The sequence below is a fragment of the Lagenorhynchus albirostris genome, chromosome 3 (genome assembly GCF_949774975.1).
Source record: "Lagenorhynchus albirostris chromosome 3, mLagAlb1.1, whole genome shotgun sequence".
NCBI classification, from domain to species: domain Eukaryota; kingdom Metazoa; phylum Chordata; class Mammalia; order Artiodactyla; family Delphinidae; genus Lagenorhynchus; species Lagenorhynchus albirostris.
In genome coordinates this window covers 166043992-166183688 of record NC_083097.1, presented here as the reverse complement: position 1 = coordinate 166183688, position 139697 = coordinate 166043992, and the positions used below count along the sequence as shown (strand labels likewise).

At 49.9% G+C, this 139697-nt stretch overlaps 5 protein-coding genes and 1 pseudogene across 23 annotated transcripts; 3 read left to right on the top strand and 3 right to left on the bottom strand.

The window, feature by feature from the left end:
- Window positions 1-2924: 2924 nt before the first annotated feature.
- On the top strand, window positions 2925-4440 carry LOC132518713 (C-terminal-binding protein 2-like; annotated as a pseudogene).
- Window positions 4441-8382: 3942 nt separating this feature from the next.
- Window positions 8383-43479, bottom strand: C3 (complement C3). Its single transcript, XM_060146712.1, has 41 exons — window positions 43409-43479; window positions 42713-42905; window positions 41725-41887; window positions 41557-41627; window positions 39448-39542; window positions 39262-39344; window positions 39066-39156; window positions 38867-38969; window positions 38617-38743; window positions 38350-38465; window positions 38103-38249; window positions 37200-37409; window positions 36881-37087; window positions 35433-35591; window positions 34943-35072; window positions 34594-34665; window positions 34215-34412; window positions 31977-32088; window positions 31624-31709; window positions 25715-25857; window positions 25410-25622; window positions 23966-24032; window positions 23783-23869; window positions 22858-23061; window positions 22268-22343; window positions 21837-21996; window positions 20729-20827; window positions 17995-18151; window positions 16354-16517; window positions 15178-15336; window positions 14970-15029; window positions 14756-14846; window positions 14583-14634; window positions 12321-12408; window positions 12116-12202; window positions 10131-10236; window positions 9634-9723; window positions 9388-9471; window positions 8865-8948; window positions 8641-8776; window positions 8383-8552 (listed from the first exon to the last, which is right to left on the bottom strand). Exons 1-41 carry the CDS (start codon window positions 43477-43479, stop codon window positions 8411-8413), a joined length of 4983 nt encoding a protein of 1660 aa, XP_060002695.1. The 3' UTR covers window positions 8383-8410.
- Window positions 43480-49614: 6135 nt separating this feature from the next.
- On the bottom strand, window positions 49615-56217 carry GPR108 (G protein-coupled receptor 108). 2 transcript variants are annotated; one of them, XM_060145413.1, is made up of 18 exons: window positions 56062-56217; window positions 55236-55355; window positions 54383-54433; window positions 54074-54156; window positions 53127-53251; window positions 52949-53010; window positions 52795-52863; window positions 52594-52698; window positions 52250-52383; window positions 52066-52141; window positions 51498-51571; window positions 51291-51408; window positions 51047-51177; window positions 50918-50961; window positions 50617-50666; window positions 50353-50436; window positions 50123-50250; window positions 49615-49932 (listed from the first exon to the last, which is right to left on the bottom strand). In XM_060145413.1, the coding sequence occupies exons 1-18, from the start codon at window positions 56179-56181 to the stop codon at window positions 49860-49862; spliced, it is 1647 nt and encodes a 548-aa protein (XP_060001396.1). In that variant the 5' UTR covers window positions 56182-56217; the 3' UTR covers window positions 49615-49859. The 2 variants fall into 2 exon arrangements, with proteins under 2 accessions (XP_060001396.1, XP_060001395.1); XM_060145412.1 differs by having other exon boundaries at window positions 50117-50250; window positions 56062-56213.
- A 2071-nt stretch (window positions 56218-58288) lies between these two features.
- Window positions 58289-66907, top strand: TRIP10 (thyroid hormone receptor interactor 10). 6 transcript variants are annotated; one of them, XM_060145408.1, is made up of 16 exons: window positions 58300-58406; window positions 58557-58617; window positions 59579-59694; window positions 59779-59835; window positions 60701-60848; window positions 60925-60987; window positions 61191-61295; window positions 61382-61510; window positions 62123-62269; window positions 62389-62583; window positions 63631-63798; window positions 64062-64171; window positions 65692-65824; window positions 66040-66182; window positions 66262-66383; window positions 66494-66907. In XM_060145408.1, exons 4-16 carry the CDS (start codon window positions 59798-59800, stop codon window positions 66640-66642), a joined length of 1650 nt encoding a protein of 549 aa, XP_060001391.1. In that variant the 5' UTR covers window positions 58300-58406; window positions 58557-58617; window positions 59579-59694; window positions 59779-59797; the 3' UTR covers window positions 66643-66907. The 6 variants fall into 6 exon arrangements, with proteins under 6 accessions (XP_060001389.1, XP_060001393.1, XP_060001391.1 ...); XM_060145405.1 differs by having other exon boundaries at window positions 58368-58406; window positions 58567-58617; XM_060145406.1 differs by lacking the exon at window positions 58557-58617 and having other exon boundaries at window positions 58289-58406.
- A 636-nt stretch (window positions 66908-67543) lies between these two features.
- On the bottom strand, window positions 67544-77905 carry SH2D3A (SH2 domain containing 3A). Of its 13 annotated transcripts, none has more exons than XM_060145391.1 (13): window positions 77793-77904; window positions 77361-77528; window positions 76568-76815; window positions 74744-74880; window positions 72770-73119; window positions 72324-72400; window positions 71002-71118; window positions 70344-70816; window positions 70095-70210; window positions 69764-69938; window positions 69564-69675; window positions 68845-69030; window positions 67544-67964 (listed from the first exon to the last, which is right to left on the bottom strand). In XM_060145391.1, exons 4-13 carry the CDS (start codon window positions 74810-74812, stop codon window positions 67702-67704), a joined length of 1938 nt encoding a protein of 645 aa, XP_060001374.1. In that variant the 5' UTR covers window positions 74813-74880; window positions 76568-76815; window positions 77361-77528; window positions 77793-77904; the 3' UTR covers window positions 67544-67701. The 13 variants fall into 13 exon arrangements, with proteins under 13 accessions (XP_060001374.1, XP_060001375.1, XP_060001379.1 ...); XM_060145395.1 differs by having other exon boundaries at window positions 67715-68019; XM_060145397.1 differs by having other exon boundaries at window positions 67770-67964; window positions 68845-69056.
- A 2654-nt stretch (window positions 77906-80559) lies between these two features.
- VAV1 (vav guanine nucleotide exchange factor 1) lies at window positions 80560-131692 on the top strand. Its single transcript, XM_060146710.1, has 27 exons — window positions 80560-80763; window positions 107200-107316; window positions 107824-107882; window positions 108002-108070; window positions 108313-108421; window positions 108513-108608; window positions 109789-109857; window positions 110041-110144; window positions 110762-110861; window positions 111608-111703; window positions 111922-111990; window positions 112247-112333; window positions 112425-112510; window positions 112928-113060; window positions 113357-113466; window positions 114279-114380; window positions 114630-114727; window positions 114821-114843; window positions 115020-115065; window positions 117615-117751; window positions 118076-118141; window positions 120446-120477; window positions 124420-124536; window positions 126010-126097; window positions 128016-128130; window positions 129454-129605; window positions 131397-131692. The coding sequence occupies exons 1-27, from the start codon at window positions 80560-80562 to the stop codon at window positions 131448-131450; spliced, it is 2538 nt and encodes an 845-aa protein (XP_060002693.1). The 3' UTR covers window positions 131451-131692.
- Window positions 131693-139697: the final 8005 nt, after the last annotated feature.

The following is a 139697-nucleotide window of genomic DNA, read 5'->3' as shown; positions in this document are numbered from 1 at the left end:
CTTTCACGGAGGATAATGTTTTCAAGGTTCATCCACATCGTAGCGAGTGTCAGTGCTTCACTCCTCTTTAAGGCTGAGTAATATTCCAGTGTAGGACGGACCACATTTTGCTTATCCATTCCCCCGTTAATGGACATTTAAGTCATTTCCACCTTTTGGTTATTTTGAAAAGTGCTGCTACAAGCATGTGTGTGCATGTATTTGTCTGGGTTCCAGCTCTCTATTCTTTTGGGTGTGTACCTAGGATTGGAACTGCTGGCATCAGCTTTTAAACACGTAAGTCAGATCTCACCTCTTCCATGTTTAAAATCTTCCAATGACCTTCCATTGAGCTTGTGGGGGTTAGCAAATTATGGCTCATGGGCTGAATCAGGCCAGGCTCATGTTTCTGTACAGTCACGGGAGCTGCTCTTGGGGGCTGGCACTTTAGTGAGTGGTAGGGTCTCAGATGGGGCATCCTCCTCTGGCCCCTCTTCCCCATTTTGCTTCCAGTGCCGGCCTCCTTGGCCAGCAGCCAGCGCTCACCCCTGTCCACCCTTTGTAGCTGGTCACACTGGCTGCCACCTACAGGTTGGCATGTCCTCTGTCATCGACTGCTGGGTGTTGAGTGGATGCATCTCATTCCGGGAGTTGGTGACTCAGCATGTTGTCTCCACTCTGGCCAGCTAATCCACATGAGACAGCTGGAATTTGGGAGAGAGAGGTTGCCTGGGATCTGGTTGTCACCGGAGCAGAGAGAAACTGGCCTCAGTAGTCATCCCACACCCCCTCTACCCACCTGGATCTCCAAGTCTCGGGCCCATCATTCTTCATCCAGGGAATGTTTCCAGTAGCAGAGCACAAATCACATCCTCCGCCCTGGGTGGCCCATCCCAAGCTAATGGGGCCTATGGCAGGCTGGAATCTTCCTCTCATTTTATAAGTACCTTTAGAATATCCTCTATTTTATCTCTCGGTCCTGAAAGGCTAAAATATTTACTATACGGCCCTTTATAGAAGAAGGGCTGTTTGCTGAGGTAAGAATAGACATTAAGAGGAATTCCCTGGCAGCCCAGTGGTTAGGACTCTGTGCTGGACTGCCGAGGGCACGGGCTCAATCCCTGGTCAGGGAACTAAGATTCTGCAAGCCAAGTGGTGGGGCAAAAGAAAAATTGTAAGCCAACTATACTTCAATAAAATAATTTAAAAAAAGAGAATAGACACTGAGTGGTCTTCATTAACTTGAAGCCCTTGCACCCGGGCATCTGGGGCTTTTTGTACTTGCTGTTCCCTCTGCATGGAGCAGTCTTTTCCAGATCCCCCATGACTGGCTCCTCCCTGTCATCTATGTCCTGACTCAAGAACCCCCTCCTCACAGAAGCCTTCCCTGACCACCCATATTAGGCGGGGTTAGTCAGATAAATAGAACCAATAATGTACCTCTATATCTAATATCTATCATCTATCTATCGATCAAGAGAGATTGATTGATTGATTGTAAGGAATTGGTTCATGTGATTTTGTAGCTTGGTAAATCCGAAATCCATAGGACAAGCCAGCAGACCGGAGATTCAGTTAAGAGTTGATGCTGTGGTCTTGAGTCTGACGGCAAGAATCTGCACACTGCCAGCTGGAATTCTTTCCTCCTCAGGAAACCCACTTTTTCTCCTCAGCCCTTCAATTGATTGGAAGAGGCCCACCCACATTATCAAGGGTAATCTGCTTTAAGTTAATTTAATTAATTAATTAATTTGGCCACACCACACTGCATGTGGGATCTTAGTTCCCCAGCCAGGCATCAAACCCGTGCCCCTGCAATGGAAGCGCAGGGTCTCCACTGCTGGACTGCCGGGGAAGTCCCATGGGTAATCTCCTTTTAAAGTCAACTGGCCATAGGTGTGAATCACATCTTTAAAAATACCTACAGGGGAGAGTTAGCTGCTGGAAGTCCCGTCCAACCCCAGAGCCCCTCCTGTCCATAAATAAGGAAAGCTGGCGTCTCCTGCCCCCTGAGAAGAAACTCCAGGAGAAGCAGAATCTTCCTGCTTTGGGTTTCATCACCTGAAACGGTTTTTTTTTCCCCCCTTTATTTATTTATTTATTTTTTTGTGGTACGTGGGCCTTTCACTGTTGTGGCATCTCCTGTTGTGGAGCACAGGCTCTGTATGCACAGGCTCAGCAGCCATGGCTCATGGGCCCAGCCACTCCATGGCATGTGGGATCTTCCCGGACCAGGGCATGAACCCATGTCCCCTGCATCGGCAGGTGGACTCTCAACCACTGCGCACCCAGGGAAGCCCCTGAAACGGTTTTAAATCAATGAAGTTGGAATCTCTTAAAAGGATGGGGGCTTCCCTGGTGGCGCAGTGGTTAAGAATCCTTCTGCCAATGCAGGGGACACGGGTTTGAGCCCTGGTCTGGGAAGATCCAGCATGCCACAGAGCAACTAAGCCTGTGCACCACAACTATTGAGCCCGCGTGCCACAACTACTGAGCCCGTGTGCCTAGAGCCGGTGCTCCACAAGAGAAGCCACCGCAATGAGAAGCCCGCGCACCACAACGAAGAGCAGCCCCCGCTCGCTGCAACTAGAGAAAGCCTGCGCGAAGCAACGAAGACCCAATGCAGCCAAATATAAATAAATAAAATAAATTAATTTAAAAAGAAAAGAAAAGACGGACAGCCCATGACGTGAACTACAGAGTTTGTGGACAAATTTATATTGGGTGCTTAGTGGCATAATGCCCGCAGACTCCTGAGAGGGTCCCAAAGTTCTTAGAGGACCACTTGGGCTTTTGAATGAGAGAGGTGCAAAGTTCGATAAACAATGGCCCTTGTACGGTCCAGTGGTTAGGACTCCACACTTCCACTGCAGGAGGCACAGGTTCACTCCCTGGTCGGGAACTAAGATCCGGAATGGTGCGTGCCCCGCGACCAAAAAAAAAGAATGGCCCTTGTGGATAAGCACAAAGTCAAGCGACAGCGATTGGACAGAATCTGTGAAGGTATCCTCCCCTAGATCATGAATGGGCCTCTTGCACGCCCCCACCCCCCGGTGGCGCTGCTCCATGGCCGAGACTGCACAGTGGAGATGCCCATCCTGAAGGACCTGGCCACCGTGGTCTTCTGTGACGCACAGTCCACTCAGGAGATCCACGAGAAGGTTTTAAACGAGGCTGTCTGTGCCACGATGTACCACATCATCACCCTCACCGGGGAGGACCTGAAGGAGTTCGAGGCCCCGAGGGTGATGGTGCGGATAGGCAGCAGCTTCGACCACGTGGACGGCAAGGCTGCGGGCGAGCTCGGGATCGCCTCGTGCTAACATCCCATGGCGGCCGTGGAAGAGACAGACGACTCCACCATCTGCCACAACCTCCATCTGTCCCAGGGGAACCCATGGCTGTACCAGGCACTGCGGAAAGCCCGTGGGTACAGAGCGTCGAGCTGATCCGGGAGGTTGCCTCAGGGGCAGCCTGCATCCATGGGGAGATGCTGGGTCTCATGTGCTTCTGTCGCACGGGGCAGATGGTTTGGATTCAGCATCGTATTTTATTTTATTTTTTTCCAGTTGTTCCAGCACTATTTATTGAAATGATATTCCTTTCCCCATTGAATAGCTCTAGTGTCTTTTTTTTTTTTAACATCTTTATTGGGGTATAATTGCTTTACAATGGTGTGTTAGTTTCTGCTTTATAACAAAGTGAATCAGTTATATACTTACATATGTTCCCATATCTCTTCCCTCTTGCACCTCGCTCCCTCCCTCAGCATCATATTTTATGACCCCTACTTGCAGGATGGGATCGAGCCGTCCCTGGGTGTGCAGAGGATCTACACCTTACAGGACTTACTGTATCAGAGAGACTGCATCTCCTTGCACTGTAGTCTCAACGGATATAACCACCACCTCATCATTGATTTTACTATAAAGCGGATGAGACAAGGGGCATTCCTAGTGAATGCCACCCGCGGAGGACTGGTGGATGAGAAAGTCTTAGCCTGAGCCCTCAAGGAAGGCAGGATACGAGGGGGCGGCCCTCCAGGTGCACCAATCGGAGCCTTTCGGCTTTGCTCAGGGTCCCTTGAAAGACGTACCACATCTCATTTGTACACCTCACAAGGCCTGGTATAGTGAGCAGAGACCAGCTAGACAATCCCATGTGGCATGCCAGAAAGCTTAAGAAACTGTGTGAACTAGGAATTCTTGGTCATAACAGCACCCTGGTCCGTAATAGAAAGGCGAGCAATTCATCCAGTGTTCGACGGTGCCACCTACAGACGCCCGCCAGGCATCATGGGCGTGGCTCCGGGAGGACTTCCTGCAGCCTTGGAAGGGATCATGCCCCGGGGCATCCTGGGGACCCACAACCTCCCCACGGTGGCACACCCTTCCCAAGCTCCCTCTCCCAACCAGCCTATGAAAACATGGGGACAGCCCAGAACACCCCAACAAGCAATAGCAGAGAGTGAGGAAAGGTAATCATTTGGATACAACTGGCACCAAGAGACAGTGAAAAATAGATGAACCAAGAGAAAAGGAATTTGACAGTCTTTTAAACTGATTCTGGACATTTGCATCGTGGACAGTGTTAAAACCACAAAAGAGCTAGCGACAGGGGCAAACTGAAGAGGTCATCTGCTTACAGAAGCACGGAAAAAGACTGGACGTGATTTAGTAACGACCAACTTCTGTTATCATGAGTTAAGGTTTTCATCTGTGCATCCAATCACAAAGAGTAAATAGATCTTGGGACTTCCCTGGTGGTCCAGTGGTTAAGATTCCACACTCCCAATGCAGGGGGCCCAGGTTCGATCCCTGGGCAGGGAACTCGATCCCACATGCCGAAACTAAGACCTGGCACAGCCAAATAAATTTTAAAAAATACTTGAAAAAATTACATTGCCAATTTCTTAAAAAAAAAAAAGAATAAATAGATCTTTTTCCTTTATCCATCTCTTGGGCACAGCAGGTCCTGAACCCCTTGCTCTAGAATGTTGCATCAAACATCTTAACATTGTAAATCAACTATACTTCAATTGAAAACAAAGAAAAAATTAAAAAAAAATTAAAAATCCCAAAACCGGGCTGCCGTGGTGGCTCACTGGTTAAGAATCTTGCTACCAATGCAGGGGACATGGATTCCCCTGTCCCCCGCCCCCCCCCCCGGGAAGATCCCACATGCCGCGGAGCAACTAAGCCCGTGCGCCACAACTACTGAGCCTGCTCTCTAGAGCCCGCGAACCACAACTACTGAGGTCCCTTCGCCTAGAGCCTGTGCTCCTCAACAAAGAGAAGCCGTCGCATTGAGCAGCCCACGCACCGCAACAAAGAGTAGCCCCCTCTCGCGGCAACTAGAGAAAGTCTACGCTCAGCAACAAAGACCCAACGTAGCCAAAAAAAAAAAAAAAAAAAAAGTTTAAAAATAAAAACAAAACCAAAACCCAACAACAAAAAAGAGTTCCAAACATCAAAATAAAAAATAGTAAGAGAAAATCACCATCCTGACTCTAGTTCCTTCAGTCCACGGGGGCTGACTACCTTTTTTCCTAATAGGAAGGTTAAATTACTACAAAATGGGGAGAAAACTGTTTGTGTTAGACAACCACAAGCATAGGATCAAAGACAGTACAGGCTTCTGTACAGAGAAGCCTCACCCATCTGAACTGCATACAGAGCGGGCAAGTTGGTTGTGAGTTCAGTAATGCCTTCTGATGATGCAAAAAAAAAAAAAAAGTATTAAGTTTCACAAGCTCTTTATAATCAAAAATATTTTCTCAGTTCCATATCCTCAGCTATTTTATTGAGTGGCAAGTCTTGAACTGAAAGTGTTCAAGAAGAATAATGTTGCATTATATCTCAGGAAATATTTTATGGTAACTTGTCAGATTGTCTATGAAAAAACGCACTTTTTTAGACATTGATAAAGTCTTCTTTTCTTCATATTTTATATAAGAATACTTTAGGTGTGTTATTAGATGTGACTGATTTTAACAAATTCTATTAGATTTATATCAGCTAGTTACATGTTGTATTCATAGCCTTTTGTGAATCACCGCCTTTTTGGTTAAAAGATGGCCTATTTTGAGCCTTTGGATAGGGACATTCCGGTTTTTTTTCAAGTTTAAAAAAAAATTAATTTATTTATTTAACTTATTTTTGGCTGTGCTGGGTCTTCCTTGCTGTGCGTGGGCTTTCTCTAAGTTGCGGCGAGCAGGGTCTACTCTGTTGCAGTGTGCAGGCTTCTCATTGCGGTGGCTTCTCTTGTTGCGGAACATGGGCTCTAGGCGCGTGGGCTTCAGTAGTTGTGGCTCGCGGGCTCTAGAGCACAGTCTCAGTAGTTGTGGCGCATGGGCTTAGTTGCTCCGCGCGGCATGTGGGATCTTCCTGGACTGGGGCTCGAAACCATGTCCCCTGCTGTGGCAGGTGGATTCTTAACCACTGCACCACCAGGGAAGTCCTGACATTCCTGTTTTGTGACCAAAAAACCTTCAAAACTGTCCCAAACAGAAAAATAATGGCTATCAGAAATATGTTTTATTTTAGTGTGTTACCATTACTGTATTTGTTTATTGTAAAGGTGGACATTTAGTGTTCAGTGCAGTTTTCAATAAAAAGTAAAAATATTTCAAAAAAAAAAACCTTCTGAGAAACATTTAGCCTGGTATTTGATCAAACAACTGGTCACCATAGCCTAACAAAATTGACACATAAACTGAACCATCCTTCAATCTAAGTGACTTCGCTGGTTGGCCCCGTTGCAGGCAGGCTTCCCAGGTCACCCTGATCTCCTTTCCTTTTTGGATACCCTCACTGTCTGAAATCAACTCCATGCTGTCTTTAGAATGTAAGGTCCTGTCTGTGCTGTTCACAGCCTAGAAACATAGATGCTAAAAAAAAAGTAAAAAACAAAAAACAAAACAAAAACATCCCACACATTAAAGAAACAGAGCAAGAAAAGAAACGAAAAATTGCACATAAAGGAGGGCAGGGGGGCCTGGCAGATGTCAGCTGTGACACCTAGTGAGTAATGAGGATCTCTGTGTCTCCCCTTGACGGGGGTGTCCGGCAACTAGAGGCTGGAGGGAGTGGGGGTAGGCTGTGAGTCAATTTCCCCAACATTCCTGAAGTTGGGAGGGGGGGTTTCCAGGACCCAGGGTCTTAGGGGAAGGGGGCTATGCAGGCGTGACTTCCAGGTTCAGGGGGGTTTTCCTGTGATGACCTTACCGAGTCGGAGCCTGGATTCCACCCTCAACGGTCCTCAAGGGACCACAGGTGGAGTTAGAAGAGGCACTTGGGGCCCCTTGACAGCCTCACTCAACTGTGGCTGCCGCCCCACCATGTGTTTCTGGTGAGGCTGTGACCACAACAGCGCCTGCACTCCTTCTTCAACCGCTGAGATACGAGTCACATCTCTGGCTTGGTCCCTCAGGGCTCCAGCTGGAAACATCACCCTGCCTGACCTTTACCGCCCCCTCCAGGCCCAGCCGCCTCACACAATCTTACCAGTCTGTTCAGGCCCATCTACAAAGTGGTGACCTGGAGGGTGGGGTGAGTCTAGACGATGCAAATGGGATGCGTGAGACGGGAAATGGAGTGAAAGTGAGCTGCAGATGAGAGCAAATGGGATGAAGATGAGAACAGGTGAGGAGGGCGGGTAAGGATGCAGGTGAGCATGAAGGTGAGAAGGCAGAGGAGGACTGGTGAGTTCTGATGCTGGTGAAGACATAGGTAAAGACGTAGGGGAAGGTGCAAGTGAGAAGGCAGGTAAATACGCAGGTGAGGATGCAGATAAGGACGCTGGTAAGAATACAGGAAGACATCCAGAGAAGAATGTAGGTAAACATGCAGGTCCTCACACTGATGAAGATGCAGAGAAAATACAGGTGAAGATGCAAGTGGAAAGACAGGTGAGAGTATAGGTAAGCATGTTTGTAAAGATACAGGTAAGTTTACAGGTAAAGATGTAGGTGGGGGAAGCAGGTGAAGATGCAGAAAATACAGGCGAGTGTGCAGGTTGAGTGTGCAGGTGAGAGAGCAGGTAAAGATTCAGATGAGATCCTGGTAAGAGTTCAGGTGACAATGCAATAAAGAGGCAGGTAAGGAAGGTGGTGAGAACTCAGGTGAAGGAGCGGTGAGCTGCTGGTGAGGATGCAAATGAAAATTCAGGTACGGATGGAGCTGAGGTGCAGCTGAGATTCAGGGGAAGATGCAGGTGCAGGTGAGGTGCAAGTGAGGCAGGCACGTGCGCCGTAGGTGAGGAAGCCTGCGAACTTGCAGGTGAACTACAGGAAGTTCCTGTAGGATGGAGCTGAGCTGCAAGTGAGGCAGCGGGGGATCACAGCTGCCTCTCCCCCTCTCAAAGAGCTCCAGACTTTGGGAGACTTGTGAAATAGAACTGGAGCTTTATTTGGTGGACAATCGTGGTGGGATCAGTTGGGGCAGCCAAAGACCACCATGTTTTCGGTGAAGTTGGCCAGGTCCTGGCACAGTTTCTGGTTCTCCTCGTCTTGGCATTCATCCGCTTCAGGCCACAGCTCCACCCAGGTGTCCTTCCCGATGATGTAGCTGATGCTGGGGGAAGAGAGACAGGTCAGGAGGGGGAGGGGAAGGGCGGGGGGGGGGGGAGGCGGGCACGCGCAGGCGCAGGGCGGGCACTCACTTGGGTTTCTCTCCCCACAGGTCAGAGGAGATGCCCCACACGAGGTAGTGGGCCCCCTCCTTCAGTTTGAGGGCTTGTCTGCACTTGATGTGACTGATGAACCTACGCTCCTGTTTAACTTGCACCTCATCGGAGCCTGAAGGGGAGGGAGAGGGAAGCTGAGCTGGGGGGAGGGACGGACACGGGGGAGGGGGAGGCAGAAAGACAGCAGACGCAGGGCTAACCTGATTTGATGATCTGCTCGATGACCATGATGTAATCGTCAAAGTCATCCGACAGCTCCTTCCTGAGAAGTCTGGTCTTGTACACTGTGGGCGGGGGAAAGAAGACAGTGTGGGTCCTGGGCAGGGTTGTCTGTGGGGCGCCGTCACCCAGCTCCTCCCAATCCGATACGGGCAGGACCACAGCCAGGCAGGCTCAAGCCCCCTGCCCGCCCCCCCACCGCAGTAACATACCCAGCCACACTCACAGCCATGCACACAATCACAGCCGTCCACAACGACAGTCACAGGCACAACGACAGCTGCTCCTGTCCACGGACAAACTCCTCTTTCACACACGCCCACATACCATCCCCCTCATGACCACGGTTCCCCGTGCAATCAGAGCCCCTCACAACACATCACACACACAACCACAGCCACACGTAGCAATGACCACACGCGCCGTCACACCTCCGCTCACACACAACCACGCGTGCGCGCGCCGCCCGCGCACCCCCCCCAGCCCCGCCCCCGCCAGACTCACCATAGTCCACGCCTGGCTCGCAGGCCTTGTCCAGCCGGTCCTCCAGGGTGACCTCGTCCTCCGTGTGCTGCATGAAGCAGTTCTCTGTGGGGTGGGTGGGTGGGCGGGGGACACGGTCTAAGTCCCGCTTCTCGTTCAGGGCCTACCACCCACGAGTATGCCCAGCCCTCCCGGGTCACCGCCCCCACCCCGTGGAATCAGGGGTCCAGTGGGCGTGGCCACCCCTCCTGGCGCCTGCGCACCCACCCTCAGCACAGCGGCACGTATCTTTGTGGCAGAGTTTGTCCAGCATCCCGTCCTCCTTCTCTGGGTGGTAGAACCGGGTGCAAACTTCATCTGTGGGCAGACGAGATGGCGAGGGCTAGGGCCTCCACCCCAGAGACCACAGCTGGGGGGGGGCTCAGTTTCCCAACTCCAGTCCATCAGACCTGCTGAGGCCAGGTCCCCAACCCTGGGACCCTCAGACCCCTAAGTCCCATATCCCTAGGACCGCCAGACTCCTAACTCCTGGATTCCCGGGACCCGCCAGACTCCTAGCTCCTAGATTCTTGGGACCCCCCAGACTCCTAACTCCTGGATTCCCGGGACCCTCCCAGACTCTTAACTCCTAGATCCCTGGGAACCCCAGACTCCTAACCCCTGGATTCCCGGGACCCCCAGACTCTTAACTCCTGCATTCCTGGGACCCCTAGACTCCTAATTCCCAGATCCCTGGGACCCCAGGCCCTAGGACAGCTGCTCACCCAGGTTGTAATAAGAGTACACCTTGACTGCCCCAGGCTGTATGAGCCCCACGTTGAAGTACTGGTGAACTTTGAAGGAGAGACAGTCCTCCAGGCTGTGTGAGACCTGGAAAGGAGGAGGAGGTTGGTCAAGGGGGTGACATGGGAGGAAGTCCAGCATGGGGTCTGGAGGTTGGAGCAGCGGTGGAGAAACTGAGGGCTCAAGGAAGGATATGGGTGGGCAAGATGGGGGGGAGCAGGAATCTTTGCCAAAAATTAATGAGCAGTTCATCAAATCCATTTCTTTTTCTCCACGGCGCATGGCTAGTTTACACGTCTCAGCATGTTTTGAGTTCCGTGCGGCCATGTGATTGAGTTCTGGCCCAGGATTGCTATCTATATCCTTAAAAACATTCTGTGGTTAACAAGACTGCAATAGACACTTGAAAGTTGCTAAAAGATTAGATCTTAAAAGTTCTTAACACACACACACACTTTATAACTATGTGAGGGGATGGATGTAACTAACCTTATTGTGGTAATTATTTCCCAATATATACACATATCAAATCATTACATTGTACATCTTAAACCTACGCAATGTTATATGTCAATTAAATCTCAATAAAGTTGCAATAAATAGAAAGGAAGAAAGAAAAAAGAAAGGGAAGAAGGGAGAGATGAAGGAAGGAAACAAACATATATATGTACATATACATAGGCATTATGTATATTTGGAGGAAAATGCTAACCATTAGTGAATTTGGGTAAAGGTTATATGGAACTTCTTCATTGTGCTGTGAAATTTGTCTGTAAGGTTGAAATTATATAAAAATTTTAAGGTACAAAAATTAAAATACAAAAAAGAAAACCATTAAAAAACCCATCTCAAAAAAAAAAAAAAAAGAAAAAACCCATCTCATGCACAACCCCGTTTTCTTCTAGAAAGGATGGATCCAGCAGAGGAGTCCAGAATCCCAGGGATTACAGAACCCCAAGATGGAAGGTACGTGGATCCCTGCGTGACCACATGGAGCAGAAGTCCCCTTCCTTACCTCCCGTACCAGCTGGACTTTACACGAGTGGGACATACAAGTCTCTTGTGTTGAGACCCCCATATTCTTAGGGGTTTTATTATAGTAGCTAGTGTTGCTTATGCTGACTAACATGGGGTGAGGGTACAGGGAGTTAGCAGGGAAGATATGCGGATACAAGAAGGGGAAGAAATAAGCAGGAAAGAGAAGGAATTATGTTCAAGATAAAGACAGCAAGAGAAGGCTAGATGGAGAGAAAATAAGAGAAGAGAGAAATGCTAGGGGGTGGGAGCAAGGGAAGTCCTTTTTCTCCACCGAGCACTTTTTTTTTAAACCAAGGTGGTTTTTTTCAATGGTTGTTCAAGACTCTGATGAGAAGAGGCTGGAGGGAGCAAGTGAAAAATGAGGTTGGAACATGAGTGGTCAGAAGATGAGTTGCAGGCTTCCCTAGTGGCGCAGTGGTTAGGAATCCGCCTGCCAATGCAGAGGACACAGGTTTGATCCCTGGTCTGGGAAGATCTCACATGCCGCCGAGCAACTAAGCCCGTGTGCCACAACTGCTGAGCCTGCGCTCTAGAGCCCACGATCCACAACTACTGAGCCCGTGCACCACAACCACTGAAGCCTGTGCGCCTAGAGCCCGTGCTCCGCAACGAGAGAAGCCACCGCCATGAGAAGCCTGCGCACCCAAACGAAGAGTAGCCCCTGCTCACCGCAACGAGAGAAAGCCCGCGTGCAGCAATGAAGACCCAATGCAGTCAAAAATAAATAAATAAGATAAATACATTTTTTTAAAAAAAAGGTGAGATGCTTCTAGAAGGTGGGTTGACCTTGTTTTACATGCCCTTTCCTCCCACACCAGCATCCCAGACCCTGTCTCCCCTAGGCTGGGGCTGGCCTGACCTGGAGACAAGACCAATGGAGAAGCAAAGGCCAGCCAGGTAGGGGTCAAGATGCCAGTGGAAGCCTTACCTTGTCCAGGTAGATGATGAGGGTGTTCTTTGTGGAGTCTTTGTTCAGCTCATACTTAGAGATGTATCTGTCGACACCAGTGCTCAGCTGGGGAAGGGTGAGGCTTGTGAAAATCCCTCCTGCATCCCCTTCCCTCCCTCCAGCTCCTTCCAGACCCTGGGCTCCTTCCCATGGATCCCAGCCCCCGAGCCCAAGACCTTCATACCAGTTTGAGGTCGTCAATATCAGGAGAGAAGCCCGTCATCATGGATATATCCAGGATCGACATAGTGGCATCCTGGTCTCCCAGGTACCTGGATGGGGCAGGGGGAGAGGGGTTGGGCCCTAAGGTGGGGTCACTGCCTGAACAAGGGGGTCATATCAGGGACTGAGGCCTCCAGTTCCCACAGAGCAGCATAGAGTGAGGTTCGATTTTAGGAAACATTCCCCCAAGGGGAATACAGGAAATGTAGCATAATGACCAAGGTGATTAATTGCTCAGGTTCTGAAGCCCAACTGCCTGGGTACAAATCCCAGCTCTTTGTAACATTTGATGAGTTACTTAACCTCTCCCTGCCTTAGTTCTAGAGAATGAAGATATAAGAATATGGGCATGTTCTCACTTCGCATGATTCCGTTACCATGGTCTAGTTCAATAGCACCAGTCCCTCAGCACCATGGTTCAGATTTCAGTACCACGGTGTATTCATCGTGAGTAATGACATAAAGTACAAATCTTGTTGCTAGCTCTTCACTCCACCAATCACTTCATAAATAACAGATGCACCTCACAACCAGTGACCAATCACATCCCTTCTTTCAGAGTCTGTTGGGTCACTGAGCATCCATTCTTCAGTTCACACACAGACAGCAAGGAGTGAGTCGTGTCACTCCTTTCTCTCACAGTGGAAAAAACCTGAGTGACATTTTACAAAAATGGATCATTGAAAGAGGGAATTGGCCAACAAAGATGAAAGCACAGCCATGAGATGAAGAGTGATAACACTGGAAGTAAACTTTGAGTAAAACATAAATGGAGTTAGAGAAAAAATAGCAGACCACGGGGAGGTTGACTCTGCTGCCATTTGCAAGACGAGCTACGTGGTCAGAGGAACTTACTGAGGCAAACTGATCAACATAAATGAGGAAAGTGGTTGTGACAAAAAGGATGTGGATGTCCCAGAGGAAGGGACGCCAGCAAAAACCATCACATTAAAGGGTCTCTTGGATATCTGATGACATTGAAAGCTCAAAGAATGAAATATTGGAAGTTGACCCAAACTTAGAAGAGAACGTGACAATTCACTATGGCACGAAAAGATGCTTGCTTTATCTCACAAGTTAGACAAAGAGAAAAAAGGAGACACTGTCCCAACCACAGTGCTTTGGAGAAGTATCTTACAAAGGGGGGAAAAAGGAACCCAACCAATTGTTGTCTCGGTGTTCTGATGTTTTAAATTACAGTGTACTCAACAAATACTCATCTTACTATACTTTCGTTTCTCCAGACCTTTAAAACTGGCAGTGTGAGAGTTTTTGATGTTGTGACTAAAATTTTTAAAGGTCATGGAAAACCATAATTCAAAAAGAGTCATGTACCAAAATGTTCATTGCAGCTCTATTTACAATAGCCAGGACATGGAAGCAACCTAAGTGTCCATCAACAGATGAATGGATAAAGAAGATGTGGCACATATATATAATGGAATATTACTCAGCCATAAAAAGAAACGAAATTGAGTTATTTCTAGTGAGGTGGATGGACCTAGAGTCTGTCATACAGAGTGAAGTAAGTCAGAAAGAGAAAAACAAATACCATATGCTAACACATATATATGGAATCTAAAAAAAAAAAAAGGGTCATGAAGAACCTAGGGGCAAGACGGGAATAAAGACACAGACCTACTAGAGAATGGACTTGAGGATATGGGGAGGGGGAAGGGTAAGCTGGGACAAAGTGAGAGAGTGGAATGGACATATGTACATTACCAAACGTAAAATAGATAGCTAGTGGGAAGCAGCCGCATAGCACAGGGAGATCAGCTCGGTGCTTTGTGACCACCTAGAGGGTGGGATAGGGAGGGTGGGAAGGAGGGAGACGCAAGAGGGAAGAGATATGGGGACATATGTTTACGTGTAACTGATTCACTTTGTTATAAAGCAGAAAGTACAGAAACTAACACACCACTGTAAAGCAATTATACTCCAATAAAAATGTTTAAAAAAAAATAAAATAAAGGTCATGGAACAGTTGTAATTTCATGGATGATTAAGATGACTTTGTACAGACTCAGCTTACATTGTCATTGCTAGTCTCACACTGTCATGCAAAGTGAGGACTGCTTGCTGTCTCCTTGTGGGTATTTAGCACAGGACTAGATGCACAATACACTCTCAGAAAGCATTAAGCATCACAGTTATTATTTGTAAGAAGTCTTGCTAGAGACAGAGGGATGGCCAAGATGAACCCCAGTGACCCATCTCTTACCTTGTACAGATGTCAAGGATCATGGAGCTTTTGGCATCCTGAGGCTTCTTGACTAGAAACACAGAAGATAGAAGGATGGCGTAGGGGGTTTCCTGGGTTCTGATCCAACAGGGAGGGAGACATTAGCATGGGGGTGGTGGAAGGGTGACAGATAGGGTCTGGACTCCTTTTACCTGGTTGGGGGGCTGGATGTAAGGAAACCCGGAGGTCAAACTTCTTGCAGGTGACTTTGCCTTTGAGTTTGGCGTGGTACACGGTCACCACCTGGCGAGATGAGAGGGGAGACAAGGTGTCAGCCCACTTGACTTGGGAAGGAGAGGGTGCCTCTGGGGCAGAGGAACCTAGAGAAAGTGGTGGGCCAAGAAGGTGTGGGTTCCCGTTTCTTACCGACAAGGTACCCTGTCCTTTCCCTTGAGCTGTTAATGTGAAATCCTCATTTTCCTTGGTCTGTGGGGAGTGGGGAGAGAGAAGAGAGAGCATTGGGAACCAAGCCTTCCCCTGGCTGTGATGGGCATCTGCCCTCCCTCCCGCCTCCTAGCAAACTCTGACTGGCATGGAGGATGAAAGTGATGAGGGTTTGGCCAGGTGGCTATACCTCTTCTGAGCGCAGGAGGCTAGCAGATTCCCAGATGATACGATGTCTGATCTGAGAGCTGCGGCTGGGTAGTTGGATGGACACATCCAGGTTCAGCTCCTTGTGATCAGGGACATCCTTCTGGTACTGGGCCAAGGCTTGGAACACCATAAAAGTGGCCTGTTGCCCATGACAGAGAAAGAGGGTGAATCTAGAATCTACTGAAGGATGAAGAGACTCAGATCAGACTTGGGGCCCTGAGGCTGTGACCTAGAACCCACCAGAGAGGGTGAGAATACGACTGGGGGTTGCTGGATACCGAGGACATGTCCTAGAACTCTCTGAGTGAGAGAGGTTCAGACCAGAACTTGGAGACACTGGGAACATGTCTAGAACCCACCAGAAAGTATAAACATAACACTGAAAGTCTAGCCACACTGAGAAGGTGGTCTAGACCCATCCAGAGGAGAGAGTCTGAGACAAGAGTTTAGAGGCACTGAGAATGTGTCTAGAACCCACTCATGAAAAAAAGAATAAAATTGGAATCTGGGAACACTAAGCATCTGATCTAGAACCCAAAATTGGAATGTGACGCCGAGAATGTGATTGAGAGCCCACCAGAAAGAAAAAGGGTTAAACTGGAATCTGAGGTTGCTGGAGTTTGAGGTTACTGAACCCATGGTCTAGAACCCATTAGAGACTAGAATAACTGAGAACCTGGTCTAAAACTCACAGTAAGATGCGGTAACACTGAGAGCTTGATGGAACTGAGAACATGGCCTAGAGCCCACCAGTGGGAGAGAAAGGCTTGGATAATGGCCTAGAATCATTAAGAACCTGGTCTAGAACCCACCAGCGAGACAGGATAAGATGGGAACGTGGTAGAAATGGGAACATGGTCTAGAACCTACAGGAGGAGAGAGAGGCTCACACCTGAACCTGGGCCCTGAGAACATGATCTAGACACCAGGATGGAAAAGGAGGCTCAGAACACAGCTTGAGGCATCCAGAATGTAGTCTAGAATCCATAGATGGGTTTGCAATTAAAAAAAAAGAAGATTTCTCAACTTCATTCCAATCATCCTGCCTCATGGGACAGAAGCACTGCCTCTCTTGGTCTCGGTGTCTTCTCCAGAAAGCTAATGGGAGGCCATAGGAGGTTGGGATGCAGGTGCCTGGGGGTGTGGGGCTACTTGCCTGCGTGGAGCCGTAACCACCTCCGTAGTATCTCTGCTCATTGAGCCAGCGCACAACAGGAGGCACAGAGTCAAAGTCTTTGAGCATCAGCAGAGCCAAGAGGGCGTAGGATGTGGCTTCCACGTTGTAGAGCTTCTGGCCAGGCTCCTCCCAGCGGTTCCTTTCTGCAGGGAGAACCCCCACCCCATAATGCTCACTGCTCTGTCTAGCCTGTAAATAGCTCAGAGAAAGCTCAGAAAAAAGACTCATACTAGACCTGTTGGTGTTCAGGTGTCCTGGCCCACATTCAAGGTCCTCAATCTGCTGGCTCCTGCCTCATTCTCTTCCCTCATTAACCTTCACTTCTCCATTTGAATTCTGAACTGCAGCCCCACTGCAGGAGATTCCCTAAACTTGCCAAGCTAATTCTTACCTCTGAGCCTTTGCATATTCTGTTCCCTTGACTTGGAGCACCTTTTCTCCATCTACTCCTGGTTGGTTCTTACCCACCCTATACAATTCAGCTTCAATGGCACCCCAAGATTGGGTGAGGCCCTTCTTCCTGCTGTCTCTCAAAGTATCCTGTGCTTCTCCCATCCCAGCACTATGATGCTCTACAGTAACCTATTAACTCATTTCTTTCTTCAACTGGAGTGTGAGGCCATAATGGCAGGAGCTGTGCTGTATTCACTGTGGTGTCCCAAGTGCCTAAGAAAGTAACAATGGCAGAGACTGTCACTAAGAACCATACCCTCCTCTTCCTGGGTACACAGTTGGACTACATCTCCCAGATGCCTTTGCAGGTAGGTATGGCCACATGACTGAGCTCTGGCCAATGGAATGTGCACGGCAATGATGGGGACCCTTGCATGTCTGGTCCACCTCCATTGCACAGTCTTCCTACTTCCCCTTCAGCTTGGATGGGATGTGTTCTGAGGCCCCAGAGTGGCAGAGCCTGGAAAAGATAGAGGCCTGGATCCCTGCATCACTGTATGGAGGAGAGCTGTTCACCAACAACAAACTTTTGTTGTGTTAAGCCACTTTAGTATATGTTACGTTATGTTACTTGAGATATCTTATTATCAGTGAGTGCAAACATGATACAGTGTCATCACTGTGCTGAATTCCCTATGGCATTATCTTATCGGATCTTAATTACCCTTGAGATAATGATATTATTAACAATATTAAAGGCAATGATGCTATCAGTGATAGAGCTCTTACAGTATGCTAGACCCCTTTCTACTTGCATTATTCATTTAATCTTTACAACCACCCTATGACATAGGTATCATTTTAAGATGAGGAAACTAAGGTCCAGAGAGGCTAAGCAACTTGTACAAGGTCAGACAGTGAGAAAGTGGCAGAGTGGGATTTCAATTTATATCTGTCTGATGTCAGAGCCCATGTTCTTAATGACACCTCACTGCCGTGTCATAGCAAGTGCTCAACACACAACATTCAACATTGTTGAATAAACTGTGCAATGAACCTTCTTGTGTGGCTTACATTAAGAACTTTTCACACCATAGAGTCATCCATCCCAGCTCAGCTTGGAGCTGTCCATCCCAGTGCAGCTTAAAGCCATGCATCCCAGCTCGAGAGGGCCACCCTCACACCCCAGGCATGCATCCCTCTTTACCCCTCCAGGCTGCCCCTCACCTGTGGCTGTGTTCAGAAATTTGTTGACGAGGGCATCGTCCAGCTTGCCCAACAGAGCCAGGGCGTAGCCAGCAATGGCCACAGTATATGGTCTTTGCAACTCTATGTAGTGGTCTTCAAGGAAGTCTCCTGCCTTAGTGATGCTGCGCCCCAGGCTCTATGAGAAAGAGGATTGGGTGCTCTGGTCAGGTGGGCGTTGCTGCCACAGAGAACTGGTAAGGATCACATAAGCATCACTTCTTGGGCACGAGGTGGTTTCTGTCCTTGGGACCTATCTGCCTTGCATCTGTCTATTTTCAAGGGTTTCCCATTGTGAGCTGCTTTGTTGCTGAGTACCTAGTCTGTGCTGGGGTGGGGGGGGCAGGGGAGTCTATATACCCTGTGTTGTGCTAGTAAATGTTTAAACAACATTGTTAACAACCAGCTCTCCAGTGGAGGCACGGGATTGGGGTGGGTGGAGGGGTTGCTAGTTTATAGATTGCCAATTACTGTGGTGTAAAAACTTCCACGATGGTCAATTTCAAGCTACTAATGTGATGTCCCTGAACATGCAGTGGGGAAGAGATGTCCCCAAAAGGCACTCGTGAGCTAGTATGAGGCAGATTCAGCACACCAAGGGAACACCTCTTATCCAATCATTATCATCATCACAGCTAGCTCTTACTATGTCCCAGTCATATATCCGCTCATTTAATCTCATAAAATCCTATGAGACAGGTATTATTTTCATCATGATCCTACTGCGCAGATAAAAATACTGTGACCCAGAAAGATGGGGATTGGGGGAAGACATGATTTGAAGTGTTTGCTGATTTCCCTGGTGTCAATACTATCATGGCTGATTTCAACCTAGCAATGTGGCATCACTGAATGTAGATTTGGGAAGAGATGGGCAGTAACACAACATCATATAATATTTCCACCATACAGATACAATAGACAAAAGTAACTTCAAGAGAATATGATAAAAGGTAGCAAAATATTTAGGAAGTGATACATTTTAAGTGTTTATTACCTGTGTTTTTAGTGTTTAATGTTTGCAGTTTAACTGTAAGTTTATATAATTTAATTTTTAACAATGATTGTCTTTAACAACCAGCTTGCAAAGTCCTGGAAATTTAACAACTGGCTTCCACAAGCTGGGCAGCCTCCTGTTGATTTAAATGCCAGCAGTCTGGTTCCACAGCCTATGCCGTACTTCATGCTGTGTTGTAGAAGAAACAATCCTTTTGCCTGCCCAGCTCTCCCTCCTACATCTGTCATTGACTGTTGTAAGAATACCTCCTCCCTTTCATTCACATGGCCACAGTGGAAGCAGCCATATTTGCCCACTAAGACCTACTTCCTGGCCTCAGCTGATTGGTCCAGGGGTGAATCCCTGACCCAAGCTGAGCCAATCAGAATCCTTCACTGGGAATCTGAGCTCTAGCCTTGGTCTGACTATTTCGCCAAGGAAGACGGCCATGTTCTGCCAGTCAGGCTGGATGGCAGGGAAAAGTTGAATTATTGGGCGAGAAGGGAATGAAAGACATGTGAGAACATGAAGAACAAAGCATCCTGGCAGAGTCCCTGAGGCTATTTTCATTTTTTTTTTTTGACTTCACAGGCATGTGGGATCTTAGTTCCCCAACCAGGGATCGGACCTTAACCACTGGACTACCAAGGAAGTCCCTACTTTCATCTTTGAATTCGATAAATTCTTAGATCCCTAAAATAAAATTCCCATCTATTTTTGTAAAATCTAGGTCACATGTATGATAACTAGGACACATGTGTGACATCTAGGACAACTCAGAGAGTCCTAAAAAAAGGCAAAGACTATTATACCCATTTTACAGATGCACACACTGAGGCCCAGCAAGGGGAAGTGCCTGAGAGTCAGGATTTGAGGTCAGTTCTGTCTGACCCCACAGTTCTAGTGCTCTTTTCTGCTATAATTTCTCTCAAATCTTCAAGGTTGGAACCAGGAAGGCCTGGGTCCCTCTTGGGCATAAAAGGTAACAGCCCCCTCCCCTCCACCTCTTTTCTGGGGTTCTGAGGAGGGAGAAGCAGCTGGCTGAAGGGGAGGTCCTGAGGTTCCCCACTAGGGCAACTAAAATTCAAACAACCCACTCTCAAAACCCCAGGGCAAAGCAGAGGGAGTGATTACAGATTCTCAGGAGCCTGTCTTTCTAAGCTTCTCTGCTTCAGAACCAAAACTAGAGGAAAAGGGGATAGCAGTGAGCCAACATTTTTAATGCTTTTCCTTTTGGGGTCATGGACCCCTTTAAAAATCTCCTGAGAGATCCCTCAGACTAAGGTAATAATCTTGAGGATTCCGCCCCCACTCCCCTTTTAGCTCTGTGTCCTGAGTTTTCTTTAGGGAAGCAGCAAGGATACAGATGTAGGAGTGTTGTGGAAAGCAAGCTGAAGGGGCTTTTGTTGAAATTGGCTACAACTCTCTGACAATGGTAAAGCAGGCAGAAAGGACCTGATCTTTGATTTCTCTGTGCCTCAGTTTTCTCTTCTGTAAACTGGGGATAATAAGAGTAGCCTACCTCTTGGGCTGTTACAAGTATTACAGGACTTACACTTGTCACACTCTTAGATGAGTTATCTTAGTTAGATACTCTTATGGCTGCTGTGGTGGTTGTTACCGCACTGGGAGGACTGGAAATGGCCCGAAAGCAACACCTCACCTTCCCAAGTGGATGCGTGGGGGAGAGGAAGGGGGGAGAGAGCGGGGGACACTTACGTTGACCTGTGCCTCGCAAATGTCTCTAGCCTCCTGCAGCGCGATGAGAACAAACGCCGTGAGGGACACGTCTTTCTCCTCGGGATTCTTGAAGCCACCCTAGAGGAGAAGCAGGAAACAAGGATAGGGTCACCAGTGTGTTCCCACACGCCAACCAACCCCCCTGTAGGATCAGCCGGTTAAGGCAGCGCTGGGTCTCTTCCCAGTTTCTCCCCAGGAGGGTCAAGCTCTTTGGTATTCGTTCATTCATTCTGCAAATGTTGCTGATGGTGTGGTTGAGATGTTGGATGAAAACCAGACTCCGGCCCCAGCCCTCATGGAACTCCCCATCTGGTAGGGGAGACAGATAGGAACCAACCAGCTCATCAACAAATATATAATTACAAACTGATGAGTGCTGCACAGGAGAAGTGGATGTGGCATTGAGAAAGGACAGTGGGAGTGTGACTCAGTCACGGAAAAGTGTCCCTGAGGGATGATAGCTGGAACCACAATCTGAACAGTGAGTAGGAGTAAACTCTCAAAGAGGGCAGGGGGTTAGCATGCCAGGCAGCAGGAACAGCATGTGCAAAGGCCCTGTGTCTGTATAGAGCAAGGCTCCCAGCAGTACAGGTGGAGTGTGGAAAGAAGGAGGTAAGGCTATGAGGCTGGAAGCCTGAAAGGTCAGGCTAAGGCATCAATTCTCCAACTTAAGCACAGCTGGTGGGGGTGGTGGGGGAAGGGTGTTAAAACTTAGATTCCTAGGCGTTGCCCCTAAATTTTCTGGTTCGGTGCATCTGGAGTCCAGCCTGAGAATTTCTGACATTTTGCATTTCTAACAAGTTTGCAGATAGTACTGATGCTGCTGGCCTGGGGAGCACACTTTTAGGACCACAGCTCTGAGTTCTGTGTTTAAGAGCAATGGGGAGCCAGGGGAATTTCGTTTTGCACCAGATCCTGTAGGTCTCTGGTTTTTGCAAGGGAGGAATGACACTTTCAGTTCCCTCATTTCCCTATTCCCACACACAGTGAATTGGGCAGTGGGTGGATGACGGAATCTTCCTCCAGTCCATCCTGTGATGCTCAGGTGCCCTCCTCTCCCAGCCTGCTCCGAATCTCTGCCTCTTACAATCATTTCTTGGTGTATCACGGGCCCATCCTCCTGGAAGACTCCATCAGGCTTCTGCTTCTCTAGGATCAGCCATTTGACGGCCCCACAGAGGACCTGGGAGTCGATGGCAATGAGGTTGGAGGCCAGTGAGAAGACCTTGACCACGAAGGCCGTCAGCCTGGTGGGTGGGTACAGAGCATGAGCCAATTGTCTCTGGGATCTGGAGACTGGCATCCCAGACAACCAATGAGCAGAGAGAGGCAGGGCCTAGCCTGGTCGGCCCAGGTTCCCTTCCCAAATCTCAGGGCCCAGCGTTGCCTGCAGGTTACTTAGCGGGCTGGTACCTTGACTCTGGGTGGCGGCCCGCCTAGACCACCCCAGGCCGGGATCCAGGCCCTGCTCAGGGAGGTGCAAGGCTGAGGATGAGCAAGCTGATCGTGGAGACTCACCAGGTGCTGGGTGGCCGGTTCAGGAAGGCGGCGTAAGCCGAGTTGGGTTGTCTGTAGGCCAGCTGCTGGGTGTACCCTGCAGGGAGGAGAGAAGTGTCACTAGAGGCTGCGTGGAGGGGGTGGCTGGGGTGGGTAGGCCAGGTAGGGGAGGGGCTTAGAAAGAGGATAAAGATTCTGTGAGGGGCGGGACAGGGGTCCAGAGAGGAAAGGTGGGGCTCTGGGCAGGGGGCGGGCGTATAGGAGGGAGGGGAGCTTAAAGCAGAGGGGGACTCAGAGAGGGTGGGAGGATCAGAGAGAAGAAGGGGAAGGAGTTCTCGGAGGAGAGGGGATTCAGAGAGAGGAGGGTTCTCAAAATGGGTTCTCAGGGGCAAGCGGGCCTCAGCGGGAGAGGGAGCTCAGAGAGGGGCTCAGAGAGGGGTGAGGGAGTGCTCTCAGAGGAGGGGCGGGGCCTCGAGATGGGCGGGGTCTCAGGAGTGGAGGGGGCTCAGAGGGGCAGGGTCCAGGGGTGGAGGGGTTTCATAGGAGCGGGTCTCAGAGAGGTGGGGGTCTCAGGGCCGGAGGGGGCTCAGAGGGGCGGGTGGGGCGCACACCCTTCTTGATGAGCTCCAAGGACTCCTGCCGCTTCTCCAGGCCGAACTTCTCCCACTGTTCTGTGTTGTCCAGGTAGTGCACCGCGATGACCGTGGGCGTCATGCTGATCATGTTCTGCTCCCCACAGCCCGAGGGGGTTTGGATGAGGTGCTTCAGGCGCTCCCCGTTGATGGCGTCCTCTGTCAACTGGGCCACTGGGGTCCCTGCAGCCGGGCGTGAGGATGGCACTCAAGTCTGGGGCTGCCCCCAGCATTTCCAGGCTCTGACCAGCCAGGGCCCAAGGGGTCAGGGACAGCTGGGAGCATGTCAGTGATGGAAGTGACGCACGGCTGAGTGGCTAGAGGGGGCTCTGCATTTGTGGGCGGTGGGAGTGGGCTTCTGCTTCACAGGGGAACTCCGGTCCCTGGGTCCTCTGGTTACACCAGTGGTAAAATAATTCCAGGGACAACAACCATGAATACTTTCATCATGCTTCATGCTATTGGCTAGGCTCTGTTCTAACACCATACAGTATCTCATTTAATCCTCCCAACAACCCTTAGATATCGATACTATTATTCACCCCTATCACAGATGAGGAAACCAAGGGTCTCCTCCCAAAACCTTACAGCTCTCAAGTTGCAAGGTGCCTTTCCAGCTCCGTCTTGCCCCTTCCTGCCCCAGTTCTCCATCCGAGGTGATTAAATCCAGAACTTCTTCTCTTGAACTCTACTGCTTCTTTATCAGCAAAAGCTATTTGCTGAACTAAGTACTGCCTGGAGCCTTCTATAAAGCAGATTAAGGAGGGGTTCTAGCTGAAGAGGAGGCGGGAAACACAGTGGTTAAATACTCCTGGGATTAGATGGAACTGGGCTCCCTGCTTGGGAGTCATGGCCCCCCAACACCACTCTGGGTCCCCTGGGATTGGGGCCAAGGGCATCTCACCTTGCAGGAGGATCTTGGTCTCTGACTCCGTGCCTGGGACTTGGTCACTGAGATCGGCGGCTTTGATTTCCTCTCGCTGCACTCCCTCTGCCGGGTGAATGGGAGACACCGATGGCACCAGCCCCCTCCCACCCCACCCTGCATCACCACCCAGGCCTCACCCCCTCTGCCTCGCTGACTCACTTTGGCCCAGATGTTCTGGATCCAGTGTGCGGACGGCCACAGTTTTGTTGATTCTCATTCCTTCTGGCTGGACAGTGTTAGGGGTAGGGGGAGTCGTGTGAATAAAAGGGCAGACAGACAGTCAGCAGGGCACTGTTCTTGGGATTACTGTAGCATAAGGCATGATGGCCTCCACCTGACCTTAGCTGTATGACTGGAAGTCAGTTACTTAACTTGTCTGTGCCTCAGCTTCCTTCCTTATAAGGAGGTAATATAAACATCTACCTTGGGCTTCCCTGGTGGTGCAGTGGTTGAGAGTCCGCCTGCCAATACAGGGGACACGGGTTCGTGCCCCGGTCCGGGAAGATCCCACATGCCGCGGAGCGGCTGGGCCCGTGAGCCATGGCCGCTGAGCCTGCGCGTCCGGAGCCTGTGCTCCGCAACGGGAGCGGCCACAACAGTGAGAGGCCCGCGTACCGCAAAAAACAAAAACAAAAACATCTACCTCATACCCACTGTTGTGCAAATTAATAATAAAATTATAAATTAATAAAGAAATAACAAGACCTTTAGAAATCTTCCTATGTGCCTAGAAGATTGCTTTCCTGGGGTTAATTCATGTAATCTTCACAACAACCCACTGGAGTGGGTACTGCTATTATCAATGCCATTTTAAAGATGGGGTAACTGGGATACAGACAGGTGAAGTAACTTGCCCAAGGTCACACAGTGAGTAGAACAGAATTTGGGCTTGAACCTGGTACTCTGCTCCAGAGTCTGTTTTTAAACCAAATGCCTCTCAATGGGCTAAATAAAATAAAAATCTAAAAATAAAACAAATAATATAAAAGTAAAACAAAAATTTTAAATAAATAAGAATAAAGAAAAAGAAAAAATAAATGAAAGAATGTACATAAGTACTAACACAGTGGCTGACACATAAGTGCTCAATTAAAATAGGGGCTATCTTAATTAGAATCAAAGGCCCAATGTGAGCCGTCATGTGTCTACAGATAAACATTTTTATTTTATTTATTTATTTATTTGGCTGCACCGTGCGGCTTACGAGATCTTAGTTCCCTAACCAGGGATCGAACCCGGGGCCACAGCAGTGAAAGCGCTGAGTCCCAATCACTGGACTGCCAGGGAATTCCCACCAAGATTTTTAAAGTCAAAAGAAAACTCCTATGCTGAAAGGTGTTACAAAATGTCATATTTGATATTAAAATATATTTTAATGAAAAAAATATTATTGATCTTTGTTTGAGCTTTTGGGTGCACCCTAAAATTGTGTGCCCAAGGAGAATACCTCACTTGCCTCACCCTAATCCCGGCCCTGCTTCCAAACCTCCAGGACTCCTGAATTTCCTAAGGTTGGCCTGGGTCTCTAACCTGGGTTGACAGCACAGGGAGAACAGGAGCCTTTCCTGAAGGACGAGCGGCAGCAGGTACCCCAAGGACTCACCACGACCTTCAGGGTCTTCTTGACGCCATCACTGATGAAGTGGTTGTAGACAGCAGCCTTGACCTCCACCTCATGGAGGCCGACCTTCAGGGGCACGATGACATAAGGCACGGGCACCGAGGACTTGGGTGGGATGATCAGAGTCTGCTGGTGGCGCTTCTTGGCCGTTGCCAGGCTACAGAAGGCTGGATTGTAGAGCAATTCCACCCTCACCTGCCGGGGAGAGAGAGTATCAAGTCAGGGGAATGTACCACAGACCCTCTTCTCCAAGCCCCCATCATGCTTCCATTGCACCAGGGGCCCACCTTGAGCTCCTCCGCCTCCCGGTAGTTGTAGAGGACGGCTCGGATCTCCACCTGCTCATTGCGCACAACAGAGTAGGGTAGACGCAGGTCAATGAAGAAATCCTGCATCACCGTGACCTCATAGGGGTCAGCCACACAGATCCCTGCCCGGGTGGAAACAGAACATGAAGTGTCAGGGGTGGGGCAGGGGGTGGGCCAGGTGGACTGGATCCAAGTTCAGGTCCAACTTCTTGCCCCTACCAATGTCTCAGTGCTTACCTCTGACCACTGGAGCTGTCCCAAGGTCAGCCTGTCTTTGCAGAAGCCCATAGACGAACCATCATTAATGGTGATAACTTACAGATGGTGGTGGTGGCGGGGAGTTGCCATGATTTAATGGTTCCCATTTTCTCTGTAATTTTACTCATAGATAGATATGTAGGAGGGAAGAAGGCAAGCATAAATGAAAGGTCTATGTGTACGATCTCCAAAATGGTAGCCCCAAGTGGTCACTGGGCACTTGAAATGTGGCTAGCTCGAGTGAGAACTGGATTCCTACTTTTATTTCCTTTTAATTAACTTAGATTTAAACTTAAAAAACCAATGCTCATTGTGAATGTAATAAAAACCACTGAATTGTACACTTTCAAATGGTGACTTTCATGTTATGTGAATTACATCTCAATTTTAAAAAGGATGCTTGATTCAGTGATTGGAAAACTTTTAAAGTTTTTAGTTTAAGTATGTTTAGAACAACTTGGATAGGCCAATCTACCTTTTCAACTGTAAATTTTATGGATCCCGAAATACAGATCAGAGTATTTTCAATGAAAAGCTAGCATCCTAATTTAGATGCACTGTCAGTATAAAATACATGGCAGATTTCAAAGGCTCAGTACAAACAAAAATAAAATACATGGGCCTTCCCTGGTGGCACAGTGGTTGAGAGTCCGCCTGCCGATGCAGGGGACACGGGTTCGTGCCCCGGTCTGGGAAGATCCCACATGCCGTGGAGCGGCTGGGCCCGTGAGCCATGGCCGCTGAGCCTGCGCGTCCGGAGCCTGTGCTCCGCAACGGGAGAGGTCACAACAGTGAGAGGCCCGCGTACCGCAAAAAAAAAAAAAAAACTTGATTAATAAATTTGAGATATTAATCGGTTATTCTTAAATATTAATAGATTTGCTATTGTAACATGATTACTGTGGTAGTGGTTTTGCAAATTTTTACAAAATGTTGAAATAATAATATTTTGGATATATTTGGATTAAATAAAGTGTATTATTAAAATTGATTTAATCTACTCCTTTTTTGTGGGGCTACCAGAAAATTTTAGATGACATACACAGCTTGCATTATATTTCTAATGGACAGTGCTGATCTACATTGTAAAAATTAATGAAAGGACACCTCAATTAAAATTGGGGAAGGGAAGGCCTGTAGAGGGAGCTCTGATGCCCTACCACTGACTTCAGTTATCCCAAACAGGAAGATGTTATCCCAAACAGGAAGATGTCAACAGATCCCAACAGGAAGAAGCTTCAATTACAGACCCCAACTGGAAAAGATGTTTGCACTCCCAAACAGAAAGTGCAATTAACTTAACTACAGCAGGAGGAAGGAAGATTTTCTTCCCGCCCAGCAACAAGCCCAGCCAATGAAAACACTGCAGCTCAGCCAATGAGAAACTGTCTTACCTGAATTGTTACTTTCCTCCAATGAGGACATATTTCTCTTGCTGATGACTTGTTTGCCCTACCCTTCATTCTATAAAAACCTTTAATTTTGTACAACTCCTCTGAGTATCTCTCCTTGCCAGATAAGATGGTGCCCAGCTCATGAATTGTTTAACAAACCCAATTAGATCTTCAAATTTACTCAGTTGAATTTTGTTAACAACATTGAGCAAAACGATGCTTAAAAACAGTGGTTACTTGTGATACAACAGTTACCAGATTAAATGTAAGCAAAGTGTTGATGCAAGTGAAATTTGTGAAAACATTATCACATTAATAATAATGTTACACCAAGAAATCTATTAAGATTGGAGGGAATTCCCTGGCGGTCCAGTGGTTAGGACTCCCTGCTCTCACTGCTGAGGGCCAATCCCTGACTGGACCAGGGTTCAATCCCTGGTTGGGGAACTAAGATTCCATAAGCCACGCACCACCGCCAAAAAAGAAAAAAAAAAGATCTGATAATTTTCCGTATTCTTCAATGGCAGAAAAAATAATAATCAGAGGCTTGAACAAAATCCTTATTTCCCAATCGACAGTCATTTACTCATCACCCTCGGGGGGTCTGCTAGAGTCACTGGTTTAATTTACCATTTCTTACTTACTATTCACATTTTTAAACTCAAATTTAATTTACTACGGTGCATGAGAACCCAGGTTCTTGTACTATAAACAGGTTACCTCAAGGAAAACAAAATGATTTTGTTAAATACTAGTTAGCTTGTGTTGCCCGCAGAAAGCTAGACCACTCTCTCTTCGTTTAAAAAAGGAGTTAAACAAGAAGTAGAGACAAGGTAAAGGCATCCTTGCACTAGACTTAGCTTTTCTCCTTGAATGAGATGGAAGGAAGAATGGAAAGAGAACCAAAAAAGGAATGACTTATGATACACAATTCCTGTCACTTCAAGGCAGTGAAACAATTATTCTGTGTGATACTGTGACAGTGGCTACAAGTCATGATGTATTTATCCAAACCCATAGAATGTACAACACCAAGAGTGAATCCTAATGTCAACTATGGACTTCAGTTCATAATAATGTATCAGTATTGGCCCATCCACTATAACAAACGTACCACACTAATGCAAGATGTTAACAATAGGTGAGAGAGGGGTACGTGGCACCTCTCTATACTTTTTGCTCAATTGTTTCTGAAAACCTAATACATTTTTAAAAAATCTCTTTGTTAAAAAGAAATGAGGGACTTCGCTGGTGGTCCAGTGGTTAAGAATCCGCCTTCCAATGCAGGGGACGTGAGTTCAATCCCTGGTCTGGGAACTAAGATCCCCCGTGCCACGGGGCAACTAAGCCCGTGACCCACAACTACTGAGCATGCAAGCCACAACTAGAGAGCCCACGTGCTCTGGAGCCAGTACACCACAACTAGAGAGAAGCCCTCACGCCAAAATGAAGAGCCCGCGCTGCAACTAAGACCCCACGCAGCCAAAAAGTAAATAAATAAATAAATATTTTTTTAAAAAGACATGGCTACGCCAGAAACTAACACAACACTGTAAATCAACTATACTTCAATTAAAAAAAAGAAAGAAAGAAAGAAATGACTTCTGATGCCTGCTTTGTGTCATTTAAGGGAGCGTCTATGCATCTCCGAAAGGCATTTACCCTTTGATCCCTAAAGTATGCTCGACTCCAATAATAAAAATAATAGCTCACACTCACTGAACATTTACAATGTGTCAGGTACTATTATCACTATTATAAAATCCCAACACTTTGAATAGGTATTATTTCTATTGTGCCCATTTTACGGATGAACACAGAGAGGCTGGGTAACTTGACGAAGGCCACACAGCTGCCCCGAGGAGGACCTGCGATTTGGACACAGGCACTTGGGCTTGGGAAGCTCCTTGCTTTTAACCTGACTGACTCTTTAATTCCTAATAGCTCACAAGTCTAAAAATTTCAAGTTCTATTGGTTATCATGCTTCAGTCTTTATTCTGAAGTTTGGATTCCTGAAAGTTTCATTCACTTGTGATCCTGGGCAAGTCACCTTCTTTCCCTGGCTTCAGTGTTCTCAGTTGTAGGAGAATCATAGTACCAACCTTATAGGGTAGTTGTGAGCATTAAATGAGGTAATATGTAGAGAGTTAATGATGTTGAAAAGACATCACAGGCAAGATCTAAAAACCACAGGGATTCTGCCCCCCCCTTCCGGGGACATTTGGTAATATCTGGGGACATTTTGGATGTCACAACCAGGGAGATGGGTTGCTACTGGAATCTAGCAGGTAGAAGCCATGAAGATACCCGACATCTTATATTGCACAGGACAGTCCCCTGCCACAAAGAATGACCCAGCCCAGAATGACATCAGTGATGAGATTGAGAAATGCTGGTGCAGGGAAGAACTCTTCCAACATTCATGTCCATACAAATCTCCTGGGGATCAGGAGATGTTTCCAGTGATAAAATGCACATTCTGACTGAGCAGGTTAGGAGTGACTAAGATTCTGAATGTCTAACAAATTCCCTGGTAAACCTACTTTACCAGATTGCAGCTGGCCCAGGGAATAGGCTTTGAGGGGCAAGGATCTAACTGTGGTTTTCAACTTTTTTTTTTTTTCAAGCTGCAGGAACTTTTTTTTAGGTAAAGGGAACATCACACAGAATCTCGATATATGGAAATGTACAACAGGCAAATATGAAGATGCTCTGATTTGAAACAGGGATGGGGGCCCCAAACTAGAACAGTGCTGAGTGGCTTTGGAGTCTCAGGCAGAAGGAAAACTATGTGCTCTGTGCATATGATTTCATCTGCCATCATCACTTGTTCAAGAGAAATTAGCAGAAAATTGCAATACCTTCCATTAGAAGCAAGATAGACAAAGAAGCAGATTTTGAAAATCTTGAAGCCAGGAAAGTAAAATGATAATAAAGTAAAATTTATGATAAATTACAACCAAACAAACTTATACTAGAGTATATTAAGTTCTGAGTTTGCTATAAATAAAATACACTTAATGTTGTGAGTTTTAATACACCTAGTTTTAAAATGTTTTAGTGTTTTCAATAGTTTTTCAACCTCTTTAATGCTCTGGAAAAAATTAACCTTTAAAATATACATAAAACATGCATATGGGACACATCTTTCCTTTTACCTCAAACTCCATTATGGCTTGGCACGCTGCCGGTTTATATTTAAAATCTGGATATTTTGTACAACATGTTTTCTTTGCATTCATTTTGATTTTTTTCCAAAAAACCTATTGCATGAAAATATGATTTATCTTGATGACTGAGTGTTTTGGCACCCACTTAATTTTGCATTCAAAGTCAGTGCCTCACTCTCCTTGCCCCATTCTCAGACCTGCTATAAGTCATCCATATTTGGCTAGGGTGTGTCAGGGTCTCACACCCAGCCCTTGGTGGCGGTGGGGCGGGAGGGCAGGGGGTGTACACATACACCTTTTTTTGTCGTGTTTCACAATCTAACCACCAATGTTTCAATCACTCATTTCATCCCGCTTCCTCTTTTAGTTTTTCTTTGTTGACCTGTTTTTTTTTTTTGCGGTACACGGGCCTCTCACTGTTGCAGCCTCTCCCGCTGCGGAGCACAGGCTCCGGACGGCATGTGGGATCTTCCCGGACCGGGGCACGAACCTGCGCTCCCTGCATCGGCAGGCGGACTCTCAACCACTGCGCCACCAGGGAAGCCCTATTTTTTCTTCATTGCTTTACCCAGTATCATGGCAACATCACCCCTGCAAAGTTTTTGTTGCTATAAATCATTCTGTATGATACTATGATGGTGGATACAAGTCATTATACATTTGTCCAAACCCATAGAACGTACAAAACCAAGAGTGAACCCTGACCTCAGCTAAGATCTTGCAGTGATCATGACGTATCCATGCATCCTTCGATTGTTACAAATGCACCATGCTGGTGGGGGATGTTGATGGTGAGGGAGACTGTGTCTGTGGTGGGGAAAGGGGTATATGGGAAATCTCTGCACCATCCTCTCAATTTTGCTCTGAACCAAAACTGCACTAAAACTAAAATCTATTTACAAAAAGCACCATGTCACTCACATTCTACACTCTATTGCCTCTCCAGGAACCAGAGGAAAGTGTCAGCCACCAGGAAACAAAGGATCTGTCAGGATTGAATGAGAAAATGCCCGGGGCGGTCTGGGGTCCCGGCCTCCTGAGGACCAGACCACCATCCTCTCTCACCTTTCTTGTCTGACAAGCTCACAGCTAGAATCTCCCAAGTGGTGATGGAGTCTTTCAAAAACACGTTCATGAGCTTCGTGGAGATTCTGGATGGGGGAGGGGAGGCATTAGAAGATACCTAGCATGGTGGAGGGGGAGAGCTGGTAGGGAGGGGCCCCAAGGGACAGGGTTGGAGTGGGGCTGGCAGGTGGGCACGTGTAGGTAGCCCCAACTCTTCTAGGCTAGGTTGCGTGATTCCACAATGATTCCAGAAAAGAGGGGGCATTGAGGTGCGTGCAGACTCAATGTCCAGTCTGGGGTGATGATAGGGGCTGGCCTGGGGGTGGGTGGAAGTGGGAGCATCCCAGCCTTACCCATTTTTGTCTGCGACTTTAAGGTCCTCAACAATGGTCCACAGCCAGCTCTCTGGGAACTGGCTTCGGGAAATGATGTCCTCCTCCGGGATTATTTCATCATCCAGGTCACCTGCGGGGGGTGGGAGTTAAAACAGACCCACTTTCCCCACTGTCCCCTTTTAGATATTTATCTCTATAATACCCTGGAGGGAGTCCTCGCAGCGACACACCCAGGGTCACGTGATCACTTCCGGGGACCCTAGGCACATTTGCCTCTGGGGGTTCCTTTCTCCATAAAAAAAATTAAAAATCATATTTTACAATTCTGTTGGTAGAAAGGTGAAAATAAGCCAGGCTGAACTGCATTGATTTTTTTTTCCTGTCTTTGATTTCCAAGGGAATGAAAACATTTGCATGAATCAGCCTCTAAAAGCATCATTGGCCCCCAAGCACCATGCCTGCTGTGTCTGATGGTTACGTCCATCCTGAAAGCAACGGGGTGAGCTGAGATTTCCCCAGACTTGGTGGAGATTGTTGATGAGATGGTGGCCTTTAAATGCCAGCTTGACCCCATCTGCACGTAAACAAAGCCGGGCTGGAATAGAGTTCAACCCTGGCTGGGCTTTCCTCAAAAAACGCTGAACAGATTTTAATTTGGTTCTGGGTCTGCCTAACGACAAAGTAGGTGGAATTCCAGAGATGCCCAAATCCACCCATCAAAGTGCCCTTGGGGTACTAACTTTTAATCAACCCTCTGTCTCACCCCAATTGGCTACAGAAATGACACAATGCTGGAAAAAAAAACACAAAACATCCGTGTGCGTAAATTATACCCCAGTAAATCAGAAGTTTTGTCCAAATTTCCTCTTTGCGAAAGAAAAGTCTTGGGTCACTGGAGCAGACAGCACCATGTCTAGTTATTGCAATTTGCAAAGAGACTGAAGGTAGAAGTCTTTGTTCATGCGTGTTGGGAATCTTGGTGTCTTTGGAGTGGGGGAGGGGTGGAGGAGTTGCTAGCTTTCCAGATAAAGGGATTTAGACCTACTTGACCACTTTGGCAATGGCGGCCACTGAGAGGTGTCTGCAAACATTCAGTTTTGACAAAGCGCATCCTGGCAGAAAAGTCCTTCTCTTAGTTGAGACATATTAAAAGATGTTAAAAAAAAGGAGGGATCAGTTCACACCGGGGTCCTCTGCCTCTCAGCAGACGGCAGTGGGGACTCTTGTTAGTTCTGTAAATGCCACTTTGTGGTGGAGACCATTCTGGTTTTGCTTGAAATGGGCTTCTAAGAGAATTTTCTTTTGGCTTTGCTTAAGACTGACTTGGCCTGAGATATAAAGTTTCAAGTGTGTACATCCAGAACTGAATGAATGAATGAATGAACGAACATCGATTAGGCGTAAGTTAGGCACCTCTCTTTGGACGGCAACATGAATTAGTTTTCTTTGGTGAAGGCAAGGCTAGAACTCATCTTAGTCTTCCCATTGGCAACTAGTGTGACCAGCCCTATCATCTAGAACGTGCCCTCAGACCACGGATGTCCTGGGCACTGCTAAGGTCAAACTTCAGAGTGACAGGGCCAGGGCCAGGATGACCCTCCCAGGCAGGAAGTTCCTTTGCCTCAGGATGAGCCTTCCAGGCAAGGGAAGAAGGACCTAGTCCCCCACTGGACTGGGTCCTTCTTCCTTCAGACCTGAATCACCTAGCTCCTCATCTGAAGGCTTCTTTCTTCCTCCGACAGGCGCCTCCTCTCTCCTCGGATAAGCACCTCCCTCCTTGGACAGGCACCTCCTCCCCCCTTGGACAGGCACCTCCCCCCCCTTGGATAAGCACCTCCCTCCTTGGACAGGCACCTCCCCCCTTGGACAGGCACCTCCTCCCCCCTTGGACAGGCACCTCCCCCCCTTGGATAAGCACCTCCCCCCTTGGACAGGCACCTCCCCCCCTTGGATAAGCACCTCCCCCCTTGGACAGGCACCTCCCCCCTTGGACAGGCACCTCCTCCCCCCTTGGACAGGCACCATCCCCCTTGGATAGGCACCTCCCCCCCCTTGGACAGGCACCATCCCCCTTGGATAGGCACCTCCCCCCCCTTGGACAGGCACCTCCCCCCCCTTGGATAAGCACCTCCCTCCTTGGACAGGCACCTCCCCCCTTGGACAGGCACCTCCTCCCCCCTTGGACAGGCACCTCCCCCTTGGACAGGCACCTCCTCCTCCCTTGGACAGGGGCCTCCTCCCTGCCCCCCGACTCACTCCTGGCCAGCTCCAGGGTCCCGTCGCGGCTGTGCTGCAGCCGCAGCTGGGCGATGTATTCACAGCAGTCCAGGAAGGCCTTCACGCATGCGTCGCCTTGCAGGATGAACTGGGCCCGGCGTTGGCACGGGAACTTCATGGGGTTGTCCCGCATGCCGTCCTCACAGCACTTGCGCAGCTCCTTGTTGTACTGACCGGCTGTGGGAGCACAGATCCCCCGCCCCGCGCGCCCTCAGCCTCGAAGCAGGAGGCACTCAGGACAGACCCCAGGGAGAACTTCCCCACGGCCAGGCCCTCCCCCTCCCTCTCCGTCTGGGATCCCGTAGGGGCTGGATCTCGGGTGGGAAGCGGTGGGCGAGCGCCGACGGAGGGCTCCCACCTTTATCCATCCTCTTTTCCATGAGCTGCACAGAGCGGCGTCGGCGGGGGGCTGGTTTCGGGCACTCAGGATCTACGGGCAGGTGGACCGGGAACCAGATGCATTAGGCATCTACTGTGTGTCCTTGGTTTCCTCCCCACAGTGGCCCCCCGTGAGGTCGGGGTGTTATTGCTCCCATGTGACAGATGGAGAAACTGAGGCTCCGAAAGAAGGAATACGCTAGATGGTGGCGGAGGCGGGACTTCAATACCCCCACCCCCATCCCAGAGCGCCGCCCTTAACCTGTTCTCAGTCTCTGGGAGGTGGAAGCCCTGCCCCTCCCTAGCCCTGCTGCTGGCTGCATCCTCACCTGCCCTCTGGGCGGTCTGTAGGCCTTTGCTGGTCTTGAGGGCCAGCCCTGCATCCGTGAAGACGCCGGCATAGTCCCTTCCACTGCCTGGGGTACAGCCAATGTCTGCCTTCTCCACTACGTCCCAGATCTGCAGTGGGGAGTGGAGGCCGAGAGTGTGGCGAGATCGGGTCAGCCGTGCCTCCACCGATTGGCCAACACGTCCATCCAACCCCACCCCATCCATCCTCATCCTGGTCCCCAGGCTGGCCGGCCATGGTGGACCATCTGGAGTTAGACCTGGAGCTGTGTCCATCCCCGGGACCATCCCCAGCCTGGACCCTTGTCCATCCACATTCTCATCGTCAACTTGACTTCAACCCATCCCCGTATCTGCGTCCATTCGGACCTCTACACTTAACCCACACTCAGACCCATTTGTTCCCCCAGCACCATTCCCACCTCAACCCAACGCCGTCTCTAAACCAACCTCAGTGACGCGGGGGCATACCTTACTCTGGGTCAATTTGTTCTTCTTATTCAGCACAAACACGCCCTTGTCCACGGCCACCAGCCCCACTCGGGACCCCTGGTCAGCCTCGATCTTCAGGGTTATCTGTTGTCCAGGCCTATGGTGCTTCTCTTCCTTCCCGCCATTTTTCACCACCAGCTATGGTCAGGGGTGGGGTTGGGTGGGGGGACGTTTGGAGGGGAGGGAGGGAGAAGTCAGCCCTGCAAGGCCCTGGTCTCTGGAGGCCAAAGACAAAGGAGGTCCTGGGCTGGACTGAAAGGAGAGAGAGAGGAAGGGAGGCAGGCAGAACCGGCATCAGGCAGAAAGTCAAGAAAAGAGAGAAAGCCAGGAGCAAGAGAGATACTGAGTACAAGCTTCCAGTTACAAAATAAATGAGTCTTGGGGATGAAAGTCAATAACCACGTAGTATCTCTGTATGGTGACACATGGTCACTCACTAGACTCATCGTGGTGAACACTTTGAAACGTAGAGAAATATCGAATCACTATGTTGTAGACCAGGAACTAACATAGTAATGTAGGTCAATGGTACTTCACGACAAACAAACAGACTCAGAAAAAGAGATTAGATTTGTGGTTACCAGAGGTAAGGGGAGGGGGAACTGAATTACAACTTCCAGTTGTAAGATGAATAAGTACCGGGGGTGTAATGTACAAGATGCAAATATATATAATTAACGCTGCTGTACGTTATATATGAAAGTCATTAGAGGAAACCCTGAGTTCTCACCACAAGGGAAAAGATTATTTTTTCTATTTCTTTAATTCTGTACCTCTATGAGATGATGGATGTTCACTCAACGTACTGTGATCATTTCACGATGTACGTAAGTCAAATCATTATGCTCTACACCTTAAAGTTAGTGCTGTGTGTCAATTACATCTCAATAAAACTGGAAGAAAAAAAGATACTGAGACTGAAACATAAAGGGAAGAAAAGAAGAAGAGAGAGGCAGGAACCCTGCAAATGGAGGAGAGGAACAGATTCAGAAGGTTGGAGAGAGGTCTTCCCTGGTGGCGCAGTGGTTGAGAATCCGCTTGCCAATGCAGGGGACACTGGTTCGAGCCCTGGTCCGGGAAGATCCCACATGCCGCGGAGCAACTAAGCCCATGTGCCACAACTACTGAGCCCATGTGCCACAACTACTGAAGCCCACGCGCCTAAAGCCCATGCTCTGCAACAAGAGAAGCCACCGCAATGAGAAGCCCGCGCACCGCAACGAAGAGTAGCCCCCGCTTGCAACTAGAGAAAAGCCCGAGTGCAGCAACGAAGACCCAACACAGCCAAAATAAATAAATAAATAAAATAAATTTTCAAATTTTAAAAAGGAGTTGGAGAGAGACAGAGCCAGAGGGCCCAAGATGGGGAGAGTGACAGCCAGGTGGAGAGTCCCCAGATGGGCACAGAGAGATGCCACAAAGCTTACCGTGCCCACACATGAGTCCTTGACATCCACCCACACGGAGTCGGCCACCACCTCCCACTGGTTGTTGCTGGTGATCAGCGTGTAATAGGCCACCAGGCGGAAGGAAGGGATGAAGTCCGGTGTGATGGTCATGGGCAACACCACCAGGTCCTGGCCGGGCTCTCGCACCTGCCGCCCCACCTTCAACAGCTTCCCCTTGTTCATGACCTGGGGAGAACAGGTCGGTATAAGTATCGGAAAGGTAAGAGGGAGGATGGCGGGGGCAGCCGGGATGGTGGAGGGCTCCCGGGGGTGCTGGGTGTTCTAGGAAGCCACAGACCAAGTAAGTGTAGTAGTGGATCTTGGCTTGGTGGCTGGGGTCCGTGCGCAGGTGGAAGTTGACATTGAGAGTCTCCCCAGGCCTGAGCTCCACTCGGGGCACAGAGAGGTGCAGGTAGTTGTTGGAGTTGCCCTGGGTGTTGTAGGGTAGGGCCTGCATGGTCCTAGTCGCCTGTCGCGCCTCTGGGATATTCTCCTTCCGCGTGCGTACCTGGGCGAGGAAAGATGGATGCATGCTGGCCCCCCAGAGATGTCCACACCCATATCCCTGGGAGCAGGGAACATGGTATTTTATGTGGCAAGAGAGACTTTGCAGATGAGATTAGGTTAAGGATCTTGAGGAAATGGGGAAGAGATGGGATTATCCAGGTGGGCGCAATGCCATTGCAAGGGTCCTTATAAGACGTCTAGGCAGAAGGTAGGACCCTGCTGTGCAGATGAGAACCCTTCTATGCGTGCAAACTACCGTATATATGTAGGATGGATAAACACCAAGGTCCTACTGTATAGCACAGGGAACTAGATACAGTATCCTGTGATAAACCATAATGGAAAAGAATATGAAAAAGAAGGTATATACATATATATATATACAGTTATATATATATATATTCAGTCATATATATATATATATATATATATATATATAACTGAGTCACTTTGCCGTGCAGCAGAAATTAACACAACATTGTAAATCAACTATGCTTCAATAAAATAAAGTAAAAAAAGAGCCCTTCTATGTAAATGAAAACATCTCTCTGTGGATGGTACATCCCTTTATGCAAATGAAAGGACCCCCCGGATGCCCAGGACAGGATCCCTTTGTGCAAACGTCAGGACCCTGCTCTACAGAATCAAGCCCCCTGTCTCCTGGTGTGGGGTCGCGAGGCTGGCCTGGACTCACGGTGATGGTCAGGGGCTGCCGGTCGTTGAGTGTGTTGATGCTCAGCTTGGCCACGCCGTCCTCCTGGGTCAAGGACTGCACGTTGGTGCCCTGGGTCACCACCGGGATGTGGCGGGCAGGGGAGCCGTCGGGGTTCGTCACGAACACCTGTGGGTGCAGGCCAGGTGGAGGGGGTTCAGGCAGACCTAGAGGCATGGTCAAGCTCAGAAGCGGTGGAGGGGGTTTGCAGCCCCGCCCTGGGTCTCACCATGAGGTCGAAGGGCATGGCGGGTTTGAAGAACTTGGGGGTCTTGGTGAAGTGGATCTGGTAGGGGGAGGTCACGATGGGGATCCCGGTACGCTCTGCCTCCACCATGTCGCTGCCTGAGGGGGGCCAATCGTGAGGGTGGGCTCCTGGGCCACTCCTCAGGACCAGGCCTCCCCCCTCAGATTGGACTCTGCCTTCATCCTGGGCCTCCCATCTCAGACTGGACCGTACAGTGGTGCTGGGCCCCTGCCCTCAGCCTGGCCTCACCTGAGTGCAGGATGACGGTGACAGACACGTATAAGGACTTGCCCACCAGGGCGTCGGCTTGGGAGGGCTGTACCCCGTTCAGCAAGACCTGTCGTTGCAGTTTGGCCTCCCCAGTACCGTCAGTGATCTGGGGGAGACAGTGAAGGCTCAGCGGAGGCGGGGGTTGGGGTGGGGAGGGGGGCTCAGGTGCGGGAGGGGCGCTGATGGGGACAAGAGTGGAAGAGACGTAGAGGGGGCCTCTGTCAGGTACCGGAACACGGGTGAGGGAGTGGGCCAATGAAATCCTCCGTTCGTCGTCCTGGACTCCAAAGATGACGAAAGCCGTCCCGTCCACATTCTCCCCGTACAGGAACCTGTGAGGCGGGAGAGCCTCAGATTCTCCCCCCTCCAAACTCCTGTGGGCTGTGGCTGAGCCCCTCCCCCCAGCTGGTCCCTCCCCTGTCCCTCACCTGGCAATGATGTTGACTTTCAGGCCGTTTGGGTCATCGATGTAGTAGAATTTCTCTTCAGGCTCCACTTGGACCTCAAAACTGGGCAGTACTGGGGGAACAGGTCGTGGTGGGCAGTGAGCCAGCACTGGGCCCAGAATTATGTGCTCCCCCCTCCTTCCCCACGCTCCCACCCGCGGCTCCCTGCTCCCCTTACCGTATTCCTTCACCTCAAACTCGGCAGAGAAGACCTGCTGCGGAGAATCTTCGTAGTGGGCTTTGATCTTCCACTGCCCCATGCTGTGGCGAAAGCAGGCTAGTGATCTGACCAGACCTAGCAGCCCCCCACTCCCTCTTCTGGGGTAGGGGAGCCCTGAACCCCCTCCTGGAGAGCGTGACATACTTGACCAGCTCTGGGATGTTCCAAGACAAGGGCAAGATGCCAAACTGGTTGTGAGAAGACAGGGAGTCCCGCTTGATGGGAATGCCATCGGGGGTCTGTGGGGAGACAGGGAGAGAAATGGCTCTTCAGAGACCAGGCTTAGCCCTTTGGCTCTCCCCTCCCTCTCTGTGTCTGGACACTGTATCGTGTCTACAGGGACAGTGGTTAAGAACATGCACCTGAGCCAGTCAGCCTGGGTTCAAATCCCCACTGTGCCACTTACAAGCTGTGTGATGTGGGCAAGTTACTTAACCTCTCTGTGCTCAGGGTGCACATCTAGAAAATGGAGATAATTACAGCTCCTATGTCACTGGTTTGGTATGGTGATCAGTGTCTCTCTGAAGACTAATAAAAACTAGCGTTTATCACCTACTTTTGTGCAGGACCCTGCACTAAGCATCTGATTTGTATAAATCACACATAATTGCCCACATTTGCCTTTTTTGACCTAAAGCATAGCAATGTCGCATGGCTTGACCTAACACACATATCATTTCATTCGTTGCCAACAGTTAAACAACAGGAGACATCACATAGGAATCTGGTGTTCCGGCTTCTCTTGGAAATTGGGGTAATTGTGGATAACGTGCTCCTGTCGGCACAAGGTGACATTTCATGGGAGCCGGGCAGCTCTGTGCCTTTAGAGGAGGTGTGTGTTGTGTTCTCTGTTCCCCGCATATCCCACAATCCCTAAAGCCAGCTCACAGCCTTCAGAACCTGGTCCCTGTTAGGTTTGTGTGATCTCAGTACATACTCACAAAGACCCCGTGAGGAGCACATACTCCATTCCTTCCCTTCCTTCTCTCTCCGTTCCTCCTACACCTGTTTTTCCCTGCCCATCGCTCCCTGCTTCTTTCTCCCCTCTCCTTCCCTCTCTCCCTTCTTCCAGTAAGTTTTTATTTACCCTACTACCTGGCAAGCATGGCGTCAACAGATAATTCCTTTCCGTTTGGAATTTAAGTTCAAAGGATGTTGGGAGAAGGTGCAATTAACAAATGAATAAATCCAATTTAGAAGATGCTAAAGGGAGATGGCCCGGAAGGAAAATAAGAGTGGAGGAAGGGAAAATGAGAGTGGAGTGCCTGTGTGTGTGTGTGGGGGGGGGGGGTTGGGGGGGCGGGTGAGAGAGGGGGTGTTGCAATTTTTTTTTTTTTTTTGCGGTACGCGGGCCTCTCACTGTTGTGGCCTCTCCCGTTGCGGAGCACAGGCTCCGGACGCGCAGGCTCAGTGGCCGTGGCTCACGGGCCTAGCCGCTCCGCGGCATGTGGGATCTTCCCAGACCGGGACACGAACCCGTGTCCCCTGCATCGGCAGGCGGACTCTCAACCACTGCGCCACCAGAGAAGCCCTGGGTGTTGCAATTTTATGGGGCGCTCAGAGAGGTCTCACTGTAAAACTGGGACACTGGGGATATTTAAGCAAAGACTTGAAGGAGGTGATGGAGCAAGCTGTGCGGAAGTTTGGAGGAAGAGGGTTTTTTGGGTAGGGGGAATAGCCTGTGCAAAGGTCCTGGGGCAGACTGTGCCTGGGCTGTTGGAGGAACAGTAAGGAGGCCGGTGTGGCTGGAGCAGAGTGAGCGAGGGGGAGACAGGGAGGAGGTGAGGGCAGGGAGGGGACGGGGTAGGTAGGGCCAGGCCTAGTGGGCAGCGGGGAGGACTTGGGCTTTTACCTCGAGGGAGGTGGGAGCCCTGGAGCGCTGCGGGCAGAGGAGGGGGTGCTCACAAGCGCCCTCTGGCTGCACTAGCCGGAACAGACTACATAGAATTAGCGTCTGTCATTATCCCAATCTTCAGATGAGGAAAAGGAGACTTGGAAAGGTGAAGTGACCTGCCCAGAGTCAAACAGTGACCAGGGGTTTATCGGGACCCAGAATCCACGGGCGCAAGCATCTCTCTATGTAGTCTCCCCGGGCCCCCGCCCCCTCTCCCCATCTGTGTGCCTCTACATATTTCTTTGCCTTTAGGTCTCTGCTGCTGGGCTTTTGCCGGTGTCTCCTTTCTCTGTCTCTATCTCTTTGTCTCTCCCCGAGTCTCTGCCCCGGGTAGGTCTGGGGCCCCGGTTGGCTGGTACCTCAATGCTGACGATAACTGTCTGGCCCACGGGCAGCAGCTTGTGGTCAACGGTAAAGATCCGATAGAGGACTGAGACGAGGCGGGAGAGAAAGGGAGAGCTGGGTGAGGCCCTGCGCCTCCCCCCAGCCCTGCCCCCGGCCCTCTCCAGCCACCCCCAGACCCTTACCCGTGGAGCCTGGGGTGTAGATGGTCTTGTCCGTCTGGATGAAGAGGTACCCACTCTGAAGGCTTATCAGCACCACCTTCTCCACCAGGACGTTCCCGAAGGCCGCCTGGACAGTCACGAATTTGTGCCCCTTCTCTGATTTTAACTCCTTGCTGGCCGGGATCTGGGCATGAACAGGGGATTATTAGGCATCTGCTCTAGGGCCCCTTGTCTTTGGCTGGATCCACACCTGCCCCTCTTCACAACAGAGCCTGCCCATCACTCCTGGTCTCCCTTGTTTGCCAAGGTTTGGGGAAAAAAAGGGTACTTGGAGAGAGGGCAAGGGCAAGAGAGGGGGTGGGAGTCAGAGGGAAGGATGGGAAGGGGGAATCAGACAGTGGGCTCAGAAGAGGGAGGGCTCAGAACGGGAAGGGGACTCCGAAAGAGGAGGAGACTCAGAGAGGGGAGGGGCTCTGAAGGGAGAGAGGGCTTAGAGGGGGAGGGGCTTGGAGAGGAGGGGCTCAGAAATGGGGGGGGGCTCAGAGATGGTCCTGCTTGGAAGGGGGTGGAGTTGAGAGAGATAAGGGGGCTATGTATAGCACAGGGAACTCTGGTCAATATTATGTAACAACCTAAATGGGAAAAGAACTTGAAAAAGAATATATACAGGTATATGTATCACTGAATCACTTTGCTGTACACCTGAAATTATCACAGCATTGTTAATCAACTCTACCCCAATATAAAATAAAAAGTTTAAAAAAAAAGGTGGAGGCACCTCAGAGAAAGCACTGGAAGAAGCAGCGGGAGGGGCTCAGCAAAGGGAGGGACTCAAAAGGGGCGGAGATTCAGAGAGGGGAGGGGCTCAGAATGGGGAGGAGACTCAGACAGAAGGGGCCGGGCTCAGATAGAGTGGGTGGGGCTCAGAGAGGGAGGAGGGGCTCAGCAGCCGGAGCGCTCAAAGAGGGGGTGGGGTGTCAGCGGGGCTGGGCTCCCCGTGCGTGCCCACCTTTATGGTGACGGTGCCCAGGTAGCCATTGGCACTGTTCAGCTCGGTGTTTTCGCTGGACAGCACTTGTTTCTTGGACGGGAAGTCGTGGACAGTGACGGCGACTGGTATATTCCCTTCCCCTTCGTGGGCCTCCAGCACCACCGTCTCCTCGCTCTCCAGACGCAGGATGTTGGGGGTGATCATGGAATACCTGCCAGAGGGGATAACAGGGCATGGAGCTGTCATGCCTGGAGCCCGAGATGCCAGCCCTATCCGGTTAGCGCTCTGCCCCAGCCCCTGTTCCCACAGGGGATCTGGTGACCGGCAGACAGCTCAGGGGCTTCAAATCCCATCAACTCCTGAACCTTCAAATCAAAACCACCAACTCTGGGAGCCCTGACCCCTAAATCTTTAAACACCCCAAGTCTCTAAACACCCAACCCTGGAACACCCTAAACTTCTCCCTAAACCTCTAGCACCCCAGACCTATAAATACAGCCAACTCCACCTCCTCATTCACATACACCCATACGAAATCCCTAAACCCTTAAATCCTGAAACTACAAACTCCCAGATCCTATGAAATCCAAACTTCCCGTCCACAGAATCACCCAACACCGTGCATGCGCCCTAAACTTGCAGGGACCTGTACCCACAAATGCCCACTCCTATCTCAGAAGCAGCCTTGTTTGGGGTCGGGCTGTGACTACTCACATGGGGTCCCCCAGGGCCAGGGGGAGACTGGCCAGCAGCAGCAGCAGACTGGGACCCGAGGTAGGATGCATGGTGCCAGGACAGTGAAGGGACAGAGGGATGGAGGGACAGAGAGACAGAGGGGCAGGGGGAGGAGTGAGCAGAGCTTGCTGGAGGCTGCCTTTTATCTAGCTCCCGCCTTTCTCCCTCATCAGCCCAGCCCTCCACTCCCCATGGGCTCCCCACTCCCTGGTACTGCCCCAGATTTCTCAATAGTATTTACTAAGTTTTTCAGTCTGTGGGGCAGCATGAACTTGGGGTAAGTAACCCGAGGGCATGTCCTCCTGCAACAGGAACACAACAGCCTCCTGCCCTGGGCTCCCTCAGGGTCAAGGCCAGCTGGTGAACAGGGATCTTTCCCTGTCACACCCACTTGGTAGTAGAGGAAAATTGAGGACAGAGGGGCCCCCCCACCCCAGATATGTGGGCCTGATCCTCAGTCCGCTTTTGGCTGTGCATTTATTCACCAAACCCTCCCTGTGAGTCCATCTCTATGCTGGCAGCTGGAGTCCCACTTCTAGAATCTTCCATGCTGGGGTGGGGGTGGGGGACAGAGTCCAGCACCAAAGCTTGTAGCCCCATGGAGTGCCTTCCCCAGTGGAGAAGAACTCAGCTTCTTGGGGGGTCAGGGAAGGCTTCTTGGAGGAGGGGACATTTCAGCTGGGCTTTGAAGTATGTGTAGGAGCTCACCATCCAGGTAAGAATGTTTTCTAGGGCAAGGAGAGCCTGGAGCTCCCTTCACCTCCTCTCATCAAGAAACCTGAGTAGTGGAACTTCCCTGGCGGTCCAGTGGGTAAGACCCTGCACTTCCACTGCAGGGGTCACGGGTTCAAGCCCTGGTTGGGGAATTGAGATTCCCCCATGCCTCAAGCTGTGGCCAAAAAAAAAAAAAAAAAAGAGGCCTGAGTGGCTGTGATGGTTTATAAAAGTCATAATTGAGGAAAGTCCCATGGCTAACTTTTGTGTTACATCAGCAACCTCTTAGCATATTATTATTATTATTAAAAAATGTATTTAACTTTTTGCATACTCCTATGGTTCCGCATCTAAAAATAACCTTCCTCCTGCTCCTATCGCTAGCCGTCAGGGTCTCAGACATGACCATGTAACCAAATCTTGTGTTTCTTTCCAGAGGTATCTTATGTGTTTACAAATGTTCACACGTTTTAAAAGCAAACATCAGCAAAGCTCTACACACTCTTTCTTCTGGTCTCCCTGGGTTACACCTTTTGCTGTTTCATAAACAATATACCTTAGACATTGTTTAATATCAGTGCTCAGAGAGCTTCCTTGTTCTTACAGGCAACTGCCTAGTATTACATTGTGTGGAAGTAACCAGACTGGTGGACAGACAGACTTCCTATTGTTACAAAACCACACTCCCTCCAGGGAGTAATCTTGAGCTTGCATTATTTCCAGCTCTCACAATTATTAAGTGGTAAACTTTGGGCAACTTACTGATAACCACCTGAGCCTCAGTTTCCTCCTGGAAAGTAGGGTTATAACAGCAGCAACTTCAAAGGGTTCTTATCGCAACGAGAAGAGATAATTCTGGATCAAAGCCTGCGTGCAACGGTAATCTTGCTAGATAGCGCTAAATTCTCCTCCATAATTATATTGATTTGCATACTTGCCGGCCCTGCACAGAATCGCCAATTTCCTCATGGCCTCCCCTTGAGGGCATATTGGCAAAACTTTGTATTTTTGCCTCGGTGTCATTTTAATTTGATTTTAAGTTGGGCATCTGGCGGAAGGGGGGATGTGAAGTCAGGTGTCGGAGGGGGATGGTGTGTTGATGGGGGATCCAGACCCCTGGAGGGCTGTTTTCCAAAGCTTCCTTGAAGGGGTTAACAGGGACCTCACTCTGATTTCCTGTAAACCGTGCCATTTTCCTGGTCATGCCCCCGTGCGCCAAGTAGGGGGTGGCGTGGAGCAGTAGAACAAACCTGGCTTGTGTCTGCTTTGATTGCGACACCCTTTCTTTGGAAGAGGAGGCGGATGAGGCAAACACCTGCTTACTTTCCAGATATGGGGTTCCACTTCTGAAACTGGGAAGGGGGCCACCTGCTAGGATTCCCCCAAACCCCAATATTTATCTTCCTCCCCTTTCCCCCCACCAAAATACCCACCCAGTCTCCTGGTTTCATTATATCCTTAAAGCATTCAGGGTTGTGATTTAACAACCTTGAGAAGGAATTCCTGCTGGCCTCGGTCTCCCTGCAAGCCTGGCTGCTCCTACCCCAGAGCCTCTGTTAGTACATCTGAGCAATGGGACTGATGGTAGTTCCTGCTGTTTTGACAATTAAGGGAACACAGATGGCTTGGAGCCCTGGGCTTGGAGAGAAGGCTCATGGCCATGGTGGTGGAGGTCTGGGAAGGGTCCTGCCCATGACCTCCAAGAATTGACCAGAGGGATGGAGGTGAAAATGGACCAAGGTCTCCTGGAAGGGAAGGAAACCAGAGGAATTCTTCCAGGCTTTTTCCTGGGGAATGGACATTTGCGCCCAGAAGTTTGGGAGGGCAATGGCGGGCAAGATAAGCCAGCAGGGGAGAGAGAGAAGGAGGGAGAGTGAGGCTGCTGGGCAGCTTCTAAGTGGGATATCTAGGAGACTCTTTTATTTTTGGCTGTGCCACTCCGCTTGCGGGATCTTAGTTCCCCGACCAGGGATCAAACCCAGGCCCCCTGCCCTGGAAACGCGGAGTCCTAACCACTGGACCGCCAGGGAATTCCCTCTAGGCAACTCATACCGACAAAGTATTTGTTATTTGCCTGAAATTCAAATTTAACTGGGCATCCTGTATTTTGTCTGGCAACCCTAGCTAGGGTGCAAAGAGAGAATAAAGGGAAAAATGGGCATGATTTCTAGGTGGGGGGAGCCCAGGTACCCCCTTCCCCTCCCCTGCACCTGCCTCAGTGCCGTTATCTCCCGGATGTACCCCATCCCCACCCTTTCCCCATACAGGCGCCGCCACGCCAGGGAGCAGCAGAGACCCCCCTCTCCCCCTCCCCACGACCCCCGCCGGTTCCAGGATGGGTGCTATACTGCTTTCTGGGAATCTTCCTCCAGGACCCAGAGCCAGGCCCTGTTTCCAACCACCCCCGCCATCCAGCTCCCAGCCCCACCAGCAGCCTGGATTTCCTCTTCCCAACTCATTACTCATTAACTTGTGGTTAACCTTGACCTGATTAAACCCATCCACTTGCCCTCTGGCTCCTTCCCTCCACCACCTCACCACCTCAGCATAGCAGAGGCCTGGGCACCAGGGACCCTTTTTTTTTTTTGGGCTGCGCAGCAGGGCTTGTGGGATCTTAGTTCCCCGACCAGGGATCAAACCCAGGACACCACAGTGAGAATGCAGAGTCCTATCCACTGGACCACCAGGGAATTCCGGGCCAGAGGTTTTGACTGCAGCTCTGCCTTCTCCCAGCCTCGATTCCTCATCTGTAAATTAGACATTCACAGCCATGGAACCTCCCTCTGAGTCTTGGGGTGACAGCACGTGGCATCAGGCAAGCTGAGTCCAGTGCCCAGCACATGGCCAGCGCACAATGTACTTGAATTTTATTTTTACTAACACCTGCTCCTCTTCTCTCTTGTCTTATTTCGGTGACAGTCCCTCCGGGCCTCCAAGCCAGAGTCCCCCCCCACCCCCGCCCCATTTCCTCCCTCTCCCTCATCCATCCCCTGTGAGCAGCCCTGTGACCCCTAGGCTGTCTCTCCCAACCCATCCTTTCTCTCCATCCCTAAGGCCCCAGCCTCCTTGCTGTAAACTCACCTCTTCCAGGTCATCTAGTCCACAGCAACTGGGCATTTTTTTTTTCTAAAACACACCTTTGCATTCTTTCTATAAAATTACGATGCATGATACAGGAATATGCGCTAATGACTGTGAACATCTCAGCTACAGCATCTTAACGATTTTATGCATCTAACTTGTTTATTCCAAATGCCTTAGGTGCTATTACTATCCCCGTTTTACAGATAAAGAAACTGAGGGCTTTGGCCACTTGCCCAAGATCCTCTAGCTGGTAAGAACTGAGATTTGAACCCGGCAGCTGGGCTCCAGAGTTTGTGCTCCTAAACCGTATGAGTTCCTGACTGCTACTATAACAGATGATCACAGCCCTGGTGGCTTAAAACAAGACATTTATTGGGCTTCCCTGGTGGCGCAGTGATTGAGAGTCCGCCTGCCGAGGCAGGGGACACGGGTTCGTGCCCTGGTCCACATGCCGCAGAGCGGCTGGGCCCGTGATCCATGGCCGCTGAGCCAAAAAAAAAACAAAAAGAAACAAACAAACACACTGGAAAACAATACATTTATTATGCTGCAGTTCTGCAGGGCAGAAGTCTGAAATTGAGCTGTCAGTAGGGCTGTGTTCCTTCTGGAGGCTCTAGGGGAGAATCCGTTCCTGGGTTTTTCCAGCTTCTAGGGGCTGCCTACATTCCTTGGCTAGTGGCCCCTTCTTCCATCTTCAAAGCACATCACACTAGCCTGTTTACAGCATCACATCTCATTCTCTGATCCTGACCCTCCCACCTCCCTCTTCTTTTTTTTTTTTTTTTGCTGTACGCAGGCCTCTCACTGTTGTGGCCTCTCCCGTTGCGGAGCACAGGCTCCGTGGCATGTGGGATCTTCCCAGACTGGGGCACGAACCCGTGTCCCCTGCATCAGCAGGCGGCCTCTCAACCACTGCGCCACCAGGGAAGCCCCCGCCTCCCTCTTAAAAGGACCCTTGTAATGACAACGCACCCACTCGAATAATCCTGAATCATCCCTCATTCTAAGATCCTTAATTGAATCACACCTGCCAAGTGCCTCTCGTCATGTAAGGGAACATAGTCACAGGCTCTGGGGATTAGGGCGGGGACAACTTGGGAGAGCCATTACTGCCCACCCCAGCATGCACGTGGTGTAAAACGCCATCCCCGTACTACCACGTCCCGCCCTGCTTTAAACTCTTCCTTGGCTCCCGTGGGCCCCAGAGTCAAGTCCAAGTGTGTCTGCCTGCTTTTAGGCTTCTGCCAGCTGCTCTTGCCCTCCCACTGGCCAAGCCAGACCTGCAGTGGCGCTTGCAAGCTATTCTGGGCATTGCCTTGCTGCATAATTTCCTCAGTCTGCAATGCCTTCCCACTTCCTTCTTTGTCTGGCTGGGCTATATATTCATCTGGGCCCTAGTTAGACACATTTCCGCTTGCAGGAAGCCTTGACCCCAGCCTGATTCCCTCCCCCTGGCCCATGCCTGTGGTCCCCACCAAGGAGTATTTTTCAGAGCTCCAAAATAGGTTCAGAGCGTTCTAGTTAAAGAGTGAAGTGGGGCGGGGGAAGAAATGCATCGTGGTGGTCTGCCCACAGGTGTGCGTGCAGGTGTGTGACCAGGTGCATCTCTAATCTGAACTCCTCAAGGTTCAGAGAAATCCATGAAAGGTCAGGCTGTGTTGCAGGGCACTGTGCTGAGCCAGACTCCCATTATCATGTGTGATGCTCAACTCTATGGGGTCTCCATCTTACATGCAAGGAAGCAGAGAGGTTAAACCACTTAACAGTCACACAGCAAATGGGGGCAAGGTCAAGAGGCTTGGTGGCAGGGAGGCTAGGTGCAGAGGGGCAGTGCACGCAGTGGGAATGGGCAGCTCTGGAACCAGACTGCTGGTGTTTTTGAGTCCTGAGCCTTCTAACAACTTGTTTGCTGTGTTACCTTGGGCAAGTTACATAGCCTTTCTGTGCCTCATAAGCTTTTCAAGAGTTAAAGACCCTGGAAGCCTTAGAATAGAAGCCTTAGAATACAGCACTCAGCCTGAGCCACTTAGGAGTCACCCAATCACCATTTTTTTTCTCCCCTCCAGTCTTTGCACACGCTGTCCCCTCATCTGGGTCTGCGTCTTTCCCCACTCTCTCTGCTCACCTCTGATTCCCCAGGCTGGGTCAGGGCCCTGTGATGGAACCGTCTGGTGACACCTTGAGTGTTGGGACCGGATGGGTCCTGGTCACTGCTCTGTCTTCAGGACCCGGCACAGGGCCCGGCACGCAGTGGTCGCTCAATTAACATTTATTGAATGTGCAAAGCAATGGATACTGCAACCTCTCCCTGCCCCGTGCCCCCAACGGATCTCTCAATTTCAAACCCTGCATTAGCTCTCAACCCCCAGAAAGGCAAGAAACTGGAGTAGCAAAACAGATCGGTCATTATTGTACAGTTGCAAGTGGGGACAGGGTGCTCAACATCTGTGAGGGAGGGGGGCTGTCTGTCTTCTTCTGAATGGGCTCCAGGAACTCAGGTCCCAGGGACCTGGATACCTTGTGAGCACTGGCCCCCTCCTCCCCACACGCTCTTTGGGAGAAGCCGGAGCAGGGAATGTGTGAAGAGAGGGGGATGAAGGGGGATGAAGGAGTGTCCGAGGCAGGGACATGATCACAACAGCTCTCGCCTGCTGGTCGTTTTGTTGACTTTGGACAGGCCTTCCCGGAACCCAGAATCGGTCATTCTGCAGGCAGACAGTTAAGGAGATAATCCGTGAGCTGAGGGGAGCCAGGCCCCGCCCATTCAGCCCACCACACCTACCCCAGAGCCTCTTGGCCCCGCCCCAGGCTCCACCCACTTGCCCCCACAGCCCCGCCCTCCAGGCCCCTTGCTGCCCAAGCCCCACCCACCCCAGCCCGAGGGCTCACACTTGCTTCATCTGCACATCCTCCTCGTCCTCCTCGTCCTCCTGGGGCAGCTGCAGGTACGGGTTATCCCTTGTGGGCTGGAACTTGTAGCCCGTGAGCACGAAGAAGGCGAGAGTGGAGCCCTCCACCAAGAGCTGGGGGCCAAGGGGGCAGAGTGGGAGTGTCAGGCACACGCCCCCACCTCCACCTCCACTGTCTGGGCCACCCTCCGCCCCACCTGGGGCCTCAGTGCTCACCTGGTACAGCCACTGCCACTGGAAAGGCACGGCCACCCGCAGCAGGATGGCGATGATCCGTGTGAAGTAGATGTAGCAGATGACCTGCAGGGACACGGGTGGGCACAGGGCTGAGGGACCACTGGGGATGCCTGGGGAGGGGGGTCGAGGATTATGGGCAGAGGGCGGGGCTCCGGGGGACTGCAGATGGAGGGTTAGGGTGGGTGTGCCAGGGGGCGGGTCGTTCCCCCTCCCAAACTTCCCGAGCGAGCACAGGGCTCCTACCATGACGTAGTAATGCCGGAAAAGCTTCAGCTTGGCCAGGTTCACTGCCACTGAGGGGTAGGCACAGAGAGTGGGGGTCAAGGGAAGGAGGCGGGGGGCAGGACGAAGGGGACGGGGTGGAGAAGGGCTGTGGACAGGAGGACATTGGGGTGAGTGTCTCAGGGGCATAGCGTGGAGGGGGATGTCCCAGGATGGTGAGGGGGTGGAAAGGCAGGAAGAGGCAGTCAGAGGGGATGGAAGGGGCATCCAGGGGTCAGCAAGAGGGACCAGGAGCGGGCCGAGGGCCGAGGGCACAGCTCACCCTTCCCATCAGTGCCAGACGTGTCCTGGAGATGCCGGATGGACCTGGGAACGAGTGGGTGATGTGGGGGGCAGTCAGCACTGCCTCCACCCGTGCCTGCAGGGGAGGGGGTCGGGTGGGGGTCCTCACCAGACCACGGGGAAGAGGATGGCGCCGCAGCAGATGAGGTCCACCAGAAAGAGGATCTCCTTCCAGACGCCGTAGTCGCTGGTGCCCTCCTCACGGGACTCGATGACAATGTAGGCCACGTTGGCCAGGACCTGCGGGGCGGGGGTGGGGTGGGTGGGGTGGGTGGGGTGGGTGGGGTGGGTGGGGTGGGTGGGCCCAGCCTGCACTCATGTCCACCTGCCCACCCTGGGGCCTCCATGTGCACCTGCAGCGAGATCACGATCCCGAACACCTTCTTCTCCTTGTCGGACAGGATGTACTTGATGAAAGCCCAGCCGGAGCCGATCAAGGCGATGGTGATGAAGAGGAGGGCGCCCTTCAGCCTGGCGGAGGCGGGCCGGGGCTGTGGTGAGACTCGGGGGCCCGGCCCTCCCCTGCCCGCCGCCTGCCCCCGGCAGAGAAGGGCACTCACAGATGCGTGATGTAGTGCATGACAGCGAGGCCCTCGATGGGGTGGCCCTGGCTGTTGATGAAGTAGTAGTTGATCTGGAGGTGGATGGACGGATGGACAGTCAGACGGATGGACGGGGGGATGGAGATGGTGGTGGTTTGGGAACACCGACAGTCACTGTCGGATGGGTGGCCAGGAAGTGGACCGAACAGAAGGTCACGATCAGGATGGTGAGTGGACTGAGAAAGGGAGAGTCACAGCCAGAACGGCGGCCGGACAGATGGCTGGACAGTCACAGCCATGACAATGGAGGGAAGGTCAGAGTCGGGTGGATGGACAGTTAGACAATCAGCCCGGTGGACACTCATAGCTGGACCCACAGACAGTCAGACTGAAAGGTGGGCGGTCACAGCTGGACAGGACTGGATGCACAGCTGGCCACGGTGATAAAATGGATGGACAAATGTATAGACAAATGGAACTCCCAAGCCCAGGGTCTGCAGAGATTTGAGGAGTGGCTTGCAGGGGCTTTTTCCTGGCCCCTGACACCCCAGCCCACCCCATCCTGCTCCCGGCCCAAGGCTCTCACACTGTGGAAGAGGAGAGAGATGCTCTTGGTGAAAGCCAGGGCTGCCATGAGCCAGTGGATCTTGAAGACGTTGTACCTGGCAGCGGGGTCAGGGACAGAAGAGAGTGGGAGGGCATCGGTCAGGGGTAGGAGTGGGAAGGTGTGATGAGGGGAGGTGGGGAACCCCCAGGGGCAAAGGCATTACGTGTTCTTGCAGAGGATGGACACCCAGAAGATGCCGGAGGCCAGGAAGCAGGCGGACATGACCATGTACAGCTTGAAGAGGGGGATTTCCGCCGCCGACAGGAAGCCCTCGGGGTTCTTCTCCCGGATCATTACCTGGGGAGGGGACAGCGGTGGGCAGGGGGATTGCGTGCTAGCTCCAGACTTGCGGGGCCCTGAGTGTGAGTCTGCGGCTCTCCCGCTCTCTCCCTGGCCGACTCCCTGTTTTTGAGCCTCGGTCTTCCCGTCTCCCAGATGAGCACGGAGTACCTGGCCTGCCGTGAGCGCTCCGCGAACCTGCTGCCCACCCTCCTCACCCCTGCTCACCGTGATGTCGAACGGCTGCTCTCGGCCCGGCACCGAGTTGTAGCAGTTGTGGAAGTTGAGGTTGTACTGGCCTTCCTCGGCCCTCGAGCCGATCACCACGTGGAACTGGGAGGTGGGGCAGACAGAGAGGAGAGGAGGCCTCAGTGTGGGTGGTCCCCGCTCTGTGGAGGGGAGGGGCTGCAGGCACCCCCGGACACTCACACTGAAATTGTAGGAGTTGTTGAGATGGCCCAGGCCCAACACCAGGTCCTGGTCCTTTCCACCAATGCCCTGAGGGGACAGAGGACCTCCATGGAGCATCTGCCGGCCCCCCTGGGGGCGGGGCTTCCTCCCTCCTGCCCTGGCTTCCCCATACCTGCTGGTCGGCTTGTGACCCTGTGGGTTTCAACTTGGCCTTGTCGGGTGCAGTAGTGGTCCCTGCCAGGGGCAAGCAGGTGACTTTAGAGATAGACAGACAGCAGAATGATGGGCGGGACGTGTGGAGCGGCCCTGCTCACCCGCCCCTCCATGCCCGCACGGCCACCCTGACTCACCGCCATCCACCTTGGGGTTGACCCTGTACTCTGACTTCGGGAGCTCTGGTTCGGAGGGAGCTTCGGGGAGGAGCCCGGCAGAGATGAACAGCTTCTTCTGTTCCCCATACTTTCGTACCTGGACCCTGTGGGATGAGGCTGGGAGGCTGAAGGCTGGGGTCAGGCACACCTGCTCTGCTGAGGGACTCAATGGCCCCTCGAGCCCTCTGGGGCTCAGTGTCGGGCTCCATCAGTGGTCCCCAAGTTGCAGCATTTGGCCACCACCCATCAAGATGGCTGCTGCATCCCTGAGCTGCCTGTACCGAGGATTAGTTGTCACTTCCTGTGACATTAAGTCACTCATTCTACTGAAGTACACACTATTTAAAAAGAAAATGCTGTACATACAGAGAGGCAACAGAGTATCTTTGGACCCTGGGTTCAAATCCCAGTTTTCAGCCTCAGTTTTTTCATCTTTAGAATGGGGATAATAACAGTCTGAGTAGTCAATGAGTTAACACCTGTAGAGATCCCAGGATGCTGCCTGGCGCACAGGGTGCATCCTACACGCACAAATGACTTGTATTAATTCTCACAACACTCCTCTGTGTTGGGTCTTCTGCCTTGAGACCCTAATACTGCCTGGGCACTCCTCCCCTCTCTCCCTCCCATAATCAGAAGGCTTGAAGGCAAAATTAAAAAGCGAGTGACAGGAATTCCCTGGTGGCCCAGTGGTTATGATTCGGTGCTTTCACTGCCGAGGGCCCGGGTTCAATCCCTGGTCTGGGAACCAAGATCCCACAAGCCACGTGGTGTGGCCAAAAAAAAAAAAAGCGAGTGGCTTTCTCCAAAGGAGTCAAGGTTCTTTCTGGCTGGTTCTGATTCCACCTGATCAGCTCATGTGGGTAGCACAACCAGGGAAACCCCAATGATGGATCTTTAGGGGAGCCGCCAGCCCTCCAACTCACTGCAGATCCTTGGTGTTGATGAGGAAGACAGCCAGAAGGTTGCTACTGTTTTTCCGGAGAGGACAGTCGTGAGGGTCCCGGCTCTGGAGAGTGGGCAGCAGGGAGCCTTCGTCACCCCCTCCCACTGGTCCAGCCTCACTCTGCCTTCCTCCCCATCCACCCGGGCAAGGGAGGGTCTCTCCCTGCTCCCCCCTCTGGGAAAGGACAGGGATCTTTGGGTTCCAGATGCTGACAGACCATCCTCCCCTTCCACCACCCCTGCCCCTCCACACTCCCCCCCCCACCTCCACCTCTGCCCCCTCCACTCACTGAATAGGAAGGAACACTGCCAGATCGAATACGGGTCAGACTGAACCCCACCTGGCAAGAAAAAGAGGTGATGTGAGGGACACCAGCAGGGACCTCCAAGCCACCTCTATCAGTGGCAATAGTAACGTAACCTCGAATTTCCTCAAAGCCTACTAAGCGTGAGATTCCGTGTTCACTCACTTCACTGACTTTTCCCCAGCCCCCCAACCCTCTTCCTTTAACTCCTAACCATTCTTGCCCCTTGACTGGGATGTCACTTCCTCAGGGAGACCTTCGCTGGTCCTCTACCTACCCACCCTGTTTCCCCCCATTTAAAATGTTGATGTAAAAAATAAATTAAATAGAATGTTCATGGCTCCCTGCCTTGGGCTCTGGAAGCCAACACACTTGGATCCACATCCAGCCTCTTGGATTCTGAGTAAGCCACATGCCCCTGAGTCTGTGTAAACACCTGTAAAATTGGCTTTACAGGTGTAATATTTTCACAGCATCCCTGAGAGGTGGCTATGGCAGAACAGACTCATGGAAATAGATTTGCATGGTACCTGGTACCCAGCGGGCCTTCAGTAAACACTAACTTCTCATTTCGACTGCAGAAACTGGGGCTGTCTTGTTCACTGGTAGGCTCCCCTCCCCCCAGCTCAGTGCCTGGCACGTACTGCATGAGAAATTATTATTCCCAAGTTACAGATGAGGAAACAGAGGCTCAGAGAGATCAAGGGACTTGCCCAAGATCACATGGGTGAGAGGCAGAGCTAGGATGTGAATCCAGAATTGGGGCGGGGGGAGAGGGGCGGAGCTCAGAAACTTGTGCACCTCTCCCTCCTCCAGCAAACTCCTCAAAGCCCCTCACCAATGGGGCTTTCTCATCTGTCTCCTGGAGGCCCAGCCGCAGGAGGCTCAGGTCCACCTCCAGAGAGCCGTTGGTGTAGAAGCCAAAGCTGTTCAGCTGGATGTCTGCTCGCTTCTCCCCCTGCCAGAGACCAAGAAGGCAGAGGCAGCTCAGACTTCCCACCAGCCCAGCCCCAGGGCTCTAGCATGAGGTTCCCCCAAGGGCTTCGGGCCCCTCTGGGTATCTCTATATTTAGGACAGGTCCAAAGGGTGACGGGAGAGGTTGAGAGGGCCAGCTCCGGAGGCCATAACCTTAATCCCAGGCAGGGACAGGGTGGCTCCGGATCCTCTGGCCACTGTTCGGAGAGCCCAGGATTCGAAAGTCTGGGATACCTGGAAGTCTCCCTATTGGGTAAGCATCACCCGGAGAGCAGAGTTACGCATCTTGGGGTGCCTGGCCCTCACCTCCCGGAAAATGTTTAGATTCCAACTGAGCCCCCAAGATCCCAGTGAGTACCCAGAGGACCCTATTCTAGAACCCCCAGGGACTTCCCTGGGTGGCGTCAAGGGTCCCTAGCGTCCCCAAAGCAATCCCAAGAATTTAGAGGACTCAGAGTCCGCCGTCTCCGGAGACGAACCCCCCCCCCGGTGGGCGGGGCACGACTACAGCGCGGCGGGCCAGGCAACTCCAACAGGAGGACCGAGGGGGCTCCTCGGACGAGACCACTCCGGACCTGGAAGCGGGGGGCGCCGGACCGCTTCATCCGGACGAAACCACTCCAAGCCAGGGGCTTTTCCGGGCCAAAGCTGCGACCCACACCCCAGACCGCCGCGCGGCGGGACTCACCATCAGCGTCAGCCGGTGGATGCGCCCAGAGCAACCGCCTAACAGCAGCAGCAGAAGTAGCCGCTTCCCCCACTCCGCGGGGCTCCCGCGGGCGAGCCCCCTCCTCTCGCTCACGGCCATCTCTGAAGCCAACGCCTCCCCCGACACCGCCTCTGACGCCCTCAAGCCCGCCAATCGCCGCACGGTGGGGGCCGACCCTTCAGCTTTTTTCATCCCACTCAACCAATCAGTAATCGTCTCCTCTGGAAACCGCACCCTGTACGACACCAAATGGACAGCCCGAGCCCCGAATGGAAGTGCTGATATCGCTTAACCCCGCCTCCACGCTCACCAATCACTAGAAAGATTGTCCCCGGATGTACTCTGATAAACAGTCCATCCAACCAATTGTGATGGATCTGATATCCGGCCCCTAAAGGGGAATTCCTCCATCCACTCTTAACTGACAGACCCGTTCAGAACTACATTACCCAGAACGCAGGGGGAGCAAACAGCTCAAGGGGACGTTCAATAAACTACACTTCCCAGTATCCCTAAGGACGGAGGTCCCCTTTCTTACCCCGGGGATGTGGCTCCCAGCCAAAGCTCAGGCTTTTGGTAAACACATGCATTTGCTAGAGCCTGTCCTGTTCTCCTAATCTTCCTGATCCACAGAGAGGCCAAAACCTGGCCTCAAGCTAAATCTTGACCCTACGATGACCCATGATCCCAGGCTGAGTCACCAGCCTTAGGTGGACCCTTCTGTCCTGGAGTGAGGCAACTGGAGGCCCATCCCCAGATCCCAGGCTGGTCTTGAGTCAGGCTGAATCCCGGCTCCAGCCTGAGCCCCCTACCTGCAGCTGAGCCCTGACCTCCGCCGAAACTTAGACTCCCCGACCCCCTACTACCCTCAGCCTATACTGAGCCTTAATCTCTGGCTGAGCTTCCACCTGGACTGACCTCAGATTAGGACTGACCTGTGGACCTTAGTTTGAGTCCCAGGCCTTCGACTGGGTGGCTGACCCCTCTGCTAAGCCTCCTATCCCAGTCAGACTCCATCCCAACTGTGGTGCCAACCTGGGATGAATCCCAACTTCATTTAGAGGCTGAGACCCTACTCCCAGGCTGAGCCACTGATTTCCAGACCCCAGGCTGAATTCCTGATTCGATCTGATCCTCTAACCTCCGGAGCACGTCTACTTTGTAATTTGAAGTTTTCTAACTCAGAAGCCACCAGCAGGTGGGGCCAGGTCCTCGCAGAGCCATCTGTCCCAGTGTGGGCTCCCGGAGCGATCCTCCTGGGCTCCTCGGTTTTGTGTACTGGGAGCCTGCGGGCTCAGAGCCTAACTTGTCCCCGGGGGCCCGGAGCCCCCAGCCCCAGCAGGGCGACTGTCACCTCTGTAGCCAAAGAGAAAGCACCAGAAGAGGGAGAGGATGAAGCAGGTTGCTGCTAGGATCTCTCCCCTTTCATCCCAGTGCCTCAAAGGGATTAACAACGTGTGAACAGACTTTTATGACAGGGACGACAGACTTCCAAGCCCCAGGGTTCTAGGGGCGTCGGGGGTGGAGTCGGAATCCCAGGGTCGGTGCAGACAATTAAAACTGATTGTGCCTTAATGGATGCAACTGGAAAATGGGCAGGTGCAGGCTCGAACTGGACGGGAGAAAGGCCTGGGCCCGGCGCCCCAAGGACAGCTCGTCCTTAGTTTCCAGGCGCAGATTTGGGGAAGGAGGCAGGATGCGGTGGGGGCGCTAATGGACCAGGCCTTGGTGGAGGCGCGTCCTGGACAGGATCGAAGTCCTCCCATCCGCCCTGTGGCCGGAGGGACCAGACCATTAGTGGGACGAACGTAGACGTCTGGAGCCGGGCCGGCCCGCAAGAGCGAGGTGACCTCAGCTTCTCCCTGCGATGGGGTGGGGGAAGAACCTCTTGGGCTGGGGTTTTAGTGTCTTGGCCCTTTAATGAATGGTTGAAAGGAAAAAGGAAAGGAAAAACAATCCAGGGCGGGTTAGGTGTGGGGAGGACAAGAGGGTCCTAAGGGATTTGGAAAATGGGTGGGGGTCCTTTAAGGAGTCTGTCCAGTGGCTTCGGGCGGCAACGTTCCTTTAAGAGGGGGCGGGGCGTCTGCGGGGCCCCGCCTCCTGGGGTGTGCCTCACCTTTAGGGGGCTGCGCCGGAGCTCCGCGCGGGCGGGGGCGTGGCAGAGCCTATGGGGCGTGGCAGAGCCTGGAGTGGGCGGGGCATTAACGGGGCGGGGCCGGGCTCAGCGCCCTGGCTGAGTCTCCCGGCGGCGGGCGGTGGGGACCGGGTGCGGCGGCGGCGTTGGCATCGGCGGGAGCAGCATGGATTGGGGCACCGAACTGTGGGTGAGTCCGATCCGCCCGGCTCCAAGTTCCTCCCTTCCTGGCGTCCAGACCCCCGCTTTGCCCCTGCAGTACCCTAGAGGGGTCTCTGCGCTTTCCCTTCCACCGACCCCTTGGAATCCCCGCTTTCCGCCCTCATTCGGAGTTTCCTAGGGCGTTTCAGGACGCCCGGGAGCGGAGGGCGACCCTGCCGGAGCGGCGTAGGGAAACTGAGGTACGGGGTTCATAGTGAGGAGGGCAAAAGAAGTCCTGGGACCAGGCCGGAGCGGCCGGGAGAGGTCACCTATTTTGAGCGCCCTGACTGGGCCGGCGGCTTATCTTACGGCCCCTGGGCCCCTGCCCGCCCTCCGCCTGTCCGACTGGGGCGGGGGAGGGGACCCCCTGGCCACTATCAACCCCACGTGGGACCTGGAAGTACAGACCGCCCTCATGTTGCCTATAATCAACAACCAGGGGCTTGGGACCCTGTAGGGGGAAGGGGGCTGCGAGGTTCGGCCTCAGCCCCCTCCCCCAGCCCGCCCTAGGCACTGGGAGGGGCCGCCACCTGACCGCCTCGAACCTGTGCCCTGGAAGTCCCAGAAATTTTCCCCTTTCCTAGCCGGGACCTCTGACCCCTCCTCTTTCTGGGGACGGTGGCACTCCTCGGTTCCTGGGTGTCCCAGGGTAACTAGATCGCCCCCCACACCAATGCTGGGATTTCTTTTGGAGGCGCAGTGGAATCAGTGAGGGAAACTGAGTCACCCTTCGGGGCACCCGGGGAAGCATGGCAACCGGGGGAACCTGGTGCCCACCCTCTGGCCATTCAGAGGCCTCCCAGGCTGCAGGGAACCCTGCGCCTCTGGCCCTGACTCACGCCGGGCCGGCCGGATTTTCTGGAATCTGGGGGGGATTAGGGGAGCCGGGGCAGGGGGAGTGGCCTTGTCCCATTCCACACCTCTCTTGGACGTCGGGAGAGGGGACCCTGTAGTCCAGCTGGGGCCCCGCCCCTGTTCCCTGGCCCTTCCCGGGAAGGGGAGGGGGTTCCCGCGGGTTTCCTGCCTCCCCCCGCGCCGCTCCCGGGCGGGGCCGGGAAACCACGCCTTCTTGGAGCTTGGAGCCTGGAGGCTCCCCTGCCGCTTGGTCGGAGGCTGTGGGGTCCCAAGGTCTTGACCCCAGTCCTCCCAATCCCCCGCTAGGATCAGTTTGAGGTGCTCGAGCGGCACACGCAGTGGGGTCTGGACCTGTTGGACAGATACGTGAAGTTCGTGAAAGAGAGGACGGAGGTGGAGCAGGCTTATGCAAAGCAGCTGCGGTGAGACCCTAGGGTGGCCTCGCCCTGGGGTTAGGGGGAGCGGTTGGAGGGCTGGGGGCTCAGCCTTCCTGCCTCTCTCCGTAGGAGCCTGGTGAAAAAATATATGCCTAAAAGACCTGGCAAAGATGACCCAGAATCCAAGTAAGAATGAAGAGGGGATTGATGCAGGGCTAGATTTGGGAGGGCAGGGGGTATAGGACCCACTTCTTCTCCCTCAAGCTGGGCCACCCAAGCAGACCCCTCACTTCTCACCCCAGTTCCACCTAGAGGTATGAGCTTGGATGCAGAAACCATATTACCTGTGTTGGAATTCTAAATCCACTACTTTCCAGCCAAACTGCTTCCGCCAGTTGACTCAAGTTCTCCGCCTCTATTTTCCTCGCCTGTTAAATGGGAGAGGCTCCAACAGTTACTAAATGAATGACTCTGGGCAAGTGACTTAAGTTTTATGCCTCTGTTTTCCTCTCCTGTGAATTGGGGATGATGACGATGTCCTTGTAGGGGCTCATGTGAAGATTAAGATAACGTGTTTAAACAATGCCCAGACCATTTCACTTTATTCCAGGTCCCCAGGTCCAGAATCCAAAAAGCTCTAGAAATCAAAAGTTCTTTTGGTCACTTGTTTGGAGGCAACCTCCGACCTGAACTGACTTGATGTTTATTACGTTCATTGCGGTCTTGGTTTTTATCCCACTTAGCGTGGACATTAATATTTCTCCTTGCAAAAACATTTATAGTATTTGGTTACAGGATGCTGCCGCTGACACCACTAGGGTGATGCAAAAAGGTGGTGTAAGCATCATATCCCCTTTCTAAAACCCCCCAAATTCTGAGAATTGTGAGTCCTTTGTCCCCCCCAAGGGTTGGGGATGCAGACAAGAATATATCATTGCTTCTGGGGTGAATGTCTTGGGGCTCACATTTTCTCATACAGAGGTGGGTCCTGGGGCATGTGGCTCCTGGGGACCCTGACCCTCAGCCCCTGTCCCCCTCCACCGCATCCCAGGTTCAGCCAGCAACAGTCATTTGTGCAGATTCTCCAGGAGGTGAATGATTTTGCGGGCCAGCGGGAGCTGGTGGCCGAGAACCTCAGTGTCCACGTGTGTCTCGAGCTGGCCAAGTACTCACAGGAGATGAAACAGGAGAGAAAGATGGTGGGTGATCCCCTCTCTGGGATTTCCCAAGGGCCCCTGAAACCAGGGTGAGCCTTATCACCCCTTCTTTCCATAGCATTTCCAAGAAGGCCGTCGGGCCCAGCAGCAGCTGGAAAGTGGCTTCAAGCAGCTAGAGAATGTGAGTTTGTGGGTGTGGAGAAGCGTGGCTCTGGCCCCGAGCAGCTGGGTGAGGGTTGCCAATCCACAGAGGTATCCTGTTTGGCCAGGACGCCACCTCTGCTGTGGGTTTCCAGCCCCGACCCCCATTTGCTGGGTGACTTCCCACCAGTCCGTGAAACTTTGGTTGGTGGCTCCTTCATTCTGGTTCTGTCCCCAACACAGAGTAAGCGTAAGTTTGAGCGGGACTGCCGGGAGGCTGAGAAGGCAGCTCAGACGGCCGAGCGGCTGGACCAGGATATCAATGCCACCAAGGCTGATGTGGAGAAGGTGCCTGTGGGGTCTGAGACACGCTTGGGGGTCAGGGTTGGGCAAGGCTGGAACTGGGCCATGACCCCCACCTCGATATTCCTCAGGCCAAGCAACAGGCCCACCTTCGGAGTCACATGGCAGAAGAAAGCAAAAATGAATATGCAGCCCAACTACAGCGCTTCAACCGAGACCAGGCTCACTTCTATTTTTCCCAGATGCCCCAGATCTTTAATGTAAGTGCTCCACACCCCCAGCCCCACCTTGCCCCTGAAACCCCAGAGTTAACCAACTCCTACACATTTGTCAAAACCCTGGCTGTAATGCCCTAATCTCTAAATTGAGAAGGAATTAGAAACAAATAGTCAAAGTGTGCTCCGCTTTTACTCAAGCTGTTCTTTCTGCCAGATTTGTCTTTCTTTCCTTTTGCAACTCCTGCTTATTCTTCCAAGCCCCAACTCTAACAACACCTCTGAAAGATCTCGAATTTCCCCTCTTCTGTTTCAGCCTTGTACTCTGCTCTTTGTCCCAGCCCTGGGACTGGCAGTACTGGTGCTGGGTCTGCTTTTTCTTGAAATCCCTGGCTTCACCTCCTTTGAGAAGCCTTTCCTGACTCCCTAGGCAAGGGGAGGGGAGGTCCTCAAATTCTCCTCTGAAATCTCCCTGGCCTCCTGTTTCTTCCCTGACCACACTGAGCTGGAAGTCTCTGTGTTCGATTCTGTGTTTCCCTGCCAGACTGGGCTTGGGGCTGGGGCCAGTGTGGGTCTCCATCATGCTCGTGTAGTGAATCACTCTGCCACCAGCCCTTCCATCAGCACCCCTGAGACCCCACACCCCTGTCCCCGCAGAAGCTGCAGGACATGGACGAGCGGCGGGCCACCCACCTGGGGGCTGGGTACAGGCTCCTGTCTGAGGCTGAGCTGCAGGTGGTACCCATCATCGCCAAGTGTTTGGAGGGCATGAAGGTGGCCGCGGATGCTGTGGATGCCAAGAACGTGGGTGCCTGGTCCCAGTGGACCACAGGGTCAGGGGAGTGGGAGAGGGCAGGAGGAGAAGCCCAAAGGCTAGGCACCCAGTCTTTCCCGTGACTGCCCCTCACCATCCCCTCCCCCAGGACTCCCAGGTCCTAATCGAGCTGCACAAGTCAGGCTTTGCCCGCCCGGGCGACGTGGAATTTGAAGACTTCAGCCAGCCCATGAACCGCGTGCCCTCGGACAGCAGCCTGGGCACCCCCTCAGATGGACGGCCTGAGCTCCGAGGCCCCGGCCGCAGCCGAGCTAAGCGCTGGCCCTTCAGCAAGAGGAACAAGGTGGGGGCCGGGGCCCTTGGGGTGGAGGGGATGGGTGTGAGTGGAGACAGCAGGGGCCCCCACTGAGTCAGCCCCAGCCGCCGGAACGCTGAGTCCTGGGCAGGAATTTTTCTCTTGGCTGCTGGCCCGGGCTGGAGGGAAGGAAGGCGGCCGGGCAATTGGCCTGGGAGTCCCCTGAGGCTGGGGAGTGGGGGGCAAGGAGGGGGGCCTGTGGCGTCTGTCTGCTGCTTCTCAGGATGCTGGGAGAAGAACTGCTTTGGGTATTCAGGGCTGGGTGAGGGATTGGGACACCAGCTCTAGGGACTCCCCCCTGGGTCTCTCCAATCCTCCAGTGCATCTCTGGGCGCCCCACCCTCAGGCTGGTTTTTCTCGGGATCTTTAGCTTTCAGTGTCAGGCACATACCTGGACACCCTTGGCTTCTTACACCTTTGACAATCCCCTCGTCCCTAGTTTATACCTTTTGACTCCTGTTTTATACTTCGGATCCCTCTTGGTGTATACTTTGATACCCTTCTTCAGTTTATACGTACCGCCCCCCAGCTTAAACCCCAGCTGTAACCCTTTTGGTATTTCATGCCTTTGACCCTTCTCTCAGTTTGCCCTTGACGTCTATGGCCCCATATTTGTCTGAGACCTTGATTCCTGCATGCTTCTCCCTCCACCTTCTAGACTGTGAGCCCAGAAAGCTGGGGAGGGGGACAAGAAACATGGGCTTCCCTGTACCCCCAGTCTCCATTCTAGAAACTGGACATAGGATGCGAGGGAGGTGGAGGGTGGGGGAGGGGTCTGGCCTTCTGGCTCACAATCTAATTGATGCCCTCCTGCCACCTCCCAGATTTTTGTGTTGCTCTCTGCATGCATTTTCTGTGTGTGTGATTGTGCATCCTGAGTTGTGGTTTTCTTACTTTTTTTTTTCTTTTCTTTTCTCCATTTGGTTTTTTTCCCCTTTTTCTTTATCGCATCCATTGTCCTTCCGTTCATCCGTCCTTGTTCTCTACGTCCTCCTGCCCCTCCTGACCCATGTCCTCCCTGGCCCCTGCTGGTAGCCGCGCCCTCCACCCCTCTCCCCCCTGGGGGGCCCCCTGCCCTCGGCATTACCTAACGGACCCCCGTCCCCCCGCTCCGGCCTCGACCCCTTGGCCATACTGAGTGAGATCAGTAAGTCAGTCAAACCGCGGCTAGCATCCTTCCGCAGCCTTCGAGGCAGCCGTGGGGTAAGTGAGGCCTCCGGGGGAGGAGGAGTGGGCGGCCCCAGCCTGCCCAGCGGCCGGGTGGCGGGACCCTGGGCTCGCTTCCTGCCGCCGGCTGGGCCCCCTCCTTCCATGGCCCCACCTGGACCTGCTTTGCTCTGTGCATGGCCTTGCCCCCCAAGAACCTTGGGTGGGGAGGAAGGTGGACTTGGTGTGTCTTAGTCATGTCTTAGACCCTGGAAGCTCAGACTCTGTGTTCCCGAGCTCAGCCTTCTTCCACCTTGCAGACAGTGGTGACCGAGGATTTCAGCCACTTGCCCCCGGAGCAGCAGAGAAAGCGGCTTCAGCAGCAGCTGGAAGAACGGAACCGTGAACTACAGAAGGAGATCGACCAGAGGTAAGGTGAGGGGGTGGGCAGGTAAGGAACAAGGTGAAATAATAAATGAATTACATTGAAATGATACTCGAAGATCTCCTCCCCAACAAATTCCAGGCCCTGATGGGTTTCTAGGTGATTCCTACCACACTTAAAAGAAATGGTGACTTCCCATCTTACATAAGTCATTCCAACAAACAGAAGAAGAGCGAAAGCTGCCAGCTCATTTAGGAGGCTGGTGGAATCTCAATTCCAAAATTGGGTTAGCAAGAATTCAAGAAGGTAAAATTATGGACTTATTTAATTAACTTATGATCTTAGATGGCAAAATCCTCGCCAAGCAAGTCCAATGGTGTATTAAAAAAAAAAAAATCACGCGGTGGTGGTGATCGCTCAGCCGCATGAATGAATTTAATGCCACTGAACCATACACTTAAAAATAGCTCAAATGGGAAATTTTATATTATATATATTTTACTGCAGTTAAAAAAAAAAAAAGACCACAAAAAAATCATGATCATTCGGGTGTTATCCCAGTAATGCAAAGATGGTTCAATATCAAAACATCTATCAGTCTCACTTACTTCATTAATTGGCTAAAAGAAAAAGAAGCATATGGTTATTCATTTAATAACTCAGAACACTTAACGTATTAACGATAAAGAAACCTGCCAGATTAAAAAAAGAAAATCTTTACTCACTCTTTCCAAGCAACAAGATTCTCTTCCCAGTCCTCTTACATAATAAGAATGACGTTTGCCACTTGTGGACAGACAGCCAAATGATGTTTTGCCGTTTGCACAGAACTTCTTGTACAAAAACGGCTTTTATTGGTGTAAAGTTCCATTCGAGAACTCTGTCATTCCTGAGTTTTTATCCTGGGGGGATTATGGGTGCATGCTCTGGAGTCCAGGCAGACTGGCCTTGAATTCTAGTTGTTTCCAGTTTCCTCATCTGTCATGTGCATCAGGTACTAGGACTGGAAAGAAGTTGAACACAGGTTTGACATAGTCCAGAGGACCATGCTTGTAACCATTACATGGAGGAAGGAGGGACAGGGGACTAATGATAGTAATACTTAGCGTTTAGAGAGTGTTACTGTATGCCAGGCACCATTCTAAACCCCCTACGTGCATCATTAGAATTCCCGTTTTCCTGAGAGATTGTGAGTAGAGGTAGGACCCTGACTGTCCTGTTTAGTGCTATATTTCTAATGCAGGACATTAGAAATAGGAAAGGTTCCTGGTATGTAGTATGCACTCATTATATATCTGAATACATAAAGGTACTGTTCTCATCTTCACAACAACTCCCAGGAGATATATAGACATAGCTATATAGATCCCATTATTCTCTTTTTCAGACAAGCATACTGAGACACAGTTTCAGTAACTTAACCCAAATTCACATAACTAAGAAATGCCCACCCTGGGATTTGAACCCAAGCTATGAAGCACTGGCTGAGCTCCCTGAAGCAAAGCCCACATTTTTTGTTTGTTAAATCACATGGGATTCTTTCTCCTCCGTCTGTCTCACCCTAGGGAGGCCTTGAAGAAAATGAAGGATGTATATGAGAAGACACCCCAGATGGGGGACCCGGCCAGCTTGGAACCCCGGATCACAGAAACCCTGAACAACATCGAACGTCTGAAATTGGAAGTACAGAAGTATGAGGTCAGGGAAGACCCTGGGGAGGGGCGGGGCCGGCAGGCCTGGCTGAGTCACTTCTTGGGGGAGGGAGGGGGACAGGGAGGTATTGGGGGGGCTGCTTCAGCTGTTTCTCATCACTGCCTTGGGTGTGCATGGGTGATCTCAGGAAACCTCCAGGCCAGAGTGGGCTGACCCCAGAGCCCGGCCCTGGAGCTGACTGTGCGGTCCCCTCCTCTCAGGCTTGGCTGGCAGAAGCCGAGAGCCGGGTCCTAAGCAACCGGGGGGACACCCTGGGCCGGCACACTCGGCCTCCAGACCCCCCAGCCAGCGCCCCACCAGACAGCAGCAGCAACAGCAACAACGGATCACAGGATAAGGAGAGGTGAGCAGGGAGGCCAGTGTGGGTCTGTCCCCGGACCCCGGGTGAACCTGTCTTCACCTGCTTTGCCTTCTCCAACCAGCTCTGAAGAGCCCCCCTCCGAGGAGGGTCAGGATGCTCCCATCTACACGGAGTTCGATGAGGATTTTGAGGAGGAGCCTGCATCCCCCATAGGTCACTGTGTGGCCATCTACCATTTTGAAGGTAAGGACAGCCTGGGTGGCGCATCGGTGGCTTTGGGGGCGGTGTTTGGGGCTGGGTTCTGTTGAGATCCGCCTCCAGCAGACCTGAGCCCACTGCCGCCCCCACGACAGGGTCCAGCGAGGGCACCATCTCCATGGCCGAGGGCGAGGACCTCAGTCTCATGGAAGAAGATAAAGGCGACGGCTGGACCCGGGTCAGGCGGAAACAGGGAGGTGAGGGCTACGTGCCCACCTCCTACCTCCGTGTCACACTCAACTGAACCCTGCCAGAGGCGGGAAGAGGGGGGCTGTTGGCTGCTGCTTCTGGGCCACGGGGGGTGCCCCAGGACCTACGCACTTTATTTCTTCCCCCGTGGCTTCAGCTGAGACCTGTGTAACCTGCTGCCCCCAGCACCACCCCCCCACTCCTCACCCCACATGGACCCGCTGTGCCTTCTCCCATCGATGTACATACTCATGTTTCGAATCTTTTCTTCCTGCCGCTCGGCTGGGGCCGTTTTGTTTTATATAAAAAAATGATGGAAAGCTCCTGTAGCCTGTGCCTTATTAGGAGATTTGGATATCAAATACCACCCTCCTTAAGGGCCACACAGGGAACGAGGAAGGGGAAGCGAACTTGGGGACACCATAGACAAACCCCGCCCCTTCTTAGGAGTTGGGTGCTTGTCTCTGACTCTAGTAGGGAGGAGGGTGCCAGACATCACCCCTTTGGTGTTCACTGCAGCTCACCAAGGACAGGTAGCACCTGTTGAGCACCTACTGTGTGCCAGGCATTCTTCACCTATGAACTCATTCAAACGTTGAGCTTTCATCCCCACCATAACCCCTAGAAAGTACACGGCCCCACTTTTACGTTGAAGGCCAGCACAGAGAAGTCAAGTGATCTAGTAGAAGTCACACAGCTTTTTTTTTTTTTTTTTTTTTTTTTTTTCAGTATGTGGGCCTCTCACTGTTGTGGCCTCTCCCGTTGCGGAGCACAGGCTCCGGATGCGCAGGCTCAACGGCCATGGCTCACGGGCCCTGCCGCTCCGCGGCATGTGGGATCTTCCCGGACCAAGGCATGAACCCGTGTCCCCTGCATTGGCAGGCGGACTCTCAACCACTGCGCCACCAGGGAAGCCCAGTCACACAGCTTTTAAAACATATTTGAACTCAGGCCTCTTACAGATCTGCAAGTTCTCTTTAACGTTAAAAGCCACACGTTCACCCTTTGTGGGATATGCGAGGGGGCATGTGGGAGAGGGCGTCCAGAGCCTCCAGACATCTGCGTCTTCTAGTGTGGGGAGGAGGCTGCCCTCCGCCAGGATCAGTGTGCCTTTTTAGGGCACAGGGTGGGTTCTTGCAAACCAGGTCCCCTCCTGTGAGGCAGGGTGCAGGTCCCCACTGCATTTGGCTGTGTGAGGAAGCTTGGGCGGCTTCCTTGGTCTCCATGGAAGCCTTGGTATCCCAGCGTGAAGATGGGGGCGGTCTGTGCTCTCAATGGTCAGGCTCCAGGCGCTGCGACAGGGCGGTGAGGACGCGCTGGAACTTCTCAAGACGTGTGGCCCACGGCGCCCCAGCTCCTTGGCTCCCCCAGAGCAGCCTCCTCAAGAAACCAGTGGTCAGGGCCTCTCTCAGCTCCGGGTGGGGCCGGAATCCTGGGGGCGGGGCCAGGTGGGGCTGGGGGCAGGGCCCAGGCAACTGCCTTGCCCCTCCCACAACTGCCTTGTTCCCTCGGGACTTTGACCCCGGAGGGACTCAGCCTGAGATTACCTGGACATCTGGGTAGGGTTAGCCGGGAGGGGGCTCCTGAGTCTGCAGCAGTGGGGGTGGGGTGGCTGAGGGGCTCGGTGGGTGTACCGGGGCAGTCTGTTCCTGGGGCGAGATCCTGGGGGACCCACTTTAGGGGTTGTGCCTGGAGATGGAGCCACGCCCGAGGGTGGGATTTGGGGTCCGGGCCGTCCTTCGCGACAAACTTGCGGGGGGAGGAGGTTGGCCCATGTTGGAGGGACAGGGGGGCTAAGGTCACCAGTGAAGGCAGGGACGACCCAGGTCGGGGATCCTGGAGGCTGGTCTGCCCCAGGGCAGGAGAGGGGTGTGGCTCTGAGCTCTGCGGGGGCGCCGTTCTATTCTACCAGGTTGAAGGTCTGAGTCATTTAGGAGGGAGCTGGGCATTCTTGGTGGCGGATCGAGATCCTCTAGGCGCAGGGCCTTGCCAGGTGGAAGAGTGGGAGTTGGGCCCTGTGGGCGTGGCTCTGGGGGGCTGGGCCGCCCTTTGGGGTCAGTGTTTCCGTCTACACTGCAGGTTGCGGCGCGTGTTAGGGTGAGAACCCCGTGGGGCCGGGCCGTCCCAGTTTGGGTGGGGCTCTGGGAGGCGTGGTGGGAGGCTCTAGTCCCTGGCCCGGTGGGTTTGGGGGCACCGAGTTGGAGCATGAGGGGTGTTCCGGGACCCTCTGGCAACCCGGCGCAGAGGAGGCGCTCACCTCGCAGGCGCCGAGCCGCCGCCTCGCGGAATCTGGGCGCGTCCCGGGCCAGCAGACGCGCCCGGTGCAGGGTGCGCAGCAGCCGCTCGCAGCTCTCGTCCAGGGGCCCGGGGAGTTCCTCGCCCTCCAGCAGGCGCACCGCGGGCGCCACGTGCGGCAACGCCACCTCCCCCGGGTCGCAGGGTCCTGTTGGGGGAAGGGTCTGGGCTGGGCTACGGGCAGAGGGCGGGTCCTAGGGTGAAGGGGTGCGACATACATTGGGCCGAGGCACCCTAGGACAAAGCAATGGTTGGGGTCTGGGTCAGAAACAGAGGCTTGAGCCTGGCCCAGAGCAGGACCGGGGAGTGGCCTAGGGCAGGGGCGGAGCCTGGGACAGAGTGAGGGCGGGGCCTAGGGATTAGTTCCCGACCGAGACTCGCACAGAGGGCGGGGGTTAGGGCGAGGAGGGCGGAGCCTTGCTTAAGGGGCGGAGCCTAGGACCGAAACAACGGGCGGAATGTAAGGCCAAGGTGGAGCCTAAGACAGAAGGAAGGGGCGGGGTTTGGCACGAGACCAAGAGGCCAGAGCCTAGCATAGAGCTGGATGTGAATCAGGGGCCGGGCCTAGGGCAGGGGGCGTGGCTTAGGAGAGAAGCAGGGGCGGGGACCTAAGACCCGGGCGGGGCTTAGGACCGGATTGGGATTCCGCTTAGTTACCACTCATCGAAAGATGCTACTCACCGGCGCCCTCATCCAGCGCCCGCATCAGTGGCTTCAGCTCCTGCTCGAAGGCCAGCGCAGCCTCGGTGTGGCTCCTTCGCAGCTGGCGCCACGTGCGTTCCAACCGCGACACCTGGAGGAAGAGAGCTGAGCCCGCCTCCTCTCCACTTTTTCCCATCACTTGCTCTCTGGCCTCCTCCCCATCCCCGCTTCCTACGCACCTGGGGCATGAGCAAGGCGCCCATGACCGCGGCCAGTCCGGGCAGGTCTCCCGCCGCCCCTGGCCGCAGCGCCAGGGCCAGCTCCACCAGGCCCCTCAGGGCGGCCGCGCGCTCCTCCAGCGGCCCTGCGCAGCCCAGCACTGCCAGCGCCCCCGCCAGTGCCAGCGTCTCGAGCCTGTGGAGGCGGAAGGCAAGGGTCTGGGGGCAGTGGGGAGGTTTGCAATGCGGGGGTGAGGAGGGACAGTCGGTGGCATTGCCCATGCCCCACCTCCCTAGGGGACCGTGAATGGGGAGATTTGGAGACCCTAGGGATTCCAGGTGGCTGGCTCACCTCTCCAGCAGTTCCAACCTCAAGCGATGCCCATGGGGAAGTGTGAGCAGTTCCAGACCAGAGGCGACCCCCATGGCGCCCCGCTGAGCCTTGGTCACTCCCAGGAGGCCAGTCGCCTGGCGATGGGGGCCCAGGGTAAGAGTAGAGAAGTCAAGGGAGCAGGGTGAGTATACAGATGTGAGGTGGGGTTGGCCCTTGTCCTGGCTTCAGCCCCTGCCTGGGGAGGAAAAACCTCTGTAGGTGACCCACCTGGCAATCCACCAATAGCAGGTGGAGAGCGGTGCTCCCAGGATGGTGCTCCAGGAACAGGCCATGGAGAGTATGCAGGACTTCAGTTTCCAGAGGCCGATTCTGGGAGCCCAGCAGGCAGAAGGGGTTGTCAGGTGGGCAGAAAGAGACCTCTGCCTGCGGTCTTGCAAAACATCCGTCCTCCTCCTCAGCCTCCCACCATGGTGCCTCTGGCTCTGGGCAGCTGTGGCCAGCAGGTGTTCCCTGGACCCTGGGCACTCGGGGCACCAGCTCACAGTACGTTGGGGGGCATCCAGAGGCATCAGGCAGCATCAGTGAGGATGTTCGAGGTGGCTTGGTTGGTGCCTTGGCATGAAGCTGCCCATCAGAGGCCCTGAGGCTGTCAGCAATGGACCCCAGGGGAACGGGCACCTTTAGCAACACGGAGTCACTACCTGTCCGAGGCAGGGCAGATGCAGGCATAGTGGAAGCTCCTGGGTGTCATACAAGAGGGGGTGAAAGAGGTACACAGAGAAGATAGCTGGGAGGGGTCAGTGGCTTCATGGGCTACTAACCTCCTGGTTCATCCACTCATTCAGCCAATAACCAGGTATCCCAGCCTATCTTGGTGCGGCTTTGAAATTGAACAACTTCACCAACATCGATGCTACACACTTACCAATGGTTTGAAAACGAACTTTCTCTGACACGTATGTAGTTTTGCAATTTTTGAATACTACATTGCAAGTTTGAATTCTTTGTTTTTGCCCCTCTGACTGAAGATGGTAAGCCCTGACTGTATGAAATTAAAATGAAAAATGTCATTCAAAATTCACAAAGCTACATAAGCATCAAAGAAACTGAATTTATCAAAATTTCAAATGACGGCTTCTGTTAAGTTTGTGGCATATTTACTTCTGAGGTTATTGGAACTTAAAACTGCACCCAGACTTTTGGGAGACTCTGTATTTACTAAGCATTTAAGTCGACCCTGTTATAGGGGCTCAAAACCTCCCCACGGTTCCCAGCTTGCTCTGAATAAGGGCCAAAGTCCTCATATTAGTCCAAGAAGCCCTCACAGTTTGAGCCCAATCTCTCGTGACTTCCCCCTCACTCCCAGTGTTTCTGCTACACTCACCTCCTTTTGGTTCAGTGAACAGTTCAAACTCTTGTTCTGGCCCCAGGACCTTTGCAATGGCTGTTCCCTCTGCCTGGGTCATTCTCATCCAATTATCCACATCGTTCCCTCCTTCATCTCCTTCAAATCTTTCTCCATGGGACCTTTCCTAACTACTACTTAAAATTGTAATACTCATTACCATTCGCATACTCCTTACTGTGTCCTGCTTTTAATTTTTAACCCAAAGCATACGTAATTGACTCATTTTTGTTGTTCATGGCCCTTCTTCCTCTAATAGGATGTTGGCTCCACTTGAGCAGGGATCTTTGTCTTTCTTGTTCATTGACATATCTCAGCACTTAGCAGAGTGTCTGGCACACAATGAGGGCTCATGTTGAATTGGGGGGGGTGTGGACAGGGCAGTCAGGGTATAAGGGAGACTCCTCCTTTATGTAGGATGGTCAGGATCAGCTGCTTTGAAGAACTCACATTAGATGAGAAGGAGTCAGCCAGGTAAAGATTAGGGAATGGGCTTTCCAATGGTGAGAACAGCAAATGCAAAGGCCCTGAGGCAGGAACAAATTTGGAAGGTTCCAGCAACTGAAAGGAAGACTATGTGGCCAGAGTGAGTACGGGATGTGAGAGGAATTATTAGAGAGGTCAGCCATGGTTAGAGAACAGAGGGCTTCTTGGAATCATCATAAACCCACATTTTTAAGCACCTACAAAGTTCCTTAGTCCTGTGTTTTTTCGTCACCATGACAACATTGAGAGCATCACCATCTCTTTTTTCCAGGAGGTTAAGTCACCTGCCAAAGTTCACCTGGGTAGTGAGTGGCAGAGCAATCTCTGAGCTATGTATTGTCCTGGAAGACCCTTACCTGAACCAGGGTGGTCTTCTGTTGGCTGCCCCATATGCTCCAAGCCTGCGGGCTGACTGTCACTCCGCTTCCTAGCCCTGGGGACAGAGATGGGGGAGATGTGTTGTCCTACTCTGCGCAGAGCAGCCCCCATCAACACCCGTAAAACCTTACATCCCGTCATTCGGAACCGGTGGATCCCAACCAGGGTGCCTGATACCCCCAGGGGACACTTGGCAACGTCAGGAGACATTTTTGGTCGTCACAACTAAGGGGAGGACGTACAGAGGATTCTACTGGCATCTAGTAGATAGAGGCCAGGGACGCTGCTGAACATCCTACAATGCACAGAACGGTCCCCCACAGCCAAGAATAATCTGGCCGCCAATGTCACTAGTGGACAGTGCCGAGGTGGAGGACCCTGGGGGGTGTTGGGTGTCGTCAGGGAGGTTGGGAGCCTGTGGTACCTGAGTGGCTCTGTCCAAGCCGGGCCGTCTGGGAGGGTGTCTTCACTAAAGCTGCGTCGAATAGGTCCTTGCCGCGTCACTGGCCTGGATGCCACAGCTCCCGTGGCCTGGGACAGTGTACGCTGGCCGGTCACATAGCTGCGAACCAGGGCAGGCAGGCTTGGGAAACGCTCATCCTCCAGCTGAAAGAGGGCTGTGGGCCGGCCTGGCCGGGGGCGCAGGGCCACACGGAACACCTCGAAGTGTAGGACTGAGCCCCGCCAACGGCAGGAGATCACAGGGTGGCCCCCACGGGACTTAGATGCACGAACTAAGAAGTCACCATCTTGCTGGAGGAGGGCCTCAGCCTTCTGGGGATGGAGGACAGGGGCAAGGGGTTTAGGCATAAGCCTGTATCAGTAGTTAATGATGACTCCCCACCCCCCTCCACCCACTCAAAAAACCCCAGAGACTGGATACCATTGTGTCAGACCATTTCTTCTTTTTTCATAGGCATACCTCTGGACTACATTTCCCAGGCTCCCTTGCAGTTAGCTGTCATGTGACAAGATCTGGCCAATGGTATGAGGGCAGAAGGGCTGTGGGGAATGTCCCGACCTGACCAATAAAATTCTCCTGTACAATCCTACAGGTTCTGTCCTGTCAGTTGATGTCTCCAAAGCCCTAGGGGATGGCGAAGACACAGGATGGAAAGGGCTTGGGTCTGACTCATTTTGGAGCTCTGCATCCCCTCAGGTTGTGACATGAACTAGCCCTTAAATTTTTTTTTTCTAATATTTATTTATTTAGGCTGCACCGCGTCTCAGTTGCGGCATGCGGGATCTTTAGCTGTGGTATGTGACTCTTAGTTGCAGCACGTGGACCCTTAGTTGCAGCATGCATGTGGGATCTAGTTCCTCGACCAGGGGATCAGACCTGGGTCCCCTGCATTGGGAGTGTGGAGTCTTGCCCACTGGGAGTGCAGAGTCTTCCCTGGACCACCAGGGAAGTCACACCCTTAAATGTTGATCAAGTCTGGCTGGTGACATCTTGGGAATGTTTTTTACAGCCACTAGCCAGCACTGACTTATGCAACTTCCAACCCAAGGACATGCACTGAGCTTGCTATGCAAATGTGGCTTCCAGAAAAGCCATTCACTGGGTCCTTCCAAACAGACTGTGGCCTTTAAATCAACCTTTAAAATAATGGTCAAGCAGTCTTATGCCAGCCATGGTGGCTGGTGTGAAAACAGGGGCTGAGGGCCACAACATTGCAGAGGGGAAAAGTGGAGCTGGTGATGGGGGCTGGGGACTGGACAGTATGCACCATGGGCACACGTATAGCCCTTGTTATTTGCCAGGCACTGTTTTAGTTGTAAAATGTATGAACTCACTTCATCCTTTACCAAGGTTAAGAGGTAGGTACTATTATGCCCATTTTACAGATGGGGAAACTGAGGCCCAGAGATATCGAATACCTTGCCCTAGTTCACACCCAATGTGAGTTGTAGGGATGGGACTTGAACCCAGGCTGTCTGGTGCTAAAGTGTGGTGTTTTAACCACTAAGCTACACTGCCTCTCATGATTTGATTGGATACCCCAGGTCCTGGAACTCCTGAAGGTGACCCCTAAGTTGGAGATGAGGGTGAGGAACTTTGGATTGAGAGGGAGATGGGCCCCTGGCGGCCACGGGTGGCCTGGGATCCAGAGAGAGAAAGCAGAGCCAAGGGGTGGTTTCAGGGGTCATTAGGACCCTCTTCAATCCCCAACACCATCCTCAACACCGTCCCAAAGGAAGTGATAATTTAAATATAAGAAGTGACATGCCACACCAACGAAGCTTCAAGACAGTCCCCAGCCCTTGAACCACTCTTTCCGATAGACCTTGACCCTAAGCCCCTCATCTGGGATCCAGGAGTACCCAGTAAGTCAAAGGTCAAAGGGGTGAGACTCCCCATCAGATGGTCCTGAGGTCCTGCAGGAGGCAGCGGTACCTGGCGGGACAGTGGGCCGTGGTACCAGGGTTGGCCAGCAAAGTCCTCTCCATCCTGTGGCACCTGCATGGAGCTCTCAGGGGCAGAGGCTGCAGGGGCTGTGCTTTGTACTTCCAACAGGCCCCAGTCTTCCTCATCTGTAAAATGGGAATAGTTACTCTTGAATCCTGAGCATCCGGCTCAGCCCTTCCATGTTCCTCATGGTTCTGAAGACAGCAGCCCATATCTTATTGAACCTTAAAATGCAACTCTCTCTGTATATGCATATATAAAAATATATATTGTATTTTAATATATAGTATATCTTTACATAAATTATATATAATATATTAAAATATTTTAATGTATACTATATATTTTAATATAGAATATTTATATTTAAAATATATAAATATAATTATATATAAATATTTATATTTAAAATATATAAACATTTTTGTATAACTATTTATATATTTATACTTTAAGTTAAAGATGTTACCCATAGTCCGATTATATACCTTAATTATAAATTATATCTGAATTATATTTGAGATATATATATATATATATCAGATTAAAATCTGGCTATGAGTAACTTTAATTTAGAATAGGCTGTGATTTCATGGAAAGAGTCATGCATTCACCGGGATTCTTGCAAAGGGAAAAGACCTCTGCATTGCTTTCAAATGTAATGCAGTTTTTTTATGCAGATGACATGCTGCTACGTTTTGGCGAAATTTAATTAACAAATTCACTCAAACCAACATTCATGGGGCACCCACTGTGTGCAAGATGCCCCTTCTCGGCACTAGAGACCTAGCAGTGAACAACACAGACCAGCATTCCTGTCCTTAGGGATGTTCTAGTAGGGAAGACAGTGATTGGAAAAAGAAGTAACTAGATGAGGAAGTATAGGATAGATCCGAGAGACCTAAACAAGAAACTGAAACCAGGGATGGGGTATGAAGATTCAAGGGGTGGAGTTAAGATTTTTCCATAGGGTGGCCCGGGAAGGTCTCTGTTGGTGAACACTGGGAGGATTTTGAGGGAGCAAGCCAGGTGGTTCTTGGGGTGAAAGAAATTGTAGGCTGGGGAGAATTTAATTTACTGAAGTCCATAGCATCTCAGCCACCTATATGCATACTCAAAGGTTCTTAGATTGTACAGAAATCTAACCCATAGGTGCCTTGCCAATGTAAGGCCACTTTTTTTTTTTTTTTTTTTTTTTGCGGTACGCGGGCCTCTCACTGCTGTGGCCTCTCCCGTTGTGGAGCACAGGCTCCGGACGCGCAGGCTCAGCGGCCATGGCTCACGGGCCCAGCCGCTTCGCGGCACGTATAATCTTCCCAGACCGGGGCATGAACCCGCGTCCCCTGCATCGGCAGGCGGACTGGCAACTACTGCGCCACCAGGGAAGCCCCATGTAATGCCATTTTTAAGGACATTAGAGGGTCATATTTTTGTAGACTTGTCAGCAAATAAGCATTTGCAGATTTTCGTATTTTGGAGCAGATCCATTTCCTTATTACTGCAGTCAAATTTAGGTCTCAGATGCTTTAGGACATGTTAATCATGGCGCAGGCCTCAGGCCCCAGTGTGTCTCAAGTGTCTGGTGGAAAAAACTGCCCTGGATGGGAGGGAAGCAAGCGGTTTGCTTTTTGCTTCCCCTGCCCCCAAGATCTTCTGGGCCTGGCGGGGTCTGCAGGGAAATAGCACCCTGATTCTTATGACCTGAGTCAGCTGGGCTGAGGGCCTGAAAGGGTCAGGAAGTTCCCAGACTGGCCCTAGGTGGCTTAAGGGGCGGGGGAGCTGAGCAGAGTGCTGTCTCCCGGTGCCACATACCTGAAAGCCAGGTGTGTCTCCTGGATGCCTGAGCACTTCCTGTTTGTCACCTGGGCCAGGCCCAGCCTTGGTCTTAAGAGTCCCCGGACTCCAGCTTCCTCTGTCTTAAGTGCCCCTTAGTGGGTGTGGTGGTGCGTCGCTGACAAGGCTCTGATTAGTTCAGGGGGAGCTCAGAGTGGGCACAGGTCAGCCACAGGCCAATTAAGTCATCCACCTGCCCTGCGTCCTTTGGAATAATTTCTGGATATCTGGGCAGAAGAGAGAGGAACAGGGCAGAGTCAGGAGAGGGGGTGGGTGAGAGGCAAGCTTGGGGAAAGGAGGAAGGGGATTATTCATGCTCTGTTGGCCACATACACGTACACACATGTGCAGGAGGGCAGCCACCTGCACAGAGACACAGGGACACAGGTGGACGCGGAGCCTCAAACTTGAGCAAACATTGACTGGTTGAATGCTTACTGCGTGCCAGGCTCTGTTCTAGACCCTGGAGAAACAGTGATGAATGAGACCAAGGCCCTTCCGGTGGGCAAGACACAAAACAAATAAGCGCAGGATGAATGAAGAAGGTAATATCTAAGGGTGAACAATGAAGGTGATAAAACAGGGAAATGTCAAGGAGGCTGGCTGGGGCAGGCCACGTTAAACAGGTAGTCAGGAGGCTCTCTCCCACCAGGTGACGTAGGAGCTGAGACCTCAGTAGAGGGGAGACAGTGATGCAAAGATGCGGAGAAAGAGCAGTCCAGGTGGGGATACGGCAAGTGCAAAGGCCTGGAGCTTGCTTTTTACATCTTACATCATCAGGGAGACTGGTGGGGCTGCGTGCTGTGAGCCAGGAGTGAAGTGGAGAGCAGTAAGATAGGCAGAGACGATGCAGGAACTGGTGGACGTCGAATTTTCATCTCAGTGGGGTGGAAGGGGAGCTGCGGGACGGGTTTCAAGCGAGGGAGGGGCACGATCTGGTCTGTGGTTTAAAAACACCGTTCAGGCAAAAGTGGAAGCAGGGAGGCTTTCCGTGTTGCACAGAAAACACGCTTGGAGGAGGACGCCCAGGTACACGGACACGAGTGATACACAGCGTCCCAGTCAGGCGACCCCTTTTACGTTCGCGGACGCACGTGGACAGACACCCAGATCCTCCCTGAGAGCTGGTGGCCCCACCTGGAAAAGAGAACTCCCTGCCCCAGTAATCTCCCGGTCCTGCATCTGCCTGGGGCCCCTCACTCACCTGGGCCGGGACCCGCGGAGCTCCCAAGAACCTGGGGCCTGGCGGAAGCCTGAGGCTCTGCGGCTCCCGACCCCTCCCTCCCCGTCCCAGCCAGGTCCAGCCTTCACCCACCGCGCCCGAGCCCCAACACCTGGTCCCTCCCATTTAAACCCCGCCCCTCCAGGCCCCGCCCCTTCTCCAACCGTAACCTCCGGGCTCTCACCCCACCCCCTTGTTCTCGCCCCGCCCCCTTAGAAACGTTCTTTTCGCTAACCACGCCCCCTTCAGGTAAAACCTTCTTCCCGTAGACCACGCCCCCTTGGGAAACTCCGTTCCTACTAGTGGACCCCGCCCCCTTAAATTTGCCCCCGCCCTTCTCGGGCTGACCACGCCCACTCATCTCCTCACTCCTCTTTTAGTTCCGCCCCTTAGAGCCAGGCCCCTCGATTCCGCTTAGGGCCTCCGGCTGGTCCTAAGCATCCCTGGCCCCTTGGGAAGGGGCAAGGCGGTGTCTCCTAAGCCCCTCAGTGTTCCGGGCAGGGGCGGGGCGGTCCCTACGGGCTCTCTCGCCTGCCAGGGAGTGGTGGCGGCTGTGACGTGACCGGGTGAGCTTCCTCCAGACCACCCCCCTCGGTTTCCGGGAAGGAACCCCATTGGGTGTCGGGTTTTGTGGAGAGAGATGCGGGAAAACACGACAGCCTCTCCTAGTAACAGAACGTTGGAGCTGATCTAGACTCTGGCAGGACTGGGGGATAAACTTTCAGGTGGTTTCCTACGTGGAGGGAAGGAGGGGAGGGGGGCTTCCATCCTGTCGCCCGGAGACAAGGGTGAGAAAGGTGGGGGAGGGAGGGATCTGGAACCAGACAGAGGACGCTCTGGCCAAGTTTATTGAGGGCGCATAATAATGACAACAGAATTGAAAGCAGTAGCTGCAGCTAACATTCATTAAGCGCTTACTGTATGCCAGGACTGTTCTCTTTGCTTGCCCAGCTTCAACACATTGCATTTTTACGTAGACCTCTCAATGAGATGGGTACTGTTTTCATCACCCCATTTTCTAGATGCAGAAACTGAGGCATGGGACAGCTCAGCCCAAGTTTGCCCAAGTTTGACACGGCTTGTGATTGGTCAAGGTGGGATTCAAGCCCGGAGCCCTGGAGCGCTATCCTGTCTTCCTCTGATCTTTGCAGCCCCACCATCTCTGACCCCTACCGTAATTCTAAACGGTGAAGGTTACTGTCACTCACTTTACAGATGAGAAAATTGGCGCATAGAGAGCCACGGATGGTTGGGGAAGAAAGTTTTGGTGCCTGTAGGATCGTAAATCTGGGAATTTCCAGGCTGGGCTTCCCCATTTGCCAATGTGGAAGAGACTCCAGTCTCAGGACAGGCTGAGGGGTATCCCTTCCTTGACCCACCCCCCGCCTGGTTTTGATACAGTCAGAGGGTAGGGGGTATGTCCAGTGAAAGGAGTCTAGCGCCCCTTAGTGGTTACAATAATTAAAAAGGAAAATCCGGGGGGTGGCTCGGGTGGCGGGTGGGGTGGGTGGGTGCTTGTGAGACGGAGGGGGGAGACTACTCACAATCTAGTGGGGTGGAGGTGGGTAGAGAGACCTCGTCGAGCACATGATTTCAGATAATGATAAGGGCTACAAAGACAGTAAATATTTGCTAAACCAATGAACGACACTATCAAAGTCCAAAAAAAGAGATGATGGTGGCCAGGGCCATGGAAATAAATGAACGGATTTGGGATAGATGTCAGAGGTAGAGCCATAGAGCTTTCAATTATTCATTCATTCTTCATTCAACAAATATTTATGGAGCATGTATATGTGCCAGGTGCTGGGGGGAGTGGTTCCAACACCAGACACAAATTTCTCAATACACAATAAAGAAATAAGTATAATAAAATAACAGGTGGGGAAGTGGGATAGGGTGTGATGGGGTGGGAAAAAAGGCTGTGATCTGAAATGGAGAGGTTTGGGAAAACTTCATGAGAAGATGATCTAGAGCTAAGATTTGCAGGAAGTGAGGGAGCTGGCCGTGAAATTGCCTAGGGCAGAGGACTAGCATGTGCAAAGGCCTTGTGGCAGGATGCTAGGGCAAGCTTCTGGGGCTACCTAGTATGTTGGAAGAACACTGAGGAGGCCCGTTTGGCTGGAACAGCGCAAAGTGGGGGAGAGTGGGAGAAGTAGGGCAGGGAGGTGATGAGTGCTCATGCAGGCCCTTGTGGGCTGCAGGGATGACTTTTATCCCAGACGAGGGGGGCTGTGGGGGCATCCTGACTTGACTTAGGTGTTCATAGGTGCCCTCTGATGTGGGGAGTACAGATTGTGGGGGGGGGTGAGGATAGGAGCCTGGCCACGGGGCGGAGGACACTGTGCTGCCGGTCCAGGCTGCCAAGGTTGGGGGCTGGATGAGGGTGGAGGCGGAGGAGGGAGGGGTGCGAACAGGGTGGATTTTGAGTATGTTTCCGAGGTTGTACGCTCTTGGGTTGGACACAGAGGAAGGCGGCAGGCCTCCTTGTTACCCTGAACCCACTCCCAGATGCCCCAGTGCTAGTTGGTGGGGGAAGGAGAGGCCAGGTCCTGCTTGAAAGGGGCTGGGCTGGGGCTGGGCTGCAGGTGCCCCCCCCACACACACTCCCACGGCTCCCCCTCCGCCCCGTCTCAGGGCGACAGTTACAGGCAAAGAAGAGGAAGTGGTAGCTAGCTAGCGGAGGCAAGCGGGCGGGCGGCGAAGGAGGCCGCGAGGGTGCACAGGCCGGCCCGGGAAGCTAGCAGCCATGGAGCTGTGGCGCCAGTGCACCCACTGGCTGATCCAGTGCCGGGTGCTGCCGCCCAGCCACCGTGTGACCTGGGATGGGGCCCAGGTGTGCGAACTGGCGCAGGCCCTCCGGGACGGCGTCCTTCTGTGCCAGTTGCTCAACAACCTGCTGCCCCAAGCCATCAACCTGCGGGAGGTCAACCTGCGTCCCCAGATGTCCCAGGTGAGACGGCCGCTGACGGACCTGCCCCAGGGTGGGTGGTGGGAGGCATCCCAGCCTGGTACCCAGGGGCTTGCTGCTCTGCACCTCCGGGCCAGCCGTGTAGAGAGGAGGATGCCCCCCCGCCGCGGGGTCTGGCACCGGGTACGGGGGATATGGGGGTTGTAACACTCGGGGATACAGGGGTGGCCCACCCGAGGTTAACGGGAATGGGCTCACAGGCTCACAGTTAACCCACATCTAGGCTGAGAACTGGCAAACTTGGGGTTAAAGCTCCCAAAGCCCCAGGCTGGCTCCAGTGTGGCTCAAGCCCCAAAAAGGGATTCTGTGGGGGTCTTGAGGGGGGCTAGGAACCCCCTGGGTGGCCAATAGGGTGCCTGAGGTTTTCAACTCCTTTGACCCCCCCACCCCCCAAGATTCTGGCTATGGGGGAGGGGCCTCCTCCGATTCCTTCCCCCACATGTGTCTCCTCCTCCCAGGCGCTGGGCCCCTTCCTTCCCCTCACATCTTCCCCTTGGCTTCCTGCCTGGGCCTGGGGCAGCATGGGGCGGGTGGGGTGCTATGGGCCTGGGGCTCTGGTCTTCCTAACTCCATCCATCCCAGGGGGCACATTGAGGCAGGACCTGGTCCAGAACCCTGAGAGTGGGTCCTGGGGTTTTGGGAACCTAGAAATAGCTGCTTTTTCTCTGTAGGGATTTCTGCAAGGGCCCCGGGGTCCAGGCAGAGGAGGATTTGACTGTGACCGCCCCCAGCTCAGGAAATCTATTCAAATCCCTATTTGAATGCGGTGGGGTGGGGGAGGTAACTGGACTGGATTCTCTTTCAGTCGTACCTTCTCTGGTTCCCTCTGGCCTCCTGAGTTCTGGGTGGAAAGTGATGGCTGGTGGTTGGGGGTGCCCTGCCTGCCCTGCGGGCCTGACACTTGCTATCCAGCCCTCAGGCCCTACCCTGGGAGGAAAGGCTTGTCTGGACGCGCTGTGGGCTAGAGGGGGACCTCTCTGGGGACAGATGGTGGGCAGGCTGGGGCATTGCCTCCTCTCTGGCCTGAGATGCCCTGTGCGGATGGGGGGAGGGGCAGTCAGTGATCAGGGAGTGGGCCTATGGGGGTCCCTGGGGGTGTTTCCTGAGGATAGGGCCACACGTGGAAGAGGCCCACCCTCCCCTAGCCCAGGCAGGCTTCCTGAAAGAATGGCGGCGGGGGAACCCTAGAGATTCCCCTGCCACCCCCAGCCACCTGCTCTGGCCACAGGCCATTCCAAATTTACCTCCATTTCCTTGCCTCCTGGCTTCCACACAGAAGGAAGTAGCTGTCAGACCAGTCAGGCCCCAGACTTGCGAGCAGTCGAGATCCAGTGAGGCTTCAAGAGCAGCTAATGGGAAAGTGGTTAGACTTAAGGATGAACTTCTATCCTTCCCTGCATCTTCCCTGTAGCTGGTTTTCTGATAAAAGGCAAGGGGTTGTGGCATTATTCTCTAGGAGGGCAGCTGCAGGGACTAATGTGTCCTGATTTTCTGTGCTGGGCAACACCGAGGACCCAGGCCTGGGTCTGGCCCTCAAGGTGCTCCCAGACTGGGAGAGACAGACATCCCCCAGCCCTGTGTTGTCAGGACCAGGGCAGAGGAAGAAATCTCTGGGCTGGGGGCCCTGGAGCAAAGGCAAGACATTGCCTGGGAGAGTTGGGCTTGATGCAAGAGGGGACATTTGTGCTGGGTTTTGAAGGGTGAGTAGGAGTTTTCTAATTGCTCTGGGTTCCAGTGCCTAGCTGTGTCAGGCCCTGCACTGGGCAGGGGTGTTCCTTGATCCTCCCCATCTGGGAGCTCTGTGCCATCCTGCCCTGTGCATTTCGTCTCCCTTTGAAGCTCAGCCCTGTGCCCCATTCACAGTGGGGCCATGAGCAGGAAGCTAAAAGGTGGTCACATTAAGTCGGAGGGAGGTATCACAAGAACAGCCTCTCTAAGTTTTCAAGTCCCTGTCCATCCACAGATTTAAGCCCGGGCCATGAACTACCAGTGGGATATGGAAGGGCAGAGAGAGAAAAGGGAGGGCTCCTGATGGGGGTGGAATGGGGTGGGGGACACACAATGGCATAAAGATGTGGGGGAATTAGGATGCTTCCTAGTTTCTCTCATTTCCTCCTCAGAGTTCCTCGGCTTTCGCTCCACTGTTCCCTGGGTAGAGAGTGGGAAGAGCATATTAATTAATTAATTAATTCATTCATTCGTTCATTCATCAACAATTATCATGTACGCTGGGCCTCTTCTTGGTGCTGAGACAGTGGGAAAAAGACACACACAAACCCTTGTTGTCGAAGAGCCCACATTCTAGTGGGAGGCACTGACAGTGGGCAAATAAGGAAACACATACATTGTCAGAGGTGGTACATGGCCTGGAGAAGGGGGCTTGGGAATGTGGGGTTGCACTTTTGCGTAGGAGGTCTGGGAGGCCTCACTGAGGAGGCAACATTTGAGCAAAGACCTGGGCAAAGTGAGGGAACGAGTCATGTGAGTCTGAGGAAACAACACTCCTGGCAGGAGGCACTGCCAGTGCAAAGGCTCTGAGGTGGGAGCAGGTCGGTTCCCACGTAGTTGTGCTGCAGGGCAGTGAGTGGGCTGGCTGGTGGGCATGATTCATGGGCGAGGTCAGATTGAAGCGAGTCTCCAAGCTGAGATCTGAGACCCAGAAAGACGATGACACCATCATAGGCGGCCACAGTGATGACCAGACACTCTGACTCTCTCTGGGAGCCCAAATTCCGGGTGGCAGAGATGAAACTTTAAAGCTGAGGAAGTGGAGAGGAAGAGACAAATGTGACAGTCATTGTGGGAAGGATCCACCAGGACGGGGGAGCTGATTAGACTCAGGATGGGAGGGGTCACTGGAGCCAAGATGATGAATCTTTTTTCAGTTCCCCCACTGTGTGACCTTGGGCATGTTACTTAACCTCTCTGTGCTTCGGTCCCCAGCCTGTAAATGCTGGTGCTGTTGGCAGAGGCAGGGAAGGGAGAGGGTAGGAGAGTTAGAATAGGAGGTGTGGGCTCGGGTGGGGGTTGATGGTGGTGGCTTGGAGGAGACAGACCTGGGAGCCAGTCCTGACAGCATCACTTGCTGGCTTCGCCTCCCTGAGCCTCAGTTTCCCCATCTGTGAACTGTGGCTAAAAATGGCACCTTTTGGGGGGAAGACTGTTGTAGTATTTCAATACTTCTCAGCACTGTGTTGACACCTGATAAACCCTCTATAAAAAGTCTTTTTAGGGAAAATGAGGGATATAGGGAAGGTTGGCAGCATAGCGCAGCCTGGAGGAGTTTGGGTTAGGGCAGTGGTTCTCAACTGGGGTGGTTTCGCCCCCAGGGGATCCTTGGCTATGTCCTGGGACAGTTGGGGTTGTCACGTCTGGGAGCTGATACTGGCATCTAGTGGATAGAGCCTGGGGATCCTGCTCAACGTCCGACAATGTCGCACACAACAGAGAATTATCCGGCCCCAATGTCTACAGTGCTGAGGTTGGGACACCCTGTGCTGGGGGACAGACAGCCTGGTAGAATCTTTAAAATATTTGACTCTTTGGTTAAATAATAGATGTGTATCATTCAAAGATCAAAACACATAAAAAGGTGCACAGGGAAAAAAATGTAACCTCTAGCCATCTTCTTCAGATACCCAGGTGCTACCTTCCTCCATAAGTGACTCCTTTTTTCTTTAAGTTGACTATATAGCCTTCTAGAATTTCCTTATGCAAATAGGAATGCAGGTTTTTATTAACTACCCTCGTCTCTTACTACAAAAGTTGGCACATACCACCCACTGCTTTATACCCTGCTTTTCTCACTTTAATCATCATCTTCAGAATCTTTCCAAATCAATACATAGAGATTGTTCTCATTCTTCTTTAAAAAATGACTGCATGATATTCTAGATTGTCCATTTACTCAACAAACCACTTATACTGGGCTAACTGTGTGCCAGGCATTCATCTAAACTGGGGGCTGGCAAACTACAATGGGAGGGCCAAATCTGAACCACAAGTGTGTTTTATAAATAAAGTTTTATTGGCATACAGCCACGTCCATTTGTTTATGTATTATCTATGGCTGATTTCCAATTACTCTACAGTTGAGTAATTGATGAAGAGAGTGTCTGGCCTGTTGAGGTGAAGGTATTTACTATCCAGATGTTTGTAGAAAAAGTTTGCTGATCCCTGGTCGAAACACTTTCTATACACTGACTTGTTTAATCTCCATAACAATTTACGAGGTAGATATTATCATTATCCTCATATTGCACATGGGAAAACCGAGGCACAGAGAAGTTAAGTCACTTGCCTCAGGGCACCCAGCTTGAAAGTGACAGTCAGAAATTCAAACCCAGGCAGCCTGGTACCAGGATCCCTACTCTGTTTCTTTTTTGGCCACCCCGCAGGCATGTGGCCAGGGACAGTTTCTCTAAACTGTATTCCATTACACGGTTTGGGGATCACTTAATTTACCATCAGCCCTATTGATGGGCACTTGGATTGCACCAGGCTTTGTTCTGACAAACTAACTGTGATGAATAACCTTGTCCATGAACTGTTTTTTGGCTCCTCTACTGTGTGACCTTGGGCATGTTACTTAACCTCTCTGTGCTTCCGTTTCCTCATCTGTAAAATGGAGATAATAAATACCCATCTGGAAGCATTGTTCTGAAGGATAAATGAGTTACTATCAAGAACCTAGAAAAGTATCTAGCTACATATAAATGTTATTATTGCAGCCAGATACATGAGCAAGTATATCCATGGGATAAATTCTCAGAAGGGTTTGCTGGCTCAAAGCGGGTGAGTCTGTGTTTTCAGTAGATCCTGCCAAATTGTTCTCTGTATGGGATTGTTCCCATATGCATTGTTCCAATTACATTACCTCTAGCAATGAGAATGCTGGTTTCTCCACTGCCTTGCCAACAGTTGTTAAGCTTTTGGAGTTTTGCCAACTTGGGTGATAAATGAAGCTCATTATGACTCAATATACATTGCTCTTATTCTGAGTGAGGTAGAGCCTCTGTTCTTATGTTTAAGAACTATTTATATTTTCTCTCTGCAAAATAATATTTGTTCATATCATTTGCCCATTATTTTTTTCCTTCTAGGACTGCTGGCATTTTTTTCTTATTGATTTTTAGGAACTCTTTATATATTGGGCTGCTTTGAATTTCAAGTCAGGTACTTACTAGCCTTGTGATCTTGGAGAAAAAAAATTACTTAACCTATTTCTGCCCAGGTTGTCTTATCTACAGAATGGGTGTGTGGACAGCACCTTTATCTCAGGGTTATGTGAGGGTTCAACACGATAAGGTAAGTTAAGTTCTTATAATGGTGACTGACGTACAATTAATTATAGCAAGTGCTAAATTAATGGGAGTCATTCTTTTTTGCTAATTTGATTTCAGTGGATCTGAGCTTGCCTGTAGGATGTGGTATAAGTCCGGGTGCAAAATGTTAGCTGCTGTAATGAAATGCATTGCTTCAGTGAATTTAAAGAGTTTACTTCTAGCTTATATCACAATCCAGTTTGGGTCAACTGGGGGATTGAGAGGATAGCCCTTCTTTACAAAGTCTCTACAGGACTTGGGCTCTTTCCATCTCATGGCCCCATCCTCCCTGAAGCCCTTGGAGTTGTCTATTCAGCCAGAGGACAAGGAGGGAGTTATGAGGAGGGAAACCCTGAGAGGTTTTCATGGGGCCAGGCCCAGAAGTGGCACCATCACCTCCATTCTTGTTCCACTGGTCACATGGTCCCATCCAACCGCAAGACAGGAATGGGAATGTAGCTTAGCTGGGTGCCAGGGAGGACGAGGAAATGGGTTGGGTGGATATAGAGAAGGCAGTGCCAGAGGACCTCAGGGTGATGCCTAGCTGGCTTCAGAGTTGCTGGTCTGGAGGGGGCTAGTTTAGAGGAAACCTCTGTGGGATGAGGAGTGAGGAAGACCTGGACCAGAGCCATGGGGGAAGGATGCAGCTGGGGACTTGGGGTGGGGCTTGGGGCAAGCAAATCTCAGCCAGGTGGGTTGGGTTGAGTTGGGTGGAAGATCGCATCTAAACATGTCCACGGGGGCTGACCGGGACAGAAGCCTGGGTGGGGGTGTCAGCATTTGCGCTGTGCGTTCTTTCCCATTCCATTCTGTTCTGTTCACTGACTTCCTCTCTGGGCCCAATACTGGGAAATGTCACCCTTCAGGACTCTCATAGCGGATGCTGGAAACCCCTGTCCCTCCCCTTGCTCCCAGCCCTCCCACGCATGGCTCCCCTTGGAGTAAAAGTGAAAGTTCTCATCATGACCCAGAAGAACCTATGCATTTGGCCTCTGCCCACCTCTCAGCCCTCATCTCCTCCCTCTCTCCCCCTCCCTCACTCGACTCCAGCCATGTGGGCCTGCCCTCACTGTTCCTAGAACCCACCAGGTGCAATTCAGCTCCAGGGCCTTTGCACGTGCTGTTCTTTCTCTACCAATCCCTCTTCCCCCAGATATACACCCTGGTTGTTCTCTTATCTCCTGAAGGTTTCTTATCAGAGAGATTTCCCCTGGTTTCCATATGTAAAAATCACACCCCCTGCCCCTGCCTACGCCCCCCCCCCCACCATTCTCTTCCTTCTTTTATTTTCCTCCACAGTACTTATTTATTTATTTGTTTGTTTGTTTGTTTTTGGCTGCATTGGGTCTTCGTTGCTGTGCATGGGCTTTCTCCGGTTGCAGCGAGCGGGAGCTACTCTTTGTTGCGGTTGCACGGGCTTCTCGATGCGGTGGCTTCTCTTGTTGTGGATCATGAGCTCTAAGCGTGTGGGCTTCAGTAGTTGTGGCTCGAAGGCTCTAAAGCGCAGGCTCAGTAGTTATGGAGCACGGGTTTAGTTGCTACGCAGCATGTGGGATCTTCCCGGACCAGGGCTCGAACCCGTGTCCCCTGCATCGGCAGGCGGATTCTTAACCACTGCGCCACGAGGGAAGCCCTTCTCCACAGTACTTAGCCCTCTCTGACTTACCATAGTTTTTAACTTATTTGCTTATTATCTGCTTCCCCCACTGGAGTGTCAGGGCAAAGCTTTTCGTCTGTTTGGTTCACAACTGTGTCCCCAGTTCCTAGAACAGCACTTGGCATATAGTAGGTGCTCAATAAATGTTGATCAAATATTCACTTCCTTTTTTCATTCATTTAATACAGGGGTCAGCACACTATAACCCATGGGCTGGCTGCCTCTTTTTGTAAACAAAGTTTAATTGATACAAGGTCTTGCCTACTTGTTGACACATTGTTTGTGGCTGCTTTCTCTCTGCAAAGCCAAAAAAATTAAAAAATTACTGTTTACCTCTTTACAGAGTTTGCTGATCCCTCCCTGATTTAGGAGGTATTTGTTGAGTGCTTACTTACTACTGGTTAGTGGTAGTTGGTTAGCGATGATTGAGGATGGATTGGCTGAGATTATCCTGCCTTTACTAGTTCCGAGTTATGTGGCTTCTCACCTTTTGTTTTCTCATCTGTAAAATGAGGCAAATGAAGACGGTGATAACAGCGATAATAACAACAATAGTAATGATGATACTACCACCCACCTCAGAGACATTTCTGAGACATTCTGTTGGAGAATCCCACAATGAATGAGACGCAGACCATCATGAAACTCATGGAAACAGACGAGGAAATAGGCAGTTACAACACAGATTAACACACTCAGTGATGGGTGAGTGAAGCCCAGGGTATTGTGAGAGCAGAGAGAAGAGAACCCCCAGAAACAATCAGGGTAGGCTTCCTGGAGGAGGTGACATGCCAGTTTGCATGTGGGAGTTTGGGGACTATTTGAGGGACCGAAAGACAAAGTTCTGTTTGTCTCCCTTGCTAACATTAATGGTGCCAGGAAGTGGGCAGGACCAGAGGGTGTGTTGGATGGGCATAGCTGGGCTTTTAAAGATCCCACTACATTGTAGAGATGGACTGTCCCCTTTGATCTCAGGGATGGTGTTCTGAGACCTGGGCTTTAAGAGGAACATGAGAGTCAGGTCCCTTGGGGAATAATGGAAGAAATAAGGGACGTTCAGTTGGAGAAGTTTAAGGTCTGAGGAAATTCTGAACTTAGTCTGCAGAAGTTTCAAGCAAGAGTCCTAGATCTTGTGACAGAAAACCCAACCGAAACTGGCTTAGTCAAAAATAATATTACCTCATATAACTGACAAGCTTGGGAGGAAATGCCTTCAGGTCCGGCTGGATCCAGGGGCTCAGGAGATATCTCAGGAACCCTCTCCTCTCTCCCCGTTGCACTCTATCTCTTAACTCTGCTTTCTTTGTGGTGTTTCCCTCCATTTTCAGTCATCCTTTCCCCTCATGGAGGCAAAAGAGAGTGCCCAGATATACCAAATTTTTATTCCCACAATTGTGTGTCCAATGGAAAATGGGAGGGTCGCTTTAATGGCCTCTAAACCCCAGATCTCTCTTTCATTGGACATGAATGTTTGGGGGTGTGTGTAACATGTTCAGTTCTGAATCAATTGCTGTGCCTGGGAGAATGTATGGTCTGATTGGTTAGGCCAGGTCACATGCCTATTTCTGGAGTTGGGGGCGGGGTCGACTCTACCCAAAGGAGCTAGGCTGGGGAGGGGCTGTTTCACCTGGGAAACTGAGGGACTGTTACCAGAAGAACGGGGAAGAGATGTTAGGAGGCAATCGATCAATCGATGTTTATATTGGCATCAAGTACTATCAATAAATTGAGTCCAGAGTTTCTCTGCATCAGCAGTGCTGAAATTGGGGCTTCATTCTCTGTCTTGGGGGCTGCCCTGTGCATTGTAGGAAGTTGGGCAGCATCCCTGACCTTCACCCACTCTCCCCCCACCCCAGTAGTGACCACAAAATGTCCCCAGGCATTGCCAAATGTCCCCTGGGGGGCAGAATTGCCCCTGAGAGAACCACTGTTTTGGAGGGAGTGAGTTTCCTGTGTCCAGGGAGGTGGGGGATGGGTAGGGGAGTGGGGAGGTGGGTGGGCGGGGTTGGGGGGATGGGGTGGAATCCAAAGAGAAGTGAACAATTACTGGCTGGGGTGAAGGTGAGATTGAGAGCTTCTTCAAGTTAGGCATTCATTTATTTTATCATCGGCAACAGGCGCTGTGCAGATGGCTGGGGTGATGGGAAAGAACACCACAGATTTCCTCTTTGCTCTCCTGAGTTCATGGCCTTGTGGGAGAGAAGGCTGCCTGTGTTTTGTTTCCTGTGGCCGCTGTAACAAAGTCTCAAAAACTAAGTGGCTTGAAACAACAGCTATATTGTCTCACTGTTCTGGAGGGCAGAGGTTTGAAAACAAGGTGTCGGCAGCATCTTGCTCCATCTCCAGGCTATAGGAGAGAATCCGATCTTTGCTTCTTCTGGCTTCTGCTGGCTCCAGGCGTTCCTTGGCTTGTGGCTGCGTTATTCCAACTTCTGCCTCCATCTTCACGTGGCTGTTTCCTCTGTGTCTGTCTGTCTCATAATCCAGAAAGATCTCCACACCTTGACGTCCTTAATGCTGTCTTGCAAAGTCCTTTTTTTTTTTTTCTTCAAATAACATCACACTCACCAAGGTGCCAGGGATCAGATGTGGATGTATCTATTTGGGGTCTGCCATTTAACCCGTTACAGACAGTAAACAGGCAAATCAATAAAACACAGTAGTAAACGCTGCAGACAGAATAAGCCAGGGGTCAGGATGGAGGAGAACAGAGGGGGCAGGCTTCTGGAGGATGGTCAAGGAAAGCTGAGAGCTGAGGGATGAGGAACCAGCTCTGGGAAGCATGGGGGCAGGGAGGACAAAGGCTGTGCAAAGCCTGTGGCAGGAGGATGAGAATGAAGGATCTGCTGGCAGAAGGTGAGCAAGAGAAGGGAGAGCAGAGGGAAGTGATTAGACACCAGGGATGCTGCTACGTGTTGTCTTATGCCCAGGACAGCTGCCCGATTATCAGTGGTGCTGAGACTGAGAAACCCTGTTTGAGGGCCGTGGACTCCGGTTGCCTGGGGGTCCGGGTGCCGATCCTGACTTGGGGATCTTGGGTGAGTTGCTGAACCTCTCCGTGACTTGGTTTCCCCCTCTTTGAAAAGGGGGTAAGGATAGTCCCTAACTTATAGGGCTGTAGTGTCAAGTGGCCAGAAGGGCATAGTGTCAAGGGACCCAAAGAGCAAAGCGTATCCACATCCAGGTCTTGGTACTTTGAAAAGAATAGTTTTTTTAAAAATATATTTATTTATTTATTTTAATTTTTATTGGGGTATAGTTGATTTCAATGTTGTGTTAGTTTCGGGTATACAGCAAAGCGAATCTGTTATACATATACATATATCCACCCTTTTTTTTTAAGATGAAAGGAACAGTTTTAATGAAGTGGATGGGAATAGGTTCAGAAAGTATAATGAATAACAACAGAAACAGTTCCCATTTACTGAGCACTTACTATGTGCAAGTGTTGTTCTACTTACTTACAACTTATGCACTCATTTGATTTTCACAGCAAACTCATGGAGAAAGTACCTCTGTGCTTCAGTTATCTGGTACTGTGAAACAAACCAACCCAAACTAAGATGTATGTCAATAACTATGTTATCCTTCTCACAGATTCAGTGAGTCCGGAATTCAGATGGGGCATGGTGATGATGGTTTGTCAGCTCTGTGATGAGAAACCTTGAATGTCTGGGGGCAGGAATCATCTGGAGCATTCTTCGCTCCCCTGTGGAGTGCCTGGGCTGGGATGACTTGAAGCTCTGCTCAGCTGGGGCTGTTGCCTGGAAACCTGGTCTCTCCATGTGGCTTGGGCTTCCTCACAACATGGCGATTGGGGTTTTGAGAAGGAGCGTGGAGAGAGAGCAAGTGTTTCTCAAGGAACCAAGGCAGAGGCTGGAGGGTTTCTTCTAACCTACTTAGGAATCATACGGTGCACTTGGCTGCATTCTCAGTGACAAGCAAGTCGCTAAGACCAGCCTAGATTCAACGGGAGGTGAATCAAACTCCACCTCTTGAGGGGGGTGTGACAAGTCACAGTGCAGAAGAGCACACTGGATGGGTGATATTTTTGTGAACATCTTTGGAAAGCACAATTGCTTACCTGTTATTGTCATAATTTCACAGATGAGGAAACAGAAATGTGGAAAGTTTAAGTAAGTTGCTCAGGTGAATAAGTAGCTATGCTTGGATTTGAATGCAAGTGGCCAGGCCCCCAAACCTGTGACCACAAGCACTATAAGAATACTGCCTCTTTTGGGGGGAGCATACGAGCCTTTCAAGTGGTTACGGAGATAGCCTCAGATTCAGATTTCTGGTTCTCCTGGTCAGGATTCAGCCAGGAAAGCAGAAGTCATCTCAGGTCTTTCAAACAGAGAGGATTTAATTCAGGGAATGGGCTAATGGGCGATGGGATTGCTGAGAAGAGACGGGTGATACTAAGGTAACCCAGAGAGTAGCCACTAGACTGGAGAAAAAATAGAAGGAGGTAGTGTGACCAGGGGCCAGGGGCCAGAACCATTTAACAAGAGCTAGAACTTTGGGCAAGAGCTGTCTTCAGGGAGCTGAGACCACGAAGGTGTGTATTTGCCGCTGGAGAGGCAGAATAAGAGAGGGAGAGATACCCTGGCTTCTCTCTTCCTCCCACCTTGTGGTCTCCAGCCTGGGCCTCCCATTGGCTGAAACTACCTAGAAGCCAGGGTGCAAAGGAACCTGGGAAATGTAGTTCCCTTCGATACAGAGCAAAGCAAAGGAAGGGCAGGTAGGATCTGAGAGCAAGCAGGCCTTGAGGAAGTGACTGCCTCTTTGAGCTCAGTGTATTATCTCAGTTAAAGAAAGCTGCTGTTCCTACTATTTGCCTGAGAATCAATGATAAGCAATGGTTTTACTTCCTGTGGCAGAGTCCTCCTAAGCTTTAACGGCTCTGCTTGTCCTGGAGTTTAGCTCAGTCTTAGATCAAACCCAGATCTCCTTTCTTAGGACTGTCCTGTCACAGGCCCCAAGCACACAGCTAATTGCCTTTCCTCCGGACAGCCCATCAGAGACCTGCCTCCCATGAGTCCATCCTCAGCTTCCCCCAAGTTCCCTCTGGTCCAGAAAGAACACCACAGTGACTTCATGACTCCTCAAAGGACGGGGTTTCCAGAACTACACCTTGGGGTGGCTGTCTTGTGCTTGTTTGCCTGGGGGACCCAGAATGACCCCAAGATGGGCGCAGCGTCTGAGCATCCCAAGAAATGTGGGGCTGTTGCCTTCCGTCTGATCTGTGATTGAGTGGGGGAGTTGAAGAAAAAGCTTCCAAAGGCATCAATCATTTGTGCTTCCCTCTCTGGGACTCCGGGAGATGTGGCAGGATGGTGGGATGCTCCCATGACAACCCTTGCCCCATTTTGATCACATGGCCCTGGTTTTGGTAAATCAGCATCTGATACCACTTTCGGTTCACTCCCTCCTACTCCCCCTTTCTCAGTCTGCTCCAGCCACACTGGTCTCTAACCTCTTCCTCCAAAGCACCAGGCAGGGTCCAGCCTCAGGGCCTTTGCACTGGCTGTTCCCTCTGCCTGGAATGCTTTGCCTCCAGACACCCACCCAGATCATTCCCTCCTTCAAGTCTTTACTCAAATGTCACTCTCTCCATGAGCCTTCCCTGGCCCTCTCATTTAGAATCGCACCCCTTCCTGGCATGCCCCATCCCCTTATCTTATTTTTCTCGCTTAATATTTACCACCTTCTATCCTGCCAGAATGTCAGCCTCACACGGGCAGGGATGTGAATCTCTTTTGTTTACAGCTGTATTCCCAGCACTTAAACCAGTACCTGGAGTATAATAGATGCTCAACAAATATTTGCCAAATCAATGAAGGGGCGGCTAAAGGAGCAGATACCCCTTGTATGCTGTTCTCTTCGCCTGGGACACTTTCTCCCCACCTCACACTCTAAAGTAAGATTTATTTGGACAGAAAAAGCATATATTTGTGTCTCACTTATTTTGTTTTATCAAGGGTAGGGACAAAAAATGGGACAGGGGAGTGTGTTTTGCATTATTGACCAATGGTGGCTTCCCATCCTCTCATCCCTGAAAAGCTCCTCTAAAGCTCCTAGTTTTAGGGAAACACACAGCAGGAATCTGGTCTCCTGCTGGCTTTTTAAAAACAGCCATATGAACATACAATCAGTGACATATTTAAAATACACAAGTTGATAAATGTTGACATACTGGACCTGTGAAACCAGCCCCACAATCAAGAGAGTGAACATAGCTGTCACCTCAAAAGTTTCCTCCTGCCCTTTTGTAATCCCTCCTACCTAACCCCCACCTGCCATTCCCAAGCAATCCCAGATCTGCTTTTGGTCACTATAGATTAGTTTGTATCTGTTACCGAGTCCAAACTCGATTGCTGCATGACAGGCCAATAAATCGAGAGATGGGTGGTTTGGGCAAGGAATAGAGGCTTTATTCAGAAAACCAGCAGACTGAGAAGATGGACTTGCGTCCCAGAGAACCATCTTCCCTGAGCTAGAATTTAAGCTTCTTCTTTTTTTTTTTTTTTTCGCGGTACGCGGGCCTCTCACTGCTGTGGTCTCTCCCGTTGCGGAGCACAGGCTCCGGTCGCGCAGGCTCAGCGGCCGTGGCTCACGGGCCCAGCCGCTCCGCGGCATGTGGGATCTTCCCGGACTGGGGCGCGAACCCGCGTCGCGTGCATCGGCAGGCGGACTCTCAACCACTGCGCCACCAGGGAAGCCCGAGGCTTCTTTTACACTAAAAGGGGAGAGGGTGTGGTTGGTTGCTGCAAACTTCTGGGTGCCAGAATCCTTTGTTTTTGCAGCTGTCCACGTAGGTTAGGTCACAATGTTCCTATAAACCTCCAACAAGATTAACATTATTCTCGGAACAACTTTTATCTCCATATGAATGGAAAAGTGTAATACCTTTAAAGGTCAGCGCCTTGAGATGGGGCTATCTTGTATATTTCAGGCTACAGACTTCTTAACTTGTAGCAAAGGCAATTATACAAGGGCTAGAGTAAAAGAAACAGATCCAATATGTAGTTAGCTTTGTTCTTCCCTATTACACATCTTCTAGAGTTTTATATCAAGGGGAGCACAGATACGTACTCTTTGAGGCTGGTCCTTTCACTCAGCATAACTCTCTTGCCATTCACTGAACTGTTGCGTGTCTTAGTTCTTTATTCCTTATTGGCTGTGTAGTATTCCGTTGCATGGACTTACTAAGTTTGCTTATCTGTTCTCCCGTCCATGCGCGTTTGGGTTGCCTCCACTTTTTGGCAAGTAAAACTTCTCTGAACATTTGTATCAACACTTGCTTTCATTTCTCTCGGGTAAATGCCTGGGGATGGAATAGGTCATATAGGAGGTGCACACCTAGCTTGTTAACTGCCAAACCACTTTTACAGAGTGGTTGCACCATTTGACATTTCCCCACTGGCTGTGCGCAGGGCTTTCCTGGACTGCTTCTTCTCTTTGCTTCGTCTCTGAGTTTTGGCTTTACCAGACTCATCTCCCCCTTAACCAGATCCCACAGGGCTCCGTGCTTTTTCACATGCAGCCTTACCACAGTGGTGATCAACCAGTGGTTCATGTGCCTCTCTGCTCAGCGTCTGTCTTGCCACTAGACTGTAAGCTCTGTGGGGACAGGGTTCTGTCTGGCTGCCGACAGGTGCCAGGGCTTGGTATTCAGTAGGCACTCGATACATGCTTGCTGAATGAATGTATGACCCTGAACAGTAGGCCGGGGGCTAGAGTGGAGATTCAGTGAGTATTTTTATTCCCATGGTGATGATGAGGAAACAGAGGCACCAGGAGGTACAGTGACCCATCCAAGGTCCCTCAGCTTGCAGTGGCTGGGCTCAGAGTCAAACTCTGTACGTCTGACCCCCTGGACTGGCAGTGAGATGTTGAGCGTGTGCTGGGGTGGGAGGGGAGGGGAGAGGAGAGAGACGGCGGGAGCAGGGTGGGTTTTGAAGGCCAGGAAGAGGCGTTTATACTCTGCACCTCTGTTTGCAGGCTTCGAAAAGGGTGCACAGCACACCCACCCTCTCTGGTCTGCAGAATGAAGTTTTGCAACCTCGAGATTAAGGGGCTGCAAGGGCTGAACACAGAGGGCCCCTCTTTCTCGACTCCCCTGAGCAAACCCTGGTAACAGGCATTTCCTGTTTCCGGTAGGCTCCCTGGGGCTGGGGTGGGTGTGGGGAAGCTGGCTCCTGCACTCATGGGCTCAGCTCTGGGTTCCCTCTCCTGCTCCATGCCCCCCATCTCCTGTCCCCCCATCTCCACCACCCAAAGGGGCCTCTGTCCCTGCACACTGGTTCCCTGAAAGAGGGTGGTGAACTGGCCAAACTTTCCAGCTCTTTCTTTGTCTGGGACAGGGGCTGTGATGTTGGGGGAACTGCAGGCAAAGGGGAAGTGTCTGGGTGCTGATTTGCATATGGGCAAGATGCCAGCCCAACTCTGAGGTTCTGAGCCAACTGAGGGGGTTGCCCCCTCTCCCAACAGGGAGGAAATAGTCTCCCATGCCCCTCCTACATTTGTCCTTTGCCAACTTCACCCACACTTCAGGCTACCACTAGACCTTCTAGTGGTCTAACCTCTGTCATTCCTGCTGTCGGAGGGAGCCCCTTGCTTTAGCTGGCCCTACTCCAGCCAGGGGGCTGATGAGTCATACCCCCTTTCCCCCTTTGAGGTGTCACATGACTGGGGGGAAGCAGTCTTAAGTCTCAGCTTATCTTCCTGAGGTCAATGGGGAACTTCCTCCCTAGGCCAGTCAGGGCCATCTGTTCTGTTGACCCTGGTGAACCTGGAGTCAGCCCATGACCTTGCAAAGGCTGCTGGGCTGGAGAGTGGTACATATGGTTCCTGTTATGTGCTGAACCTCCCCAAATGCCACCTGCCACGTGGCACCATGAGGCAGCCTGGCGTGGTTTGAAGAGGTCGGGTGAGGAGTGTGACCTCTGGACGCAGAGAGCTGGTATCTGGCTCCCCATTTCTACTTGTGCATCCTTGGGAAGGGGATATCTCCTTTCTGAGCCTCAGTTGTCCCATCTGTCAAATGGGGTTTCATTCCTTCACCAACTTCTTTTGAGCACCTACTGTGTGCCAGGCATTGTACTAGGTGTTGAGGCTACAGCAGTGAACCAGCTACACAGAGAATCCTGCCCTCGTGGAGCTGATGTCCTAGTGTGTGTGGGAGGGGTGGGTGGGGGGATACAGACAGACAATAACAAAATAAATAAGCGAAATACACGTGTGTTACAATTTTATTTTATTTTATTTTTTTGGCTGCGCCACATGGCTTGCAAGATCTTAGTTCCCGGACCAGGGATTGAACCTGGGCCCGCAGCAGTGAAAGCGCTGAGTCCTAACCACTGGACCACCAGGGAATTCCCTACGATTTTAAATAGAGTGGTTGGGAAGTTCTCCCTGAGAAGTGACATTTCATCAAAAGCCCAAAAGAGACAAGGAAGGGAGGCACCAGGTTAATGGGGGGATGGACATTCTAAGAAGAAGAGAATAGTCCATGCAAAGGTCCTGGGGCTGAATCGTGTCTGACATGTTCTAGGAATAGTGACGATAGGGAGGAGGTGAGGGCAGGGAGGTGACAGGGAAAGGTTGTGCAGGTCTTGTGAGCTGCAGAGTGGACTTGGGTTTGTATCTGGGTGGGTTGTCTTGGGAGGGTTCTGACAATAGTACTCTGGCTGTTGGGTTGAAAATAAATTACAGGGGCCCAGGAGCAGAAGAAAGGAGTCCTGGACTTCTCTGGTGGTCCAGTAGTTAAGACTCCGCTTCCACTGCATGGGGCGCGGGTTCGATCCCTGGTTGGGGAACTAAGATCCCGCATGCTGCGCGGCCAAAAAAAATTTTAAAAAAAGAGGAAGAAGCAAGGAGTCCACTGGGGAGGCCATCACAGTTATCCAGGGGAGTGATGATGGTGGCTTGGACCAGTAGAGGTGGACAGAAGTGGGTGGGATTCTGGGTATATTTTGAATATATACGGATAGGATTTTGGAATGGATTGAAAGTGGAGTAAGAGAGAAATAGAGAAATATACCAACGGAACCAGTACGATTTTGCTAATGGATTGGCAGTGGAGTAAGAGAGAAATAGTCAAGCCCACTCCAGTGTTTTGGGTTTGGATAACTGGAAGGGCAGATGTTATTAGAGCCTGCAACTAATAACATTATTAGTTATTAGATCTCAGTAGCAACTGTTATTAGATCACAGTAGCAACTTTGTTGGGAGGATTAAACAAAACTGTCATGTCGGGGACTTCCCTGGCGGTACAATGGTTAAGAATCCAGGGCTTCCCTGGTGGCGCAGTGGTTGAGAGTCCGCCTGCCAATGCAGGGGACACGGGTTCGTGCCCCAGTCTGGGAGGATCACACATGCCGTGGAGCGGCTAGGCCTGTGAGCCATGGCCGCTGAGCCTGCGCGTCTGGAGCCTGTGCTCCGCAACGGGAGAGGCTACAACAGTGAGAGGCCCGCGTACCGCAAAAAAAAAAAAAAGAAGAAGAATCCACTTCTACTGCAGGGGACGTGGGTTCAATCCCTGGTCGAAGAACTAAGATCCTGCGTGCCACGCGGCCAACAAACAAACAAACAAAACCTGTGCATGTCAGACTCTTAGTGTAAGATTTGGAAAAGGCTCAGTTCTCAATAAATGGTTCCTCCTACGAATGGCTGGAGCCTCCGGAGGGCAGGGGTTGGCCCCTGCAGGCAGTTTTGATTCACCTAGCTACTATTCAGAGACAACTTTGGGAAATGAGGCTGTAGAGAGGCAGGGAGAGGGCGGGGCAGAAAGGCAAGGGGCATGGAACAGAACAGAACCACGCCATATATTGTTTGTGGACACATGCATGCATAGTAAAAGAACGCGGACACCGATGGGAACAACGCACACCCATTTCTGGATAGGAGTTACCAGTGGGGAGGGAAAGAAGGGCATGCGATTAGAGACTATTGCACGTGGGTTTGAAATGTAATGATAATGTTTAATTCAAAAGGAAATATGTTTACTCAAAGGAGTTGAAAATTTATGTCCCATACAGAACACGGATGTTTATAGCAACTTTATTCATAATTGCCAAAACTTGGGAGCCGACAAGATGCCCTTCAGTAGGTGAATGGATAGACTTTGGTACATTCAGACAATGGAATGTTATTTGGCGCTAAAAGAAATGAACTGTCAAGCCATGAAAAGACATGGAGGACCCTTAAACGTATATTACTAAGTGGAAGAAGCCAATGTGCAAGGCTATGTACGGTATGATTCCAACTTTATGACATTCTGGAAAAGGCAAAACTATGGAGATAGTAAAAAGATCAGGAGTTGCCAGGGATTAAAGTGAGGGAAGGATGAATGCATAGAGCACAGAGGGTTTTTAGGGCAGTGAAAATATTCTGTATGATACTGTAATGGTGGACACATGTCATTATTCATTTGTCCAAATCCATAGAACGTACAACACCGAGAGTGAACCCTAATGTCGACTTCGGATTCTGGGTGATGATGCGTCCATGTAAGTTCATCGGTTGTAACAAATGTACCCTCTCTGGTGAGGGATGTGGGTAATGGGGGAGGCTACACATGCATTGGGGTAGAGGGTGTATGAGAAGTCTCTCTACCTTCCATTCAGTTTTTCTGTGAGGCTAAAACTGCTCTCAAAAATAAAGTCTATTATCACAAAAATAAAGGAAAAGAGAAAGGAAGGGAGAGACCACTAGAGTCCCCCGACTGGACAGATGGAGGTGCTACGGACCCCAAAGGGAGCTGACCAGGTGTTTTCCTGCCTCCTTGCAGCCTCCAAAAGACTGCTGGTCTCTGCTCCACCTTGCCACTCATCCTCCAGTAGGTTAACCTGAGCTCTTTCATTTGGCAACAGTGTTTCAAGAAAGAGAGAGCAGAGGTTGCCATGCGGTCTGGTTGCCTAAGCTCAAAACTCACACAATGTGAGTTCCACTACTTTCTGTTGGCCAAAGTCAGTCACGAGACCAGCCCAGACACAGAAGATGAGGAAATAGACTCCACTTCTAGATGGTAGGAGCTGAAATCTATATGTAAAAATCACAAGGGGCATTCAGGCAGAGGGAACAAGACATAAGGCAAGAAAACATAAAATATGTTGCATTTGGGGTGGGGAAAACATCTTTGCCAAGTTGGAGCCGAGGTAGGGGAGGTAGCATGAGAAAAAAGAGAGTTCTTGCAGAATTCCACAGGGACCAAATCTTGCAGGCCACGGTGAGGTTGAACTTTATTTTGAGGTCGATGGGTGACCATGGCAATGTTTCATGGTCAGATTTGCTGTGTGGAGGTGGGCTGGGAGGGGTGAAACATGAATTAGGGAGACCACAGAAGAGGCTAATACAGTCACAAAGGGGAGAGATGGTGGTGTCTGCCTTAGGATTTGACAATGGAAATGGTGAGAAGGACTTGGATTGAGAGGTAGTTTAGATGGTGAATCTGAAGTACCTCTTGATTGACTTGAAGGGGAGGATAAAATGAATTAAAAATTTTTTAAATTTTATATTGGAGTACAGTTGATTTACAATGTTGTGCTAGTTTCAGGTGTACAGCAAAGTGACTCAGATTCTTTTCCCATATAGGTTATTACGAAGAATTGAGTAGAGTTCCCTGTGCTACACAGTAGGATCTTGTTGATTATTTTATATATAGTAGTGTGTGTCTGTTAATCTGAAACTCCTAATTTATCCCTCTCCCCACCTTTCCCCTTTGGTAGCCATAAATTTGTTTTCTAAGCCTGTGAGTCCATTTCTGTTTTGGAAATAAGTTCATTTGTATCCTTTTCTTAGATTCCACATAAAAGGGATATCATATGGTATTTGTCTTTCTCTGTCCGATTTACTTCACTTTGTATGATAATCTCTAGGTCCATCCATGTTGCTGCAAATGGCATTATTTCATTCTTTTTTACGGTGGAGTAATATTCCGTTGTATATATGTACCACATCTTCTTTATCCATTCATCTGTTGATGGACATTTAAGTTGCTTCCATGTCTTGGCTATTGGAAATAGTGCTACTGTGAACATTGGGTGCATGTATCTTTTCGAACGGATTAAATGAACTGATACTTGCAAAACACTTAGATGCATTCCTGGTTTGGAGAAAATAATCCACAAACATAATCTAACTTGATTATGTTGCTTGGGGAGTGTTAAGAATCATCCTGGGTTCCTCAGCTGAGTCTCTGTGTGGAGACGGAGAGCCTGGGGTAGGAGTGGGTTTAAAGTAGCCACGATGTCCGCCTTGAACCTATTCAGTTTGAAGTGCCCACTGATGGATGAAGGAACCTGTTTCCGCAGCTGTAAATGAAGAAGTTGATGGTAATGAAAGGGCGGTGCGTTGTTCTGAAAACCTGACCCCGGGTGGGAAAAGAAGTCCAGACTCTCCTCTACTTATCCCCTTGTTGTTTATTTATTCAATAAACACTAATTGGGCATTACTACATGCCACCACATCCAGGCTCCAGAGATGCCTCAACTCTGGGCCCTGCTTTCTTCTGGTGGAGGGAACAGAGCAGGTCACAGACCTTGTGGTCAGGCCTGGGGTGGGGAGAGACATTATACTAAGGGATCCTGGGGTAGGGCAATGAGGCTGAGGATTCCACCTGGGTGGAGAAATGGGGGAAGAGATATTGGAGATGGGCCTTGAAGGATGAGTAGGAGTTCACCAGGCAGATATGAGAGGAGTCTTTAGCCCAGATTCCAACCATTTGTTTATTTCCATGTGTGTAATTAGTGAAACAATTACAAGAAGAACTGGAGTGGGCAGTCATGGGGCCTCTGAGGATCCAACAGACCACAGCTGACTCTGGCCCTTAAGGCTACTGTATTAGGATAACACTAGCTGCTGTAACACATAAGCCTTTTCAGTGACTTAATGTAATAGAAATGAATTTCTTGTTCACATAGTAGTCCAATGTTCCTCCTGGTACCAGGTGGGAGGCTTTTCTCTCATGGGGTGATTCAGAGACTATTTTCATTTGTGACTTTACTATCCCTTAGAGTCTCAGCATCATTTCTGTCTGCCTGCAGACAACAGGGGAAAATAGAGTATGAAGAAGGCAATCCCACTTCTTAAATTTAATACATTGCCCTGACAATGATGCACATGGTGAATACTCACATTCCGTTAGCTAGAACCAATCATATGGCCACACCCATTTGCAAGGGGGAATGGGAAATGTAGTCCTTGGCTGTGTGGACAACTTTACAGCCACAATTCCATATCGCGGAAGAAAAAGCATGAATTCTGGTGGATTGCCAGTGACCTCTGCCACAGGTAGACAGCAGGAATAGAACTAAGACCTGGGAGGTGCTACGAGATACCCATTTTGCCTTGTGACCTTGAATAAGTCCTTCTTCTTCCTCTCTGGGCTTTTTCCTCTCTCTGGCTGATGAACATTGGAGACTAGTTGATATCTGGGGTCTTTTCCAGTTCTGAAAATTGATGGGTCAGTGAATGCTCTTGGGCTTTCCAGCTGGAGCTAAGATGATGATGGTGATTACAACGATAGTGATGATGACAGTGGTGATGTTGATGGTGACGATGATGATTGTGACAGTGATGGTGGTGGTGATGGTGATTATGATGGTAATATTGATGATGATGGTGGTGGTGGTGATGATGATGGTGACATTGATGATGATGATGGTGACGGTAATGATGGTGAAGATGATGATGGTAATGATGATGGTGGTGGTAGTGGTGATTATGATGGTGATGTTGATGATGATGAAGATGATGGTGATGATGATCATGGTGGTGATAACAGTGATGATGTGAGAATCATGATGGTAATAATGGTGATAGAAATGGGTATGATTATGGTGATAATGGTGATCTTGATGATAGTGAGGATGATAATGATCATTTCCAGATACTGAGGGCTCACACCCTTCCAAGCCCTTTACATGCATTACTCTATCATATTACAACAACATGACACAGTAGGCATTATGATGGTCCATTATTTAGGAACTTTCATAACAGGTTCAGAGAGGGGAGGTGATTTGCCCAAAGACACACAGCAAGTAGGCTCTTCTCGTATCCTTTTTTTTTTTGGCTGCACTGCTTGGGCTTGAGGCATCTTAGCTCTCCGACCAGGGATTGAACCCAGGCCCTCGGCAGTGAGAGCGTGGAGTCCTAACCACTGGACAACCAGGGAATTCCCTTCTTGTATGCTTTGGGAATTTATTCTCCAAAATTCTCCCTACTTTACCATCCCAGGATATTCCTACTGGCTCCAGGGATTGAAGGTAGTAGGTTTGAGAGAAAGCTCTGGAGTTCAGTGATGGTCACATGAAAGATGTTCAATGAACAACCATTCTGGGCTTTTAATAGAAATTGCATTGAATCTATAGCTCAATTTTGGAGAAGGCTGAAATTTAAAAAATACTGAGTCTTTCTAGATAAGAATCAGTATATATTTCACTCTATTTATTTAGATCTTCCTTCATATCTTTCTGTAAAATTTTATAATTTAAAAATTTATAATTTAAAAATTTATAATTTTTTAAAAATTTATAATTTTATAAATTTAAAATTTAAAATTTTATAATTTAAAAATTTATAATTTAAAAATATAGGATTTGTACTTCTTTTGTTAGATGTGTTAGATATTAATCAGCTTTTTTGTTCGATTGTTTGTTTTACATGTTTTAGGCTATGGGAAATGCTATCCATTTAAAGTTGAAGTCCAATTTTCATACACAAAAATACTCAGTTCTTCAAGTTACCATCCAATCAGTTCTAGCAAGCGTGTGCCCTTGTGCAACCCATACCCTTATCAAGATAGAGAACTTTTCTATTACTTGTGGCCTTTCTGAGTCAATCTCTACCACCCTCCCCACCCAGAACAACCACTGATTTGATTTCTATCACCATAGGTTCGTTCTGCTTATTCTAAAATTTTGCAAATGTAATCTTGAAAAAAAGACACATTTTCCGATTGATCGTTGCTGATGTACCAATATGCAGTAAACCTTGTGTGTTGATTTTGTGTTCAGTAACATTGCTATTTTATTAATTCCAGTTATTTATGTGTATATTCTTTCGGGCTTATCTATGTTGGCAATCGTAGTGTCTGCAAAAATGAGCATTGTACTGATATTTCTTTCTTTTCTGTCTTTCCTTTTATTTCTTTGTCTTGTCTTACAACGCAGGCTAAGATCTTTAGTATAGTTAACAGGAATGGTCAGCGGGCACCCTTACCTTTGTTCTTATTTCAAAAAAAATCTTTGCAGCATTTTGCTCTGAAGTAGAATGTTTTGCTTTTGACTTAAGGCAAAGGTTGAAGGTTTTTTCAAGATGCTCTTAATCAGGTTACAGAAGTTCCTTTCCATTCCTACTTTGCCAAGAGTTCTTTTTCCTCTCTTTCTTTGAACATAAATGGATGTTGAATTGCTACTGTGTCTTTTATGCATCTGCCATAGTTGCTAATCTCTTTTTGACAGAACAGGCCTTGGGCAAGCAACAGGATCCAGCTAATAAATATGATGTATAACACTGTTTACATCATATTTATTTTACATTGGCTTCTGCTTATAGCACTCAATCTGGTTTCCTTTGAGAGTAGGATGTTCTCTCCTTAAATACATTAATTTATGTTAAAGTTAATTTAAAGTCCATGCTCCACATAGAATGGCTTAGGTAGGCTGTAGATGTGGCAGTAATTGAGAAGAAGATACAATCTGAAGATGAAAGTGTGAGATTCACAGATACAAAGAACAGTGTGTATTGAATTGATTCATAAATGCAGCTGCCTGAGTTTGCACCCCAGCTGCCTGTCCCTGCCTCAGTTTCATATCTGTAAAACAAGGATAATGATCATAATTATTTTGCAGGATTGTTGCAAGGATTCCATGATACCTCTCATATAAATATGATATATATATATATATTTTTTTAATTTAAAAATAAATTCCCTTTATTCATCATTTTAATCATTTCTGACCTGACTTAAATGTGGCCACATGCGTGCTAGCAAAAGCATCCACAAATATTGAGGCAGAATAGCCTCCAAGAATCTATAATTTTTAGATACAAAGGAATTAATGACACTGAGTAAAATTATAACCAGGGTCTTACACTTACATTTTAGAGCCCATAGATAACATGTGACTCATTTCTACCTTTTTCAAATGCAGAGAAAAATTTAGAGTTATTCGGAAAGAATCAAAGGCTTATGTTGCGGATTCGATTAATATAACTCACTACATTAATAGAATCAAGAACAAAATACACATGATCGTCCTGTACAGATCTTTAAAATCACTTAATGAAAGTCAATATCCATTCCTGATTCAATAAAATGAGCAAATACAAAAACTTTTCAAGAAGCTAGGAATACAAAGAAACATTTAAATTAATAAAAACATTTCTATAAGTTAGGAGTTTGGGACTAACATATACACCCTGCTGTATATAAAATAGATAACTGGGACTTCCTTGGTGGCTCAGTGGTTAAGGATCCACCTGCCAATGCAGGGGACATGGATTCGAGCCCTGGTCCGGGAAGATCCCACATGCTACAGAGCAACTAAGCCTGTGCGCCACAACTACTGAGCCTGTGCTCTAGAGCCCGTGAGCCACAACTACTGAGCGCGTGAGCCACAATTACTGAAGCCCACATCCCTAAGCCCGTGCTCCGCAACAGGAGGAGCCACCGCAATGAGAAGCCCGCGCACAGCAACGAAGAGTAGCCCCCGCTCGCCACAACTACAGAAAGCCCGCGCAGCAACGAAGACCCATGCAGCCAAAATAAATAAATAAATAAAAATAAATAGATAACCAACAAGGACTTACTGTATAGCACAGGAAACTATATTCAATATCTTGTAATAACCTATAATGGAAAAGAATCTGACAAAAAATATGTATCTGAATCACACACACCATAGAAGTCCTGTTTAGTTTTTAAATTAATTTTGGTGAGCTGATCTCTCTATATAGAAAGAGTAAAACTCATAGAAGCAGAGAGTAGAAGGACAGGTACCAGGGGCTGGGGTGGGGGTAGGGAAATGAATGGGCAGACGTTGGTTAAAGGGTATAAAGTTGAAGTTACATAGGATGAGTCAGTCTAGAGGTCTAGGGTACAGGCGTGGTGACTGTACTTAGTAACACCGTAAATATGCTAAGAGAGTAGATTTCAACAGCATTCATCACACACGAAAACATGGCGACTATGGCAAGAGTTGATATGTTTATTAGCTTGACTGTAGTAATAAGTTCACTATGAATAAGCATGTCAAATCGTCCTGTTGCACACCTTAAATATATACAATTTTTATTTAAAAATACATAAATTTAAAACAATATATAGACAGTGCTGGGAATGGAGCACGTGGCGGGAGCTCATGCTGGTTTCCACTGCATGCAAGGCAAAGCATTGAAGCTATAGTCAAGAAAACTGACTCCAGATTCACACCATTCTGGAGTTAAATTTCAGCTCTTCTATGGTCTTACTCATTTTGTTTTATTTTTTTATTTATCTATCTATCTATTTGGATTTTTAAAAATTGAAGTATAGTCGATTTACAATGTTGTGTTAGTTTCAAGTGTACAGCAAGGTGATTCAGTTATACATACATACATACATATATATGTATGTATATATGTATGTATGTATAACACAACATTGTAAATCAACTATACTCCAGTAAAAATTAATTAAAAAACTAAATAAAAGGGTTAATGGTTAACCTTTTTTATTGTGGTAAACTAGACATAATTTTTATCATTATATATATAAGTAAAATGATAGAAATATATTTTATAATTATAAATAAAATTTTATATAAAGATATATGACTGATATATGTAAAGAAAATGATAATATTTGTCATTTTAACCATTTGTAAGTGTACAATTCAGTGGCGTTTAATACATTCACAATGTCGTGTAACCGTTACCACTATGTCCAAAACATTTCATCTTCCCCAACAGAAACCCTGTCCCCATTAAACACGAACTCCCTATTCGTCTCCCTCAGCCCCTGTTACCCACCACCATACTTTCCGTCTCTACGGATGTGCCTATTCTAGGGGCCTCATGTAGGTGGTATCATACAATATTCATCTTTCTGTGTCTGACTTATTTCACTTAGCATAGTTTTCAAGGTTTATCTGTGTTGTAGCAGAAATCAAAATTTCATTCCTTTTTAATGGCTGAGTAACACTCCAAAGGTATGTATACACCACATTTTGTTATCTGTTAATGGTTAACTTTATATCTTATGAATTTTACCTCAATAAAAAAAAGGATTCAGGGGTATACTGGCTTCAGGTACAGCTTTATCTTTACTCGGTGGGGGGCCTGTGCTTTCTTTCTCCTCTTCTGCACCAGTCCGCAAGCCAGATGGCCAAGGGTCAGCTTCTCCCCGGTTCCATTATGTTTTGTCCATTCTCATTTATCTCTCCACAGTTCCTGTGTCTCAAGAATATTCGCACCTTCTTGTCTACCTGCTATGAGAAGTTTGGCCTCAAGCGGAGTGAGCTCTTTGAGGCCTTTGACCTCTTTGATGTGCAGGATTTCGGGAAGGTGAGCTGGGACGGAGCTGCCTGTGAGCTGGACACTGAGAACCCAAAGACTGGGTTTCAGTTCATTTCCATGAACGTCTACACTGGGCAAGCCAAAGCCTACTGGGGAAGGACTGATGGGCCAGACCAAACTGCAAAGAGCCTGGTGCAAAGAGCCTGGCTTAGGACATGTGGAACTGAGTTTGAGTCCTTGCTCCACCGATTGCTGTGTGACCTCAGATATGTGGCCATGCCTCTCTGAGCCTTAAGTCCCTTGTCTAACTTGGAAGTAATATCACTCCATCCTCTCTGAGTGATTATGAGGATTGAATAGAGCAAGCGGTTCAAGTGGTGGGTGCTCAGTTAAAGGAACACTGACATGCTGACGTCGGGGAATGGGAAGGTGGGAAAATCCCAAATTAGGCTCCTAGGGGCATGGGATCTAACCTCAAGGTCAGGTGCTTGGAGGCTGTGTTCTGGCATGTGGGTGGGCAACGGGCTTGCTGAGCAGCCTCGGCCCTTGTCACAGGTCATCTACACTCTGTCCGCTCTGTCCTGGACCCCAATTGCCCAGAACAAGGGGATCATGTGAGTAACTGTCTGAGCCAACAGCTCTGGACCCATTTGGCCCCAATACTCCTCCTCCTGGAAGCTCCCTCCCCACCTGGCCCTCCGGCCTCTGGCTCACACCATCCTGGCTCCCCCAGGCCTTTCCCCACTGAGGAGGAGAGCGTGGGTGACGAGGACATCTACAGTGGCCTGTCCGACCAGATCGAGTGAGTGTCTGGGACCACGACCCTGCCCCGGGGGGTCTGAGGGAACAGGACCTTGCCCTGGGGGGTCTGAGGGGACCAAGACCCTGCCCTGGGGTATGAGGGGATCAGCATCCTGCTCTGAGTGTCTGAGGGGACATGGCTCTGCCCCAGGGGGTCTGAGGGGACGGCACCTTGCCCCAGGGGATCAGAAGGGTCCCTGGTCTGGGGGAAGCCACTGGCCCTGCCTGACTCCGCCTCCACAGCGACACGGTGGAGGACGATGAGGACCTGTACGACTGCGTGGAGAACGACGAGGCGGAGGGCGACGAGGTGTACGAGGACCTCATGCGCACAGAGCCGGTGCCCATGCCGGTGTGTTGGAGAGCAGGGCCTGGCGGGGCAGGTGCATGGGTGGGGCGCGGCCCCGGACACCCCAACACCGGCCTCTCCTCTCCGCTCTCAGCCCAAGATGACAGAGTATGACAAGCGGTGCTGCTGTCTGCGGGAGATCCAGCAGACTGAAGAGAAGTACACGGACACGCTGGGCTCCATCCAACAGGTGTGATGCTCAGTCCCCGCCCCTGCCATGCGCATGCGCGGAGCGGAGAGGCGTCATCCGTCCCATGCGGGCCTGGGGCTCTTACCTGTCCCCACTGCTTTGTATTGCTCTGTCTCTCCTCGTCTCTGGTCCTTCTGTGTCTCTCCCTACTTCTTCCTCTGTTTATCTCTCTCTCCTTCTGTGTCTGTTTATCCCTGTCTCTATCTTTTCCTGTATCCTCATCTCTGTCCGTCTATCTCTGTTACTGTCTCTCACTCTCTAGTTCCTCTTTGTCCTTTGGCCATCTCTTTTTTTTAAACGTTTTATTGAGATTTAATCAATATACCATACATTTCACCCATTTAACATCTATAATTTAATGTTTTTTGGTATATTCACAATGTTTTTTGGTATATTCACATCACCACAGTTTATTTTAACATTTGTATTGAAGTACAGTTGATTTACAACGTTGTGTACCACTGCCTAATTTTAGAACATTTTTTTCTTTCTTTCTTTTTTTGGTGGGGAGTGGGCGGGGGCCTGCACTGCGCGGCTTGTGGGACTTTAGTTCCCAGACCAAGGATTGAACCCAGGCCCTCGGCAGTGAGAGTGCAGAGTCCTAACCACTGGACCGCCAGGGAATTCCCAAATTTAGAACATTTTCATCATCCCCCAAAGAAAACCCATATCCCTTGGCCATCACCCCTTAAATTCCCATTCTCCCCAGCCCCTGGCAACCACTAATCTACTTTCTGTCTCTATGGATTTTATTCTAGACATTTCATTTAAATGGACTCATACACCATGTGGTGTTTTGTGTCTCGCTTCTCTCACTGAACAACATGTTTTCAGGGTTCATCCACATTGTAGCGTGTGTCAGTGCTTCACTCCTTTTCATGGATGGACCACATTTTGTTATTCATTCATCCATTGACAGACATCTGGGTTGTGTCCACTTTGGGGCTCTGATGACTAATTCTGCTCTGAACAATCTTGTACAGGTTTTCGTGTGGACTTTTTTCCCATCTCTCTTTTCTCTCCTTTTCTGTTTCCTTACCTCTGTCTCTTTCTCTCTACACATTTCTCTCTCTCGCTCAGTCTCTGTGTTTCTGTTCGTCCCTTTCTGTCTCTGTCTCCTCCTCCCCGTCTCTCTGGGACTCCTTCATCCTTCATCCTTGTCTCCCCCAACCCCCCACAGCATTTTATGAAGCCCTTGCAGCGGTTCCTTAAACCCCAAGATGTTGAGATCATCTTCATCAACATTGAGGTGAACTGACCAATTCCCGCCCTCCCAGACTTCTGTCCAGTGGGGATGGTCTGCTGGCTTCACCTGTCCCTGGAGTGTGGGGTGTGGAAGATGAATGACATAGGGTGGGTGGATGACCCTTCTCCCACCCGGCATCCCGAGCCCCAGGCTCCCGCCCCAGCCCTTACCCCTCTCTCCGAGTAGGACCTGCTTCGCGTGCACACCCACTTCCTAAAGGAGCTGAAGGAAGCCCTGGCCAACCCCAGTGCACCCACCCTCTACCAGGTCTTCATCAAATACAAGGAGAGGTGAGACCCAGCTGGCCAGCCCAGACCTCTGGAAGTCACCCTGCCCCGAGTGGGCATTTGGGAGTCCCTACCCTCATAGACCACTGGACAGAGAGGGCTTTTCCTTCTTTGCTCATGGGCAAGGGGCTGCCCATCTCTGGTTAAATTCCCAGCTCTTCCTCTTGAGAGCTGTGTGGCATTGGAAAGTCACTTAACCTCTCTGTGCTTCTGCTTCCACATCTATAAAATCAGTGTGATCCAGGAACGTATCTCCTGGGGTGGTGGTGGGGATGGAGTAAATTGACGCTTAAAGTGCTTAACATGGGGCTTGGCACACAGTAGGTGATCAATAAATGCTTATTAAATAAATGAACGTTGAGCAGAGACGATACACCAGGTGCTCTGATAAGAGCTTCTTGTGCTTTATCTCATTTAATGCTATAATAACCCCACGTGTGTGTGTGTGTGTGTGTGTGTGTGTGTGTGTGTGGCGTGCCACTGTTATGACCATTTTACAGACAGGGAGACTGAGGCTCAGCGTCATGCAGCTGGGAAGAGGTGGGGCTGGGACTGACACCCAGATCTGCCTGACCTTGGTGCCAACTGCCATTCCCCGGCCACATGTCCTCTTCCCGCAGGTTCCTCATCTATGGCCGCTACTGCAGCCAGGTGGAGTCGGCCAGCAAGCACCTGGACCGTGTGGCCACAGCCCGGGAGGATGTGCAGATGAAGCTGGAGGTGGGGGGATGGGCTACATCTTTCTCTGTGTGTGTGTGTGTGTGTGTCTCCCACTCCTTCCCAGGCTCCAGGGGCAGTAGAGAGGAAACTGAGCTGGAGATGGCATCCCTTTCTGTTGCAGCCCAGCCAGAAGTTGGCCCGCTGAAGGTTTGGGGAGGGTGGTACTGACTAGCCAACTGGGAGAAATGGACCAGGAGGAGATGGACCAGAATGCTGAGCCCTAACCCCAGCTAAACCCTGACTCTGGGCTGAGCCCTGATGCCAGGCTGAGGTCCTGACCCTGATCTGAACTCTGAGGGCACACTGAACCCCAGCCAGAGCTCCAAACCTGGCTGTGCCCCAAGTCTGTGCTGAACCCCAACTTCACACAGAACCCCGATCCCAGCCAAGTCCTGATCCTGGGCTGAGCACTGATCCTGGACTGAACCCCACCCTGGACCCGTGTGTCTAGTGGGAGCACAGACGGGGCAGGGATGCTGAGGAATGGCTTGTGTGTGCCGTCCATCAGCTTCTTTGGTCTCCACGGTGGGGACCCTCCAGACCTGTCGATCTCCCCCTCTGCAGCCCCCCTCAGCTGAGGAATCCTGGACCTCTTCCCCAGGCAGCCTTCCAGCTGGGTCTTAAACCACCCCTCACCCCGTGGCATTCTTCCTTATTTCCTTGGGGGAGAGATGAAGCTTCAGGTTCTATAAAAATCCCCACCTGCCTCTACCTCTTCTCACTCACCTCTTTCTCCAATCTCCCAGGAATGTTCTCAGCGAGCGAACAACGGGAGGTTCACCTTACGGGACTTGCTGATGGTGCCCATGCAGCGGGTCCTCAAATATCACCTCCTTCTCCAGGTGCCCAAGGGGGCGCCCAGGCATGGGTTTGGCACATCGACCTCCCTACAAGGGCTCCTGGGGGCTGGGCTCCCCTCTCTGGGTGGGGTCATTGGGGCCATGCCTCTACGGACAGCAGAAGGAGGAGGAAGGAGCTGGTGGGCCAGGCTTGTTTGGAAGGCTCCCCAGGATGAGAGGGCAGAGGCCCCGGGTGCTATACATCTCTGTGGGTCACGCAGGAGCTGGTGAAACACACGCAGGACGCAACGGAGAAGGAGAACTTGCGGCTGGCCCTGGATGCCATGAGGGTGAGTGGTCACACACAGGGGTGACGGGGACACACAGACACATACGCCTTCAAGTCAGTGAGTACCATCCAGGCACGGTCATACCCACGGGCCACCCCTGCCTCCACCGCACGGGGACACACCTGTCCGCCGAGTGAGTTATTCGCAGCGTCGCCCTTGGGGACAGTGACATCCTTCTGCCAGCCGCTGCTGGGGGCTGACCCCCTGTCTCCGGCCAGGTGGGGGGGGCCCAGGCTCACCCCTCTCCCACCCCCAGGACCTGGCACAGTGCGTGAACGAGGTCAAGCGTGACAACGAGACGCTGAGGCAGATCACCAACTTCCAACTGTCCATCGAGAACCTGGTGAGGCGGGCATGGCCAGGGCCGTGGCCACGTGGGGAGGGGGTTTGGTCTCCGGCGTGGCCCCTTACCAGACACCCTGTTTGCTGTGTAGGACCAGTCTCTGGCCCACTATGGCCGACCCAAGATCGATGGCGAGCTCAAGATCACTTCTGTGGAGCGGCGCTCCAAGATGGACAGGTGGGCGGAGCCAGCACGTATCTGGGGTGGAGCCTGGACAGGGGCGGGGCCAGGCTACTAGTTAGGCAGGTGGACAGAGCTAACACGGATCTGGAGTGGAGTCTGGGCAGGGGCTTGGCCCTATTTCTAGATAGACAGGTGGGTGAGGCCACACAGACCAGTGGGTGGAGCCTAGATGGAGAGGCGGGGCAGAGCCAGCACGGATGCGTGGGAGGAGCCAAGAACGACAGGTGGCAGGACCTGTAAGGATCACGCGGGTGAGGTAGGCATGGCCAAGCTGGCCACAGAGGACGAAAAGGGCAGGAATCCTAGATGGACAGCAGGGCGGGGGCCCAGAAGGTGGGAGGGGATCAGGCAGAGAGCTGGTGGGGACTTAAGGAGGAGCCCGACAGGGGCACCTGACCCAGCTGCTTCCAGGTACGCCTTCCTGCTCGACAAAGCTCTGCTCATCTGTAAGCGCCGAGGGGACACCTACGACCTCAAGGACTTTGTGAACCTGCACAGCTTCCAGGTTAGAGACGACTCCTCCGGAGAGCGGGACAACAAGAAGGTGAGGCTTGGAGGCTGTAACTGGGGAACCTCAGTGCTGGGGAGCCTCAATGCAGCTGGAGCTCTCCACTTGGCCTTTGGAACGCCAGTGCGTGTGTTGTGTGATTTTAGATTTGTGAATGTGTATTTGCTTCTCCTGGGCAGCGCTTTGCATGGTAACCCATGCATGGCTCTCCTGGGAGCAGACAGGCTGTAGTTGGCTTGACCCTTTTCTCCCCACAGTGGTAGGGTCAATGGGCGTGTGGTCCCACCCTCTTCCGAGCAGGTGCCTTCATTTTCAACCCTGCTTCCCTGCAGTGGACTCACATGTTCCTCCTGATTGAGGACCAAGGTGCCCAGGGCTATGAGCTGTTCTTCAAGACACGAGAACTGAAGAAGAAATGGTTGGAGCAGTTCGAGATGGCCATGTAAGACACCCTCCTCCTCCATCTTTCTATCCTCAGAGGACTGTAGCATTTGGGTGCAGGATCTGGGAGGCAATTCTGTGCTGTCGTCTCATCTCTGCCATGGGACCACTCTGAATCTCAGTTTCCTCATCTGGGAAATGAGAGGGACAGTCTTTTAAGGCTGTATGCATCACCAGAATGCCAACTCTTTGTAAGCTTCAGTCACCAGCCTGAAAATCCTTCCTCTTCCTTCTTTGTCTTGAGGTGAAATTAACATAACAAAAACTTAGACTTTTTTTTTTTTTTTTGGCTGTGCTGCGCGGCTTGTGGGATCTTATTTCCCCCACAGGGATCGAACCCAGGCCCTTGGCAGTGAAAGCACGGACTCCTAACCACTGGACCAGCAGAGAGTTCCCCAAACATAGCCATTTTAAAGTGTACATTTCAATGGCATTTAGTACATTCACAATGTGCGACCATCACCTCTATCCAGTTCCAGAACATTTTCATCCACCCCAAAGGAGACCCTGCAACCATTAAGTGATCACTCCCATTTCCCTTGCTCCCAGCTCCTGGCAACCACTAATCCGCTTTCTGTCTTCACCCATGTTCATTGCAGCACTATTCACAACAGCCAAAAGGTGGCAACAATGCAAACGTCCATCAATGGATGGATGGACAAACACAATAGGGCATATCCATGCAATGGAATAGTATTCAGCCATGAAAAAGAATGAGGTCTTCGTCCATCCGCACTGCAGCGTGTGTTGGTACTCCATTCCCTTTTATGGCTGAATCCTGTTCCATTGCATGGAATTATCTTCCCTCACCAGCTCCAACATCTACCCCGAGAACGCCACTGCCAACGGGCACGACTTCCAGATGTTTTCCTTTGAGGACACCACGTCCTGCAAGGCTTGCCAGATGCTGCTGAGGTGGGAGTCTGGGAGGATGGACCTGGGTCCTGGACTGGGTTGGCTCTTCCTCTTTGACTGTCATGGCCCTGAGTTGGGAGGTGGGAGGCCCTCCTTTGACCTTTAGCTTCTCCATCGCTGTCATGCTCTAAAGAGAACACATGTTTATGTGTTTATGTTTTGTGTTTACGTTTATGTTGTTGGTAAAACGCTTGGCTGTGTTCATTCAACATCACTGACTCTCTTCTTTATCTTCTCCCTGCATCCCAGAGGCACTTTCTATCAGGGCTACCGTTGCCAGCGGTGCCGTGCACCTGCACACAAGGAGTGTCTGGGGAGGGTCCCTCCATGTGGTCGACACGGGCAAGGTACCAGGAGACTGAAGTTGGGAGGTGGGCTTGCTTCTGCATGGAGGGTGGGGGGTTCCCATTCTAACTAGTATTTCCTTTACCCTCTCATAGATTTTGCAGGAACTATGAAGAAGGTAAGACCCCCATGCTCCTTTCCGTGCGTGGAAAATCAGGGGGGCGGGTAGGGAAGGCAGGACCCGGGAGCCCTTGGCAGTGGGCATGGCTCTTTGCTGGGTGCTCAGATAAGGGCTGAGGAGCCCTCAGGCTGGGCACAGGTAGCGATACTTGCTTTCTTGGTCTCTCCCTCCAGGATAAGCCACATCGGCGGGCTCAAGACAAAAAGAGGAATGAGCTGGGTGAGTCAGAAGGGGGCGCTGTGTGGGGCAGAAATAGATCTAGTCTGCCTCAGTGATGCCGGTCCAGGGGCAGATCTCAACAATTATATTAATGACCACATAATGCCCTGCTTATAAAGCATTTGTTCCAGTCCTAGAAACCCCAAAGGAATTTATAAATAACGAACTCAAATTCTTTACTAGCTTTGCTCAAACACTGTGAAGGGATGCACAGAACATAGAAATCCTTGTTAAGATGCTCTTTCTCTCCCGTTCACATTTTTATGTATATACGTACTTTTAAAACTGAAGTATAGTTGATTTACAATGATTCAGGTGTACAGCAAAGTGATTCAGTTATATATATATCTATATATCTATATATATCTATATATATCTATATATATTCAGATTCTTTTCCATTATAGTTTATTACTATATTGATCCAGTAATATAAGATATTGAATATAGGTCCCTGTGCTATACAGTAGGTTCTTGTTTTTTATTTTATATATAGTAGTGTGTATCCATTAACCTCAAATTCCCAATTTATCCCTCCACCCCCTCCCATTCACTTTTATTATTCACTGCCCCCCCGCCCCCCCTTCTTTTTTTCTCGCTGACAAACTCCATCTGTAGTCTTAGCTGGCTGGGCATACCTCATCCCTTCTCGTACTGATTCTGTATCACAAAATCTTATCCTAATGGAGTAGTTTCAGCAAAGTGTAGTCCAACTGGATGGTTGCAGGAGATGCAGGGTTTGGCCAAGCCAGAATTCTTTTTAGCCCAATGGCAGTGGGGAAAGGCTGGATTTTGGTGTATATTAATGATGTTTGTGGGATCATAGTCGTGATGGGTGATTTTTATCCAGCATCTACTGTATATATTGTCTGGGGCAAATGGTGACTAGAAACAGTGTGCTTCCTGTCCTTCCAAAGCTCCCAGGCTGGTAGCAGGAGACAGACTTTGGCTAAGTCATTGCAGTTGAGGTGGGCGAAGTAGAGGGTTTTCCAGAGCATTCAACCGGGGGACCTGATGAATCTGAGCCTTCAGGGAAGGCTTCTCAGAGGAGGTGGCATTAAAGTGGACACTTGAGGGTAAGGAGTAGTCAGGCAGATGAGGAGGCAGGGGTGTTCCAGGCAGAGGGAACAGCATGTACGAAGGCTAGGAAGCAGGACGGCAAGGCATTATTAAAGAACTTGGTGTGGCCAAGAAAAATAAACTCTTCGCTCACAGTCATACAGAATCAGTGTAAAGATTCAGTTTCAGGTCGATCTATCTATCATCTATCTATCTATCATCTATCTATCTATCTATCTATCCTGATACATAGATATCTAGCTGTAGTTCTATATCTACAGCTAGATATAGATACATCAGTCTTATTTGTAATAGTCAAAAGTTAGAAACAACTCAAATGTCCTCAATAGTAGGAACATATATATATATATATGCTATATATATAATATAATAATACATATGTATAAAATCAGCTTTATGCAAAAATGCATATATCAGCTTTATTGGTCAAAAACCAGACAACCCAAATGTCCTCAATAGGAGGAAATATATATGAGTGTATGTGAGTCTCTCTCTCTCTCTCTCTCTATATATATATATAGTTAAACATAGCCAATACATATGTGTTCGTATATATGTACACATATATACACTTGCTCATATCCATTATATATAAATATATAATTTTCTATTGAGATAGAAATATTTCTGTGTTTTGTTTTTTTGAAATATTTCTATTGAGATAGAAAATACATACCATAAGGTGTATAAAATGAATAAATCTTAAATGTATGGCTCACTGAATTTCCACCCATGTAACCGCCATTCAGATTAACGTATAGAACATTTCCATCATCGCAGAAAGTTTTACTGGATGGTGTTGGTCATACTCACTGCTATAGTCCATCCTGCCTCCCAGAGGGCACCACCGTCTGACCTCTATCATCATAGATTAGTTTTGTCTGCCCTTGAACTTCATCCATACGAACTTGTACAGCATGGACTCAGTTACTGCATACGAGTGCGGCTGCCTGAAGCAGTCATTTGTTCTTTTTCGTTGCTTATTGTATTTTGTGCTGTGTGTATCCATCTCCTTGAGGACATTGGGTTTGTTGCCCATTTTTCTGGCTCTTGTGAAGACAGCTGCTGTAAACATTCTTGGCTGTGACTCTCTGGGACCTATGTTTTCATTTCTCTTGGTGATCTATCAGGAGTGGAATTAGCTTTAGTGGATACAGCCAAATAGTTTCCCAAAGTGGATTCCTACGGCCATGTAGGAATGGGCTACGGGGTGGTGGCCACCCTCCCTGTTTTTGCCAAAAAAATTATTTAAAGTATTTTCATATTAAAAACTTCTTCAAGGAAAAAAAAAAAAGTAGAATCCAGAAATCCAGGTGACTCCCAGTTGCTCCGTCCACATCCTCGCCACCACTTGGTGCTGCCGTATTGTCTGTCTTTTTAATTTTCGCCATCTTGGTGAGCGGTGAGACTCAGGTTTGAAAGTCCCGGACTACCAGCCGTACTGTATCACCACCTCCCCTCCCCTCCAGGCCTGCCCAAGATGGAGGTGTGCCAGGAGTACTATGGGCTGCCTCCACCCCCTGGAGCCATCGGACCTTTTCTACGCCTCAGCCCTGGAGACATTGTGGAACTCACCAAGGCGGAAGCCGAACAGAACTGGTGGGAGGTACAGGCTGGGGCTGTGGGAGTGACGGAGAAGGACCTGAGCTTGGGGTCAGGGTGTAGGTGACCTTGGGAATGGGATCATGGCACAACTGGACATGGCTGCTCTGGGGAGAGTGACGTCTATGGGGATTTCTGGGGCTGGCCTGGCCCTTCTGAGCTGGTGGTCTTCCCAGGAAGTTGATACTGATTGACACCTCTCTGGGCATCCAGGCCGTGGAGAGATAGATGGCCAAGGAGAGTGGCCGTTGGGTGAAAGATGGACACACACACACGCATGTTGGTTGCCTGTAACTTCTCTGTCCATCTTTCCCTCCCATCTTCTTAGGGCAGGAATACGTCTACCAATGAAGTTGGCTGGTTTCCCTGTAACAGGGTCAAGCCCTACGTGCATGTGAGTGTCTCAAGTCTGGTTGAAGAGAGGGCAGGGGAGTTCAGAGAGGGTCCCGCGACCCTCTGCAGCGTTGGGGAGACTCTCCTGAGATCAGGAGGGGGCCGTCCATCATGGCAGGTCACTCCCTACCTCAATGACTGAGCCCAGAGTGGGGGCCACCCTGGGAAAGATGACCAGTCCTTTTCTCTTTGTTTTTTCTTGTATGAAGATCCTCTCCATCATCAGGAGAAGAAGCAGGGGTCTAGAAGGTTGGCCAACCCCTGCCTGCCTTCTGGGGCACTGAACAGAATCCTCTACAGGGTCACTCCCCGCCCCGTGCCTCCTTGCCCAGCTTTTGGGAACAGACCTGCCCACAACTCTGCCCGGCCCCTGTCCTTCTTCACCTGTTCCCCGCTCCCCTGATTCCCTCATCTTTTTTTAAAAACTTTATTTATTTATTATTTATTTTTGGCTGCATTGGGTCTTCATTGCTGCCCGCAGGCTTTCTCTAGTTGCAGCGAGCGGGGGCTACTCTTTGTTGCGGTGCGCGGGCTTCTCATCGCGGTGGCTTCTCTTGTTGCGGAGCACGGTCTCTAGGCGCACGGGCTTCAGTAGTTGTGGCACGAGGGCTTCAGTAGTTGTGGCTCGCGGGCTCTAGAAGCGCAGGCTCAGTAGTTGTGGCTCACAGGCTTAGTTGCTCCGCAGCATGTGGGATCTTCCCGGATCGGGGCTTGAACCCGTGTCCCTGCATTGGCAGGCAGGTTCTTAACCACTGTGCCACCAGGGAAGCCCCTGATTCCCTCTTCCTGATGATGACTTAATATCTTCCCCACTCTTCCCAAACCTTATCCTCCCTCATGACCCTGCTGCCTGCTTCACAGACCTCATAGGAGCCTGCAGAGGGAAAGTCCCGTTTTTGTCCCTTTCATTTTATGTTAATTTCAGACTTCCAGAAAAGTCCTGAGAATAATGCAAAGAACTTCCATACATCCTTTACTCAGATTCACTACCTGTTAACATTTTGTCCCATTTGCTCTATCATCTTTCTCTGCACAATTTATTTATTTCAAAATGTCTATTATTTATTTTTCCTGAGATACTTCAAAGTAAGTTTACAGACGTATTTCTCCTTCATCTCTGAATATCTCCCAAGAACAGGAACCTTCTCTTGTATAATCACAGCATGATTTTTAAAGACATGAAATTCAACAAGGACATTATACTATTATATAAATTATTATATTTAATATAAATCATTATATATTATGTAATCCAGAGTACATGTTTATACTTTTCCCAAAAATATCTTTGACTTTTTTTTTTTTTTTGGCTTGGGTCATTTCTCCACTGTGGAGTTACATTATGAATTTCCAACTCCATCCTTTCCTGCGAAGTTATTAGCGGATATTCTATTGTAAAGAAGAACTGTCTCTTCTAATCTATATATCTAGGTATTATATATGTATGCATCTATGTATCTATCAATCATCTTTGTATCTATGTATCTGTCAATCATCTGTGTATCTATCAATCATCTATCTATGTATCTATCTGTGTCTCCATCTGTATCTGTGTATCTATCAATCATCTATGTATCTATCTAATAATCATTTATGTATTTATCTGTGTATCTGTGTATCAGTCAGTCATCTTTGTATCTATCAATCATCTGTGTATCTATGTATCTGTGTATCTGTCAATCATCTGTCTATGTTATGTATCCATCTGTGTATCTATCAATCATCTATGTATCTATCTAATAATCATCTTTGTATTTATCTGTGTATCTATGTATCTATCAATCAATATTCTATGTGTCTATCTATGTATCTGTGTGTTATCTATCTCAGGAAATGTTCCTGGATTTTTATTTTAAAATTGTCCCACCCTTGACCAATGGGAGCCCCTTCAGGCTGGCTCTTCTGTCCTTTCGACATGTCCCCATCATTCTTTGAGCCCTTCCTTACTTTCTAGCACAATAGCAGACTTCTCTTGTACTTTTTCTGCCCCAATCTTGGAATCAACCGTTTTCCCAAGGAGCCTGGGTCCTTTCATTGGAACGTGGCATTCGGAAGCCAAGATCTGAACGTCTCTCCAATTTCTGCCTACAAACGTAGCTGCCTCTTTAAAGCTGGTTCATTTGAGGGTGGACCGATTTCTCCCCCTGGATTCTGGGACTGTATTTCCACTGAAACGCACAGTGCCTGGCACAACAGGCCCCCAATAAATGATAGTGGAAAAAATGAATGAATGAATGAATGTAGTGCCCTGAAGCCTGTTGTGTGCTGGACCCTTTGCCCTGAGTCTTGGTCTTTGTGTCCCCAGGGTCCCCCTCAGGACCTGTCTGTTCATCTCTGGTAAGTAGAACCACTTTTTTAATTTTCAACTTGGGGTGCTTTGGCGTGGATGCCTGGGCTGGGCATTGGGGTGGGGATGGGGGCTACCAACCAATCAGTTATTCATTCTTCAAACCTTGGGCATTAACTGCTGGCTCCAGCCCTATGCTGAGGGCTGCTGAGGAGAGAACAAACAAAAGAAGGTCCCTGACTTTGGGACATTATGTTCTCACCGGAAGGAAAATGATGGTGATGATACGATGGCAGTTCCCTCTCCCCACCCCCACGCCCCCTTTTTTTAAGCACCTACTACTGATAGAGCAGTGAGGGATGGAGGTTTCCAGTGTTGCTTTGGAGCCCACTGACCTGGGTTCAAATCCTGACTCCAATATTATCCAGTTCTGTGACCTTTGGCCAGTAACTCAACTTCTCTGTGCCTCAGCTTTCCTCTCTGGAAAACAGATGAATAATATCTGCTTCATAAGGCTGTTAGGCGGTTTCCATGAGCCTATAAAGTGCTTAGCTCTGTTCCTGGCGCACAAAAAGCACTTTATTATCTGTTATTATTAGCACCCGTTGTTACGACTGCATTTCATGCATTCTAAAATACACATTTTTCTCCCCCACGTTTTAACATCTCTGGCATTGGAACGGCTCTTACAATGAGTGGTGTCTGAGTCTTCTGCTTAATTTTATGGGTAGTTAATTTTTATTTCGTAATTGCCCATGAAACCACAGTGAATTTTACAATCATTGGCATCTTAGATTCGGACATGCTATGGTATTGTTTTTATGACCGTGTGTCAGCACTTCAAGGACACATTCAATTCCGGTAGTAACACTTTGAAGTACGTGTTATTCTTACTCTCTTTCTGCAAAGGAGGAAACCGAGGCTCAGAGAGGACAGGTGATTTGTTCAGTATCACAAAGTGAGGAAGTGAAGGAGGTCGGATTCGAACCCAAGCTTGGCTGACTCCAAAGCCTGACCTTATTACACAAAGGGCATAATAACACACCCGTGTCGTGAATGCCTACCATGTATGAGGTGCACCAACTGCATTATTGCCGTTTGTCAAAAATGTCCCTCTGTGATGGGCAGTTTTATCTCCTCTTTTCAGAAAAGGAAATTGGGGCTCAAAGTAGCAAACTCAGTTCCCGAGGTCACAGAGCAACTAGGTGGCAGAGCCAGGATTTAAACCGTGGTCACCTGAGGCTGTGCTCACTCTGCCCCTGCCCTGCCAGATGTTGTCACCAGGTCATGAGGGCCAGAACTGGATTGAGGAGAGTGAGACCCTGACTTTGGGTGCAACATTTAAGGGGGTGCCAAAACACTCAGGCATCGAGATCCATACTATTTTAATGCAATATTTTAAAAAATCGAAAGCAAGGCAAAAAAAATCTGTGATGAGCAAAATACCGAAACTGTAAATAAAGACACAGGATATGATAGGGCTGGGAGTAGGGAAAGGTGAATTGTGGTGAATCAGGCAACTGCAGAGTCAGATCTTGCCCTTATTTAAAATTTTGACATCTTGCTCATCACAGATTATTTTTGAACTTATTTTTAAAATTGAGGTGAAATTTACATGACATAAGATTAACCAAAGTGACATTTATGTTAATATTTAAGTTTATATTACATATTCACATTTATAGATCATATAATTATGTATTATATAAAATTAATGCATATTATGCTATATATTTATATTTATAGCATATATTTGTATTCATATTTATATATTATCTATAGTATATATTGTGTATAATTAACATACATTATTTATGTTATATTCACCTTATAAATATAGTCCTATTCACATTTACATGTTATCTGTAATTATATAGTATATAATTAATATATATTGTTACATATTTACATTTATAGCATAAACATATTTGTATTTGTATATAATAAATAATTCATATTTTATATGATAAATGTATTGTCTATAGTTCATATATATTATTTATGTTATATATTTAAATTTATGGCACAAATGTATGCATAGTCCCACATATAGTATCTATAATTATATAGTATATGATTAATATATATATATGTTATGTATTTACATTTAGAGCATAAACACATTCATGTTCATATTTATATATTATTTATAATTGTGTTATCTATAGTTATATTTTTTATGTTTAAATTTATGCCATAAATATATTCATGTCCACACTGATATATCACATATAATTATATATTATCTATAATTAATATATGTGATTTATGTTATATATTTACATTTACAGCATAAAATATTCATAGTCACACCTCTATTTATTTTTCACATCTCTTGGGCTGGCCAAAAAATTCGTCAGGTTGCCCCGTACGGAAAGGCCCGAACGAACTTTTTGGCCAGCCCGATATATTTAATGGCATCGAGTACATTCACTATGGTGCGCAAACAGCACCTCTATCTAGCTCCAAAACATTCTCATCACCCCCCAAAAAGAAACCCCATCACCTTAACAATCACCCCCATCCCCTTCCCCCAGCCCTTGACCATCACTAATGTACGTTCTGTCTCTATGGGTTTGCCTGTTCTCGATGTTTCATATACGTGGAATCATACAGTACGTGCCCTTATGTGACTGGCTTCTCTCAGCATCACGTTTCCAAGGTTCATCCACGTTGTAGAATATATCAGTACTTCATTCCTTTTATGGATGTTTTTGTACTTTAAAAATACTGCATTAAAATACTACTTATTTTACTTGTTATTATTTATCTTGATATCTGAGTTTTGGGGCTTTTGCCCTTTAAATTTTGTACCTGAGGCTATCTTTCACTCTCCTCACCCTATTTCCGTCCTGGTGACCACAGAGATGGACAGACAGTGGACACTCAGTAAATACCTGTCCAGGCATGCCAAATTCCAAGTAAAAGAAAGAAAACCCAACAACTGTTTTTCTATACTCACAGTCTCAGCAATTCTAAAACCAAAACGTGTGGGATTTTCTTCCTACATCAAACGATTCTCCAGTTCTCCAGACACCAGCTTAGGTGTCCTACAATTCAATTCAATTCTGACACTGTTTGTCTGGAGTTAGCATCAGATCCCACAGATGAAGGGCTCAGTCCCACGAGACAATCCCCCACTTCAGATGCCAATCACAAGCTCAGGCCACCCCTACTTCTGACTCATCGGCTATAAATGGGGGGTTCCCTCAACCCCCTCCTTGGGTTTGGTAATTTGCTAACACAAACTCACAGAACTTGGAGAAACAGTTTCCATACTAGATTACCAGTTTATTATAAAAGGATTCAACTCAGGAACAGTCAGATGGAAGAGATGCACAGGGCAAGGTATGGGGAAAGGGGGCGGAGCTTCCACGCCCTCTCTGGGCTTGCACCCTCCCCGTACCTCCCTGTGTTCACCAACCTGGAGTCTCTCCAAAACCATTCGGTTGGGGTTTGGTTGAGGCATCATTACGTAGGCAAGATTGGTTAAATCACTGGCCATTAGTGAACTCAACCTCCAGCCCCTCTTCTCTCCCCATAGGTAGGGGTGGGGTGAGGCTGAAAGTTCCAACCCTCTAACCACGTGGTTGTTTCTTCCGGCCACCAGCCCCCATCCTGAGGCTATCAAAGAGCCCCCAGTCATCTCATTAGCACACAAAAAGACACTTATCACTCGGAGATTCCGAAGCTTTTAGGAGTTACGTGCCAGGAAAGGGTGGGGGGCACACCAAAGGACCAACACCCAAAGGACCGAGTTGTCTCCTGCAATCCAGGGGTGAAACCTTGGGTGTGACTTACAGATATCTAATGGCCACTGCCACTTCGGGACTCTGGCCAATGCCTCCCCCAAGGTTTATAGTGTCTAAGGGCGCTGCTAGACCCAGGCTGTCATTCACTTAAAAAGAAATCACAGGGGTTGGGGGGAAAAGCAGCCTCAATAGGGCAACCTAGGGGCTGTGTGGACCTTTCTCCTTGGTGTATCTCGACAGGTACGCGGGCCCCATGGAGCGAGCCGCGGCGGAAGGCATCCTCACCAACCGCTCGGACGGGACGTTTTTGGTGCGACAGAGGGTGAAAGATGCTGCAGAATTTGCCATCAGCATTAAGTAATTCCTCCTTTCCTGACCTATCTCCCCTTGTGACCTGGGCACTGCAGGTGCTTAGGAAGAAGAAAGATGTACAGTCACGATAGTTATCTTTTATTGAGCTCCTGCAGGGTCCTAGGTGTTTTTAATCTTTCTGATTTCTTTTACTCGACTGGCAACCCACAGGAAAGAGATATGCTTCTTAAGCGAGGCTCCAGGAGGCATTTAGCATACTCTAGGAAGAGGCAGAAATGCAATCTGGACCCAAGTCTTGCAAACCCCGGCTTTCCTGCCTTGCTGTTTCTTGGGTTCAGCTTCTTGCTTGTGGTGACTTATTTCCTTGTTGGTTTTGTCACTGGGTCTTGTGATTTTAAGCGGGGCTTTCCCTGTGGGTATCTTTGCTGCCTGGGTCCCCAGAGATTTTGCATTTGCTTCTGTTGGGAATCACCAACAAGTTCATTTCTTTTTCAGGTTAAAATATTTTTGGTTAATTCCTTAGTTTCCCAGACTACACATGGTTTAAGAATAAATACTAAACCCATAAGAGGGTAGGACTGAGGTTATGAATTCTCAAGGGTGACTTTTCTGTTTTGGGTCTGAGACAAGCTTTCACATGGTCCCTGCTGTGCTCATGGGTGGGCTTTTCTAGACCACCTCTTTTCCTGAGGATGTAGCTTTTTGACAGTCTACCCTTATGGATGTGGGTGGGTCTCAGTGCCAACTCTCTACCCAACAGGGATCCAGTGACTCATCTCATGTTTCTATGTGATTAAGACATATGCTCCTCAGGAATTTCTTTGGCTGTCCAGTGGTTAGGAGTCTGTGCTTCTCTTGCTGGGGGCCGGGGTTCGATCCCTGGTTGGGGAACTAAGATTCCCCAAGCTGTGTAGCGTGACCAAGAAAACAAAAAAAAAAAGAGTAAAAAGACATATACTTTTAAGTTTCATCCTCATTTTTGGCCTCTGGGGATTTCCCTTACATTTTTGAGAGCTCAGCATTTTTTTCACGGCATTTCTAGGGGTTTTTTGAGTAGGAGATTTTTTTGGTTATCTAGTTCTTCATATTGACAGAACCACTTCTGCCAATTCATGCCTCTTCCTTACTAGTCTGTGGTCCGCCATATTGGTGGAAATGGATCCCTTCTCGCACATCCTTTAGAGTCTATGGTCATTCATGTTAGTGGAAGTGGAGATTTCATCCTATGTACTCTACAACAGTGCTTTCTTTATAAGGTATTTTTGACTTCTCAACAACCCCGTGGGTCAAGGAAGACGATTCCTGTTATATGGAGGAAGAAATTAAGGTTGAGAGCAGCAAAGGCTCCAGGGAAGGGATCCTGTCGGGCTCCAGCGGTCGCCCCCTCCCTGAAGTAGCCAAGAACGCTTCTTCCATGGTTGGGGGTGTGTAGCATAGGGCTGAGACTCGACAGGAGATGGGACTGAATTCCCAGACTCAGGACCCAGTGACCGTCTCGCTCTCTTTCCCTGCTTCCAGGTATAATGTTGAGGTCAAGCATATTAAAATCATGACAGCAGAAGGACTGTACCGGATTACAGAGAAGAAGGCTTTCCGGGGGCTTATGGTAAGGGCCAATGTATCCCTAAACCCAGCCTTCCAGAATCTAGGTAGGACCCTCTCTGAAGCTCCACCTTGGGGCCCCCTCTCCTACATTCAGAACAGCCCCTCCAAGAGGCACTATGGAGCAACTGGCTTTAAACTCATGTTCCCATCATCAACACGGAGAAGAAGAATAACAACAAAAACAACAGTAGCATCGGTGAACATTTACAAAGCACTTACTGAGTGCCAAACATATTATAGATAGGACTGCACGTCATCCGCTCAACTCACTCTCTGAGTTCCCGTCTCACACATGCGGGAAACTGAGATTGAGTCCTCATCTGGTATCACCGAATAGCAGAGCCCCTATTTTTGTCAGATGTCAAGATTTAGCTCTGCCTAATCTGCTTAATGACCTTTTCACAGAGAATCCAAACACCTTTCCAGTGTTTTTGCTTCTATTTGGTGCCCTATAATTTTGGGCTGTCTTTTAGACATCTTAAGCCCATTGGTTTAAGGCACACGGATCCTACCCATGGTCTGTGGATGCTTGAGGATCCTGGGAATCCTCTGAAAGAAAACCCATAAATTTGCATATATTTGCATTTTTGGGGAGGAAGGTATCTCAAATTTCACTTGAGCCTCGAATGCATCTTTGACTGCCCAAAAGATGAGGGACTGTTCACTCATTCCACAAATCTATTTTGCCCCCAAACTTTTTACTCTGAAAATTTTGCCTGCCCCCATTTTTTATTTCTGAAAAATTACTGAAATGTTGCTGGAATAGTGTCATGAATATTTGTGGACCTTTCACCTGGATTTACTGATGGCTAATATTCTTCCTCTTTGGCTTTCTCTGTCTCCCTCTCTCTCTCTGCGCACACACTCACACATTTATTCTGCATTATTTAGGAGTAATTTGCGGGCATCATGACCCTTCCTATAAGTACTTTAGCATGACTATCAAAGACATTCTCTTGCCTCACTACTGTATCATTATCAAAGTCAGGAAGTTGAACATTGATACAAAATTATTATAATAATACACAGCCCATTTTCCAAGCTCCCTGATTGCCTGAATTATGTCTTTTATAACCTTTCCCCCCTAGGATATGATTAGGGGAATCACACATTCCTTTCATCTCCTTAGTGTCTCTTTTAATTTGCGATAGTTCCCCAGTCTTTTATTTATTTCTTTGGTCTTTCATGACTTTGTAACCTTTGAAGTCTAGAACTCCAAAACATAAGACATTTTGTTTTGCAGACTGTTAATGTTGACTTGACTGTTTCCCCACTGTTAGAATCAGGTTGAGCGTTTGTGGAAGAAATATTCTTAAACGCAACACATCTGGGACTTGAATTCAGATCAACTTATTATAGAGGCCAGCTCTTAGCTGCTACGCTCTATTGCCTGTCCTGGGACTGAATTCTGGATCTGTCCTTTTCCAGCTGTGGGACCCTGCACGAGCCTTCTCTGTGACTCAGTTTCTCCATTTATAAACTAGGGGACTTGTCAATGTTTTCACCTCCCATGATTATTAGGAGATTTTGATGATGTGTGGTTGCACACTGACCAGCACACAGTAGGTACTTAGTAAACAGCATTTATTATTATTACAATTATTTGTAAAAATAGTGCTCTTGACACCCAGGGAGGGTTGGTTTTGGTGAGCTGGTCATCAGGCAAGTTGATTATTTGGTAAATTTATCATGAAATGAACTGGCTGTTAGGAGAACTGTCTTGAGACAATGTGATCTCTTCACCATAAAATGGTCCTGGCTGACCAGGAAGAGAGTGAGCTCCCCATCGTGGGGAGCATTCAAGGTGTCTTTTGCCAGGGAGACCAGAAGGAGGAGGAGTTGGATGTGGCTCCTTCAGCTGTGTCCCCATTGTGGGCTGGCCCTCTGGGAGAGCATCTGTCCTGCTGTTTTCTTTGCAGGAGCTCGTAGAATTCTACCAACAAAATTCTCTGAAGGATTGCTTCAAGTCACTGGACACCACCCTGCAGTTCCCATTCAAGGAGCCTGAGAGGAGAGCCATCAGCAAACCACCAGGTAGGCTGTCTCCAGCTGGGGGCCTGCTGTGCCAGCCCCTTCCCACTGTGGAGGGAAAGTTTGGGGATGCCGTGGACATTCCTTCCTGTGGGCGTAGAAAAGTCCTATCTGTGAAACAGCTTGAGCTAATTCCCACCTCCAGTTTGTCCCTTTGCTCTTGAGAGATTTGCATATCCATCTACTTGGACGAAAGAGTTTACTTTCATATTTGGGAAGATGAGGACACTAGGAACCAGAAGCGTTCTCACCTACACATGTTAAGCCTTTATTTTTGTATCAATATCAGGCATGAATTAGTATCAATAACCTTCTCCCACAGAAGGCAAGACCTTTAGTACGCTCTTTCTTTCCTCTTCCTTTGTATCTCTTACTCACCTGGTTTGTTGAAGTTATTTGGAATGTAGGCTACGGTTTGCTATGAATGAAAACAATCATACCTTATATTTTAGGAATTTTTTCTTCACCATTGCATTTCACTTTGCAAATTCAATGTCAAGAATTATTTAGACTGTCTATATTTCTTGTTTTCTGTGTTTTCCTTTATTTTTAAAATTTCTTATTCTGATTCAAATTCTATTTTTCTGGAGTGCATTTTGGAGTACGTTTTTCAGAAAAGTCGCCTGGGTGGTGGAGTTTCTGAATTCTTACATACATGTCCAAAAAAATTTTGAAGAGGGATTTTAAAATTAATTATTGTTAAAATGTTTACCAATAAAATAACAATTCACCACTTCAAAAGTTATATTTTTGAAAAAGCAACACCAGCATAACATTAGGACACTGAGACCAAAATTATCCCTATTCTCATCACCCAATCAAATAAATGTTTCTATCTGTCTGCAAGTTACTTATTCATCCCGGTGAATATTTGGATGTTCAATCTTAGCCTATTTGCAGAAATACTACAAATTAACTTTATAGTCTACAATACCACTTAATATTGTCCTTTGGAAAGTTTTCCCCTTTCTTATCTTTCTCCCTCTCTTTTTCAACCCTTGGACTTCTTTAGTGTAATTAATATTATCTAGAATGAGAACTTCCACATCTTTCTTCTGTTTCTTTCACTATGAATATATACGTAACATTTCAAAGATCAAAACTGGTATTACTTTCTAAGTTTGGATGCTGGTTGGGCTAGAAGGATGATTCTGGGAAGACAGCTGTGTACACTCAGAACACAGGCCACCCAACACTCAGCGGAAGGAAGCACCGAGGAGCCCTTCTTCATCCTGGTCTATTGGAGCATTGTCCTCCCACTGCCCCCAGACGGTAGGTGTGTGTCTGCTCCAGGGCCCTTTCCCACTTCTGCTCTCTCCCACACAGCAGGGAGCACCAAGTATTTTGGCACAGCCAAAGCCCGCTATGACTTCTGCGCCCGGGACCGATCAGAGCTGTCCCTCAAAGAGGGTGACATCATCAAGATCCTTAACAAGAAGGGGCAGCAGGGCTGGTGGCGAGGGGAGATCTATGGCCGGGTGAGTTGGGGCGGAGTTTGGCAGCCCCAGGGAAAGGGTGTGGGGTGAGCTGGCGCTCGTGAAGCTCTACGGGATGATGGAGTGGAGTGAGTGGGCAGGGGCTCGTGTGAAGGGCTTCCCTGGTAGGAAGGGATGAAGGGACAGATTTCATTTATGCGCCTTGCATTTATTTATTGAGCACCTACTATGTGTCGGGCATTTACCTGGGTGCCGAGGAGACAAAAATGAGCACAGTACAATCACTGCCCTCCTGAAACTCATAGTTTGGTGAGAAGCACAGACCTGTAACCATGCAGTTACAACAGTGAGTGGTTGAGATTGAGATGGGGAATCATACGGCACCTTGGGAGCCCCCAAGGAACCCCCAGCTCATCCTGGGAGCAGGTCAGGACGCCTTCTGAGAGATCAAGCTGATCACTGAGGGGTGAGTTAAGTCAGCCAGGTCATGGGTGGTGGGAGGTGTGGGAAAGTATTCCAGAGGAACCAGCACGTGCAAAGGCCCTGGGGTGAGAGAGTGATTGGCATGTTTGGGGAACACGAGGGGAGGGATTTTTCTATCCTGTTCACTGCAGTATCACCAGTGCCTGGAACATTGATTGTCACATAGTATGTCAATCAATATTTATTGAATGCATGAAAAGGCAGAACTGAGACCAACCGCTTTTGCCTTTTGTGATCTTTTGTCTGCCTGAATTTGGACTTTCAGGAGGGAACTTAAATTTTCTCAAAAAAGTTTCTGTCTGGTTCTTATTTTTGTCTCACAAGGCAGAAAGTATTCTTTATTTCATCTGCTGATGAATTCCTAGCCTCTAGAATACTGCCTTGCTTGTACTGGTTTCTCAAAAAATATTTGTTGAATGAAGATAAAGACACTGGTTAGAAGCTTCAGTTCTACCAGAGGGAAACATGTGAAAAGTGACCTAGATAATTGCTTAGGTGAACAGTTTTAGGAACTTTGGAGGGTAAATTTAGTGTGTGGTAGAGAACAGTTAGGGCTTGAGGGGGGATTTTGGGATGTTTAGGAAGGTTTGGGCTGTAAAGAATTCATCCATCCACCCATCCATCCATTCATCCTTTATTCCATCCATCCATCATTCCATCCATCATCCATCATTTCATCCATCCATCCATCCATCCATCCATCCTTCCATCCATCCCTCCATCCATCCACCCACCCATCCATCCATCATTCCATCCATCTTTTTTTTTAACATCTTTATTGGAGTATAATTGCTTTACAATGGTGTGTTAGTTTCTGCTTTATAACAAAGTGAATCAGTTATACATACACATATATCCCCATATCTCCTCCCTCTTGCGTCATCCATCCATATTTTCAACAAATATTTATTAAGTGTCTACTGTGTGCCAGGAACTATTCTAGGCTTTTGGAACTCAGTGATGAATAAGAGAGACAAAAATCCCTGGCCTGTTGTAGTGAAGGGAGGGGAAACAGACAAGAAGCCCATAAATAAGTAACATATATAATCAATTAGATGGTGAAAAGTGTTATGGAAAAGCAGGAAGTGGGGATAAGGACTGTTGGGGTGGATGGGGTTTGCAATTTTAAATAGGATGGTTAGGAAGCCCTTACTGATAAGGTGACATGTAAGTAAAGGACTGTAGGAGGTGGGAGTGGTCAGCGAGGGTGTATCTAGGGGAGGTATGTTCTGGGGTAGAAGGTATGGCAGGTGCAAAGGCCCTGAGGTAGGAGGGAACATTCCTGGTGTGTCGAGGAACAGTGGGAGAACGTGCAGAGGCTGCCCTGACCACTCCCCTGTCTCTTTCCAGGTTGGCTGGTTCCCCTCCAACTATGTGGAAGAGGATTATTCTGAGTACTGCTGAGCTTTGGCACATTGCCAGAGCGATGAGAAACTCTAGGCTCTGAGCCTGGGATGAGCAGGCAGCGGGCCTCGGGGCTGTGAAAGGTCCTGGCGGGCTGAGAGTCCGGGATGGACTGTGGAGGGCTAGCGTCCAGCTGGCAGGCCTCCTGGGATGGTGCCCTGCCTTGGTTAATTTATAATACACTGATTTCCTCTTGGGTCCCCTCGAGAAGGCAGGGCTCAAGTCAACCGCTTTTAATAAAATGATGAATGGATGGACTTGTGTCAGACCTGGGAAGGGAAAGATGGGCAAGGGCATTGGGACACAGACAAAAGCCCCCTCACTAATTCCTGCTTTCCGGCTCCATCACCTTTCTCTGCCATTTAAAAGAAAACCTGAAATAGGAAATGGGACCCCCACGTGGCAGGAAAGAATTTTACGCTCACAGATTCCAGATCACAAACATGGAACTCTCATTTTTTTTTCTGTAATAGGACATAATTACTATTTGGAGCCTCTCCAGTTCTGCTAAGTGGTAAAAACCTTCATCTCAGTTGAATCTGGGTCTCCTGAGTCAATTCTCTCCAAGGTCATGTCTCAACTCCAGGGGCTTTGGCACTGGAGTGTTGCAAAGACTGCTGGTTCTTGGTGGTTATCTTCCATCACTGCCTCCTGCTGAGACGTAATTGCTTCTGTTTCATCTTTGGTGCCTCTGCATTTTCCACATCCCTCTTGGCTCATGCAGCGCATCTGGCTTTTTCCCCTTAAATGCTGAGTGGAATGACCCTGCATCCTGGTTTCCCCGGGACAGTCCTGGCTATTGCCCTAGTGTAGTTATTAACCACGATCCTTTTCATTCTCCAAAGTGTCCTGGTTTGGATGATAAATTATACAGTCACTGTCTTAGGTTGAGCTGGTCCAGAAGCAGAGCCTGAGACAAGGATTTGGGGGTGCAAAATCTATCTGGGAGCTGATCCAAGGAAGCAGCTGGGATGGAGCAGGGAAGAGAGATGGGAAGGGGAGGGAGACACAGGGAGCGTGGATGAGGTCACAGCTTTGGGCAATGGGGGTTCCTCTTTATTCAGGACCTCTGGAAGTCAGTATAGAACAAGCCTTGGAGTTGACAGGCAAGGGAGCTGGGGTATTTATCCACCAACTTCCATTCGTCATGGCTTGAGAGCTGCTCTTATATAGGCAGTACATTCTCTGGTGGCCAGAGAACAACAGGCGTATTTGGAGCCACTGACCTGTAGGGACCTTGTCAGTACTGGGGCGCTATGGGTGGGAGGCTGACAGGGTCTGCACAGTCCTTGGCAGCCATGCCCACTCAGTGGATGCTGTCATATGCAGGGTGTGGGGAAACTCCGTAGAGCCTGCTCTATCCTGGGGTCCGGGGGGCTCCAGGGAAACTTTAGTCCTCATCTGGTATCACAGAACGGCAGAGCCCCTATTTTTGTCAGACTTCAAGACTTAGCTCTGCTTAATCTGATTAATGACCATTCCATGGAGAATCCAAATGCCTTTCCAGTGTTTTTGCTTCTGTTTGGTGCCCTGTAATTTGGGGCTATCTTTTAGACATCTTGAACCCATTGGTCTAAGGCACATGGGTCCTACCAGTAGTCTGTGGATCCTTGAGGAGCTTTGAATCCTCTGAAAGAAAATCCAGGATTTGCATATATCTGCATTTTTTTGGGAGGACGATGTCTCAAATTTCACTAGATCCTGAAGCTGTTTAGACCGGGGTTGGGCTGATAGGATATAGGGACGCATCTCTGGACCTGTCTCTGAGTTTAACTGTCTTTCCCACCCAACTCCTCCCGTCCACACTGGGAAACCATGATCTATTTTGTTGCAGGAAAAATTGACTCAGCCTGAATGCTTTTCTGCATCTACAGCCAGACTTTCTTTTTACTTAATAGAATTTATTATTTTAAAAAATGGTGGCAGAACACACATAATATCAAATTTACCATCCTAACCTGTTTTACCTGTACAGTTCAGCAATGGGATGAATATTATACTGTTGTGCAATCAATCTCCAGAAATTGTCATCTTGCAAAAGGGAAACCGTCCCCATGGAGTGATGAGTTCCCTTTTCCCTCTCCCACTGTCCCCTGGCAACCACTTTGGCCAGACTTTTATCTAGAGCCCTTGAGGGCTTAGATGGTGGGGGCTCAAAACCCAAGAATAAGCATCTTTAATTAGGCTTTTGAAGTTCGAAAGCCAGGAAGGTGCTTCTTTGGTTAATCTCCTCCAGGAGTAACTCTTAGGAGGAAAAAAAATGATGGTGGCCAAGGCTGAGGAGGGCCCATGGGCAATATATTAATTTGATGGAAAATAGTTAATACTTGTGAATATTACTCCACCCCCCTGATGATGGAGGCAGCCCCCATGTTGAACATTCAACGATGCCTGGTACCACGATAGTAAGCTCTTCACAGACGTTATCTAATATAATCTCACAACCAGCTTCTTGGGCAGTTGAGCATCTTGGCCAAGGTTCCAGGAGGATTCGAAGGTCAGCTCTGCCCTTACAAAGTTAGCTGTCACATGTTGGAAAAGTGACTTCACCTTTCTGAACCAGAGAAAGATAGATCACCTGTTTGAGAGCATAGTTAGTATGTGTCTAAGTGGAAAGCCGCCTTCTTCACCTTCTTAACCATTGTTCCAGTAGCTGGTGGGGACCTAATCATTTCCTTGGTTCTCTCCCCAACTCCAGGTAAGCCAGTGCTCAGACAGCACCTGTGCACACCGGGCCAGGTGCAGGATCCAGACTCCAGAGTCTGGTGTGACGTGTGCTCCGTGTTTGAAGGGCTGTGAAACTGGAAACAGGGTATTGGAGAGGGAATGGAGTTCCAAGGGTCAGGGATTATGGGGAGGGGCTTCTGCCCTCCCCTGCAACTTCCTCCTGATCCACGCCATGAATTTACCTAAGGTGGCTACCTGGGTTGTCTAATTCAATGGTGTCAATGAGGTTGAGGTCATGGACTTATTCTTGGAGGTCTTGAATCACTGTCCTCCAGCCCCAGGCTGAACTTTGACCTTGAGTTCTAACCCTGGTCTTGGGGGGTCTTCGGTTGGGCCTTTAAGCCCCAGCACAACACGACCTGTATCAGTCACCTTGAGCTGAGTATTGCTGCTGTAACAAGTGACTCCCCATCCTAACATCTCACAAACAGCTCCTTCACACATTGGCCTCAACTCTGCTGAAGAAGAAGTTTCTGGAAAGAGAAGGTACTGCAGGAATCACACTGTTGGAGACCTCCAGCCTTGGGATGTGTCAGGCAGAAGGAAAAGAGAGATGGCAGGACCACTCAGTTGTTCCTAATGTTTCTTCTTGGGGATGACAAGAAGACATTTCATTGGCCAGAGCAAGTCGTATGGCCCAGAGTAGCATCAGTAGGGCAGAAAGGTTTACTCCTCTTCCAGGGAGAGGCAGTGAATACTTGGAACAAAACCAGAACCTGCCAGAGAGCCCGTTCTATCATTCATTCATTCATTCATTCATTTACTCACTTCATTTATTTATTTGGCTGTGTCGGGTCTTAGTTGCGGCATATGGGGTCTTTGTTGCGGAATGCGGGGTATTTTGTTGTGGCGCGTGAACTTCTCTCTAGTTGTGGCGCGCGGCTTAGTTGCTCCATGGCATGTGGAATCTTAGTTCCCCAACTAAGGATCAAACTCACGTCCCCTGCATTGGAAGGGGGATTCTTAACCACTGGACCACCAGGGAAGTCCCCTCACTCACTTTTGTGACACTGGCAGTTATGGGTTGACTGTGTCCCCACAAATTTGTATGTTGAAGTCCTAACCTTCCCAGGACCTCAGAATGTGACTGTATTTGGAGATGGGTTCTTTTATTTTTGCGTTACGTGGGCCTCTCACTGTTGCGGCCTCTCCCGTTGCGGAGCACAGGCTCCGGACGCGCAGGCCCAGCGGCCATGGCTCACGGGCCTAGCCACTCCTCAGCATGTGGGATCTTCCCGGACCGGGGCATGAACCCGCGTCCCCTGCATCGGTAGGCGGACTCTCAACCACAGCGCCACCAGGGAAGCCCTGGAGATGGGTTCTTTAAAGAGGTAATTGAGTTAAAATGAGGTCGAGGTCATTAGGATGGAGCCTAATCAAATGTGACTGGTGTCCTTCTAAGAATTGGGATGCACCATCAACAGATGAATGGATAAAGAAGATGTGTGTGTGTGTATATCACACACACACACACAATGGAATACTACTCAGCCATAAAAAGTAAAATAAAGCCATTTGTAGCAACACGGATGGACCTAGAGATTATCATACTAAGTGAAGTAAGTCAGAAAAAGGCATATACTGTATGATATCACTTATATGTGGAATCTAAAAAATTATACAGATGAATTTCTTCACAAAACAGAAACAGACTCACAGACATAGAAGACAAACTTATGGTTGCCAAAGGGGAAAGCATGGGGGGAGGGGATGATTTGGGAGTATGGGATTAACAGATACAAACTACTTTATATAAAATAGATAATCAATGAAGTCCTACTGTATAGCACAGGGAACTATATTCAATATCCTGTAATAAATCATAATGGAAAAGTATATATATACGTATAACTGAATCACTTTGCTGTACACCTGAAACTAACAATATTGTAAATCAGCTATACTTCAATTTAAAAGGAAAGAAAAATGGGAGGAATTTCGGGGAATGTGCAAATGAGCATTAACTCTGCTTAGAGGGGGAGGGAGAGAGTGAGGGTCTGGAGAAGTGGTTGGACCTGCTTCCTTATGTGCCCCCAGAGGGACCAGGCAGACCTCTGCTGGAGGAGGCCACCTCTTGCTGGCTGGTGGAGGAGGGGCCTCAGGTGTGCCCTGGAGTGGCCCGCTGATGGTTGGAGACGTTGGATCCAGGGAACAGCCGTCACCCGAACATACTGGCAGAGAAAGGTTCAAAAGAACACAGGGCAACCCCATGATGCCCTAACTCGGAAGTTCTCTGGTGCTGGCTGTCAGTTACATCCGGCTGTCACACGCACACACACGCACGCACACACACACACACACACACACACACACTGTATTAGCTCACTCAGTCTGCTGTAACAAAGTACCACAAACTGAGTGGCTTAATTAAACAATAGAAATGTATTGTCTCACGGTTCTGGAGACTGGAAGTCCAAGATCAATGTGTTCTCAGTGGGGCAGTGCTCCCTGTGAAGACGCCAGAAAGAAATCTATTTCAGGCATCTCTGTCTCTTACCTCCTGGGAGTTTTGTTAGCCTGTGGTAGCAAAACTCCAGTGTTTACATGGTGTCCTCCCTGTATGCGTTTGTCTGTGCCCAAATTTCTCCCTCCTAGGGAATTCCCTGGCAGTCCATGGGTTAGGACTCCATGCGTTCAGGGCCGAGGGCTGCGAAGCCACAACAAAACAAAACAAATTTTTCCCTCCTATAAGGACACCAGTCATACCAGATGAAGGGTCCACCTTACTCCAGCATGGCCTCAAATGAACTCGTCACATCTGCCAAGACCCTATTTCTAAGAAAGGTCACATTCTGAGGTTCTGGGGGTTAGGACTCCAACATGTGGATTTGTTTTTTTGTGGGGGGGGGAGTGCAATTTAACCCATAACACACATGATGGATACAAAGCCCCTTGTGAAGATACACCCACAAAACAGGCCAAGCATATGCACAGACTGTCATGAAGAAAGACAGCCCCCCAGATACACACAGACGGGCAAATACGGCAAAGAGAGACCGGCAAGAAGACTCACAGGTGGTCATAGACAGACAGACAGACAAAAAGGATCTACCCACATCCACAGCAGATGCACGACACAGAAATACTCCCCCGCACTGCGACAGGCCGACAGACCCCAGACCCGAATACTCCCCTCCCCAAACACCAAAACGGACTGAAATATCAACAGAAACACATACACAGATGTAAAAATACTGACACCTCCTTTCAACCTGCAATTCACAGGTGCACGTATAAAGCGATAGATACGGAGACATATGTCTACTCAGCCGGGCACGGAAACACACCCCAAACACATAACAGACGGTACCTGAAATAGGAAGACAGACTGACAGATAACACACCTCAAACGTATTCACTCATACACCCAGCCCTGGGACCTTACTAACTCCAATGAAGGCATCCACAGGTGAAATCGGACAGATACCCATTGGATCAAACATTTATAAACATCACAAAGACACACACATACACACACACACACACACACACACACACACACACGCGCGCGCGCGCGAGGGCATCACAAAGGCAGATAGCAACAAAGTTAAGCCAAGCTTGCCCCCTGGTGGACACTAGCAGTAGTGCCCCAACCTCTTTGGCAGACACCTGGATCCCTGCTTAGGGCAGGGAGGAGAGACCAGAGAAAGGTGTGTGTGTGTGTGTGTGTGTGTGTGTGTGTGTGTGTGTGTGTGTGTGTGTGTGTGTGTGTGTGTGTGTGTGTGGTGTGTGCTTGTTCACAAACCTGTCTATATGGGCCTAGGTTTGGGCACCAGAAAGGGCCCCTGATGCTTTTGGCTTTGCAGCATCATCACACTGCCCAGGGGTACGCTCCCCCCACCCCCGATTCATTCACCCAAAAGCACAGGGAAGGGATCCATAGAGGTCTCATTTCAGAGTCTTGTTGGCTACAAACACTCACAGCCTCATGTGGGTGGGGCAAGAGGGAGAAACACAGAGTCGGAGGAGCCTAGAGGGATGAATTTCTTGGAAGGAGAGGTTGGATCTGGGTCTTTGAAGGATAAGCATGTGTTTATACTGTTGAGAAGGCACCTATTGTAGGTGGAGTGGGCTCTACCCAGAGCCTTTTACTGTGGTCCAAAGGCTCTTCCTCTTTAATCCCTTCCAGGGCTCAGTTAGTACCCAGTATCTCCTGGAAGATAAAGTTAAGCCAAAGAAATGACTCTCTAATGGTGGAATGCCAATGAAATCAGGCACAGGGCAAATTTTCTTTCTTTCTTTTGAAACCCAGTTTACTGAGGTATGATTGACATGAAAAATGATACACGTTGAGTGTATACATCACGATGAGTTTGGGGATACGTATCCACCTGCGAAACCGTCACCACCATCAAGGCCATCAACATATCCATCACCCCCCAAAGTTTACTCCTGCGGTGGATTTTCATGTTGGGGCCCCATTACATTTCATGGGGACTGTTGACGAAATCCTATCCTCGGGGACCCAGCACGCTGTTTGAGACGGGGCAGGAGGGGATCAGGTCCCGCAAATCTTTCCCCACTGTGTCCTCACTTCACCAGTTTGAAGCTGTGTGCTGCCCCCTTGTTGCCTTCTCCGACTTTAAGCTTTCTGCTTAGACTGTTCCCCGACCAGGCTGGAAGAGCAGGCTCCAGGCCAGGAGTACAAGTTTGAGATTTAAACTGCAGGAGGTAGGGAGCCATGGAGTAAGGGGATTTAATCAGTGGATGTTGGCCTGGCATTTTACACCTGCTGTGGCTGATTTAAAGTCATTTAAAGTATCATCACTTTCTTTGTCTCCAGTAATATCTCCCCAATTTCCAATCCATTCTGCAAAAGCACAACCAATATCATAGAGTCCAGGCACCAGGCTGAACCCTTAGGATGACCCACAGGGCCCTATATAATTTGCATCTCCCTTCTTTCCCTGGACACACTGATCTCTGGAAGCAGGAAGGGGCAGGAGAAAAAGCTGAGCAAAGATGCGGCCTCATCTTGAGTTTACTTAGAGATTAGCTTCATGGAGAAAAAGGATGTAGAGTAGCAGGGTAGAGAGTATCTTGATGGTGGTGGGTGGTTATTATTGATCAGGCAGCCACGGAAGCAACTCTGACATTTGAACTGAGACCCTGAGTGAATGGAGAGAGTGCACCATGGAAAGCGGGAAGGAAAAACTTGTGTCTCAAGCAGAGGAAATGGCACGTGAAAAGGCTCTGAGGAGGCTGTTGAATCAGTACCCTGTATTTTCTGGAAGAGAAATGCTTTTAGCCAAAGGAATGACTCTCTAATAGTGGAATTTCAGGCAATGAAGTCAGACATGGGACAGATTTCCTTCTTCTCCTTTTTTTTTAAACCGCTTTATGGAGGTATGAGGAATGAGCTTGGTGAAATCAAGAACTAGTAATAAGGTCAAAGTGGCGTGAAATAGAGAAAAGAGAGAAGTAAGAGGTTGACAGGGACAAACCATGGTGAAAACTTGGGATTTTTTCTAACCTTAATGGGAAGCCAGTGTTTCTGTATATACTTGCATCCGGTAGAAA

Excerpts from the sequence above, each read along its gene's own strand:
- C3 (XM_060146712.1), bottom strand. The coding sequence starts at position 43,479 with ATGCATCCTACCTCGGGTCCCAGTCTGCTGCTGCTGCTGGCCAGTCTC. Across the intron at positions 8,949-9,387 it reads CGAGCCAGGCGTGGACTATG|TGTACAAGACCAGACTTCTC; the intron begins GTGAGTCTGGCG and ends CCCCGCCCACAG. Across the intron at positions 8,553-8,640 it reads CTGTGGGGAGAGAAACCCAA|CATCAGCTACATCATCGGGA; the intron begins GTGAGTGCCCGC and ends CTCTTCCCCCAG.
- GPR108 (XM_060145412.1), bottom strand. The coding sequence starts at position 56,181 with ATGGCCGTGAGCGAGAGGAGGGGGCTCGCCCGCGGGAGCCCCGCGGAG. Across the intron at positions 50,962-51,046 it reads ATCCTCTTCCCCGTGGTCTG|GTCCATCCGGCATCTCCAGG; the intron begins GTGAGGACCCCC and ends ACTCGTTCCCAG. Across the intron at positions 49,933-50,116 it reads GATGTGCAGATGAAGCAAGT|AATGACCGATTCTGGGTTCC; the intron begins GTGAGCCCTCGG and ends GTCTGCCTGCAG.
- TRIP10 (XM_060145405.1), top strand. The coding sequence starts at position 58,383 with ATGGATTGGGGCACCGAACTGTGG. Across the intron at positions 59,836-60,700 it reads AAAGATGACCCAGAATCCAA|GTTCAGCCAGCAACAGTCAT; the intron begins GTAAGAATGAAG and ends ACCGCATCCCAG. Across the intron at positions 66,183-66,261 it reads GGATCACAGGATAAGGAGAG|CTCTGAAGAGCCCCCCTCCG; the intron begins GTGAGCAGGGAG and ends TTCTCCAACCAG.
- SH2D3A (XM_060145392.1), bottom strand. The coding sequence starts at position 74,812 with ATGCAGGTGCCACAGGATGGAGAGGACTTTGCTGGCCAACCCTGGTAC. Across the intron at positions 73,120-74,743 it reads ACGGCCCACTGTCCCGCCAG|AAGGCTGAGGCCCTCCTCCA; the intron begins GTACCGCTGCCT and ends CTCCATCCCCAG. Across the intron at positions 72,401-72,769 it reads GCTTGGACAGAGCCACTCAG|GGCTAGGAAGCGGAGTGACA; the intron begins GTACCACAGGCT and ends CTCTGTCCCCAG.
- VAV1 (XM_060146710.1), top strand. The coding sequence starts at position 80,560 with ATGGAGCTGTGGCGCCAGTGCACCCACTGGCTGATCCAGTGCCGGGTG. Across the intron at positions 126,098-128,015 it reads AGGCTTTCCGGGGGCTTATG|GAGCTCGTAGAATTCTACCA; the intron begins GTAAGGGCCAAT and ends TTTTCTTTGCAG. Across the intron at positions 129,606-131,396 it reads GAGGGGAGATCTATGGCCGG|GTTGGCTGGTTCCCCTCCAA; the intron begins GTGAGTTGGGGC and ends GTCTCTTTCCAG.